The 144179-nt window shown below is 46.1% G+C and overlaps 1 protein-coding gene across 9 annotated transcripts; it reads left to right on the top strand.

Annotated features, from left to right (window-relative positions):
* Window positions 1-25130: 25130 nt before the first annotated feature.
* SH3BP4 (SH3 domain binding protein 4) lies at window positions 25131-113601 on the top strand. 9 transcript variants are annotated; one of them, XM_068123718.2, is made up of 6 exons: window positions 25215-25332; window positions 74479-74544; window positions 75482-75623; window positions 86971-89348; window positions 109664-109852; window positions 111176-113601. In XM_068123718.2, exons 3-6 carry the CDS (start codon window positions 75506-75508, stop codon window positions 111395-111397), a joined length of 2907 nt encoding a protein of 968 aa, XP_067979819.2. In that variant the 5' UTR covers window positions 25215-25332; window positions 74479-74544; window positions 75482-75505; the 3' UTR covers window positions 111398-113601. The 9 variants fall into 9 exon arrangements, with proteins under 9 accessions (XP_067979820.2, XP_078638750.1, XP_067979816.2 ...); XM_068123719.2 differs by lacking the exons at window positions 25215-25332; window positions 74479-74544 and adding an exon at window positions 25131-25194 and having other exon boundaries at window positions 86974-89348; XM_078782624.1 differs by lacking the exons at window positions 25215-25332; window positions 74479-74544 and adding an exon at window positions 25131-25194 and having other exon boundaries at window positions 86974-89348; window positions 111130-113601.
* The last annotated feature ends 30578 nt before the right edge of the window (window positions 113602-144179 follow it).

The raw sequence follows: 144179 nt of genomic DNA, 5'->3' as shown, positions 1-144179 counted from the left end.
TTAAAACATATGAACACTGCAAGGACTCTGGGGTGAATTACCGGGGGTAGAAAAGATCAAGGTTTTCGATGGGGGACGATAAGAGATGGTGGTGAACAGCTGTTTTAAAGACCTGGAGGGAGGAGTGGGATTGAAGGGAGTGGGGGAGTTTGTTCCAGAGGCGGGAGAAAAGGGGAATGAAAGAGTGAAGGTGAGCAGAGAGCCTAGACTTTGGCAGTTTAACCATAAGAGGGTTGCAGGCAGATCTTGTGCGACCTGAAGGAATATTGGGGGGACAGAGCACAGAGAGAGCTGGGGGAGCAAGGCCGGAGAGGAGTCGGTAGAAGACAGAAAGACCACCAACCTGCCTGCGGTGAGTGAGTGAAAGGCCCTCGGCGTTGACTACATCGCAGGAGATTCCAATGATTCTGAAAGCTTTGGCCTCAACAGCGTGAAGTCGAGCAAGGTGTGAGGCAGGAGCACCAGCCCAGAGGGGGGAACAGTATTCCATTGAGCTGCGGATGAAAGCCTTGTATGTGGTGAGGAGCTCAGGTGTGCCAAGGAAGGACTTCGCACGACGGAGGATGCCCAGTCGGCGACTGGCTTTGGAGGCCAGCTTGGAAATGTGGTTTTCCCAAGAAAGATCATGGCAGATAGTGAGACCCAAAAGCTTGAGCGACAGAACTTCTTGGAGAGGATTGTTGAGAAAGTAGATGGGAGGGTTGTCCAGTCGGTCCTTTCGGAGAGACATTGTAAGAGTGTGAGATTTGTCAGGATTGAAAGACATGTTCCACTTGTTTGACCAGTCTGTGATTTTGTCCAGGTCTGCAGAGAGTGAGGAGGCTGCAGACTGCCGATCTGAGGGATGAGGAATGGAGCGACAGAGAGTAGAGTCGTCAGCAAAGAGATAGAGAGGATTTTCAAGAGAGTCAGAGAGATCATTGATGAAGACCAGAAAAAGCACAGGGCCCAGAACACTACCTTGGGGAACTCCAGCCTGAACAGGAAGAGGAGATGAGAGAAACCCATTCAGGGCCACACGTTGACTACGACCAGAGAGGAAGTCCGCCAGCCATGCGTGGAGATTTCCATGGATACCAAAGGAGGAGAGTTTGGAGAGCAGAGCAGGGTGCCAGACCGTATCGAAGGCACGTGAAATGTCAAGGGAGACAGCTCTAATTTCCTGTTTGGCGTTGAGGACCTCCATCCATTGTTGAGAAAGCAGAAGCAGCATGTCCAGAGTAGAGTGACCAGGTCTGAAACCAAATTGATGATCAGAGATCAAGCCATTGGAGAAGAGGAAAGATTTAATATCTGAAGCAATGATGGATTCCATGACTTTGCTGATATTTGGGAGAAGGCTGATTGGTCTGTAGTTGCTGGGATCTGTTTTTGCACTTTTTTTGTGCAAAGCGGTGATGTTGGCTGATTTCCAAGCAGATGGCAGATGACCTTGAGCAAAAGAGAGGGTGAAGAGAACAGAAAGAGGGAGTGAAAGAGCAGAAGAACATGCTTTTAGGACCCGTGGGCTGATGCCGTCAGGACCAGTTGCAGAATCAGAGTCGAGGGTTGACAGAAACTTTTCCACCTTGTCAGGAGGAAAGGACAGAGTCCAGGAGCAGCTGGGTACGACTGGGTACGGTGGGTACAGAGAGGGATGGGTTTGGGACACAAGATTTAGAGGCAAACACAGAGTTGAGGCATTCAGCTTTTTCACGTGCGGAGTCAGCCGTTAAGCCGTTTGAGGTGAGGGAGGGGATGGAGGGGGAACAAACACCAGAAACAGATTTGACCAGACGCCACCAGGATTTGGAAGAGGGAGACAGATAAGAGTTCGGTCTTGAGAATGGTGAGATATTGTTTCCTGGCTCTCCTGAGGGTGGACACACACTTGTTTCGGGCTTTGTGAAAGGAAATGAGATTTCCTTCCGTTGGATTTGCTTTCCAGGAGACGAAAGCAAGTTGTTTCAGGGCAACAGCCTCACCACAAGATTCCGTGTACCATGGACGGGAGGAAGGGTATGACAACTGAAGACGAGATGGTATAAATCTGTGCATGAGAGAGAGCAATTTACTTTGAAAGAATTCCCAGGATGAGTTGATGTCAGAGGCGGTAGAGATGGGAGACCAGTCCAGATGATTGATGGCTGCTTGAAGACCGTGCCAGTTGGCCTGAGTGAAATGCCAGACTCGTCGACGCTGAGGAGGCTCTCTGAGAATGGTCAGAGAGATGTCCACTTTGACAAGCACATGATCAGATGAGCCGATTGGAGCAGAAGAAGAGCAGCAGACATTTTCAGGGAAGTTTGTCATAACCAAATCCAGAAGAGAAGATGCTCCGTTGACTGAGATCCGGGTCGGGAAATTGACAGATTGTGTCAGTCCCAGTGAGTCGCAGAAGTCCTTTGCTGAAGAGCCATGGCTGGTGAGAGAGGTACCCACACCCAGCCAACTGGCATGGTGACAATTGAAATCACCACATATGAGGAAGAGAGAGTTGGGATGGGTAGATAGAAGTTGGTCCATATTATCAGACAGGGAGATGTAGATAGAGTCATCGCTGATTGGTGGACGGTACAACACACATATGAACAAAAGGTGGGAGCGAAGGGGAAGCCGTAGCCAAATGTATTCCTGGGGGTGAGGTGGAGAGAGGGCAGTGGAGGGCGAGTGAGGAAGAGAGTTTTTTGTAAAGATAGCAACCCCACCTCCAGGACGAGGCTCAGGTCTATCATACCGGAGGAGGGAGTAACCTGGGAGAGATACCAAGGCATCAGAGACATCATGAAGGAAATTCCTCATTGCAATTCCTCATTGCTGCAATTCCTCATCCATGTAGACTGGTGTAATTGCTGCAATTCCTCATCCATGTAGACTGGAGTGATTTCTGCAATTCCTCATCCATGTAGACTGGTCTAATTGCTGCAATTCCTCATCCATGTAGACTGGTGTGATTGCTGTAATTCCTCATCTGTGTAGACTGGTGTGATTGCTGCAATTCCTCATCCATGTAGACTGGTCTAATTGCTGCAATTCCTCGTCCATGTAGACTGGTGTATGTGCTGCAATTCCTCATCTGTGTAGACTGGTGTAATTGCTGCAATTCCTCGTCCATGTAGACTGGTGTAATTGCTGCAATTCCTCATCCATGTAGACTGGTGTAAATGCTGCAATTCCTCGTCCATGTAGACTGGTGTGATTACTGCAATTCCTCATCCATGTAGACTGGTGTATTTGCTGCAATTCCTCATCCATGTAGACTGGTGTAAATGCTGCAATTCCTCATCCATGTAGACTGGTGTGATTACTGCAATTCCTCATCCATGTGGACTGGTGTGATTGCTGCAATTCCTCATCCATGTAGACTGGTCTAATTGCTGCAATTCCTCATCCATGTAGACTGGTGTAATTGCTGCAATTCCTCGTCCATGTAGACTGGTCTAATTGCTGCAATTCCTCGTCCATGTAGACTGGTGTAATTGCTGCAATTCCTCGTCCATGTAGACTGGTGTGATTGCTGCAATTCCTCATCCATGTAGACTGGTGTAATTGCTGCAATTCCTCATCCATGTAGACTGGTGTATTTGCTGCAATTCCTCATCCATGTAGACTGGTGTAATTGCTGCAATTCCTCATCCATGTAGACTGGTGTAATTGCTGCAATTCCTCGTCCATGTAGACTGGTGTAATTGCTACAATTCCTCATCCATGTAGACTGGTCTAATTGCTGCAATTCCTCATCCATGTAGACTGGTTTATTTGCTGCAATTCCTCATCCATGTAGATTGTAGACTGGTGTAATTGCTGCAATTCCTCATCAATGTAGACTGGTGTAATTGCTGCAATTCCTCATCCATGCAGACTGGTGTAAATGCTGCAATTCCTCGTCCATGTAGACTGGTGTGATTGCTGCAATTCCTCATCCATGTAGACTGGTGTGATTGCTGCAATTCCTCATCCATGGAGACTGGTCTAATTGCTGCAATTACTCATCCAGGTAGACTGGTCTAATTGCTGCAATTCCTCGTCCATGTAGACTGGTGTAATTGATGCAATTCCTTGTCCATGTAGACTGGTGTAATTGCTGCAATTCCTCGTCCATGTAGACTGGTGTAATTGCTGCAATTCCTCGTCCATGTAGACTGGTCTAATTGCTGCAATTCCTCGTCCATGTAGACTGGTGTAATTGATGCAATCCTCGTCAGTGTAGACTGGTGTAATTGCTGCAATTCCTCATCCATGTAGACCGGTGTAATTGCTGCAATTACTTATCCATGTAGACTGGTGTAATTGCTGCAATTCCTCATCCATGTAGACTGGTGTGATTGCTGCAATTCCTCATACATGTGGACTGGTGTAATTGCTGCAATTCCTCATACATGTGGACTGGTGTAATTCCTGCAATTCCTCAACCGTGTAGACTGGTGTAATTGCTGCAATTCCTCATCCATGTAGACTGGTGTATTTGCTGCAATTCCTCATCCATGTAAACTGGTGTCATTTTTTTTAATTTTTTTTTTTGTATACTGAATCGAGGCTCTTGAAAGAGCTAACATTTATTTCACAAACAAATCAACCAGACAAACAAAATATACAAAAAGAGGGAGCTGAAGACAAGATGGGGAGAGAAGGGGAAGCACACAACCACAACATTTGAGAGCAGGGAGAAGTATGGGAGGGAGAGGGCTTGGGGGCAGGAGGCATGTGAAGGGGAGGGGGGGGGGAGGTATAAAACACAAGGGGACCGAAATTAGCAAGGGTAGAAAAGATCAAGGTTTTGGATGGGGGAGGATAAGAGATGGTGGTGAACAGCTGTTTTAAAGACCTGGAGGGTGGAGTGGGATTGAAGAGAGTGAGGGAGTTTGTTCCAGAGGCGGGAGAAAAGAGGAATGAAGGAGTGAAGGTGAGCAGAAAGTCTTGATTTTGGCAGTTTCACCATAAGAGGGTTGCAGGCAGATCTTGTGCGACCTGTAGGAATATTTGGGGGACAGAGCCCAGAGAGGGCTGGGGGGGGGGCAAGGCCAGAGAGGAGTCGGAAGAAGACGGAAAGACCACCAACCTGCCTGCGGTGAGTGAGTGAAAGGCCCTTGGAGTTAGCTTCATCGCGGGAGATTCCAATGATTCTGAACGCTTTGGTTTCAACAGCGTGAAGACGGGCTAGGTGTGAGGCAGGAGCACCAGACCAGAGGGGAGAGCAGTATTCCATAGAGCTGCGGATGAAAGCCTTGTATGTGGAAATTGCTGCAATTCCTCATCCATGTTGACTGGTGTGATTGCTGCAATTCCTAATCCATGTAGACTGGTGTAATTGCTGCAATTCCTCATCCATGTAGACTGGTGTGATTGCTGCAATTCAGCGTCACTGAGAGTAGCTCACGTTCGATGTTGGCATACCTGGTTCAGCGTCACTGAGAGAAGCTCATGTTCGATGTTGGCATACCTGGTTTCAGCGCAACTGAGAGTAGCTCACGTTCGATGTTGACATACCTGGTTCAGCGTCACTGAGAGTAGCTCATGTTCGATGTTGACATACCTGGTTCAGCGTCACTGAGAGTAGATCACGTTCGATGTTGGCATACCTGGTTCAGCGTCACTGAGAGTAGCTCACGTTCGATGTTGGCATACCTGGTTCAGCGTCACTGAGAGTAGCTCACGTTCGATGTTGGCATACCTGGTTCAGCGTCAATGAGAGAAGCTCATGTTCGGTGTTGGCATACCTGGTTTCAGCGTCACTGAGAGTAACTCACGTTCGATGTTAGCATACCTGGTTTTAGCGACACTGAGAGTAGCTCACGTTCGATGTTGGCATACCTGGTTCAGCGTCACTGAGAGTAGCTCACGATCGATGTTGGCATACCTGGTTTTACCGTCACTGAGAGTAGCTCACGTTCGATGTTGGCATACCTGGTTCAGCGTCAATGATAGAAGCTCATGTTCGGTGTTGGCATACCTGGTTTCAGCGTCACTGAGAGTAGCTCACGTTCGATGTTGGCATACCTGGTTCAGCGTCACTGAGAGTAACTCACGTTCGATGTTAGCATACCTGGTTTTAGCGACACTGAGAGTAGCTCACGTTCGATGTTGGCATACCTGGTTCAGCGTCACTGAGAGTAGCTCACGTTCGATGTTGGCATACCTGGTTTTCGCGTCACTGAGAGTAGCTCATGTTCGATGTTGACATACCTGGTTCAGCGTCACTGAGAGAAGCTCACGTTCGATGTTGACATACCTGGTTCAGCGTCACTGAGAGTTGCTCACGTTCGATGTTGACATACCTGGTTCAGCGTCACAGAGTGGCTCATGTTCGATGTTGGCATACCTGGTTCAGCGTCACTGAGAGTAGCTCACGTTCGATGTTGGCATACCTGGTTCAGCGTCAATGAGAGTAGCTCACGTTCGATGTTGACATACCTGGTTTCAGCGTCACTGAGAGTAGCTCACGTTCGATGTTGACATACCTGGTTTCAGCGTCACTGAGAGTAGCTCACGTTCGATGTTGACATACCTGGTTCAACGTCACTGAGAGAAGCTCATGTTCGATGTTGACATACCTGGTTTAGCGTCACTGAGAGTAGCTCATGTTCGATGTTGACATACCTGGTTCAGCGTCACTGGGAGTAGCTCACGTTCGATGTTGACATACCTGGTTTCAGCGTTACTGAGAGTAGCTCACGTTCGATGTTGGCCTACCTGGTTCAGCGTCACTGAGAGAAGCTCACGTTCGATGTTGACATACCTGGTTTCAGCGTCACTGAGAGTAGCTCACGTTCGATGTTGGCATACCTGGTTCAGCGTCACTGAGAGAAGCTCACGTTCGATGTTGACATACCTGGTTTCAGCGTCAATGAGAGTAGCTCTTGTTCGATGTTGACATACCTGTTTCAGCGTCACTGAGAGAAGCTCAGGTTCGATGTTGGCACACCTGGTTCAGCGTCACTGAGAGTAGCTCATGTTCGATGTTGACATATCTGGTTCAGCGTCAATGAGAGTAGCTCACGTTCGATGTTGACATACCTGGTTTCAGCGTCACTGAGAGTAGCTCACGTTCGATGTTGGCCTACATGTAGCGTGGTGCGACGCACGCAACCTGTTTGCCAATGAAGGTAAGCCACAACGCGTAGGGTCAAAATAGTCTTTATTCACTAACTCAAACTGTAGCACTGAAGTGTTCAGGGCTGCGCGCCCCGTGTATATCCCGAGGCCACGCCTACCCCTCGGGCGTGGCCGACACCCTCTTGGTGCGCGGAATGAAGTCACCGTGCCAGCGAGCCATCGTGTCCGCCACACGCGCCCACCCAGAATTCCCGCGCACCTGAAGGGTCAGTTTGCGGGGCAAACGGATGACCCGGCCAAAGCGCCCTCTGGCGGCTGGCGGCGCCTGGGATGCCGGGATGTCATCTGGGATGCCTCCGGCGGCACCTGGGATGGGTGTAGGACCGGGGGAGGGCGTGCCGGCGGGGGCCGAGCCACTGGCGGGGAGTGGTCCACGTCGAGGTGGGCCGGCTTGAGGCTGTCCACGGAAACGTGGTCAAGAGTACCGCCGATGTCGAGGGTGAAGTGTTTCGCCCTGGTCTCCAGCACGCGGAAGGGCCCGTCGTACGGGGGCCGCAGCGGTGTCCGGTGGGCGTCGTGGCGGACGAACACGTACTCCGCCATGCGAAGCTCCGGGGCAACGTGCGTTGGCGGGCACCCGTGGTGCGCCGTCGGCACCGGGGCGAACCTCCGGGCGGTCTCCTGCAGTGCGGAGCGCTGCTGCGCCGCGGACCATGGTGCAGTGGAGTCGGGGAGGAACTCGCCCGGCACCCGCAGCGGTTGTCCGAAGACCAACTCCACCGCGGATCCGCGCAGGTCGTCCTTGGGCGCCGTCTGGAGTCCCAGCAGGACCCAGGGGAGCCTGTCGACCCAGCCGCCATCGCGGAGGGTGGCCCTGAGCGCGGCCTTCAAGGAGCGGTGGAAGCGCTCGCACAGGCCGTTGGCCTGGGGGTGGTAGGCCGTGGTGCAGTGCAGCTGGACGCCGAGCACCCGCGCGACCGCCCCCCAGAGCTCCGAGGTGAACTGGGGGCCGCGGTCAGACGAGATGTCCGAGGGGGCGCCGAACCGGGCAACCCAGGTGGCGACGTCCGCCGCCGTCATCGCCGCCAAAGGCACGACCTCCGGCCACTGGGTGGTGCGGTCCACCATGGTGAGGACGTGGGTGAAACCCCGCGAGGGGGGCAGAGGTCCCACCAAGTCCACGTGAACGTGGTCGAACCGACGTTCGGGCACCGTGAACGGGGCCAACGGGGCCAACGGGGCCTGGGTGTGGCGGTGCACCTTCGCGCACTGGCACGCGAGGCACGTCCTGGTCCAATCGCGGACAGCCTTCCGGAGGCCATGCCAGACGAACTTGTCGGCGACCAACCTCTGGGAGGCCTTCGTGCCCGGGTGGGACAGGCCGTGGATGGCGTCAAAAACCCGGCACTGCCAGCCCGCGGGCACGATGGGGCGAGGCCGCCCGAGGGAGACGTCGCACAAAAGGGCCGTGCCCGCGCCGTCGAACGGCACCTCGGTGACGCGGAGGCCCGTGACGGCGGTCCGCAAGGCCTGGACGTCGGGGTCGGCGGTCTAGTCTGCCGCCATCCGGGCATAGTCGATCCCGAGGTGGACCGTGTGGGCGACGGACCGGGAAAGGCAATCCGCCACCGGGTTGTCCTTTCCCGCGACGTGCCGGATGTCCGTCGTGTACTGGGACACGGCCGAGAGGTGACGCTGCTGCCGGGCCGACCATGGCTCGGCGACCTTGGCCATCGCGAAGACCAGGGGCTTGTGGTCGACGAAGGCCGTGAACGAACGGCCCTCGAGCAGATGGCGGAAGTGCCGGACCGCCAGGTGGAGCCCGAGCAACTCGCGGTCAAAGGTGCTGTACCGGCGTTCGTGTGGGCGAAGTTGCCGGCTGAAAAACGCCAGCGGTTGCCAAGCACCACGCACCCATTGCTCGTGCACCGCGTAGTCCGACGCGTCGGTGGTGAGGGCGATCGGTGCATCGAGCGCAGGGTGCGCGAGCATGGTGGCGTTAGCCAAGGTGAGCTTCGCGCCCGCGAACGCCGCGTCCATCTGCTCGGTCCAAACAACGTCACCTTTGCCCGGCTTCCCCCGGAGGGCCTCGTGCAGGGGGCGCAGGAGCTGGGCGACGCGGGGCAGGAAACGGTGGTAAAAGTTTACCATGCCCAGGAACTCCTGGAGCCCCCTGATCGTGCAGGGGCACGGAAACCCCTTGACCGCCTCCACCTTTGCTGGCAAGGGGTTGACCCCGTGCCTGGTGATGCGGTGCCCCAAAAAGTCGATTTCGGTGACGCCGAACTGGCACTTGGCGGGGTTTTCAATCAGGCCATGCTGGCCCAGGCGTTCGAAGAGCGTGCGGAGGTGGCGGAGGTGCTCTTCGCGGGACGCGCTTGCAACGAGGATGTTGTCCAGGTAGACGTATACGCAATCCAAGTCACGCAAGATGCTGTCCATCAATCATTGGAACGCCTGAGCCGCATTCTTCCAACCGAAGGGCATCCGAAGAAACTCGAAGAGGCCGAATGCTGTAATGACGGCCGTCTTCGGTATGTCCTCCGGCCTGACGGGGACCTGGTGGTGGTACCCGCGGATGAGGTCCACCTTAGAAAAGAAGGACATTTTCGCCAACCGGGCGGAAAAGTCCTGAATGTGAGGGACCCAGTAGCGGTCGGGGGTGGTGGCATCGTTGAGGCGGTGGTAGTCCCCGCACGGCCGCCATCCCCCGCCGGGCTTCGGCACGATGTGCAGTGGCGACGCCCAAGCGCTCTTGGAGCGCCGTACGATGCCCAGCCGCTCCAGCGTAGCGAACTCCGCCTTTGCCATTGCAAGCTTCATCGGCTCGAGGCGGCGTGCCCGGGCATAGACCGGTGCCCGACAGTGGGGATGTGATGTTCCACCCAGTGCTTGACGGCCACCGCCGAGAAGGTGGGCCGCGTGAGGGCCGGGAAGCTGGCGAGGAGGCGGGTGAACTCGTCCGCTGCCGGAAGCGTACAGACCAACCTCGCCGGGATCGAACCGCTCAGCAAGCAGCTTGGCGAGCCGCTCGGTGAGCCGCTCAGGGAGCTGCCCAACGAACTGCTCAGCGTGCAAGCAAGCGAGCTGAACGTTTCGGCCTGGATGAGGCGTCTGTTCTTCACGTCCACCAACAGCCCATTTGCACATAGGAAATCCGCACCGAGCAATGCCATGGGCACGCTGGCATTTACGAATGTCCATTGAAAGCGTTGCCCTCAAAACCGCAGGGAGAGGCAGCGCTTCCCGAATGTGCGTATGGGTGTACCGTTGGCTGCAAGCAACGCAGGGCCCCGGCCCGCGGTTCGCTTGTCGGACGTGGAGGCGGGGATAATGCTCACCTGTGCGCCTGTGTCGCAGAGGAAGCGACGCCCGGACAAGGTGTCCGTGACAAAAAGGAGGCTGCCAGAATGGACGACGCTCAGGGCCGCTACCGAGCGCCGGCTTGGTAGATTCCCGACTTGCCAAACGAGCACGGCGGGCAACAATTCCTAGCCTTGTGGCCAAACCTGGCGTGCAAACGGCACCAGGTTTGCGGAGGAGGCGGAGGCCGCGGTTTTCGCGGTGGTGGTGGGCGGGGCGTGGCGGCGGCCACGCGGTGTGCATCGGCATCAGCCTCGGGAACCATGAGGTGTACATGCGCATCAACCTCGGGATCCGCGATGGCCGCACCGAAGCTCGCCCGAGTGTCACAAGCCGCGAAAAACCTGTCGGCCTCGACGGCCAGCGCGCGGGGTTCCTTTATTTTGGAACCGGCCAACGCGAGGCGTACCTGTGCCGGCAGCTGGCGTAGAAAGAGCGCCCGGAATAAAAAATCCGGGGCTTTGTCACCCAGTAGCGAAAGCATGTAGTCCATCCGGACCGATGGTCATGTGTCGCCGAGTTCAGGAAGGTCCAGGAGGCGGTCGGCCCGCTCGCACTCCGTGAGGCCGAACGTGGCGATGAGACGCTTGAGCGCCTTGTACCTGTGGTCGGCCGGTGGGTTCCGCAGGACGGACACGACTCGGGCGGCTGTGCCGGGCCCGAGGGCGGCGATGACGTGGTAATACCGCGTCTCATCCGCCGTTACGCCTCGAATTCGGAACTGTGCCTCGGCCTGCATGAACCATACTTCGGCCTGAGCTTCCCAAAACTCAGGGAGCTTCACCGCTACCGCATTGTTGGCCATGGCGCGTTCTGTGGTCAGTGACGGCTGAACCAAAAGGGGTCACCAAATGCAGCGTGGTGCTACGCACGCAACTTGTTTGCCAATGAAGGTAAACCACAACGCGTAGGGTCAAAAGAGTCTTTATTCACTAACTCAAACTGTAGCACTGAAGTGCTCGGGGCTGCGCGCCCTGTGTATATCCCGAGGCCACGCCTACCCCTCAGGCGTGGCCGACACCCTCTTGGTGCGCGGAATGATGTCACCACGCCAGTGAGCCATCGTGTCCGCTACATTGACATACCTGGTTTCAGCGTCACTGAGAGTAACTCACGTTCGATGTTGACATACCTGGTTTCAGCGTCACTGAAAGTAGCTCACGTTCGATGTTGGCATACCTGGTTCAGCGTCACTGAGAGAAGCTCACGTTCGATGTTGACATACCTGTTTCAGCATCAATGAGAGTAGCTCATGTTCGATGTTGACATACCTGGTTCAGCGTCACTGAGAGAAGCTCATGTTCGATGTTGGCATACCTGGTTCAGCGACCAGCGTCACTGAGAGTAGCTCATGTTCGATGTTGACATACCTGGTTCAGCGTCAATGAGAGTAGCTCACGTTCGATGTTGACATACCTGGTTTTATCGTCACTGAGAGTAGCTCACGTTCGATGTTGGCCTACCTGGTTCAGCGTCACTGAGAGAAGCTCACGTTCGATGTTGACATACCTGGTTCAGCGTCACTGAGAGTAGCTCACGTTCGATGTTGACATACCTGGTTTCAGCGTCACTGAGAGTAGCTCACGTTCGATGTTGACATACCTGGTTTCAGCGTCACTGAGAGTAGCTCACGTTCGATGTTGACATACCTGGTTTCAGCGTCACTGAGAGTAGCTCACATTCGATGTTGACATACCTGGTTTCAACGTCACTGAGAGTAGCTCACGTTCGATGTTGACATACCTGGTTCAGCGTCACTGAGAGTAGCTCACGTTCGATGTTGGCATACCTGGTTTCAGCGTCACTGAGAGTAGCTAACGTTCGATATTGACATACTTGGTTCAGCGTCACTGAGAGTAGCTAACGTTCGATATTGACATACCTGGTTCAGCGTCACTGAGAGAAGCTCACGTTCGATGTTGACATACCTGGTTTCAGCGTCAATGAGAGTAGCTCTTGTTCGATGTTGACATACCTGGTTCAGCGTCATTGAGAGAAGCTCATGTTCGATGTTTGCATACCTGGTTCAGCGTCACTGAGAGTAGCTCATGTTCGATGTTGACATACCTGGTTCAGCGTCAATGAGAGTAGCCACGTTCGATGTCGACATACCTGGTTTCAGCGTCACTGAGAGTAGCTCACGTTCGATGTTGGCCTACATGTAGCGTGGTGCTACGCACGCAACTTGTTTGCCAATGAAGGTAAGCCACAACGCGTAGGGTCAAAATAGTCTTTATTCACTAACTGAAACTGTAGCACTGAAGTGCTCGGGGCTGCGTGCCCCGTGTATATCCCGAGGCCACGCCTACCCCTTGGGCGTCCCTCTTGGTGCACAGAATGATGTCACCGTGCCAGCGAGCCATCGTGTCCGCCACACGCCCCCCCCCCCCCCCCCCCCCCCAGAAATCCCGCGCACCTGAAGGGTCAGTTTGCGGGGCAAACGGATGACCCGGCCGAAACGCCCTCTGGCGGCTGGCGGTACCTGGGATGCCGGGATATCATCTGGGATGCCTCCGGCGGCACCTGGGATGGGTGCAGGACCGGGGGAGGGCGTGCCGGCAGGGGCCGAGCCACTGGCGGGGGGTGGTCCACGTCGAGGTGGGCCGGCTTGAGGCTGTCCACGGAAACGCGGTCAGGAGTACCGCCAATGTCGAGGGTGAAGTGTTTCGCCCCGGTCTCCAGCACGCGGAAGGGCCCGTCGTACGGAGGCCGCAGCTGTGTCCGGTGGGCGTCGTGGCGGATGAACACGTACTCCGCCGTGTGAAGCTCCGGGGCGACGTGCGTTGGCGGGCACCCGTGGTGCGCCGTCGGCACCGGGGCGAACCTCCGGGCGGTCTCCTGCAGTGCGGAGCGCTGCTGCGCCGCGGACCATGGTGCCGTGGAGTCGGGGAGGAACTCGCCCGGCATCCGCAGCGGTTGTCCGAAGACCAACTCCACCGCGGACGTGCGCAGGTCGTCCTTGGGCGCCGTCCTGAGGCCCAGCAGGACCCAGGGGTCTGTCGACCCAGCCGCCGTCGCGTAGGCTGGCCCGGATTGCGGCCTACATGGAGCGATGAAAGCGCTCGCACAGGCCATTGGCCTGGGGGTGGTAGGCCGTGGTGCGGTGTAGTTTCACCCCGAGCCCTTGCGCCACCGCGGCCCAGAGCTCCGAGGTGAACTGGGGGCCGCGGACGGACGAGATGTCCGAGGGGGCACCGAACCGGACAACCCAAGTGGCGATTAAGGCTTGCGCCACCTCAGCCGCAGACGTCGCCGACAATGGAATGGCCTCCGGCCACCGTGTGGTGCGGTCGACCATGGTGAGGAGGTGGGTGAACCCTCGCGAGGGGGGCAGAGGTCCCACCAAGTCGACGTGCATGTGGTCGAACCGCCGCTCGGGCACCGTAAACGGGGCCAACGGTGCCTGGGTATGGTGGTGGCCCTTTGCGCGCTGGCACGCGAGGCATGTCCTGGCCCAGTCGCGGACGTCCTTCCTGAGGCCATGCCAGACAAACTTCGCCCCGATGAGTTTCTGGGATGCCTTCGTGCCAGGGTGGGAAAGGCCGTGGATGGCGTCGAACACTGGGCGCCGCCAGCCAGCGGGCACGATTGGGCGAAGCCGGCCGAGGGAGACGTCGCATAGGAGGGCCATGCCCGCGACGTCGAACGGCACCTCGGTGATGCGGAGGCCCGTGACGGCGGTCCGCAAGGCCTGGACGCCGGGGTCGGCGGTCTGGGCCTCCGCCATCCGGGCATAGTCGACCCCGAGGTGGACCGCGTGCACGACGGACCGGGAAAGGCAATCCGCCACCGGGTTGTCCTTACCCGCCACGCGACGGATGTCCGTCGTGTACTCGGACACGGCAGAGAGGTGGCGCTGCTGCCGTGCCGACCATGGCTCGGCGACCTTGGCCATCGCGAACACAAGTGGCTTGTGGTCAACGAAGGCCGTGAACGGGCGGCCCTCCAGCAGGTGGCGGAAGTGTCGGACCGCCAGGTGGAGCCCGAGCAACTCGCCGTCGAAGGTGCTCTACCGGCGTTCGTGCGGGCGAAGCTGCCAGCTAAAAAACGCCAGCGGTTGCCAAGCACCACGCACCCATTGCTCGTGCACCGCGCCCACCACGTAGTCCGACGCGTCAGTGGTGACGGCGATCGGAGCATCGTGCGCCGGGTGCGCCAGCATGGTGGCGTCGGCCAGAGCCAGCTTTGCGCCAGCGAACGCCGCGGCCATCGGCTCCGACCATGTGATATCACCTTTGCCCGGCTTGCCCCGGAGGGCCTCGTGCAGGGGGCGGAGGAGCAGGGCGACGTGGGGCACGAAGCGGTGGTAAAAGTTTACCATGCCCAGGAACTCCTGGAGCCCCTTGATCGTGTGGGGCCGTGGGAAATCCCTGACCGCCTCCACCTTGGCCGTTAAAGGGACGGCCCCGTGCTCGGTGATGCAGTGCCCCAAAAAGTCGATGGTGGCGATGCCGAAACGGCACTTGGCGGGGTTGATGATTAGGCCATGCTGGCCCAGGCGTTCGAAAAGCATGCGGAGGTGGAGCAGGTGCTCCTCCCGGGACACGCTCGCGACTAGGATGTCGTCCAGGTAGACAAACAGGAAAGGTAAGTCGCGCAAGACGCTATCCATAAGCCGCTGGAACGCCTGGGCCGCATTTCTTCAACCCAAAGGGCATCCTTAGGAATTCGAAGAGGCCGAAAGGGGTGATGACGGCCATCTTTCGGATGTCGTCCGGTTGGACGGGGACCTGATGGTAGCCCCGGATGAGGTCCACCTTAGAAAACACGGTCGTGTTGGCCAACCGGGCGGAAAAGTCCTGAATGTGTGGGACCGGGTAGCGGTCGGGGGTGGTGGCATCATTGAGCCGGCGGTAGTCCCCGCACGGCCGCCATCCCCTGCCGGGCTTCGGCACAATGTGCAGCGGAGAAGCCCAAGCGCTGTTGGAGTGCCGTACGATACCCAGCCGCTCCAGCGTGGCGAACGCTGCTTTTGCCACGGCGAGCTTCGTGGGCTCGATTCAGCGTGCCCGGGCATAGACCGGCGGCCCGACCGTGGGGATGTGGTGCTCCACCCCATGTTTAACGGCCACCGCTGAAAAGGTGGGCCGCGTGAGGGCCGGGAAACTGGCGAGGAGGCGGGTAAAGTCACCCGCTGCCGGAAGCGTGCAAACTAAACTCGCCGGGATGGAACCTTCCAGCAAGCTGCTTGGCAAGCCGCTCAACGAGCCGCTCAGCGAACAAGCGAGTGAGCTAAAGGTTTCGGCCTGGACGAGTCGTCTGCGCTTCACGTCGACCAACAACGCATTCGCACATAGGAAGTCCGCACCGAGCAATGCCATTGGCACGCTGACGGTCACGAACGACCATTGAAAGCGCTGCCCTCCGAACCGCAGGGAGAGGCAGCGCTTCCCGAAGGTGCGGATGGGCGTGGCCCCGGCCCGCACTTCGCTTGTCGGACGTGGAGGCGGGGATGACGCTTACCTGCGCTCCTGTATCGCAGAGGAAACGGCGCCCGGACAAGGTGTCCACAATGAACAGGAGGCTGCCGTAATGGCCGACGCTCAGGGCTGCTAATGAGCGACGGCCCGGTCGTTTCCCGACTTGTCAAAAGAGCATGGCGGGCGACACGTCTTAGCCTTGTGGCCGAACCTGGCGTGGTAATAGCACCAGGTTTGTGGCGGTGGGGGCGGCGGTGGCCGTGGCGGCCGCGGTGTTCTCGGCGGCGGTGGTGGTGGGCGGGGCGCGGCAGCGGCCACGAGGGACGCTGTAGCCTCTGCCCCGGGATCCACGACGGCAGCACCGTAACTCGACCGCGTGTCGCAAGCCGCGAAAAACTTGTCGGCCTCTACGGCCAGGGCGCAGGGTTCCTTTATTTTGGAACCGGCCAGCGCGAGGCGTACCTGTAGAGGTAGCTGGCGTAGGAAAAGCGCCCGGAATAAGAAATCCGGGGCTTGGTCACCCAGCAGCGACAGCATAAAATCCATCCACACGGATGGTCGTGTGTCGCCGAGTTCGGGAAGGTCCAGGAGGCGGTCGGCCCATTCAATCTCCGTGAGGCCGAACGTGGCGATGAGGAGACGTTTGAGCGCCTCGTACTTGCGGTCGACCGGCAGTGGCCGCAGGATGGACACGACTCGGGCGGCAGTGCCGGGCCCGAGGGCGGCGACCACGTGGTAGTAACAGGTCTCGTCCGCCGTTATGCCTCGAAGCTGAAATTGAGCTTCAGCCTGCACGAACCACACGTCGGCCTGTGCTTCCCAAAACTCTGGGAGTCTTTCTGTGATGGCGTTGGTGGCCATGGCGCGTTCGGTGGTCAGCAACGGCTGAACCAATCGGGGTCACCAGTGAAGTGTGGTGCTGCGCACACACAACTTGCCTGCCAAAGAGGTAGGCCACAACGCGTTTGTTAAAACAAAAGAGTCTTTATTTCGAAAGCTCGAACTGCAGCATTGAGCGGGCTCGAGCTTAGAGCCCGCATATATGTGCCGAGGCCACGCCTAGTCCCCGGGCGTGGCCGATCGGTCGAAGGGTGGGGCATGTGCCATCGGTCCCCGCCTGGGCGCTCGCACCACCCACTGGTGCGCGGAATTATTACCCCTTGTGCCCGCCACAATCTCCTATTTTAAAATTTATAGATATGTTCAGCTGTTTCGCCTCATCCTTTAGTACGACGAAACAGAAATGTCTAAACGACTCTACATGTTTCAACCTTCCGTTCCTGGTTCGCAGGGGGACCGTGATAATTCATGAGACGACAGTCCCATGCTCCCCTAATTTGCGTAGGATTTCTTCATTCCTCAGAAAGGGCGGAACGTTACTTAAAATAACTTTAACCGCCGGCGTGTCCATGGACGATACCGGAACAAATTGGTCGTTCCCCAACGTTAACCCGTTCTGCACCACGATGTCTGCAAGGCTAACTTGTGACACGAAAACCACCACTTTGTGGTTCATTCGAGACGCAGCACGAATGTTATTCACCCCGATCAAATCCCCGATTGCAAGTAGAACATCGTCCATTTGCACATCTTCCGGCAGAACAAGGCACAGCCCGTGCTTACGCGATAACACCTCATCACTAACACGATCAGCAGCCCTTTGACTATTCCTATTAGCCATTTATCGGCAATAAACTAAACAAACTAAACAGTAACAATAGTGTAGCAGCATAGCAAACCTGTTGTGCATTTTGTGATACAAGCACCAAATTTGGCACAAATGTACATTAATATGTTGCGAACATTTTCAGATATTGGGCCACTTGAAATTCCGTAATTTTTTTTTTCAAATTTTTTCAAATTTCGTAATTTCAAATTTTTCGGGTGACACCGTCACAATTTCGGTCTTCGAGGCCGGCCGATATAGTGGGGCGGCTTAGCCCAAATATTCAAAAGAATTGTGCATTTTGTGATACAAGCACCAAATTTGGCACAAATGTACATTAATATGTTGCGAACATTGTGTGGTCAGCAATGAAGACGAGAGTCTGAATTACATGTATGCAAAAGACCTTGTGAACCAGTGAAGCAAATACATGGGTAAGCATGAATTAAATCTAGGGCATGATATAATTTCCATGATGTTTACCTCTACACTCAATGGTGGAAGGAGGTAATGTTTTGATCCCAGCTTGTCTGTATGTCTGTTTGTCTGTTAGTCCACAAAATTCCAGACAAAGCTTGTAGTAGTGGTAGTTGTAGTGGTAGTGGTGATAACAGAAATTGTTATATAGAACTGAACTTATATTATTATTATATGCAGAAAATAACTTCATTTCTATATGCCCTGCAGTGGACAGGTTAATTGGTTTATGCACTGAAGGGGTCACCCTGGTGAGCACTGCTGTGTTCTGCCTCACTGAGTTGTTCAGGTATGATGTACTCAGCACAAGCTTCCGGTCGGCCCGGAGGTGGGGGTGCGGGGCCTGTCACGAACGTCAAAACAAACGGCCTGCCGGGGCCGCCCAAAAGTCGGGCGTGAGGGGCGCGTCCACTAATGGAACGCCTCTCGCTTCCCAGATCGAGGGCCACGTGGTCAGGAGAACCTCGTCCCTTCCGGTCACACTTTGCCTATCGGCCGGCCTCGAAGACCGAAATTGTGATGGTGTCACCCGAAAAATTTGAAATTACGAAATTTGAAAAAATTTGAAAAAACAAATTACGGAATTTCAAGTGGCCCAATATCTGAAAATGTTCGCAACATATTAATGTACATTTGTGCCAAATTTGGTGCTTGTATCACAAAATGCACAATTCTTTTGAATATTTGGGCTAAGCCGCCCCACTACAATGCAATAAACTAACCAAACAAATCAAAATTAATTAAATAAATAAATAATCGGCACGGTATAACCAACCCACGTTATAAATTAATACAGGTGGCCAACCGTTACCGTGCTGTCTCTCTCCCTCTCTTGTCTCAAGAGCAGAGGGAAACACGGAGAAAACTTCACAACCATGTACAAGGACACAAATGGAGTTAAAGGAGGATAGGAAAGACCATCAACACAGCACCGTACTCACAGCTCAACACCCACAGCCGCCATGATTGCCACACCCACCTCACAACCAGAGAGAGATAGAGAGACAGAGAGAGACAGAGACAGAGACAGAGACAGAGACAGAGACAGAGACAGAGACAGAGAGAGAGAGAGAGAGAGAGAGACTTTTAAACTCTTTTTATTATAAAAGTATAAAACAAGAGTACCACCAAAAGCAATTCATCCAGGAAAATCAGTAAAATCATAGAAATCCCGGAAGGAAAAAACAATCGGTGCACTGCAAACCAAGCGACAGAAAATGTGCAAATACCAAAAAAAACACACGAGGAGAAAATCTAGGCATAATTTCTAAACTAGGCATAATTATATATGTACAAATTTACAATCGCATCTGCAACCCTGAGGAGAGACGGAAGAAAGAAAGAGTAGGTCAAGACCAGGGGGAGAAAAAAGCCGGCAAGGAGAAGCATGGGACAGTGTATAAGAAACACCCGCACCATATTATACAGAAATTAACAATTTGTTATCTTGGACCTCACAAATCCCTCCAACACACCAGGTCGCAACAAAATTTGCAAGGTCGTTTGCAGTTTGGACACAGCCAAATTCAAGCTTGAGCCTTGCTGACACCAACGAACTAAAAAACACCATAATACTGCATTCCTGCATGGGTCTGCCGCCCAGCTTCGCCTTCCGCGACAGGTATACGGCCAGTTTAGCGGTAGCGGTTAGGAACCCGAATACAATAGATGTGGTTCCCTTTTTGGGAGGAAAGCCAAAGATGTAAGCTTTCAAAGAAAAGGTAACCTGCAATCTATGGGAAATAAAATTTAACCAATGAAACAAAGGAGAAAGTCTTTCACAATTAATGAAAGCATGAAACAAATCTTCCCTCACCGGACAAAAGGGGCAACAGCCGGAAATGGGGGAAAATAAACGAATGACAGCATTGGAAGGAACAATCCAGTGGGCCAAACGCCACTGAAGGTCACCTGTTCTTTTAGAAATAAGTCCAGCATACATTGTATCCCATAAAGGCTCAGAGGGGGGACCGGGAGGCAAGAGTCCTTTCCACCGGGTAACCCCAGCTAGAGGTGGGTCCCCAAGAAGAAGTTTCACACAAGACCTATAAATACTGAGAGAGAGAGAGAGAGAGAGAGAGAGAGAGAGAGAGAGAGAGAGAGAGAGAGAGAGAGAGAGAGAGATAGAGGGAGATAGAGGGAGATAGAGGGAGATAGAGGGAGATAGAGGGAGATAGAGGGGTCCGGCCAGGAAGAATCCAACACGAGAAGAAGAAAATGTCGGCCTGCGAGTGGTTTTATCGCTCCTCGTCTGACGTCAGCTCTCTTTCTCTTCTTCCAATCAGTGTGTCGCTTCGTCGTGGTCTTTCACGCCTACTGCACGTCGCCGATGCTTCTCCTCCAATGAGTGCGTCGCTTGTTGTGCCTTTGGTGCTACGTCATCGTGTGGCACGTCATTGTCGGTGGCCAATCAGTGTGGCACGTCATTGTCGGTGGCCAATCAGTGTGGCACGTCCTTCATCTTCCCTACTCTCCAATGAGCGACATGCTTCCAACTCGCCCCTTCCCCCTGTCAATCACGACTTCTCCGGGGCGTGGCTTTCGGCCTGCCTCCTGTTCGATGTTTGCTCATCATGCCGGCGTTGTGTGCGGCCGCTTCCGGTCTGTTCGTCCATAAGTCATTGTGGCGGCTGGGGAATTTAATTAATGTGGTGCTCTATTGGGCCTGGCTAATGTATGTGATGTGTTGCCATAAGGGACACCGGAATGATCACAGAGGGGACGAGACACCGGGGAATTAGCATAAACCCGAGAACTACTTAACATGCCCCATTCCTCGTAATGGGGACGAAGATACACCTTAATCCGACAAACAGGGCTAGACAGGTCCCTGACTTACGTACATCGAGATGATTCTTCGTCTTCGCGACATCGGAGTACCTACCTCCGCAGATATACCTAAATCTATATATCCCCCTACCCAACCGACAACAATATTCAACAACACTAACAAACATCATGGTTGGATGTGTGAAGTTTCGTGTGTGGTGTGGTGTGAATGTGTGAAGTTTAGTGTGTGGTGTGGTTGTGTGAAGTTTAGGGTGTGGTGTGGTGTGAATTTGTGAAGCTTGAGGTGCGGTGTGGTGGGTTGTGGATGGATGTGTGAATTTAGGCTGTGGCGTGGTGTGAATGTGTGAGATTTACGGTGTGGTGTGGTGTGAATCTGTGAGATTTAGGGTGTGGTGTAGTGTGGTGAGAATGTGTGAAGTTTAGGGTGTGGTATGGTGAGAATGTGTGAAGTTTAGGGTGTGGTGTGAATGTGTGCTGTTTAGAGTGCGTTGTGGTGTGAATGTGTGAAGTTTAGTGTATGGGGTGAATGTGTGAAGTTCAGTGTATGATGTGAATGTGTGAAGTTTAGAGTGTGGTGTGAATGTGTGGATGTGTGAAGTTTAGTGTGTGGTGTGGTGTGAATGTATGAAGTTTAGGGTGTGGTGTGGTGTGGTTGTAGGTGGATGTGTGAATTTAGGCTGTGGTGTGGTGTGAATGTGTGAGATTTAGGGTGTAGTGTAGTGTGGTGAGAATGTGTGAAGTTTAGGGTGTGTGTGGTGTGAATGTGTGCTGTTTTAAGGTGTGTTGTGGTGTGAATGTGTGATGTTTAAGGTGTGTTGTGGTGTGAATGTGTGATGTTTAAGGTGTGTTGTGGTGTGAATGTGTGATGTTGAAGGTGAGGTGTGGTGGGAATGTGTGAAGTTTAGGATGCATTGTGATATGGTGTGAATGTGTGAGATTTAGGGTGTGGCGTGGTGTGATGTGAATGTGTGAAGTTTTGGGTGTGGTGTGGTGTTTTGTTAATGTGTGAAGTTTAGGGTTATGGTGTAAATGTGTGAGGTTTAGGGTGTGGTGTCATGTGGTGTGAAGTTTAGAATGTGGTGTGGTACAGTGTGAATGTGTGAAGTTTAGCGTGTGGTGTGGTGTGAATGTGTGGATGTGTGTAGACAGTTTAGCGTGTGGTGTGAATGTGTGGATGTGTGCAGTTTCGCGTGTGGTGTGGTGTGAATGTGTGGATGTGTGTAGTTTTGGGTGTGGTATGGTGTGAATGTGTGGATGTGTGTAGTTTAGCGTGTGGTGTGGTGTGAATGTGTGGATGTGTGTAGTTTTGGGTGTGGTGTGGTGTGAATGTGTGGATGTGTGTAGTTTTGGGTGTGGTGTGGTGTGAACGTGTGGATGTGTGTAGTTTAGCGTGTGGTATGGTGTGAATGTGTGGATGTGTGTAGGTTTGAGTGTGGTGTGGATGTGTGTAGACAGTTTAGCGTGTGGTGTGAACGTGTGGATGTGTGTAGTTTAGCGTGTGGTGTGGTGGGGATGTGTGTAGACAGTTTAGCGTGTGGTGTGAACGTGTGGATGTGTGTAGTTTCGCGTGTGGTGTGGTGTGAATGTGTGGATGTGTGTAGTTTTGAGTGTGGTGTGGTGTGAACGTGTGGATGTGTGTAGTTTTGGGTGTGGTGTGAACGTGTGGATGTGTGTAGTTTTGGGTGTGGTGTGGTGTGAATGTGTGGATGTGTGTAGTTTTGGGTGTGGTGTGGTGTGAATATGTGGATGTGTGTAGTTTTGGGTGTGGTGTGGTGTGAACATGTGGATGTGTGTAGTTTTGGGTGTGGTGTGGTGTGAATGTGTGGACGTGTGTAGTTTTGGGTGTGGTGTGGTGTGAACACGTGGATGTGTGTAGTTTTGGGTGTGGTGTGGATGTGTGTTGTTTTGGGTGTGGTGTGGTGTAAACCTGTGGATGTGTGTAGTTTTGGGTGTGGTGTGGTGTGAATGTGTGGATGTGTGTAGTTTTGGGTGTGGTGTGATGTGAACGTGTGGATGTGTGTAGTTTTGGGTGTGGTGTGGTGTGAACGTGTGGATGTGTGTAGTTTTGGGTGTGGTGTGGTGTGAACATGTGGATGTGTGTAGTTTTGGGTGTTGTGTGGTGTGAACGTGTGGATGTGTGTAGTTTTGGGTGTGGTGTGGTGTGAACGTGTGGATGTATGTAGTTTTGGGTGTGATGTGGTGTGGACATGTGGATGTGTGTAGTCTTGGGTGTGGTGTGTATGTGTGTAGTTTTGGGTGTGGTGTGAACGTGTGGATGTGTGTCGTTTTGGGTGTGGTGTGGATGTGTGTAGTTTTGGGTGTGATGTGGTGTGGATGTGTGTAGTTTTGGGTGTGGTGTGGTGTGAATGTGTGGATGTGTGTAGGTTTGGGTGTGGTGTGGATGTGTGTAGACAGTTTAGCGTGTGGTGTGAACGTGTGGATGTGTGTAGTTTAGCGTGTGGTGTGGTGGGGATGTGTGTAGACAGTTTAGCGTGTAGTGTGAACGTGTGGATGTGTGTAGTTTCGCGTGTGGTGTGGTGTGAATGTGTGGATGTGTGTAGTTTTGAGTGTGGTGTGGTGTGAACGTGTGGATGTGTGTAGTTTTGGGTGTGGTGTGGTGTGAACGTGTGGATGTGTGTAGTTTTGGGTGTGGTGTGGTGTGAATGTGTGGATGTGTGTAGTTTTGGGTGTGGTGTGGTGTGAATATGTGGATGTGTGTAGTTTTGGGTGTGGTGTGGTGTGAACATGTGGATGTGTGTAGTTTTGGGTGTGGTGTGGTGTGAATGTGTGGACGTGTGTAGTTTTGGGTGTGGTGTGGTGTGAACACGTGGATGTGTGTAGTTTTGGGTGTGGTGTGGATGTGTGTTGTTTTGGGTGTGGTGTGGTGTGAACCTGTGGATGTGTGTAGTTTTGGGTGTGGTGTGGTGTGAATGTGTGGATGTGTGTAGTTTTGGGTGTGGTGTGATGTGAACGTGTGGATGTGTGTAGTTTTGGGTGTGGTGTGGTGTGAACGTGTGGATGTGTGTAGTTTTGGGTGTGGTGTGGTGTGAACATGTGGATGTGTGTACTTTTGGGTGTTGTGTGGTGTGAACGTGTGGATGTGTGTAGTTTTGGGTGTGGTGTGGTGTGAACGTGTGGATGTGTGTAGTTTTGGGTGTGGTGTGGTGTGAACGTGTGTATGTGTGTAGTTTTGGGTGTGGTGTGGTGTGAACGTGTGGATGTATGTAGTTTTGGGTGTGATGTGGTGTGGACATGTGGATGTGTGTAGTCTTGGGTGTGGTGTGTATGTGTGTAGTTTTGGGTGTGGTGTGGTGTGAACGTGTGGATGTGTGTCGTTTTGGGTGTGGTGTGGATGTGTGTAGTTTTGGGTGTGATGTGGTGTGGATGTGTGTAGTTTTGGGTGTGGTGTGGTGTGAATGTGTGGATGTGTGTAGTTTTGGGTGTGGTGTGAACGTGTGGATGTGTGTAGTTTTGGGTGTGGTGTGGTGTGAACGTTTGGATGTGTGTAGTTTTGGGTGTGGTGTGGGTGAACGTATGGATGTGTGTAGTTTTGGGTGTGGTGTGGTGTGAACTTGTGGATGTGTGTAGGTTTGGGTGTGGTGTGGTCTGAACGTGTGGCAGGGTGTAGTTTTTGGGTGTGGTGTTGTGTGAACTTGCGGATGTGTGTAGTTTTGGGTGTGGTGTGGTGTGAACGTGTGGATGTGTGTAGTTTAGCATGTGGTATGGTGTGAATGTGTGGATGTGTGTAGGTTTGGGTGTGGTGTGGATGTGTGTAGACAGTTTAGCGTGTGGTGTGAACGTGTGGATGTGTGTAGTTTTGGGTGTGGTGTGGTGTGAACTTGTGGATGTGTGGAGGTTTGGGTGTGGTGTGGTGTGAACGTGTGGATGGGTGTAGTTTTGGGTGTGGTGTGGTGTGAACATGTGGATGTGTGTAGTTTTGGGTGTGGTGTGGTCTGAACGTGTGGATGTGTGTAGTTTTGGGTGTGGTGTGGTGTGAATGTGTGTAGTTTTGGGTGTGGTGTGAATGTGTGTAGTTTTGGGTGTGGTGTGAATGTGTGTAGTTTTGGGTGTGGTCTGAACGTGTGGATGTGTGTAGTTTTGGGTGTGGTGTCGTGTGAATATGTGTAGTTTTGGGTGTGGTTTGAATGAGGGAGTGTTCAGCATAATTGGGAATCAAAGTCGTTTAAAGCGATTTGGTTTGCGCGGAATTGTTAAGGACGTGTCGATGTTTATACCGTAAATGTGCTTGAAGTTTCTGAACAGGTGTAAGCGAGAATAAGACTGAAGGTGTGAGGTTGGCACGGGAGGCTTGGCAAGAGGGGCGGGGAAGGGGCGGAGAAGGGGCGGCGCAGTGAAAGAAAGCCGGGGAGGAGAAGGGGCGGGGCATTTGAGGGGCGGAGCGAAGCAACAGGCGACGGATCTGGATCTCGTACCGACGTCCAATTGGTAAGCTCTGCACAGTATACCTTTTGTTGTACTCTTTCGGTAAGCCAACTAAACAAAGCAGCGCACACCCTTGGTGTGTATGTGCGGGTTCGCGGCTACTCGTCGAATCATCGGGGGAGGGTCTTCTGTGGTTCACCGGTAAGGTGCGTCCTCACCTCCGTGCCTCCGTAACTCGTTGCCTCCGTGCCTCCATACCTCCGTGCCTCCGCACATCAATACCTCCGGACCTCAGTTCTCATCTTAACTTTTGTGCAATACAATCACCTTGCTAGTGCTCTGTCCCACATTCACCCAAAGTGGAACTTACCGGGTGGCTGGTTGTGTTTGCTTTACATGTAAGATCGAATAAATAAAGGTGAATAGTAAATGTAAATAAAGTGAGTAATTGAGGTCCTAAAGTTTATTTATTTATTTTTTTGCAAGTTTGGATGTTCTAAAATCTCCTTTAATAATGTCGTTTTGTGATTTTAATATTAGTCTATATTTTACAAGTTCATATGATTTCTACATTGATTTGGTTTCAGACAGAATAAAAGTTCCTTTAAGAGAAACAGAGAGAGACAGAGACAGAGAGACCGACAGAGAGACAGACAGAGAGACAGACAGACAGAGAGACAGAGAGAGAGACAGAGAGAGAGACAGAGAGAGAGACAGAGAGAGAGAGAGAGACAGAGAGAGAGACAGAGAGAGAGACAGAGAGAGAGACAGAGAGAGAGACAGAGAGAGAGACAGAGAGAGAGACAGAGAGAGAGACAGAGAGAGAGACAGAGACAGAGAGAGAGACACAGAGACAGAGACAGAGACAGAGACCGACAGACACAGACACAGACACAGACAGACAGAGACAGACAGCGAGAGACAGACACAGAAAGACAGACACAGACAGAGACAGACAGACAGAGACAGATAGACAGAGAGAGACACAGAGAGGGACACACACAGCTTCAGATGGAGCTGCGCGTGGTCCCAGATCAGACGAGTGAGTGTGAACGTGTTAATGGGAAACGTTTACTCTGGAGATTCACCGTGAGTGTGTGTGTGTGTGTGTGTGTGTGTGTGTGTGTGTGTGTGTGTGTGTGTGTGTGTGTGTGTGTGTGTGTGTGTGTGTGTGTGTGTGTGTGTGTGTGTGTGTGTGTGTGTGTGTACATACATATAATTGTGTGTGTGGTCATTTATGGAGGCCAGCTGTAAACATAGGGGTCTTCTAATAGGTACCGTAATAGTGCGTTTGTGTTCAAGACAAAGGACAGGGTTCGCCTTAGACTTGGGATGTAATATCTGTGTAAATACAGTAAGAAGGGACCTCCAGTCATTCACTTCAATCTGTTGTTAAAATAGGAGTGAATAATAGTCTATCACAAGAGTGCATGGGCATTACATGTTGACCACACCTGTTTGGGTGAACACATCACCCACTCTGAAGATCATCGATGAGCCAGCTGGGTTTCCCGTTAATCCAGTGACGTATGACAATTCAGAAATTAGTTTAACTTTGTCAAGATTACAATCCAAATCCCTAATAGTGCTGCTTTCAGCTCGATTTGAACCCACAACTCCTGGGATCCCCGCACGACCCAACATGCCATCATTGCACCCACTCATGCACGATATATCGAGTATGTGCTTATCTTGTTGTGTTATGGAAAAAAGACCTTTATGGCTCAGCAAATTGTTTGGGGACCTTCACCTACCCCTGGGTAGGAAGTGCAAGGCTTGGTTTAGCAATTAGGATTTAAAAAAATCCTCCTGCCATTGACACTTTCCTTCAAAGACAAATAACATTTTTTCGATTATTTTTTATTTTCCTTTATTTATTATTTATTTTTCGAGATATAAATTTTTCTTCCCAATTTGTTTTTTTTTCATATTTCACTAATTTGTGCAATCCAGTATGGTTATTTGTATGGTGATGCAGCACCTTCAGAAAGTATTTACCCCCTTGACCTTTTTCACATTGTGTTGTGTAACAGCCAGAATTTAAAATGGATTAAATTGAGATTTTTTGTGTCACTGATCTATACTTAATAAATACCCCATAGTGTCAAAATTGATTTTTATTATTATTTTTTTTTAAAGACATTTTTACAAAACAATTAAAAATGAAATGCAGAAATGCTTAATTTATATAAGTATTCAACCCCCTGGGTCAATATTTTGTAGAAGTGCCTTTCCCAGCAATTACAGCTTTGGCTCCATTCATTGTTCTCTCTATCCTTACAAATCTCCCAGTGCTTGCCACTGAAAAGCATCCCCATAGCATGATGTTGCCACCACGATGCTTCACTGTTGAGATGGTGGTCGATGGGTGATGAGCTGTGCTCGGTTTCCACCAGACTGAATGAATATACAGTAGCACTGCATATTCAGGAAAAAGAGTTACATTTTCGTCTCATCAGACCACAGAATCTTTCACGTGCCTTTTTGCAAACTCCAGCCTTGCTGTCATGTCCATTTTCTCAGGAGTGGCTTCCATCTGGCCATTCTCCCATAAAACCTCGATTTGTGAAGCGCTGCGGAGACTGTTGTCCATCCGGCAGGTTCTCCCATCTCAGCCAAGAAACTCTGTCGTTTTATCAGAGTGGTCATTTGGTTCTTGGTGACCTCCCTGACCAAGGGCCTTCTTGCCCGGTTGTTCAGTTTTGTCGGACGGCCAGCTCTAGGAAGAGTCTAGGTAGTTCCATATTATTTCCATTTCCTAATGATGGAGCTCCCTTTGCTCTTGGGAACTTTCAACGCTCTAGAAATTGTTTTATACCCTTCCTCAGATCTATGCTCCTCATAATTCTATCTCAGAGTTCTGCAGACAGTTCCTTGGACTTCATGGTCGAGTTTCTGCTCTGACATGTCTACTGTAGGACCTTGTATAGAAAGGTGTGTTTCTTTCTAAATCATGTCCAATCAATTGAGTTGGCCACAGGTGGACTCCAATCAAGTTGTAGACAAATCTCAAGGATGATCAAAGGAAATTTGATGCACCTGAGCTCAATTTGGAGAGTCATAGCAAAAGGGTTGAATACTTATTGACTCAAGACTTTTCAGCTTTTCATTTTTAATTATTTTGTAAAAATTGCTAAAAACAATATTCCACTTTGACATTATGGGGTATTATGTGTAGATCAGTGAAAAAACATCTCAATTCAATCCATTTTACATTCAGGCTGTAACATCAATTTAAGGGGTGTGATTACTTTCTGAAGGCCGCACTGTATCAATGTATCATGCACAAGTTGCATTGACTATAATGTGCCCAATTGCACATAATCCCGATACGAGGAGTGATTTGCAAATCCATTGCCAAACATGCGTCATTAACTCACCTTGATAAATGGCTTTTTTTTTCTTTTTTTTTCAAATATGCTGTTTTAAAAAGCACTGTCGCAATTTTAACCATTAATCTGAATGGTAACTTGCTTACTTCTACTTTGCTCTTATATTGATGTTTCAGACATCAACGCTTGTGGTTTTAGTCGTCATATCGGTGGTTAGGTGTGCGTGCGTATTCTAGGTTACCTTGTGATGTATGAAAGGTGTAAATAAACGAGCGCTATATCCTGAAAGTCAATGCCGGTATATCAGAAGACATTTATTTATATGCTTCATGTGATTTGATATCCCGGTGTGTACCCCGGTTTAGAATAGGTACACCGTATCCCTGCGCATCGTAAGAGGCGACTAAGGGTTGGCGTCAGGAAGGGCATCCGGCCATAAAAACATTGTCTCAAACGGGGAACCATGATTGTCATGGGGCCCGCAAGGCTAACCCCCGCTCTAGCAGGGAAAATGGCCCTAAAAACGATCATTCATTCATTCATTCTTCATGTGATTTGATACTTGCAATATGAACGTTGAAATGGTGAAGTGAAAGTGAAATAAGTATGAGCAGATATAATTTCCTTATTTAACCATTTAATTTAACCAACGCAAACCAAATAATATTAATTTAAATACCATCATCTCACAGGATTACACCAGAAGATTGTACTATAAATAGTTAATCATTATTTATTTATGATTGTTGGATTGCAATGGCTAAGAAAGCTCACTTCATTTATGAACCACCTTTAGAGGCAATTTTTCCCCGCAGAGCAGGGGTTGGCCTTTTTCGGGCACCGTGGTCCCCTTTTTTGAAGCAATGTTTTATGGCCGGATGCCCTTCCTGCCACCGACCCTATTAGTCGCGTCTTACGACACACAGGTAATTACCAGTGAACTGGTACTCAATTTGCCGACCTCGGAAGGATGACAGGCTGAGTCAACCCCCCTGGTGTTAATTCAGCGATCGACCGGGATTCGAACCCAGGATCCTCGATTCCCAAGCCGGCACCCTAACCGCTAAGGAACCCAGGATCCTCGGATCCCAAGCCGGCACCCTAACCGCTAAGGAACCCAGGATGGTAGGATCCCAAGCCGGCACCCTAACCGCTAAGGAACCCAGGATCCTAGGATCCCAAGCTGGCACCCTAACCGCTAAGGAACCCAGGATCCTAGGATCCCCAGCCAGCACCCGAACCGCTAAGGAACCCAGGATCCTAGGATCCCAAGCCGGCACCCGAACCGCTAAGCCAACACCAGGCTTCACTTCATTTATGAACTGTATTGTAATTAGCTTGAAAACTGAAAATCTAGTAAGTTATGCATCGGTAGCGGAATGGTTCGGTCATCTGTTATTCGGGCAGGTCGGTTTGATTCAATGACGATTTTGCACAAGACCCTCTCTTTTGTAAATGAGTCTCATTGCTGCGTTGTAAATGCTGCATTCAGGCCTTGTGTCCTTGATGAAAGTAGAATGAACGAAAGCACAAAAAATATAAATATAAATCTCCTCATGGAGTATCAGAATGATTTATTTCATTATTTTAAGCAAAGGTTCCTTGTCTGCATGTTCCAGTACATACTGCAAAGTCTCTGTTCTTTGGTGTGATGTTTATCTCCGCCACCTGGTGGGCCTAGTTATGTAGAATATTTCATGACGAGAGTGTCACATCATTGGCACGTGACATGATCTCTACATGTGAACACGTCTATCGCCATCGTCACTTTCCCAGTTTGTGTAAAATGTGTTGCCCTTGCAGCTGTGCACTGTTATTCTGTCCTTTTTAATGTCTCTTGTTTACGCTATTCCTTGTGCTTTATTCTTGATTTTTTTTTTTGTGTATTTAACCTCATCCCTTGTTCTTTTTTCTTCCCACTGTGTTTTTTGCATACCATGTAATTGTCCATATTCATGTTTTTCTGCATTTTAAACTCCATACGTATTTATTAATTTATAATGCCACAGTTTTATAGGCACAGGGCCTCATTCCTCATTCCTCATCCCTGTTATTGGCTGACAGTATAGCCATGGGGTACGTGCACTCACCTCTAAGCCGTCTAACCTGTCTTTCGATGTTGGCCCATTTTCCTGTTTTGTAGGCAGGGTTCACACTTAAATGTGTGTGCCAGCATTAGTTGGTGTACATTAAAGATCCCACTGTGTCGTTCGGGAAGAGCAAGAGAATTATCGCCGGTATCCTGAACAAATTCCAAATCCCTGCTCTCTAAACTACTGGGGGTGGGGAGCGGCACAGCTGCATCCCCAGCAAATGATGCTACCTGCAGCCATGTGCTGCATCTGAAAGAATATCCTTGTTGTTGTTGTTCTTGTTGTACATCCCACGCATATCTCAAAACTCAGCAGTTTTGTATAGTACACATTTATATCTTCTATCTTCTTCTTCTACTATCTGTCTATCTTCTATCTTCTTCTATATTATTATTATTATATATTATTATTTATTTATCTATTCTATATTATATACTAGCCGAAAGCATCCAGCGTTGCCCGGGTTATTTTTGAATGAATTTACTACTATAATTCAGCTTTTACCCATGGCCGTAGAAGATTGACTACTATAATTCAGCTTAGCTTTTAATTGTGAAATGGGCCCAGCTCGGCCGAAGCGGGCTCGACCGGCCTCGCCACCTAGCCTATAACCTTCCCGGGGCCCGTCCCGACATTTTTGGTTCTTTTTGAATGCATTTACTACTACTATAATTCAGCTTTTACCTCGTGGCCATAGAAGATTGACTACTATAATTCAGCTTAGCTTTTAATTGCGAAATGGGCCAGCTTGGCCGAAGCGGGCTCGACCGGCCTCGCCACCTAGCCGATAACCTTCTCGGGGCCCGTCCCGACATTTTTGGTTCTTTTTGAATGCATTTATTACTACTATAATTCAGCTTTTACTCGCGGCCGTGGAAGATTGACTACTATAATTCAGCTCAGCTTTTAATTTTGAAATGGGCCCGGCCCGGCCGTGGTGGGCCTCGACCGGTCTCGCCACTTAGCCTAAAACCTTCACGGGACCCGTCCCGACATTTTTTGTATTAGAGGTTTCCTCCTATCTTTCACCTTTCAGGAGATTAGCTTGCACAGACAAACAAACAAAAACTTTTTTAAATATATATATTTAGATATATTAAAAAGTTTTTGTTTGTTTGTATGTTTGTTTGTCTGCACACGCTAATCTCCTGAATGGTGAAAGATAGGAGGAAACCTCTGAAACAAAAAATGTCGGGACGGGCCTCGGGAAGGTTATAGGCTAGGTGGCGAGGCCGCTTCGGCCAGGCTGGGCCCATTCGCAATTAAAAGCTGAGCTGAATTATAGTAGGCAATCTTCTACGGCCGCGTGTAAAAGCTGAATTATAGTAGTAAATCTTCTATGGCCGCGAGTAAAAGCTGAATTATAGTCGTCGATCTTCTACGGCCGCGAGTAAAAGCTGAATTATAGTAGTAAGTCTTCTACGGCCTCAAGTAAAAGCTGAATTGTAGTAGTAAATGAACGAAATGCGGTCGCGGCCGGATAGTCAAACGCTGCTGCTTCGCAAGGCCGCATTTTATTCCTTTTTCAGTGCAGAAGATTAAATTCATTCAAAAAACCTGGGCAACGCCGGGTGCATTCACCTCGTTACACATAAATGAAAACAAACAACAACAAAAAAAACACATTTACTGCTCCACAATTAACACTAATGGTGGAAATTTGAGTTCTGTTCTGATGATTTCTGCTTCGTCTGTTAATTAATTGGTACCCTCTATTGTGAAGAGGTCACTTTTTATGAGTGCCCATAATCCTCTGGCTCGTGTGAAAGCAGCTTATGTTTTATTGGCGATATGGAATCTTTAGAATGGCTTTAATTTGGTACCGATGTGTAAGTATAGGATCAGGAAGAGCTTTTCGTTTTATAACTTACCAAAGGCCTGCAGCATAATTGCCATCGATTGGTTGTTGGGTAAAGTAGTGTGTGCTTGTATTTGCTTGCTGCATGTGTTTTAGGAAAGACATTGCTGAAAAATGGGAATTTGTGTGCATGAAGTAAACTAGTATCATGCTCGATGATGCCCTTTGATGGGCCCAACAGGTTTTTCTGAGATGAACTTTCTTCGATTTACAGCGATATAATCGGTGGTTTTAATCTGAAACATTGTTCTTATGTTGATGACAGCGTTGTGAGAGGATAATGTTACTGTTATTATTGGTGACAGCAAATGTTCAAAACTTGTGCTAATTGGGATTTTTTTTAAACCTTATAATTATTTTTTATACTGAGTGGGAAGAGCTCTTTTAATTACAGGTTTTTTCATGAAAAACGCAACCCAGAGTGGTTTTTATACTTTTTAAATTTTCCATTGAAACAACATGAAACGTACACATAAGAATATTTGTAATATGTCGAATAAGGTACAGTAGCACACAAAAATGAAACTGGTGATTTCAGAAGACGGTTGACAAAACGTGTTCTAAATGGCCGCCCCGCTGCAGCACAAATGGATCTCCTGGTGAAGTTATCGATAACTCGGCTGCATTCCTGAACTGGAAATCCGGAATAGCTTTGATGTTGGCGGCTATTGCAGTTTTGAGGACAATAGTCTGAGGTCTCCCTCGGTACACTCGATCCTTCAGGTATAGAAGTTAGGTTGGTTGAGGTCCGGAGAATGGGGCGCCCATTCAACATCTGTCATGCTCGAGACGATTTGATCACTGGATTTCTGTTGCAGCCACTGTATCGATCTTCTATCAGATATGAAGCTAGTGTCCAAGTTTCATCAAAATTGTATTTTTGGTTCAAGCGAAAATGACTAAAAGCGATAATGACTGAAGTGTTTAACAGACTCTCACTGACTTACCTACGGACACTGCTTCTGCAACGTTGCTGATATAGAAAAAAAAATGCCCAAGTTTTTATATTTTGTTTCTGCTTTCTCCAGATATAAGATTTTGTACACCGCACCTTTCCTATGCCATCTCCAGGCATTGCAAATCGTCATTGCTGGGCACCGAAGGGGGCTCGGCAGTGACGCACGCTGAAAGGGAGTACTCAATTTTCACTCTGGTTGTTTTCTTGCTTTCTTGTTTTCTTGTTTGTTGTACACCGCACCTTTCCTATGCCATCTCCAGGCATTGCAAATCGTCATTGCTGGGCACCGAAGGGGGCTCGGCAGTGACGCACGCTGAAAGGGTGTACTCAGTTTTCACTCTGGTTGTTGTACACCACACCTTTCCTATGCCATCTCCAGGCATTGCAAATCGTCATTGCTGGGCACCAAAGGGGGCTCGGCAGTGACGCACACTGAAAGGGAGTACTCAGTTTTCACTCTGGTTGTTTGTTTGTTTTTCTTTCTTGTTTTCTTGTTTGTCCAGGCGATATCTCAGCCATCCTTTGAGCCAGGAAGCTGAAATTTCGGCACAATTGTGAGCAAGTCCTTTTTCAAAAACGATATTTTTTGGTTTTTGATTAATCAATAAATTGAGGAATTATTTAATTATTAGCGATTAATTAAGTACTTATTTAATTAATCAAATTTCCTTTTTGTATACTGACCATTAACTCAGGCACCTTTTGAGTTAGGAAGCTGATATTTGGACATGCCAATGACCAAGTGATTTGGCTGCAAAGACTATTTTTGATTTATTGATTAATCGATTAATCAATTAATCGATTAATTATTCGATGAATTAGTAAAAAAAAAAATTTTTTATTCAATTTACAGATTCTGACGAAATGGTGTTGGTTTATGTGTTCTGTGACCGAATTGATTAAGAATTTAATTTTTTAATGATTATTATTTATTTATTTTCTTTCTCATTTGGCCAATATCTCAGGCACCTTTTGAGCTGGGAAGCTAATATTTGGACATGACAGTGACCAAGTGATGTGGCTATAATGGATATTTTTGATTTATTGATTAATCATTTAATCGATTAATTATTTATTGATTAATCGATTAATTATTTATTGATTAATCAATTAATTATTTAATTTTTCATTAATGACTTATGTAATTAAATTTCTAAAAGATACATCTTCGGATGAAGCACCTGTGGTTTAGTTATGCTATTAGCCAATTGATTCAGAAAATATTTTGTGATAATCTTTTATTGATTTTAATTATACAATTAATCAATCGATTCGTGTACACCTCTCCCTCCCAATGCAGCCTCTATGAGCTGCACTGCGGTATTGCCGGGCGCCAGAGGCGGCCCGGCAATGCCGCTCTGTGGGATATTTAAATATTTGGCATGGGGGCGGTGTACTTTGAATGTATCTGTACTTGTTGTACACCGCTCCTTTCCTATGCCATCTCCAGGCATTGCAAATCGTCATTGCTGGGCACCGATGGGGGCTCGGCAGTGACGCACGCTGAAAGGGAGTACTCAGTTTTCACTCTGGTTGTTTGTTTGTTGTACACCGCACCTTTCCGATGCCATCTCCAGGCATTGCAAATCGTCATTGCTGGGCACCGAAGGGGGCTCGGCAGTGACGCACGCTGAAAGGGAGTACTCAGTTTTCACTCTGTTTGTTGTACACCGCACCTTTCCTATGCCATCTCCAGGCATTGCAAATCGTCATTGGTGGGCACCGAAGGGGCCTCGGCAGTGACGCACGCTGAAAGGGAGTACTCAGTTTTCACTCTGGTTGTTTGTTTGTTTTCTTTCTTGTCGTACACCGCACCTTTCCTATGCCATCTCCAGGCATTGCAAATCGTCATTGCCGGGTAACAAGGGGGGCTCGGCAGTGACGCACGCTGAAAGGTAGTACTCAGTTTTCACTCTGGTTGTTTGTTTGTTTTCTTTCTTTCTTTCTTTCTTGTTTGTTTGTTTGGGTGATATCTCAGCCATCCTTTGAGCTAGGAAGCTGAAATTTCGGCACAATAGTGAGCAAGTCCTTTGTCAAAAACGTTATTTTTTGTTTTTTGATTAATCAATTAATTGAGGAGTTATTTAATTATTAGCGATTAAGTATTTATTTAATTAATCAAATTTCCTTTCTCTTCTGACCATTAACTCAGGCACCTTTTGAGTTAGGAAGCTGATATTTGGACATGCCAATGACCAGGTGATTTGGCTGCAAAGGCTATTGTACACCGCACCTTTCCTATGCTATCTCCAGGCATTGCAAATCGTCATTGCTGGGCACCGAAGGGGGCTCGGCAGTGACGCACGCTGAAAGGGAGTACTCAGTTTTCACTCTGGTTGTTTGTTTGTTTGTTTGTTGTACACCGCTCCTTTCCGATGCCATATCCGGGCTTTGCAAAACGTCATTGCCGGGCACCGAAGGTGGCTCGGCAGTGACGCACGCTGAAAGAGAGTACTCAGTTTTCACTCTGGTTGTTTGTTTTCTTGTTTTCTTGTTTGTTTTCTTTCTTGTTTGTTTGTCCAGGCGATATCTCAGCCATCCTTTGAGCTAGGAAGCTGAAATTTCGGCACATTAGTGAGCAAGTCCTTTGTCAAAAACTTTATTTTTTGTTTTTTGATTAATCAATAAATTGAGGAGTTATTTAATTATTAGCGATTTATTAAGTACTTATTTAATTAATTAAATTTCCTTTCTCTTCTGACCATTAACTCAGGCACCTTTTGAGTGAGGAAGCTGATATTTGGACATGCCAATGACCAGGTGATTTGGCTGCAAAGGCTATTTTTGATTTATTAATTAATCAATAATCGATTAATTATTTAATTATTCGATTAATGACAATTTTTTTTTTTTTTAAAGTTACAGATTCTGATGAAATGGTGGTGCTTTATGTGTTCTCTGACCAAATTGATTAATAATTTAATTTTTTTATGATTATTATTTCTTTATTTTCATTATTAATCATTTATTTATTTTCTTTCTCATTTCGCCAAAATCTCAGGCACCTTTTGAGTTAGGAAGCTGATATTTGGACATGCCAATGACCAGGTGATTTGGCTGCAAAGGCTATTTTTGATTTATTAATTAATCAATAATCGATTAATTATTTAATTATTCGATTAATGACAAATTTTTTTATTTTTTTTCAGTTACAGATTCTGATGAAATGGTGGTGGTTTCTGTGTTCTGTGACCGAATTGATTAATAATTTAATTTTTTAATGATTATTTATTTATTTTCATTATTAATCATTCATTTATTTTCTTTCTCATTTGGCCAATATCTCAGGCACCTTTTGAGCTGGGAAGCTAATATTTGGACATGACAGTGACCAGTTGATGTGGCTATCAAGGATATTTTTGATTTATTGATTAATCATTTAATCGCTTAATTATTTATTGATTAATTATTTATTGATTAATCAATTAATTATTTAATTTTTTATTAATGACTTCTTTAATTACATTTCTAAAAGATACGTCTTCGGATGAAGCACTAGTGGTTTAGTTATGCTATTAGCCAATTGATTAAGAAAATATTTTGTGATAATCTTTTATTGATTTTAATTATACAATTAATTGATCAATTAGCGTACACCTCTCCCTCCCAATGCAGCCTCTATGAGCTGCACTGCGGCATTGCCGGGTGCCGGAGGCGCCCCGGCAATGCCGCGTTGCAGGATATTTAATTATTTGGCAAGGGGGCGGTGTACTTTGAATGTATCTGTACTTGTTTGTTTTCTTTCTTGTTTGTTTGTTTGTTTTTCCGGGCAATATCTCAGCCATCCTTTGAGCTAGGAAGCTGAAATTTCGGCACAAGAGTGAGCAAGTCCTTTGTCAAAAACATTATTTTTTGTTTTTTGATTAATCAATTAATTGAGGAGTTATTTAATTATTAGCGATTAATTCAGTACTTATTTAATTAATCAAATTTCCTTTCTCTTCTGACCATTAACTCAGGCACCTTTTGAGTTAGGAAGCTGATATTTGGACATGCCAATGACCAGGTGATTTGGCTGCAAAGGCTATTTTTGATTTATTAATTAATCAATAATCGATTAATTATTTAATTATTCGATTAATGACTAATTTTTTTATATATTTTTTCGTTACAGATCCTGATGAAATGGTGGTGGCTTATGTGTCCTGTGACCGAATTGATTAATAATTTAATTTTTTAATGATTATTATTTATTTATTTTCATTATTAATCATTTATTTATTTTATTTCTCATTTGGCCAATATCTCAGGCACCTTTTGAGCTGGGAAGCTAATATTTGGACATGGCAGTGACCAAGTGATGTGGCTATCAAGGATATTTTTTATTTATTGATTAATCATTTAATCGATTAATTATTTATTGATCAATCAATTAATTATTTAATTTTTTATTATTGACTTATTTAATTACGTTTCTAAAAGATACATCTACGGATGAAGCACTTGTGGTTTAGTTATGCTATTAGCCAATTGATTAAGAAAATATTTTCTGATAAACTTTTATTGATTTTAATCATACAATTAATCAATCAACTAGCAGACACCTCTCCCTCCCAATGCAGCCTCTATGAGCTGCACTGCGGTATTGCCGGGCGCCGGAGGCGCCCCGGCAATGTCGCGCTGTAGGATATTTAATTATTTGGCACGGGGGCGGAGTACTTTGAATGTACCTTTACTTGTTTGTTTTCTTTCTTGTTTGTTTTCTTTCTTGCTTTCTTGTTTGTTTGTTTGTCCGGGCGATATCTCAGCCATCCTTTGAGCTCGGAAGCTGAAATTTCGGCACAGTAGTGAGCAAGTCCTTTGTCAAAAACATTATTTTTTGTTTTTTGAATAATCAATTAATTGATGAGTTATTTAATTATTAGCGATTAATTAAGTACTTATTTAATTAATCAAATTTCCTTTCTCTTCTGACCATTAACTCAGGCACCTTTTGAGTTAGGAAGCTGATATTTGGACATGCCAATGACCAGGTGATTTGGCTGCAAAGGCTATTTTTGATTTATTAATTAATCAATTAATCAATTAATCGATTAATTATTTAATTATTCGATTAATGACTAAAATGTTTTTTTTTTAAGTTGCAGATTCTGATGAAATGGTGGTGGTTTATGTGTTATATGACCGAATTGATTAATAATTTAATTTTTTTTAATGATTATTATTTATTTATTTTCATTATTAATCATTTATTTATTTTCTTTCTCATTTGGCCAATATCTCAGGCACCTTTTGAGCTCAGAAGCTAATATTTGGACATGAATGACCAAGTGATGTGGCTATCAAGGATATTTTTGATTTATTGATTAATCAATTAATCGATTAATTATTTAATTATTCGATTCATTACTAAAAAAAACAAAAAACATTTCAGTTACAGATTCTGATGAAATGGTGGTGGTTTATGTGTTCTGTGACCGAATTGATTAATAATTTAATTTTTTAATGATTATTATTTATTTATTTTCATTATTAATCATTTATTTATTTTCTTTCTCATTTGGCCAATATCTCAGGCACCTTATGAGCTGGGAAGCTACTATTTGGACATGACAGTGACCAAGTGATGCGGCTATCAAGGATATTTTTGATTTATTGATTAATCATTTAATCGATTAATTATTTAATTATTTGATGAATGAATGAATGAATGAAAATGAATGAATGATCGTTTTAAGGCCATTTTCCCCGCTGGAGCAGGGGTTAGCCTTGCGGGCCCCATGACAATCATGGTTCCCTGTTTGAGGCAAAAAAAAAATATGGCCGGATGCCCTACCTGACGCCAACCCTTAGTCGCCTCTTACGATGCGCAGGGATACGGTGTACCTATTCTAAACCGGGGTACGCACCGGGATGATGAATGACCTTGAATGAATGACCAAATAGTAGATGATGAATGATGATGAAAGCACTAGTGATGAATGACCTAATTCATTAATTTTTTAAGTTACAGATTCAGATGAAATGATCGTGCTTTATCAAGGATATTTTTGATGTATTGATAAATCATTTAATCGATTAATTATTTATTGATTAATCGATTAATTATTTATTGATTAATCAATTAATTATTTAATTTTTTATTAATGACCTATTCAATTAAATTTCTAAAAGATACATCTTCGGATGAAGCACTAGTGGTTTAGTTTTGCTATTAGTCAATTGATTAAGAAAATATTTTGTGATAATCTTTTATTGATTTTAATTATACAATTAATCAATCAATTAGTGTACACCTCTCCCTCCCAATGCAGCCTCTATGAGCTGCACTGCGGTATTGTCGGGTGCCAGAGGCGCCCCGGCAATGCCGCGCTGTAGGATATTTAATTATTTGGCATGGGGGCGGTGTACTTTGAATGTATCTTTACTTGTTTGTTTTTCTTTCTTGTTTTCTTGCTTTCTTGTTTGTTTGTTTGTCCCGGCGATATCTCAGCCATCCTTTGAGCTAGGAAGCTGAAATTTCGGCACAGTAGTGAGCAAGTCCTTTGTCAAAAACGGTATTTTTTGGTTTTTGATTAATCAATTAATTGAGGAGTTATTTAATTATTAGCGAACTCAGGCCTCGAACTCAGGCCTCGAACTCGGCCTCGAACTCAGGCACCTTTTGAGTTAGGAAGCTGATATTTGGACATGCCAATGACCAGGTGATTTGGCTGCAAAGGCTATTTTTGATTTATTAATTAATCAATTAATCGATTAGTTATTTAATTATTCGATTAATGACGAATTTTTTTTTTTTAAAGTTACAGATTCTGATGAAATGGTGGTGGTTTATGTGTTCTATGACCGAATTGATTAATAATTTGATTTCTTAATGATTATTATTTACTTATTTTCATTATTAATCATTTATTTATTTTCTTTCTCATTTGGCCAATATCTCAGGCACCTTTTGAGCTCGGAAGCTAATATATGGACATGAGTGACCAAGTGATGTGGTTATCAAGGATATTTTTGATTTATTGATTAATCAATTAATCAATTAATCGATTAATTATTTAATTATTCGATTAATTACTAAAAAAAAAAAATTCAGTTACAGATTCTGATGAAATGGTGGTGGTTTTTGTGATCTTTGACCGAATTGATTAATAATTTAATTATTTAATTTTTTATTAATGAGTTATTTAATTACATTTCTAAAATATACATCTTCGAATGAAGCACTAGTGGTTTAGTTATGCTCTTAGCCAATTGATTAAGAAAATATTTTGTGATAATCTTTTATTGATTTTAATTACACAATTAATCAATCAATTAGTGTACACCTCTCCCTCCCAATGCAGCCTCTATGAGCTGCAATGCGGTATTGCCGGGCGCCTCGGAGGCACCCCGGCAATGCCGCGCTGTCGGATATTTAATTATTTGGCATGGGGGCGGTGTACTTTGAATGTATCTGTACTTGTTTTTTGTTTTTTTAAGAAGCAAGGTAGATTTATTGACACAGGTACAATCAAGATGAACTTTGCCTCATTTGACATTAATGATTTACTTGCTCTACCTGTTTTTACCTTTCATTGACACAAAAGGTGGAGCTAGGAGGGATGTTTCTCATCATTACGACTTATTGAAGCTGAACATGTAACGTTTGCTCCATTTTCTAAATTATATAAACTCATGGAAGAGTTAATCTTATTATTTGCATTATCACAGTAAATGTTTCTTTTTTTTTTTTGTATGCAAGATCGAGGCTCGAGAAAGAGCTAACATTAATCACACAAAAAGTCAAACCGACACATAAAACATATAATAAGGGGAGCGGTAGACAAGATGGGGAGAGAGGGGGAAAGACACAAACACAACATTTGAGAGCAGGGACATCGAGAGATCTGTGGGAGGGATAGGGCTTTGGGGGGGGGGGAGGCATGGGAAGGGGGCCGGGAGGTATAAAACATATGGACACTGCAAGGACTTCAAGGAAAGAAGTTGGAATTTCCAAAAAAGTGGATCTGGGGTGAATTAGTGCGGGTAGAAAAGATCAAAGTTTTGGATGGGGGAAGATAAGAGATGGTGGTGAACAGCTGTTTTAAAGACCTGGAGGGAGGAGTGGGATTGAAGGGAGTGGGGGCGTTTGTTCCAGAGGTGGGAGAAAAGAGGAATGAAAGAGTGAAGGTGAGCAGAGAGTCTTGATTTTGGCAGTTTAACCAAAAGAGGGTTGCTGGCAGATCTTGTGCAACCTGTAGGAATATTTGGGGGACAGAGCACAGAGAGAGCTGGGGGAGTAAGGCCAGAGAGAGAGAGAGAGAGAGGGGAGTCGGTAGAAGACACAAAGACCACCTACCTACCTGCCTGCGGTGAGTGAGTGAAAGGCCCTCGGAGTTAGCTTCATCGCGGGAGATTCCAATGATTCTGAAAGCTTTGGTTTCAACAGCGTGAAGCCACGCTAAGTGTGATGCAGGAGCACCGGCCCATAGGGGAGAACAGTATTCCATCGAGCTGCGGATGAAAGCCTTGTATGTGGTGAGGAGCTCAGGTGTGCCAAGGAAGGACTTCGCACGACGGAGGATGCCCAGTCGGCGACTGGCTTTGGAGGCCAGCTTGGAAATGTGGTTTTCCCAGGAAAGATCATGGTAGATAGTGAGACCCAAAAGCTTGAGCAACAGAACTTTTTGGAGAGGATTGTTGAGAAAGTAGATGGGAGGGTTGTCCAGTCGGTCTTTTCGGAGAGACGCAGTAAGAGTGTGAGATTTGTCAGGATTTAAAGACATGTTCCACTTGTTTGACCAGTCTGTGATTTTGTCCAGGTCTGCAGAGAGTGACAAGGCTGCAGACTGCCGATCTGAGGGATGAGGAATGGAGCAGCAGAGAGTGGAGTCATCAGCAAAGATATGGAGAGGATTTTCCAGAGAGTCGGAGAGATCATTGATGAAGACCAGAAAAAGCACAGGGCCCAGAACACTACCTTGGGGAACTCCAGCCTGAACAGGATGGGGAGATTAGAGAAATCCATTCAGGGCCACACGTTGACTACGACCAGAGAGGAAGTCCGCAAGCCATGCGTGGAGATTTCTATGGATAACATAGGAGGAGAGTTTGGTGAGCAGAGCGGGGTGCCAGACCGTATCGAAGGCACGTGATATATCAAGGGAGACAGCTCTGATTTCCTGTTTGGCATTGAGGACCTCCATTCATTGTTGAGGCAGCAAAAGCAGCATATCCAGAGTAGAATGACCTGGTCTGAATCCAAATTGATGACCGTTTGGTTCATGTATTTTTTCATTTGGTTCATGTAATTTGATCCTTTTTGTGTTCCCCTGATTTTAGAATCATGTACAATCTTCCTGAAAATGTGAATAATTGGGGTTCAACCACTCTCCATACCGTTCCCCAAATCCATTATCCTCGTATTATCACCGCACGTGTGTGACGATGATCATCTATTTGTAAAATCTTGCAATGTGAATCTTTCTTCCAAGAAACAAACAAACCAAACAGTAACATGACGTGTTGAATTGCTACTCCATTGGGTTATTTTCAGGCCTTTGTTTTTATCAAGTGTTAATATTTAGTTCCTCACTATTCCAATATTCGAGCTAATTGGTTTGATTTTTAGGTGTGGATAGGAGGGTAAATTGTGCGTTTATTAAAAGGTTTGAAAACTTTTGAAGACTTATTTAAGTTTGCTTTAAGATATAATAAAGCTTTTTCATTTGGTAACGTAGTTTCTATTCCTGTGTTTCTTTGGAAAACTGGTATGTTTCAAAACATTGTCTAAGTCTTTGACATTTCTGACCTTTTATCGATCAAAGCAATCAATTTTTTATTTCCATATTCTTGCTTTTGCCAGTCGTTGGAAAAGTTTGGAAAATTATTCTTGGGAGTTGGTCACATTTTTCTTAACAATGAGAATGATCTTTACCTAGTTTGCTTGCCGGAATAGTTTCCAAATGAATTGATCTCCTCGTGTTTCTCAAATGCAAACTTTTTGTCACCTGACCTGTTAATTGTCAGCATCTATTGCTCTAATACTTTATGTTTACAGGTTGTCTCATGAAATGTCATTTCTTTAAGGGAGTTGCTTTCCCAGCGTTTTATTATTACTCGTATATGCCCCAAGGCAGTGTTCTGGGCCCTGTGCTTTTTCTGGTCTTCATAAATAATCTCTCCGACTCTCTGGAAAATCCTCTCTATCTCTTTGCTGATGACTCCACTCTCTGCCGCTCCATTCCTCATCCCTCAGATCGGCAGTCTGCAGCCTCGTCGCTCTCTGCAGACCTGGACAAAATCACAGACTGGTCAAACAAGTGGAACATGTCCTTCAATCCTGACAAATCTCACTCTCTTACTATGTCTCTCCGAAAAGACCGACTGGAAAACCCTCCCATCTACTTTCTCAACAATCCTCTCCAAGAAGTTCTGTCGCTCAAGCTTTTAGGTCTCACTATCTGCCATGATCTTTCTTGGGAAAACCACATTTCCAAGCTGGCCTCCAAAGCCAGTCGCCGACTGGCATCCTCCGTCGTGCGAAGTCCTTCCTTGGCACACCTGAGCTCCTCACCACATACAAGGCTTTCATCTGCAGCTCAATGGAATACTGCTCTCCCCTCTGGGCCGGTGCTCCTGCCTCACACCTAGCTCGGCTTCACGCTGTTGAAACCAAAGCTTTCAGAATCATTGTAATCTCTCGCGATGAAGCTGAATCTGAGGGCCTTTCACTCACTCACCGCAGGTAGGTGGTCTTTCTGTCTTCTACCGACTCCTCTCTGGCCTAGCCCCCCCCTCTCCAGCCCTGTCTGTGCTCTGTCCCCCAAATACTCCTGCAGTTCGCACAAGATCTGACAGCAACCCTCTCCTGGTGAAACTGCCAAATTTTCACCTGCTCAAGACTCTCTGCTAGCCTTCACTCTTTAATTCCTCTTTTCTCCCGCCTCTGGAACAAACTTCCTCAATCTCTTCAATGCCACTCCTCCCTCCAGGTCTTTAAAACAGCTGTTCACCACCATCTCTTATCTTCCCCCATCCAAAACCTTGATCTTTTCTACCCCCGTTAATTCACCCCAGATCCACTTTTCTGAAATACTGACTTCATTCCGAGAAGTCCTAGCAGTGTCCATGTGTTTTTACCTCTCCCACCCCCCACTTCCCTTCCCACGACTCCTCCCCCCAGGCCCTCTCCCTCCCGCAGATCTACCGATGTCCCTGCTCTGAAATGTTGTAGTCATGTGCTTCCCCCTCTCTTCCCATCTTGTCTCCCGCTCCCTTTATTTTGTCTTATGTGTCCATTTGTTTTTTTGTCATTCATTTTAGCTCTTACACGAGCCTCGATCTTGTATACAAAAAAGAAAAAATAAATAAGTACACCTATTCCCTATGGGGGTGGCAGAATGGGCCATTCCTCTCTGAGGTATATAGAGTACAGTAGATTTAGCATCAGGCCTCAAGAACATGGGGGCGTCTTTATTTACCAAGTTTCTTATAGAGCGCTCGCCAAGTAGTTTAAGCATTCGAGCAAGCACTCCATTCAAAACTTTCCAAAGGAACGGTTGGCTTGGCAAGTGATAGCTAGCTGCTTGGTAACGGAACACACCCTGGGTTTTCTCCCTTTCAGTTTAGTGTTAAACAGCATTAGCGACTGTTTCAAAAGGTAATCAAACTTGTTTGTGGTTCATAATATTTTTTCTTCTGGTAGGGGTCGTTGCTCCCACGAAAATGGCACGATAAGCTATTTATACACGTTAACACGGATTTGGTCAAGGAGGAAAAAAGGATATTATTAATACTCGCAACGGTACCCGCCCTACTGGCAGGGCTTCAATTGGGAGGCCCAAATGAAAAGGCAAAATATCAGAAATTGAAGGCTTTTTTTTATTTTAAACGATTCATTTAAACATCCATTGAATCAAATCACATGCAAATCATCAAAATCTAAACAGTACATGGCACCCATTTTGAAAAAAGATTGAATTCTGCAAAACGGAAGCGGCCGCTACACGTCTTTCTCGGTCGCACGTTTATGTGTGAAGAGTGCGCGCCGAATCTGTAACACGGAAGCGGCCGCTACACCTGTTTGTCAGTCATTTTGCACATGCTTCCATGTTACTTTGGAGCCGCCCGTTTATATAGGATGAGTTCATCAGAAGTCGATCTACTCTCTCCTGGTACGTAGAATAAACAGTATTTGTAGAATTTAAACAAAAGCCACATCACTGTTCATATCGGTAAATATTGTTACGGATCGCGGTTTAGATGTTATTTGCCGAGCGAAGGCTCCGCGACCGAACAGTTGTTCCCCGACTCACCCGATTCACCCAGAACTTTGGCCGTATCGCACCGCAGCTGCCCAATCTGGAAAAGACTAAAACGACGAAATGCAAAGAGGAAAAGGAATAAGACGAGAAGACGGACAGAAGAGTAATTGGATTTATTATACACACAAGCAAAAAGAAAGCAGTCATGTTTATTTACAACAAATAAGACGCAGGTGACACAGTGCAAATACTAGCTTATACAGACTTAATTAAATACCCAGGGACAAGACACACAGAACAAACTCACGTACACAAGAAGGGTGGAAAGGCAGGAGGTGGATGGCTGGAGGGAGAGGAAGGTCCAAGGGGGTCCTGCAGCACGATCGGTGCGTTTAGCAGCCGCCGTTCCTTCGCGGCCCTGCTCAAAACCGCCGTCCAGGCCCCAAGCGGCTGTTGGGTGTTGTTGCTGCTGTGGCCGCCGCTTGCTTTGCCAGGACTCGTCTGACTCGTCTGGTCCAAACCCTCAACTCAACAACACTCTTGCACGTCTCCCTGTCCAACCACTCTTTCTCTCTTGGTCCAACCACTCTTTCTCTTTCTTGGTCCAACCACTCTTTCTCTCTCTTGGTCCACTCACTCCTCACCACCGACTCCCCCACGCTTCTTGCGCGCGCGCCTTTATAGCGCCTCCAGCGATCAAGCCGCCGGCCTTCAGGACACGCCCATCGGTCTGCTCACCTCGGCCCTGGTTGGTCACGCGACCCTCTGGCTCCGCCCTTGATGACGACGGGCGGGCACGCCCCTCTTCCCCGACCCGAGCACATGTTCAATGGTGGTTTTGGAGGGGATGTAATTGGCAATCGAGGCTTGGCAATGACGAAAGGGGTTGTGAAAGGAAATGGAGATTTTGGGGATGGGAATGAAAGGGGATCTAATCTCTTTCACTGGTGCAATGGAGTACTTCAATTAATGGGAGACACAGCCTTACCCTAAAACACAGAATAAGATATAACTATCGAACAGGGGTATTCTATTATTGGCTGACGTGTATGCTTGTGGACTAATTATGGGATGCCCTTTCACCTTTACACAGCTCCGGAGGCAGGGGGCGCAGAATAAACAATAATCATCACCAATTTACCACAATACAACACAATCAAAAAAATACAGGCCTCATATCCGCAACACTGCACCCTCCTCCTCTTAGGCACGTCCCGGGCCTACAACTTTTATTTAGTGTGACACGTAGGTGTATTTCCCTCTACTTTTAACCTGACCCTGAGTGCGACAGTTTTAAAACATAAATAAATGTGTCCCGCTGCTCCATTGCACCCTGACCTAACAGACTTACGCCCACAGTTAACCGAATTGCGGAATGGTCTTCAAACTACACACTGACGGTGGGGAGCATTATTTACAATGACGCTATTTTTATTTACAAAACTAACCCAGGACCTGTGATTGTTCTTTCTGGGGGGGAGACAGTCTGCTCTGCATCAATGCACCATGAAAGCACCCAAAAACGCACCAATACACACCCAAGCACCAATCGGTGCAGTCACCATTGTTCAACAATGTTCAACAATAAAAAATAAATCAACAACCCCTAACCCTGCAGGTGATCTCTTGCTCTTCGGCTCCCTCTGCTGGTTATTATTATTTGTTCTTCCAGATGTTGTCATTCTTTCATTTTCTTACTGGCGGCCTATTTGAACTGAAAAATGCACCCAATGTGTCCTTTTTATTTGATTTTATTTATGGCCCACAGGGCCGACTAGTGTGGTTCACCTGTGGGGCATCGGTGCCCTGTGGCCAAGGTCCGCCAGCAAGATTTCGGGCCCTCATGGCCGGTTCCAGCAGAGGGGCAATGCCCCAACCCATGGGGTCCATAAATGGTGCTCGGCCACAGACATGTGGTCCATAATGTGGTGCATCGATGCAGACAGCTGGTTCTGGGAATTTCGGGCGCACAATGGCCGACCCACGCACGCTCCGCTTGGCGCCCAATGGCGCACAGGTCATGTGGGAGACAAAAGGGGGACAAGAGAAATGAGCAAGGGGTAAGGTCACAAGGGTACACGTCAATAAGGCAATGCAAGGCGAAATGCGTACGGAGAGCGAAATGAGAAAGCTCGTCCCTACCGTACGTCACCCCCCTGTCACCTACACTACCCTTGCCCTTACCCCATATGTACAAAAATCTACACATTACCAATCCGTCGCTACCGTCACGTCTTCCCCTTATTTCCCTTATACCAAATTCGTCACCACAATCCCTCTATCCAAAATTTGCCATCACCCAATTCGTCATCAATCCTCATAAGGAGGAAGAGATGGAACATCAAGCACAATGTCACACCCACGTCATGATGCGTCTCACAATCCAAACATTTGCATCAAAAATAATAAAACAACCTGGCATGGTGTGGAGTACCTGTCACCTCAGGTGAGTGGATGCAGATGGTGCGAGGAGACTTCATCCTAACTACTTTCTAAATGACATTAACACACTTTACACTACCCGGGGTTTTTCCCCGCCAATCCATTGGCCAACTTACACTATGGGTTCTAAAAACCAATTCCCATTGACCAAACTGTGGTGCTTCTCAATTTGGGGTCTCACTCCCCCGATTCATCTCCCGGTGCCCTTGCACAATTTCTGGGCTGTGACGTGTAGCTCTCCCAGCAGGTCTACCCACCTGCACACCTCCACCACTGTAGTTGCCACCCGAGCTTACCTAGCTCCTCACCCTAACCTAACTAACTGGGGAAGACCCCTCCTGGTTCTGTCACCCATTGGTGCCCTCTGGCACTGGGCTACCCGGGTCCGTCCTCCGGATCCTCGGGTCCCATCCACAACAACTACCGGCTCCCAGAGCCCACCTGCGGCCTCACCTGGCCGACATCCTCACAGTGGTGGAGTGCCCAAACCAACTACACACACTAACAGGCTACACGCCCAGCCATTTCCACAACACTAATGCACCCATCCAAAGACCATTCTTTCACCCGCACCACAGATGCCAATATCCAACCACAATTTACCTGTACCCTCTACCTAACACTTACACTACCCGCCCCGGGTATCCGTGATGGGGGTCCACTCTTCCCCCATTCACACCTTCGCACCATCCACTCCACTCCACAATTTCCACCATACTCACTCCACGACCATCCATTCCAATACTCCATACCATTTATTCCATACACCTGTCCTCCATTCACCTGTCGTTGCACACCTGTGCAATCATACCTGGTGCCACCTGCACCCTCCTTTCTTCCTGGACCATTTGGTCAACACAACACGCAATCACCACTACTCCCTCATACACTGCTCCATACACCTGTTCAGTTGCACACCTGTGCAATCACACCTGTTCAATCACACCTGTTCAATCTTCAAACACATGGCATCATCTCAGCTAACTACTCCCCTCTGAAACTTGCGCTTCCCAGTCGTCCCTTTAAACTATTGCGCTCCCTCGTCATTATCATCCACACTAATCTACCTGCGTCCCCACTACAGGTATCATTGTCACTAACTAATCTTAACGTCACCTAATGTCATCTTCGCTAGATCCCTACACACAATATCCTAACCCACCGGGCTAGTTTTCACTGCCATCAACCCCATAAGCTAGTGCTCCTTTGCCCCCCCCTCCGTGAGGGATGGTGGATTTGCCATCCCACCACATCGGGGGGTCTCTCACTATAAATTTTGTTCGTCCAAATTCAATAAATCAAAAATTTGCCAATCACTCTACCATCATCAAATTTTGCTTTTTTTTCCTAATTTCGGGGCCAAAACACTATCCTCATCACCCGTCTACTTATTAGATCCTCTCGGTGCGCCAATTCACGTCTACAGCCCGGCTTCATCCAGCCGAGCAATGAACGCGGGTTCTTTGGTGCCGGCGGCTGGATGCGTCCGGCACTCGGTGCAGGGACGGGGGCTTACCCGTGCCGAGATCCCACGCACCACCTCGGCGCGGAGCCATCCAATTGCCCGATCTCGACCTGCCGGAACGTCTCAATAAAAAGTGGTCGCCATGACGACCCTTCCTATCGGGCTGCCCGCTCCGCCTAGTGGAGCCCGGACGTGGCCGTTCCAAGCGAGGCACAGCGTGGATCGCGTACGGCGGTCCTTTCGAACCCGCCGTGGCTCGGATCCCCGCTGGTTCTCGCGGCACGCGAAGCCCGGCACGCACCGAGGGCCCGATTTGGCTAAAAGTCGCTCTAACCGCTAACCCGGTTACCGTCGATGCCTCACCTGCATGCTTACACGCATACGCTACCCCTTTCTTGCTCATACCTCCAGCTGTTCCCATGCTCCTCGTACCTTTCCTTACACACCTCGGTACACTCATTCCGCTCACAGACTTGGTCACACACCTGACCACCGAGCACCTTGGCACACATTCGTCGCTCGCACACCTCACCAACACACCTGTTCGCGCCCCTTCCTCGGTCACCTCCTCTGTGACAATCACAGGTGTGCTTTCACTCGCACACCCAACCATGTGCCTCACGACCAACTCAAGTGTGCATTCCCACACACGCTCTACCATTCCAGGTGTGCATCCTTCCATTCCAGGTGTACATCCTCGCTCACCTGTCACAACCAACTCACGCTCCATGTCACTCTCACTACTTTCACCTCCCTTCTTGACAGCGCACTCACCCTTACTCTCGACAGCGCACTCTTTCCTCATGCCCCTGTCCGTTACACACCTTTCTCGCGCACACTCTTGCGCACACTCTCCCGTTACACCCTCTGTAACACTCACCACAGGCGTACACTTTCTCGTTACATCCTCTGTAACACTCACCACAGGTGTACACTCTCTCGTTACTTCCTCTGTAACACTCACCACAGGTGTACACTCTCTCGTTACTTCCTCCGTAACACTCACCACACCACGCTTCCATGTACCCCCTCGCACATGCGCTACGACCGACTCACTCTCGACAGCACACTCACTGGTCGGCGCGCACTTTTTCCTCACACACCCCATGGTCGGACATTCTCGCACACCTCTTTTTTCGCACACCTGACCTGTCACACACTTCACCAACGGCCTCTCACGAACACCCGGATCCATAGCAACCCCCAAGCCGACTGAAGCTTTCCTCACATCATATACATTGCCACTCACCTCCGTACCTCGTCGTCGCACCTCCTCTGCCACCTGCAAACTTTTTATTTGGTTAGTGAGCACCTCATCATGATTTGAACACAGGCCTTGTACATATTCCATGACTTCCTCCTTTATCTCCCTCTTAGTTTCCCTCCGTCTCTTCTTAATTTCACTCACCCCCTCTTCCACTTCCTCTAATTTTTGCTTCACCTCTTTTATTTCCCGGTGCGTCTCCTCAATTTCGTCCTCTAAGGCTACCGTGACCGTCTCTATGTGCATCCTCACCTGCCGGTCCTTTGTCTCCATTACCTCTGTCACCTCGTCCAACCTCATTGTCAGCCCCTCACGTACCATCTGACATTCCTTTTGTGTTGCTATTAATTCGTTTTTAATGTCCTTTTGTGTCGCTTTTAAACCCCCGATGATTGCAGTGTTCTTTTCCACTTGGTCCGCTAGTTCCCTTTGTCCGACTGTCAGCTGCTCTACTTCCTCCGTCAGGTCCTCTCTGCCCCCTTGTAACCTAGCCGTATTATTCCTCACCTCTTTCTCCATACGCTTCTCACCTCGCTTTACCTCCTCGCGTAGCCCCGAAACCTCCTCACCTACACCTCGTCGTATCCCCTCTTTCATCTCCTCCATCTCTTTGGTAGATGCCACCCTCATCTGTCCCAATTCATCCCTCTGAGCATCCAGTTTACTTTCTAACCCGATTTGCACCTCCTCTATCTGGTTCCCCATTCGTTTGATTTCCCTGGCAGATTGTTCCCCTATTTCCCGCAATTTGTCTTCCATCCTATTTTCTAACCCCATTAACCCATTTTTCACCTCTTTTATCCCATTGTCTAACCCCTCAAATTTCTTGTCTAATCCCTCACCGGTACCCCTCGCTTCGTCCCTCATTACCCCCATTTGGCCCTCCAATCGCTCACCCTGAGCATCCATCCGGTTCCCCATTACCCCCATTTGGCCCTCCAATCGCTCACTCTGAGCATCCATCCGGTTCCCCATTTGTCCCATTCGCTCACCCTGAGCATCCATTTTTGCTTCTAGCCCCATATTTGCCATTAGTATGGTTGCATTAATCTGCGCCATGAGGTCCCGCACATCAATTCCCGCTATTTGCGCAGCGGGCGCGGCTACCCCGCGCTCGTGCGAGCCGCCACTTTGTGCGTCTGATACCACGTGCGCGAGAGCGCCATTTTGTGCGTCTGATACCCCCTCAACCACATCCTCCATATACATTTCCCCGAGGTCCTGGGTCGATTCCACCCCGTCTATCTCTAGCTCACCCACCGGCATCCGATCGCCTTGACCAGCCATGGCGCGATTTCAAAATTCGGGTTTTTTCTTTAAAACAAAACAAATTTCGGCAGCTTGTAATTTTGAGCGCGTTAAGCGCGCTTCGGGTCCGTATCTCACTCCCAGACACCAATTTGTTACTGTAATAACACAATTGGTGTCCAAAATTTGGGCTAAATAAATTTAGTCCCAGGTTCGAATCCCAACTCCTGACAACCAATTGTTACGGATCGCGGTTTAGATGTTATTTGCCGAGCGAAGGCTCCGCGACCGAACAGTTGTTCCCCGACTCACCCGATTCACCCAGAACTTTGGCCGTATCGCACCGCAGCTGCCCAATCTGGAAAAGACTAAAACGACGAAATGCAAAGAGGAAAAGGAATAAGACGAGAAGACGGACAGAAGAGTAATTGGATTTATTATACACACAAGCAAAAAGAAAGCAGTCACGTTTATTTACAACACATAAGACGCAGGTGACACAGTGCAAATACTAGCTTATACAGACTTAATTAAATACCCAGGGACAAGACACACAGAACAAACTCACGTACACAAGAAGGGTGGAAAGGCAGGAGGTGGATGGCTGGAGGGAGAGGAAGGTCCAAGGGGGTCCTGCAGCACAATCGGCGCGTTTAGCAGCCGCCGTTCCTTCGCGGCCCTGCTCAAAACCGCCGTCCAGGCCCCAAGCGGCTGTTGGGTGTTGTTGCTGCTGTGGCCGCCGCTTGCTTTGCCAGGACTCGTCTGACTCGTCTGGTCCAAACCCTCAACTCAACAACACTCTTGCACGTCTCCCTGTCCAACCACTCTTTCTCTCTTGGTCCAACCACTCTTTCTCTCTTGGTCCAACCACTCTTTCTCTTTCTTGGTCCAACCACTCTTTCTCTCTCTTGGTCCACTCACTCCTCACCACCGACTCCCCCACGCTTCTTGCGCGCGCGCCTTTATAGCGCCTCCAGCGATCAAGCCGCCGGCCTTCAGGACACGCCCATCGGTCTGCTCACCTCGGCCCTGGTTGGTCACACGACCCTCTGGCTCCGCCCTTGATGACGACGGGCGGGCACGCCCCTCTTCCCCGACCCGAGCACATGTTCAATGGTGGTTTTGGAGGGGATGTAATTGGCAATCGAGGCTTGGCAATGACGAAAGGGGTTGTGAAAGGAAATGGAGATTTTGGGGATGGGAATGAAAGGGGATCTATTCTCTTTCACTGGTGCAATGGAGTACTTCAATTAATGGGAGACACAGCCTTACCCTAAAACACAGAATAAGATATAACTATCGAACAGGGGTATTCTATTATTGGCTGACGTGTATGCTTGTGGACTAATTATGGGATGCCCTTTCACCTTTACACAGCTCCGGAGGCAGGGGGCGCAGAATAAACAATAATCATCACCAATTTACCACAATACAACACAATCAAAAAAATACAGGCCTCATATCCGCAACAATATTATTCCATCGTGTTTGGGAAAATTGGAAAACTTGGAAAAATTGGAAAAACAATGTTGCCTATTTTACTCCCAGGTGTCCCAGGAATACCCACCCAAAATATCGTTACGATCGGTTCAGCTGTTTTTTGCGGTACCTTCGAATGGACGGACGGACATTTGGTGAATTATAGTAAGATGTTTTGTAATAACATTAATATTATGCTATTATATTTGGTGTTGTTACTTTTGTTATTAGAAGCGGCTTTGGAAAAATGCCACAATAAAGCTATCTTAACACAGATATACACCTCAACACACAACCCCTTTGGTGGGGAAAACCCCTTGGGGTGGAGGGGGGAGGTGGGAGGGGGGGAGTTAAATCGCTACAACCTCCATCATGTGACACTTAGTCTCCCTGCCAAGTTTGGCTGCCATTGAATAAGTAACAACCGAATGTATCTCCGTCCGACAGACAGACAGACACCAAATTGCGTATTTTAGTATGATTATTTTATCTAATTCTTGATACTTTGGGATGTCTCTGAGAGTAAGCAGGTAAATATACTTTTTCAAGGTGTGAGGTCTGGTTGGTAAGTGCGCACATTAGATAACTGCTGTGTGCATGTGGGAGACTTCAATATGAGCTCGATGAGTTCAGCACATGTTCAAATTCATACGACGCATCCTATGCGTTCAAGGTAATCTTGTACTTTGTGTTATGATACTTCAGGCCATTTTCCAGGTGATTAATTGTGATTCCACAAATACCAAATAATGCAATGACCACGATGAAATTTGTGTCTGTTCTTCTACCCTCCACTCAACACTTTTCGAATCGTGGATTTAAATCCCACTGTGAACCGAGTGGGTGTGCAAGGCATTTCCTGTAGAGGTGAATGTTTTTCAGATTCTAACCATTTATAGCTTTTAACCATTATACAATTTTCTCGAAAAATAAGTTGAAATTGACAAAAGTATTTGGTCTCCGCAATTCTTTATTTCACTGTTAATATTACAGAACCTTTGTTTTTGATTCAGAACTTATTATATCCTTTTAAATCGGAAAATAAAAAGAAATGGCATTGACAAAATTATTGACACCGGAGACTTAATATTTGACAGTTTGCCTTTGGACAAAATAACCGCAGTTTGTATTAACTGTTAAATTGGATAAAAATTTGAAATTATTCAAATTTGTACAATATTTTCAGCTATTCTGCTACTCCCAGTGATGCTGACAAAAGAGGGGCACATCATTTCGGAATGACATGTAATTCAAAGACCATGGTTTCCCTGTTGTGAAAACTTTTGCAAGCGTTGATCTTATTGTGATGACACATAAAATGTGGGTGCGAATGTTCTTATCTTCATGTTGTGACAATTCCAAAGCATCTACGTAAACCAAACTGTAAATGTTGGGACGAGTATTGCTGTTTGTGTGTCTATAAATGACTTCCCAAATATTCACATCTTCTACAAAGCGATGGAAGCACCAGACCCATCCTCTCATCACAGACAGGTTGGTGGCCTTTGTTTGCCTCTCACCTGGTCTTTCTTTGGTCTTCAAGGCCTTCACATCTCTAATACGCACATGTTCTCTCAGTATTCTCCTCGTTACTCCTCCAAAATCCAAGCTTACTCCTGACTTCCACTTGTTTGGACCTCTTTAGTCATGCTTGTGGAATCTGCTCCTAAGTTATTCCAATCCCATTCTTCTCTCCATGGCTTAAAGATGGCGGTTTACTGCTAGCTCGTATTTTTTATCAACACTATCTGTAATCTCTCCACCCGATAACCCGCCTCAAATACATCCGTCTTTCTGCATGTTACTGTCTCCACTTTTCTTCCCGTCTTCCTGTTTTTCCTGTTTCCTTTTTTTATTCTTGTTCGTCAGTTCTCGTACTTGTTACTCCATTACCTCACTGTCATCAAGGGCTGGCAGGATAGCCTAGTGGTGTTCACACTTGCCTCGGAGCTGTCTAGCCTGGGTTTAAATGTAGGCCTCACTTTAAACTCATCCTATTTTTTCACAGACAGGATCATGCATCGATGTGTGCGCCATCCCTTGGATGGACGTTCAACTGGCCGTCACATTTGTCAGCATTAGTTGCTGGACATGAAAGATCCCACGGTGTCCTTCACGAAGAAGAGGCGAGCTACCTGTACAAAGTACAAATTCCAGCCCTATCTAGTCGAGTATCTTCTGTAGGAGTGCTGACCCGTCCAGGATGAATGACTATGTTTTACATTGTCACCACTAGGCAGGCAGCACCTGCGTCTCTCTGCTGATCTGGAAATGACTAGACACTGGTTTGGTAAATGGAGCTTGTCGTTTAATCCTAGACAATCTGTCTGACCATATCGGTCTGGAATGATCGTCACATTAATCCACCCATCTATTTCCTTGGTCGTCCACTGGAAGAGGTGCAGTGTCTTGAACTTCTCGGCCTCACCATCATCCATGAACTTTCCCGGGTTGATTGCTTAGCAAAGTTGGCCTCCAAAGCCAGCCTCAGACTGGGCGTCCAGTTTGTGGTACACAACTATCTCATGTCTTGTGTATACCCCACCCAACCGATGATCCGTACCTAAGCCAATCTTCTTACCTGAGACTGCTGTTTCCTCTGCTATTCACTCCTCTTTTACCGTTGATTCATTATATTGCTGTTGCATCCACCTGTTGCCCCACTGTCCTGCTATCGGTGCATTATCTTTTTTGCTCTGTTACCTCACCATTCCATAAGCCTGTAGGAGGTAAACCTGTATCGAAGGAACATTTATGCTTACACCTGTCCCAGGCAGCATGAGTTTACATCCTGCCTAGTTTAGGAGGCCGACATGGATGTCTCCTTGGCCAAAGGTCTCGTACTGCAGTTCCTGCTTTGTCCAATGTTAAACATCTCCACCTCAACCCGAGGGTGTTCATGTACATTCTTCCTGTTGCTGTATCAGTGTTTAATATCAAACGAAGCAAACTAAAGTCAGCTCCTTTCGTGTCGGTCAATACGAAGTTCCATCTTGGTCAAAACCGACTTGGTCGAACCAAGTCGCTTGGTCGTTTTCGACCATCTTGGTCGAAAAGACCGACTGGACAACCCCCTCCCATCCACTTTCTGAATAATCCTCTCCAAGAAGTTCTGTCACTCAAGCTTTTGGGTCTCACTCTCTGCCATGATCTTTCCTGGGAAAACCACATTTCAAATCTGGCCTCCAAAGCCAGTCGCCGACTGGGCATCCTCCGTCGTGCGAAGTCCTTCCTTGCCACACTTGAGCTCCTCACCACATACAAGGTTTTCATCTGCAGCTCAATGGAATACTGCTCTCCCCTCTGGGCTGGTGCTCCTGCCTCACACCTAGCTCGTCTTCACGCTGTTGAAACCAAAGCGTTCAGAATCATTGGAATCTCCTGCGATGAAGCTAACTCCAAGGGCCTCTCACTCACTCACCACAGGCAGGTTAGTGGCCTTTCCGTCTTCTACCGACTCCTCTCTGGCCTTGCCCCCCTACCCCCCCACCTCTCTCTGGGCTCTGTCCCGCAAATATTCCTACAGGTCGCAAAAGATCTGCCTGCAACCCTCTTATGGTTAAACTGCCAAAATCAAGACTCTCTGCTCACCTTCACTCCTTCATTCCTCTTTTCTCCCGCCTCTGGAACAAACTCCCTCACTCTCTTCAATCCCACTCCTCACTCCAGGTCTTTAAAACAGCTGTTCACCACCATCTCTTATCTTCCCCCATCCAAAACCTTGATCTTTTCTACCCCCGCTAATTTCACCCCAATTCCACTTTTTTGAAATACCAACTCCTGTCCTGGAAGTCCTTGGTGTCCTTGTGTTTTATACTTCTCCCACCCCACCCCCCCCCCCCCTTCCCACGCCTCCTCCCCCCAAGCCCTCTCCCTCCCACACATCTCCGTGCTCTCAAATGTTATGTTTGTGTGCTTCCCCTTCTCTCCCCATCTTGTCTTCCGCTCCCTCTTTTTATATATTTTGTTTGTCTGGTTGATTTGTTTGTGAAGTAAATGTTAGCTCTTTCACGAGCCTCGATTCAGTATACAAAAAACCCCCAAAAAAACAAAAAAAAAACCTTGTGGTTCCTTTTGCGCTTGAATCTCCAAACTCTCTAGACCATTATGTCGCTCCTGCCCTTTTCCACCCTCCCAATCATCCCACCTATCTTGTGACTCTGACATTGTTGCAATATCCAGGGTAGGACAGAACTGCCAAGAGCATGAACTGTAAATGCGTCACAATTGAATTATCTTTAAGAAATGTTTGTACAACTTGTTAAAAACGACGAATGCACATTCCCTTCGGAATCGGTGATATCCTCTGTGTTATCGTCATTCCATGATATCGGTACCAATGTTGAGAAGCATTTTGCAGACATTACACTCGATATTGGTTTTTGTTTTTATAGAGCCCAGCTCTTGCTGGTGTAACATAGATAATTATCTTAAAATAAAAGTTTCTGTTGCAGAGTTGAATTTCAAGCTGGTGGGCTAAATATTGTTGGTGACATGGGATTAATTGAGTTTGTACATGGAATGTAGACATGTATCGAACATGCATCGATTTTTACTTCGAAATGATTTGCTTCATGTTTGCTGGACGAGCTCTCGGCGATTCTTCCTGATCTTATCATTCGTTTGACCATCATTTTTTATTTGTTTTTGAATGTTTGAAGGTACCAGACTTGACTTGGTGGAAAATAGTTTCACAGATGGATGAGCGGTCATGTTCCAAGTGGAGATAAGTGGCTTCTTTTTGAGAGTTGTTACGAGCTATGGGGCGTCATATTGTTGAGAATTTTCTGTATTTTCCTTGTTTAGAACATTGGAATTTCAATTGCTTGAAAAATATTTTGTTTATAGTTTTCGTGTTAACCCTGTCCTTGTCTGCTCCGCTAAGTGTGTTTCACCATCTCTGTCTCTTCCCAACAAACGATGCGACAGCAATATTGAGAATGAATATTTGATGTTACTGGTTTATTGGACGATGATCCAGGATCTGTGTGTGCAAGACGCATTAGCTCAAGTTCAGCCTTGCTGGGTCTCACCTGGAACCATGTGTGCTGTTTCACCAGCGACGATGTAGAATAACGTGGAGGTGATTCTGGCAGGTATGGTGCTTTGGCAAGGATAGAAGCATCCCATTGGCTGTCATAATTGGGCCACATCTCATGTCACTTTCTGAATGGGTGTGTCATGGAGATGGGAGACACGGCAGAGGAATCCTTTCAGGTGTGGGGAGCCACAAATGTTAAACCATGGGACAGATTAGGGACTTGGGAAGGCTGATCAATCTTCTTCTGAAGGTCAGTGGCATCTGAGCTATTAATCTGAAGGCCGTGTATCCATTGTGGCTGGCCCTTCAATCTGGCCATGGAGCTCTAATTGAGCGCTTGTGGGTGCTGCACTCTTGCTGCTCTCCAGTGTTCAAAATGTGAGATTGAAGGTGACCTGGGAGCCGTCATGATCCGAAATTGAAAAGATCGAAGCCTGAGCGATTGTGCGGGCCAATTTCTTGTATTCATTGGTCAAGTTTCAGAACAATCAGTCGGATAATAAGGGAGGAGGAGCAACAGCAAAAAGTTAACGGACAATGGATGGACATCCGGACATCACGACCCATTTTACAAGTTAATCTCTCGGAGAATCTAGATGAGATGACCGAATAATCCGGTGTCAGACCTTCTTGGAGGAATGTTTTTTTTTTCAACCTTTTGAAATCAAATGAAAAACTCTGAAGTATTTGTACTTGTGAGGAAAATATACCCCAAGCGCTTATTATAGATACTAGGTTATACCATCTAGTGTTTATAATAATTACCTTACTTACAAAAACTTGGGACCAGCAGTTTTTATTTGGGGTCCGATGTACATTTTCAGTCGGTGGATGCCATCTTTGTTGCAAAGGAAGGATTTGTATGATTTGTAGGACAAGTGTTCAAGTCATAATCTCTATCTATATAATAATACCGGAAGGACTCGACTTTGTTATCCCTTTTACGCCGCACCCAGTGACCCCAAGCCCATGGCACTAATGCATTTTCCATCTACGAACCGCGCTCTTTGTTTATCACGTACAGCCATACTCGAAAAATCTGAATTCGCCGACTTTGGGACCCAAAAGCACCCGATTATCGGCCGATACGACGCCATCTTACGACACCATCGTATTGGCGTCTGCCGGGCGAAGGCGATAGTCAAATGGTCTTTATCGTCATTTTAATAAAGTTAAATGGAGTGACGTTTTGGAAACGTTTTTTGAAGTTTGAAGTTTTTTCGAATCGAAGTGAAGAAGTTTTTGAAGTTTTGATTTTGGAAACGTTAAATGGAGAAACAGTTTCACAGGAAGAGAATGCGATGCGATGAAGAAGAATCCATCTTTATTTTATTTTTTTGAACCACAAAAGATTGAAGCTCCACGAAGTCAAGAATGTGAAACTACGTGAATGTAATAAAATAACAAGTACAAAAAGGTTTAATTAAAACAAAAGCCGCGTCGATGTTACACAATGCCTAGATGCAGCTGTGCCTATAACGTCGATGTTATAAGCACAGGACATTCCTATTGATTCGATTACTTGATGTTATTTTTGTGCAAAGTGAAAATATATCTCGGCAATTTCCCATGTGTGGTGACGAATTTTTAATATATCTTGGCATTTTCCCGTCTGTTATTTCAGGCGGTGTATGACTGACCATGCCGCGATGTAAAAAAAATATATCTCGGCAATTTCCCGTATGTGGCGACACGTGAACGAAGCTATGCTCCTCTCTCCACATTATTGTGACGACATATAAATTAAATATTTCATCGTGACGATTGTCATCAAATGGACGAATTTTTAATATATCTCGGCATTTTCCCGTTTGTTATTTCGGGCGGTGTATGACTGAGCATGCCGCGATTTAAAAAAAATATATGTCAATGGACTTGAAGTTACAGGCCTTTGAGAATTCATTTCGTTCTATAAAGGGCAACTTTCATCGGATTTTCTTCCCGTTTTTTTTCAACCGAGTCTAAAACTATGTTGGCGACTGTGAAAAATGAAATGATATATCGAATTTGATTTGAAAGAAAACTGTGTGAGAGGAAGACACCACGGGCCTACAAAACAGGCCTCAAAGCTATGCGAGTTAATAAAATGGTGGATATTTGTTTATATGAAGGCTCTCCCAGAATGGGTGGAGCTATGGTTCCCAGAATGGGTGGAGCTTTGAGGTTTTGTCTTCTCTGCAAGAACAAGAAGAAGAATAATAATAATAAGAAGACGTGGTAACAACAACAACAGCAGAGTGCACTCTATGAGCAGCGTCTGCGACGCGGCTACAAATGTACATAAACGACACAGTTCTATGAAACAGTTTCACAGGAAGAGAATGCGATGCAATGCGATGAAGAAGAATCCATCTGTTCCGCCATTTGTGCCGGTGTCATCGATGGCGGTGTACACTAACCTCATCAGGTGGGTTTACCATAATTTCTTCCATATACTGTGATAACAACGAAGTGAAACCGATCAGCAGCCCATCAGTATCTGCTCTATTCACGGTGCTTAAGTTAATCCTTCAAATCATTTAAAAACAACCCAACGTTGACGAAGCATGGCATACGAGGCCCGTTCAAAACGTTCACGGAACGACATTCTCTCAAAGGTCTGAGGCCAAAATGTTTGTTTTTTTCCCCCCTTACACAACGGAAACAACAACTGGATAGGTAGGGCCGAGGCCTACGCCTACGTTTCGCTCCTGCATCTGCCACCGTTCATGATTATCAAAGTAGGCTTTACCCTGTTCACGATAAGGTAGAAATCAGTGAGGTGTATACGAAGAGATAAAAGGATGGCATTGACTTCGAGACGGTACGTGATAGTTGGCTGCGGCTGGCTGATGCCACGTTTTTTGTTTTTTTTCCTAAGTGCCATGGATGCTGATGGACATAATAAAGGTATCGGCTGATCTCTCATCGTAATATTACCCGATGGAAATGAACCGTTTCTTTGTTTGTCATTTCCTGTGCAATAATGTCAAATTGATAAGTCAGACATCCTTTTCTATTGACAGCTGCGCTCCTTTTCAATGGCATCGTCTATTGATATGCATGTTCTTCTTTCATATAATTTTACACATGCACAATCAGTATTTCAACTCTTGCAGACATTGGAAAGGAAGTTGACTCACAGGCCAACTGCTCTGCTCTCCAAACTCTCCTCCTTTGGTATCCATGGAAATCTCCACGCATGGCTGGCGGACTTCCTCTCTGGTCGTAGTCAACGTGTGGCCCTGAATGGGTTTCTCTCATCTCCTCTTCCTGTTCAGGCTGGAGTTCCCCAAGGTAGTGTTCTGGGCCCTGTGCTTTTTCTGGTCTTCATCAATGATCTCTCTGACTCTCTTGAAAATCCTCTCTATCTCTTTGCTGACGACTCTACTCTCTGTCGCTCCATTCCTCATCCCTCAGATCGGCAGTCTGCAGCCTCCTCACTCTCTGCAGACCTGGACAAAATCACAGACTGGTCAAACAAGTGGAACATGTCTTTCAATCCTGACAAATCTCACACTCTTACAATGTCTCTCCGAAAGGACCGACTGGACAACCCTCCCATCTACTTTCTCAACAATCCTCTCCAAGAAGTTCTGTCGCTCAAGCTTTTGGGTCTCACTATCTGCCATGATCTTTCTTGGGAAAACCACATTTCCAAGCTGGCCTCCAAAGCCAGTCGCCGACTGGGCATCCTCCGTCGTGCGAAGTCCTTCCTTGGCACACCTGAGCTCCTCACCACATACAAGGCTTTCATCCGCAGCTCAATGGAATACTGTTCCCCCCTCTGGGCTGGTGCTCCTGCCTCGCACCTTGCTCGGCTTCACGCTGTTGAGGCCAAAGCTTTCAGAATCATTGGAATCTCCTGCGATGTAGTCAACGCCGAGGGCCTTTCACTCACTCACCGCAGGCAGGTTGGTGGTCTTTCTGTCTTCTACCGACTCCTCTCCGGCCTTGCTCCCCCAGCTCTCTCTCTGTGCTCTGTCCCCCCAATATTCCTTCAGGTCGCACAAGATCTGCCTGCAACCCTCTTCTGGTTAAACTGCCAAAGTCTAGGCTCTCTGCTCACCTTCACTCTTTCATTCCCCTTTTCTCCCGCCTCTGGAACAAACTCCCCCACTCCCTTCAATCCCACTCCTCCCTCCAGGTTTTTAAAACAGCTGTTCACCACCATCTCTTATCTTCCCCCATCGAAAACCTTGATCTTTTCTACCCCCGGTAATTCACCCCAGAGTCCTTGCAGTGTTCATATGTTTTAATCCTCTCCCACCTCCCCCCAAGTCCTCCCGATGTCCCTGCTCTCAAATGTTGTGTTTGTGTCCTTCCCCCTCTCTTTTGTGTCCTTCCCCCTCTCTCCCCATCTTGTCTACCGCTCCCCTTGTTTTTTGTTTTGTGTGTCGGTTTGTCTTTTTATGTGATTAATGTTAGCTCTTTCACGAGCCTCGATCTTGTATACAAAAGAAAAAAAAAAAAAAAAAAAAATATATATAACTCTGGCTCAATCACAGGCCGACGCACAGGCGATGTAATTGTGAGTAGCATTTTTGCACAAGTGAAAATTGAAAATACACGTTTTTGGTATGTGGCTATGTTATTTAGTGTTTGTTTTGTCTCTAACAATATAAAATACAAAGTCAGGAGGTGACACTTTATACACAGTGTAAGTTGGATTCTACAAAGTGTCGCCTTTTTCTTGATTTTGTTCACACAAATCCAACCCACACCATATAGTCTCATAAAAAATGGCCAGAGTGGTGCTATGCCGATTCCTATTACGAATCCATTCATTTTTCAAAAGTATATCGTAGCGTTGTCATTTAAGTAGATTGCAATAAATACGTTGTTCATATACGCACTCTTCATTCTCATCTTTCTTCCTAACTCTTACTCGGACAAGCAAATCCCCTATGCCATCCATATTGGTACACTCTATCCATACACCACATCCTCCCTTCCGTGGATGTTCCACGGGTTTCGGCTAGTCTATATAATAATACCGTAAGGACTCGACTTTGTTATCCCTTTTACGCTGCACCCAGTGACCCGATGCCCACGGCACTCATGGATTTACGATCTATGAACCGCGCTCTTTGTTTATCACGTACAGCCATACTCGAAAAATCTGAATTAGCCGACGTTGGGGCCCAAAAGCATCCGATTAACTGCCGATACGACGCCATCTTACAACGCCATCGTATTGGTGTCTGCTGGGTGAAGGTGAAGCGAGCCGTCCGCTGATTGGACAGTCGAGTGGTGTGAACATGGGTGGTGTGAACCAAATGGTCTTCTTATTCCCTTGAACATTTTAAATTAGGATATATAAGGAAACGTCTTTATCGTCATTTTAATAAAGTTAAATGGAGTGACGTTGCGATACTCGGGGTGCGTTGCATAAATCCTCGTAACTCAGAGAGGTGTAGCAGGTGGCGAGACGTAAGGAAGCTTAAAGATAACGAGCTGAAAACAGACGAACGATATGTCGATCTCTTTCTACACCAAACGGAAATAAAAGTATGAGAGCGGGAAGGCATGGCCTGAGCACTTCGAACAGAGAGGACTGATTGGACTTAACTTAAAGAGAAAAAATTGGAGCTAAACGGAAGAAGAAGATCCCATGAGCGCTCCTCTATGCCATCCATAATGGTACACTCTATCCATACACCACATCCTCCCTTCCGTGGATGTTCCACGGGTTTCGGCTAGTCTTCAATAATTTCGTGTGTGTGTGTGTGTGTGTGTGTTTGTTTTAATCTTTCATGGCACAACCTTAGCACCTGTAAATGCCAAATATTGTTTGGAAGCCCCAACATCTAGACAAGGTTTTAAGCTACCACATGTTGACCTTGAAGGTTGGTTTGCGGCCACCAAAGGCCGCTATAAAGTGTATATTGGGATGTGGGGTCAGGCATTGCTGCCGCCGGCCAGCAGGCACTAACCACTATGAGGGCAATAACTCCATAGCTTTTCAATGTCCAACATGTCCCGAAACCCCCCCATTGGGAAAGGCTCACCACCATGAGAGAAATAACTCGATATGTGTTTGCTGCACATGTGCCGAAACCCCCGCAAATGTCTATTCCCCCCCCCCCCCCACCCCCCACACAAACTTGTTTTCTCCATCAAAATCCATCAACTAACTGTCAAAAACAGTCAATTTTTATTGGCCTGTATGTGTTATTTCATTTTGGAGATATTTCTTACAAACCTGGCGCACCCTGATGTACAAGTGATGTACAGTCGTGGCCAAAAATATGGGCACCCTTGCACCTTTTTCAAACAACTCACAATTTTCTCGAAAAATAAGTTGAAATTGACAAAAGTATTTGGTCTCCACAATTCTTTATTTCACTGTTAATATTATAGAACCTTTGTTTTTGATTCAGAACTTAATATTTCCTTTTAAATCAGAAAATAAAAAGAAATGGCATTGACAAAATTATTGACACCCCAGACTTAATATCTGGTAGTTTGCTTTTGGACAAAATAACTGCAGTCAAGCTCTTCCAATAGCCATGAATGAGCTTCCTACACCTCTCTACTGGCAGTTTGGCCCACTCTTCTTGAACAAACTGCTCCAGTTCTCCCAGATTTGAAGGGTTCCTTCTCCCAACTGCTGTTTTCAGATCTCGCCACAGGTGTTCAATGGGATTTAGATCTGGACTCATTGATGGCCACTTCAGAACAGTTCAGTGTTTTGTCTTGAACCGTTCCTGGTGCTTTTTGAAGTGTTTTTGGGGTCATTGTCCTGCTGCAAGACCCATGGCCTTCGACGGAGACCCAGCTTACTGACATTGGGTTGAACATGGCGCTCCAAAATGCCTTGGTAATCTCCTGATTTCATGATGCCATGCACATATTCAAGGTACCCAGTGCGAGAGGCAGCACAGCAACCCCAAAACATAACTGAACCTGCTCCATGTTTGACTGTAGTGAAGGTGTTCTTTTCTTTGAAGGCTTCATTTTGTTTTCTGTAAACATAGAGATGATGTGTTTTACCAAAAAGCTCTACTTTGGTCTCGTCTGTCCACAGAAGGATTTTGACTTGTTCAGGTGTGTTTTGGAAAACTCCAGTCGGGCTTTCTTATGTCTTTCTCTCAGCACTGGGGTCCTCCTGGGTCTCCTACCAGAGAATGCCCTTTCATTGAGTTGGTGATGGATGGTGCAAGTTGAAACTGTTGAACGTTGTGTCTGAAGGTCAGCTTGAATATGTTTGGCAGTTTATTGAGGTGCTTTCTCCACCAATCGAACAATCATTCGCTGCAATCTTCAATCAAGTTCTCTCTTGCGGCCACGTCCAGGGAGGTTGGCTACAGTGCCATGGGCCTTAAACTTCCTGATAACATTGCGTACGGTGGACACAGGAACATCAAGGTCTCTGGAGATGGACTTGTAGCCTTGAGATAGTCCAAGCTTGGCTACAATCTTGTGTCTAACATCCTCAGACAATTCAATGGTGTATATTTTCTCCGTGCTCATTGCGGTATACCCAGTGACACAAAACAGCAGAATGACTCCTTTTCTCTATTCAAACTGGTTGAAAGTGATTTTTATATTGCAGGCACCTGTAACTCACCACAGGTGAGTTCAATTCCAAAGTAAAGGAGAATCACCTGCTTGAAATCTAACTATTTCTAACAACTTCTAAAAGGTACCAATAACATTGTCTGGGACATTTTAGGATTTTTATGTGGAATAAGCTAAGATTTAGTCATTTTTCAGCTTTTTTGTTTTGTTCCACTGAAAACCAAATAAATACAAATGTGGATAACAAAATATTTTTTAATTTCAACAATTTTCTGGAAGAAATGTTGAATTATTTGAAAATAGTCCAATGGTGCCAATATTTTTGGCCACGACTGTATATGATAGTTTGGATCGATCAGTTTCGTTTTTATTAAGATGTATTTGATTTTTTTTCGTTAAACAAAATCATCAATCTAGAATTGCTAAATCTAGAAATCAACTATTTTGAAAACCCGCTTCATTGGAGGATCATGCAATAATAAAGTTACAAACGTACATCCTATGAAGTTAAGTTTGTTCGTCTCTGAGTGAAATGTCCCAAAATATTTTGGCCAGAATAATGTTGATAATAAAAATCCCAGCAACAACAACCCATCATCCAGGCCCCAAATTAATATTTCCGATTGGTATTTAGTTTCGCAGGTGTGTTTCTGGTGTGTTCGACATCACAGTTTGCAGTCGTCTCACTGTAGAATATTTTTTTTTTTCACAAAGTTTCGACATTACAAAGAAAGATGGCTGATATGGTGTGATATGTCTTGGACTAAAATGGACGACGGTCAAGATGGATGGTAAATATCCCTCCCCCGAGCCCTATCCTAAAAGTTGACAATTATTTGTTGGTGACATTTTTATTACCATTTTGTTGTTTCAAATCGCATCGTTCTTCAAATTCTAAAAAGTAGTTTTGACTGTGTGTGCTCACGCATCAGGCCCATTTGTGTTCTTATTGGTACACTTGTTTGTGAGTGGGATAAAATATGCAGTTTTGGTTCTCGCTGTTTCAAAGAAAGCCAGGTGTGCCAAAGCTGCATGTTACCTGAACTGTGATTATAGACGATAACTTGTCTGACAGGTTTTAGGCCTCACCTCCTCGGGCTACAGGGAGAGGCGTTTTCTTTTTCTGCTGCTTCTGCTGCCTGAACTTGTCTGTGAAGGTTCACAAGTAGCCGAAAACATACAGGCCATCACTTTAGTCACTTTGTTGCTAAAACTGCATTGGATTTTACAACCGCGATTACGCAACCCCCAGAGCATGAAGGCGCGTAGTAACTACCCAAGTGCGGTCGGTCGCACTATATCTTTGGAAGGAATGCGATTCTCGTGGGAGTCTTGGAACTCGTTGCTGCTCCAGAGAGTGCTGCTTGGAACATTGTAGCAGTGCTAACCGTCATGTTGTTTCAATGCTCTGTTTTTCTGGGCCATTTGCATTCCCATTGTCTCCCTGCACCGTACCCCATACCGTACCGTGGGGTACCCCCAGCCCAGTGGGGTAGTTACCCCAGCTAACACAACACCGTTGGGGCAACATTTCCATTTGTTCAATGGTCGCAAGCACATTGTTGAGGTTGGCCTGACATTGCCTATTGGTTGCAAACGCGACGTCTATTTTCCAATGTCGACCCACCGTTGGCCCAACAGGAAAGAATTACGTCGACCCAACCTTTTTTGACGTTGGCCCAACGACAGCCCGACATTTGGGCAGTACTCCTTTCCAATGTCTGATCAACATTGGGCCAACACTTCATTCCAACGTGTGACCAACGTCTGTCCAACGTTGGTCCAACGTTATGCCAGCCTCCCTTCAAAGGTCGGCCCCCATATAGTCGCCTGGGACTTTGCTTCGTCAGGCTGACCTCGGCTCGGCTCAGCTTTAGTTTTGGACGTTGGTCCACCGACAGTGCTGACGTTGCTCCAATGTTGGTCCAACAGTGTCATGTTACCTTGGACTGCTCTTGATTCTTCAATGAAGGATAGATACCTCCTGCTGTTGAGCTTTGCAACCTAAAATCGGGTTTCTATCGATAGGAGTGATACGCAAACTACTTTCCTTTCTCATTAATCTGCAGTAGCTTTTTTGTGTACATGGCCGAGGCTCGTGGAAGAGCAGGAGCAGAATCGAACAGAACAAAAGGGAAAGGGAGAAACACCAACAGCAGAGTAGACATGAGTGAGATCAAGGGGATGGGAGGAGGACACATGGGGGCTGAATGAAACACAGTGAGAGGAGGAAGGGGAACGCAGGCAACGAACCAACCGACAACCAACAAATGAAAAGAGGTGAGGAGGAGGGGTGAAATCCCATTAACCTGGAAAAGGGAGTGCTTGGAGTGGGGCATTTGGGGGTAGAAGAGATCATGAATATTGAGGGGGGTGAGGCGAGGTATTGGTTTAAAGCTGCTTTGAAGCTATGGATGGAAGAGTGGGATTGAACAGACGATTGAGGAAGTTAAGGGGGTAGAATTGTATTTTATTTATTTAACCACAAACTGAGGAGATGGAGGTTCAAATGGAGCCTTCTTACGGTACATTGTACATGTTAAAATATTTCAACGTATTTGAAAAAAATTCTCTTTTAGACTCTTGTCAATTTTAATTGTGCAGTTATTTTTGGGGTTATTTGGTTTCAAAATAGAACTTTGTCTGTTTTCCTATTTGATCTGTTAAAATCTACCGAGACTTGATCGGTACTTTATAAAAAACACTTTTGAAGCTGTGCTTCGTTTTGTTTGGTGGAAAAACACAATACTGTACCCAAGTTCGCAAACTCGGTGAGTTCGCCTTTCGAGCAGACTCCGAGTCAACATTGGTTGATGGTTGTCAACTCGGAAAAGAACGCGGATATTTTCCTGCCACATGACATGAAGTACTATGGAAGTGTAGGTTTTCGGCATTTCAAGCCACAACGGAGAAGCACGAATTTAGCAACACGTGAATACGGTGCGGCCTTCAGAAAGTATTCACACCCCTTGACTTTTTCACATTTTGTTGTTAGACTGAATTTAAAATGGAGTAAATTGAGATTTTTTTTGTTACTGATCTACACATAATACCCAATAATGTCGGTGGAATTTTATTTTTAGAATTATTTTTACAAAATAATTGAAAATTAAATACAGAAATATCTAATTTGCACAAGTATTCAACACCCTGAGTCAATATTTCGTAGAAGCGCCCTTGGCAGCGATTACAACTTCAAGTCTTCTTGGGTATGTCTGTATCAGCTTTGTATATCCAGATTTGGGGAGTTTCTCTCATTCTTCCTCGCAGATTTGCTCAAGCTCTGTTAATTGGATTGGGAATGCCGATGAACAGCAATCTTCAATTCTTTCCACAAATTCTCAATGTGATTCAAGTCTGAGCCTTGGCTGGGCCACTCGAGCACTTTCACGTTCTTGTTCTGAAGCCATTCCAGTGTTGCTTTGACTGTATACTTGCGTTATTTTCCTGTTTGAATGTAAATATTCACCTCAGTCAAAGGTCTTTTCACTCTAAAGCAGGTTCTCCTCAAGGATTTATCTGTATTTGGCTCCATTCATTGTTCCCTCTATCGCTACAAGTCTCCCAGTCCCTGCTGCTGAAAAGCATCCCACTAGCATGATGCTGCCACCACCATGATTCACAGTAGGGATGTTTCTAGAGCTGTCCTCGGTTTCCACCAGACCTAGGTAGTGATTTTCATTCAGGCTGAAGGGTTAAATTTTCTTATCATAAGACCATATAATCTTTTGCCTCATGCTGTGAGTCTTTCACGTGCTTTTTTCAAACTCCAGGTGTGCTGGCATGTGCCTTTTTCTCAGGAGTGGCTCCTGTCTGGCCATTCTCCCATAAAACAGCGATTTGTGAAGTGCTGCAGAGACCATTGTCCTTCTGGCAGGTTCTTCCATCTCTGCTAAGGAACTCTGTAGTTCTGTCAGAGTGGTCATTGGGTTATTGGTCACCTCCATGACCAAGGTCCTTCTTGCCTGGTTGTTCAGTTTGGTCAGACTGAGCTACAAATCTACAAATCGTTTTATACCCTCCCTCAGATCTGTGACTCCTCACAATTGTCTCTCGTAGTTCTACGGACAGTTCCTTGGACTTCCTGGTAGAGTTTCTGCTCTGTCATGCACGGGCAACTGGGGAATTTGGAGTGTTATAGCAAAGGGGTTGAATACTTATTGACTCAAGACATTTCAGCTTTTCATTTTTATTTAATTTATAAAAAATATTTCTGAAAAACATTCTATTTTGACATTATTGGGTACTAGTGAGGTACCCGTGCTACGCCAGAAGGAGGCCAGAAGCAAACTGCAGAAACGGCGAATGTTAAAGCATGAAACCAATAAATTCCACATTCCTGTAGCACCTTCAGTCGCACGTCAGACATGGACAGCAAGTTCGTGAAGGACTTCCACGAAAAACGTACCCGTTTGCAAACAAACAGGTTCGTGTGTTCCATACCCAGTCAATGGCGAATCTACATATGGCGATCCGTGAATGTCACGTTTAGAAAGTAGAAACCATCACGGCATTCCGTCATTCACTTGAACTCGATATCTCTTTTTTTCATTCCAAAACAGCATAACTCCAATCACAAATTAAATAACATTAATATAAAAAACAAGAAGACGTCATGCGGAGTGCGATACTTGCAAAATCCGCCCCCCACCCCCAAGAAAAAAAATTCCATTCATACAGCAAATTGTCCATTTCATGAAGATTAAAATTGACAATCTTGATCAAAGCTCAGGTCAATACGAAGAAAAGTGACGATTTTTCAGATGAAAAATGATGATTTTGGAAGGTTGACCTTGAGTTGACCTTTTGACCTCAAAAATAGTTAGTTTCCCTATTTAGTGATTCAATGTGGAAATGCTGTTCAATTTTCAAGTCAACCGGATGAAAATTGAGGATTTAAAAAACTTGGTCTATGTTGACATTTTGGCCTATGTTGACCTCAAAAATAGTTGGTGGTTGAATTCAGTGACCATATATGTAAATCCTCTTAGAATTTCAAGTCAATCAAATGAAAATTGGTGATTTTAGAATTTCCGCGTATGTTGACCTTTTGGCGTAAGTTGACCTCAAATATACTTGGTGGTTGCATTCAGTGACCAGATATGCAAGTCCTCTTCAAATTTCAAGTCAATTGGATGAAAATTGAGGATTTTAGAAATGTGGCCTATGTTGACCTTTTGGCCGAAGTTGACCTCAAATATACTTGGTGATTGAATTCAGTGCCGAGATATGCAAGTCCTATTCAAATTTCAAGTCAATCGGATGAAAATTGAGGATTTTAGAAATTTGGCCTATGTTGACCTCAAAAATATTTGGTGTTTGAATTCAGTGACTACATATGCAAGTCCTCTTCAAATTTCAAGTCAATCAGATGAAAATTGAGGATTTTAGAAATTTGGCCTATGTTGACCTTTTGGCCTATGTTGACCCCAAGTATACTTGGTGGTTGAATTCAGTGACCAGATATGCAAGTCCTCTTCAAATTTCAAATCAATCGGATGAAAATCGAGGATTTTAGAAATTTGGCAAAGTTGGTGACTTTTAGCCTATGTTGAACTTTTGACCCCAAAAACAACAGGCTTCTCAATTGGGACGACCTATACAGCTTGGTGAAGTTTCGTGACGATCGGTTTAGAATTGTGACCTGTAGGTCGGTGACAAACAAACAAACAAACGGACAGACAGACAGACAGACAGACAGAACCACAAACGCAACCGACCAATATACTTGAAAAATCTTCGATTTTGCAAGTAATAAACTTTTAACAACATTCGTGACATAGACAAATATTTAAATCCTGATGTGAAGTTCCGTACGGTTGGGTGAATACAATTACGAATTCAAAATCGTAATTGTATTCACTCAATTCCAATCATCAATTGATCTACTTTAACAAAACGATTAACACGATTAACGTTTAACGATTTAACATTATGATTGAATGACGGTTGTATTGGGATATTATCAAACCCGTGCATTGCTGTCATCTGTCCACTTCCGCATTCGTGGCAGGTTCATAATTGTCATCAAAATCTAAACAGTATTTGTGGAATTTCAATAAAAGCCACATCACTGTTCATATCGGTAAATATTATTCCATCGTGTTTGGAAAAACTGGAAAATTGGAAACTTGGAAAAATTGGAAAAACAATATAGCCAATTTTACTCCATGGGGTCCTCGGATTACCCACCCAAAATATCGTTGCGATCGGTTCAGCCGTTTTTGCGGTACCTTCGAACGGACAGACAGACATTTGGTAAATTATAGCAAGATTATGTGTAGATCGATGACAAAAAAATCTCAATTGAATCCATTTTAAATTGAGGCTGAAAAACAACAAAATGTGAAAAAGTCAAGGGGTGTGAATACTTTCTGAAAGCCCTGTATATATATGTGTGTGTGTGTATGTATATGTATATATATATATATGTATATATATATATATATATATATATATATATATATATATATATATATATATATATATATATATATATATATATATATAATTTATTTATTTAGAGAGATTCGAGTATCAGATCGTACAAAGAATGCTCGTACCGATCGCAGACAGTTACCAGTCACACAGTGGTGTGTAACAAGCAACACGCTTCTCCAGTCCGTCAAGCGTAGATCTACGTAGTTTGTAACCATTTGAGCATCCACAATTCAACGTAAACTAAGCTTCGTTATTTGAAGCCTATGTCAAAAGCAGATGATGTTCAATGTGCCCTGAAACCTGCAATCTTGGTTGAAGCAGGGATTGATGCACCATCTGTCCATGTCACTAATGAGGAAATATTGAAAGCTGGTCTGGGAGTACATCCCGGACTCGCTGGTGGAGGCAGCGATGCCGAGGTCAAAGATTGGAATAAATAAAAATATCGAATGTTCCCGGAGACCATTAATTTACAAATCTCTGCGTTTAATTAACTCGTTATTTCCTGTGCTTTTCCATACCTTCCCCGTCGTATTTTGCATTCTGTATCTCATTGGTTCCATATGATTTACACCAGGTTCATAAACTATCTTTTGATGTTTCTTTTCAAGTCTGGTTACACCAAGCTTCTTCTTTAATTTTTTTTTTTTCCCTTTCCCCTTCTGATGCAATCATCGCTGGGGTTTCATAAGCTTAACATCTTTTGAGATCGTCATGTGTTTTGTGCTTGCTTCACGGAATTTAAAACGCACGAACACGTTTCGATGTTGTTCAGCATTGAAATTTAATCACGCAAAAAACAAAATTCCACTTTTGCAGAGACTCGTGCTTGTAAAACGTGCGAGAGCTGGAAACCACTCTCTGGGATTTTATTTCTGATTTTGATCTGAGTGACTGATTGTATTTGCTCAAGTAAACCGTACCTGTCCTTACGGGGACCATGTCGCACTTCTCCATTATATTTGAGCATGCGTAAATATGCCCAAGCTCTACCACTACCTCCGTGGGAAAATTAGTCTGCAAATCAAAACTACCCATGGCATAAAGAGCTGACAGCTCATGCGTAGTGGAAGTAGAAAGTTTGGGGGGGTAAGAGGGTCAGTAAAAGCATTTTTTAACCAATAAACTTGTAAAGAAACAAGTTTTTAAAATTACAAACTTATTGGAGTTCTGAGCTGATTTGGGACCGAGCTAATTTAGCCAAAGTTTCCTAACCAGATCCGAACCGAATTTTTGCTTCTGAGTCGCAGTACTATGAAAAACAAAAATCTGTTCAAAAAAGATAAGAACATTTCTTTCCAAAGATGCTATAATCATATAATTATGTGCAAAACATTCCAAACTGTTTTTATCTTTTGAACAATTTGATTAGATGGTATGAAATGTTTTATTCAAATTGGGAATGTAGTTCAACAGTTACGTTCCATGCCACATCAGCTTGGAATTCATGTTATTGACAAAATAGTTTGAATTCATGAAACTCTTTGCTTCTAAAAACAAACCCTGGATAGTCTCCCAAATGCATCACGCGGCTTCCTGGTTGTTTTACTTTATTGACTCATTTCACTTTTCAGGAATTCATTTTGCTGCGTTTTTATTTCTCGCTTGATGTTCATGAGCCATCTACATCTTTTTCTTCCTGGGTCACACGTTCAGCCATTTGTGCCGAAACAAAGTTCTTATGAGAGATTCTTGCCTACTGTATTTGATATGATATCATGATAATCAAAGGTTACCATAAATTGTTGTGTACGAAGTACGAAGAAGTACCCTTTGTTAGAAGTACGAAGCCAAGCACAAGTTTGCAAATTTTGTTGTAAGCAAAAGCTGTTTGTTTATTTGTTTATATATTTATTTATATGTTTTTGTCTGCTGATGAGTAATTCCAATAGGATCCTGGACTTTTATATGATGCTATTATGATATTTATGATGCATGGAACATTGTTATCCCGACGCTTTTTGAAAAAGAACGGGGGAGGGGGATTTTGTAATCGGCGTCTGTCTGTCCATCCGTCACGCTATCTGCAAAACAGTTGTGCAGAAATAGTACCCAGAATGCTTCGGGAAGTGACGGCACTTCCCCCAACTTCAGCGGCTGTGTAAGTCTCGTCTAACGGCCGTGCATGTGTATGTATTTGTACACGCATGTACATGTTCTCCACTACAAGCCTCATATCCTAAAACAGAATCTGCCTCTGTGAAAAACGATGCTCTGGTCTGGCTATTCCTTAATATTCAATGTTTTGGTTTTTTCTTTCATCCTCTTGCAGAATGTTACCTGAAATTTTAAAGTATCCTTTCTTAGCTGAAAAGCCCAAATTATCAGCACTTTTTTTTTTTTGTATACAAGGTCGAGGCTCGTGTAAGAGCTGACATTGATCACAAAAAGACAAACTGACACATTAAACATAAAACATATGATAAAGGGCGCAGGAGAACAAGATGGAGAGCAGGGACATCGGGAGATTTGTGGGAGGGAGTGGGCTTGGGGGGGAGGGAGGAGGCATGGGAAGGGGGGGGGAGGGAGAGGGCTTGGGGGGGAGGAGGCATGGGAAGGGGGGGGGAGGGAGAGGGCTTGGGGGGGAGGAGGCATGGGAAGGGGTGGGGAGGAAGAGGGCTTGGGGGGAAGGAGGCATGGGAAGGGGGGTGGGGTGGTGAGAGGTTAAAAAAAACACATGGACACTGCTAGGACTTCCAGGAAAGAAGTCGGTATTTCAAAAAAGTGGATTTGGGGTGAATTAACGGGGGTTTTCGTCTTTAACAGCAGATAAATCGACCATTTTCTTCTTGTTTGAAAAGTTTTTGTGACTTGAGAAACTTGCTGCACTTACTTTGTCTCACACCCTATGGTTGAAAATTTACCTGCATTGTGAACTTTTTCACAACCATATTGCAATGTGCTTGGGGCTTTGCAGGGCATCGGTGCTGTTTTTGCACCTTGATCGACCTTATAGTCCAGCATAAAGATACAAGTAAAACATTGAAGCTATTTTTTGTGCACCTGAGCCATCAGAGGTCTTACCTTTCTGTTTGCAGTTGGAGGTTTAGTCAATCGGCATCATGGCAGCAAGTCGGATCCGAGCAAATGCGGTAACAGGACTTCCTCGATGCAGGTCGGAAGGTACACTGATTGACCTGGAAGACAAGGTGCCAGAGCTCATATTCACAAATTCCGAAGGTGAGAAATCTCTCCTAGTTTTAGTTTTCCTCATTTATCAATTTGTTTTCCGTTAAAAAAATATCGATTTAAATTTGGGAAGAGGTGATGGAGAACCAACCACAAACCGTTAACATGCAATTCTTGGTACCTTGTGGTTTAATGTTAGATTTTCTGTCTTGCTGTGTTTAATTTATGAGCATTGGTAAAAATATTTTATCTAGAATTTGATGAAGAATGCATTGGTTACCTGATAGTTTAGCTCGTTATCTCTCCTCCCCTTCTGAAACAATCCTGTTTTAAATGTCAATATTATTTTGTATATCATATTATGTTGTGATGACTCGATTTACACAACTGGAGCCTGTCGGAGATCAACTCCAAAGATGCTGAGCACATGCGCTCCGCATCGCACGTATAATAATACGGAGTTCATCAACCGTTGGCTCATGATCCTCACATGATTGATCCCTACACTGAATGGCTTCTCCAGGAATCTTTAATATTTTTCAAATTCTCATCCAATTGTTTATTTATTATTTATTCATATGCAGCCTGCGGCCGCTTGGCTGGGTCATTTTCTGGGGACATCATGAGCTGATGCAATGCGCCCCCTCCTTACCTGCTACCTGGTACTCGTTTTGCCAACCTCGGAGTGATGACGGGCTGAGTCGACCAGCCTGGGGTTCATTCAATGGCACCACAGGGCCTTGAACTCAGACCCTAGGATATTGAGCTAGCCACCTTGACTGTTAGACCAACACTCGACTTCTCGTCCAATTTACCTTCTACTACCTTCGTTAGACTTTAAATCATGGCCTAATTCTGAAACGGTCACAATCCAATCTGCTATATGGTCAGAAATTTATTTTACACTCTCACCACTTAGACACTCGTTCATTTTTTTTTATCACGTCTTCGATACCTTAAAAAGGTGAATCAAAGATGTGGCCCCACTCACTTTGTTACAGGAAATAAAATCTATTTCACACCATTTTTGTGCAAGCGTGGTGGGTGGTTTGCTATTGCATTCCTAGCGGTAGTCGGGGAGGCAATTTGGCCAAGTTGTTGGGACAGAATGACCTTCTCTTTGTGAGAGGCACCATGGGATCGTTAACATCCATCAGGAAGCGATTCCTAAAGATGGGATGATACCTACATAGCGTAAAATCCATCCGAGGGGTAATGGACGAATTGCTGGTGGAACGCCCCACCTGCATTTGAAACGTCAGTCCGACAACTTATCGTCGGGTCTGTAATAGAACCCAGACTAGACGAGTTGGCTAAAGGTGGGTTGGTTAAAGGTGGGTTGGCTAAAGGTGGTTTGGCTAAAGGTGAGTTGGCTAAAGGTGGGTTGGCTAAAGGTGGGTTGGTTAAAGGTGGGTTGGTTAAAGGTGGGTTGGTTAAAGGTGGGTTGGTTAAAGGTGGGTTGGTTAAAGGTGGGTTGGCTAAAGGTGGGTTGGCTAAAGGTGGGTTGGCTAAAGGTGGGTTGGCTAAAGGTGGGTTGGCTAAAGGTGGGTTGGCTAAAGGTGGGTTGGCTAAAGGTGAGTTGGCTAAAGGTGGGTTGGCTAAAGGTGGGTTGGCTAAAGGTGAGTTGGCTAAAGGTGGGTTGGCTAAACGTGGGTTGGCTAAAGGTGGGTTGGTTAAAGGTGGGTTGGTTAAAGGTGGGTTGGTTAAAGGTGGGTTGGCTAAAGGTGGGTTGGCTAAAGGTGGGTTGGTTAAAGGTGGGTTGGCTAAAGGTGGGTTGGCTAAAGGTGGGTTGGCCAAAGGTGGGTTGGCCAAAGGTGAGTTGGTTAAAGGTGAGTTGGCTAAAGGTGAGTTGGCTAAAGGTGAGTTGGCTAAAGGTGAGTTGGCTAAAGGTGGGTTGGCTAAAGGTGGGTTGGTTAAAGGTGGGTTGGCCAAAGGTGGGTTGGCCAAAGGTGGGTTGGCCAAAGGTGGGTTGGCCAAAGGTGAGTTGGCCAAAGGTGAGTTGGCCAAAGGTGAGTTGGCCAAAGGTGAGTTGGCCAAAGGTGAGTTGGCCAAAGGTGAGTTGGCCAAAGGTGAGTTGGCTAAAGGTGAGTTGGCTAAAGGTGACTTGTCTCATTTCTGATTTTTCACTTTTTACTTTTTTCCACAAGTATTATCTCCATCTACAAATTGTGCAAATATGATAGTCTTGCTTTTTGAAGTCTTCTCTTTTTCTTTTTTTGCTAATTATTTTGTGGAAGTGTTATTTTGATTAAGGTGTACTTTATACAAAATAAGGATTCATTTTAAGGAAGGGTATTTCACTTTGAGTACTTTCTGCATGGAATGGTCTCCCTGGATAAGGTAGTCGTATCAGAAACAGTAGAGAGATTTAGATTGGGAATAAGTAGGTACCTAAACGCATTGAAGATAGAGAGATATGTGGTTATTGGTAGGACTGGTAAGTTACTTGGGTAGACATGAGTTTGTTTTTAGCCACGTTGCAGACGCTGCTCATAGAGTGCCCTCTGCTGTTGTTGTTGTTCTTCTTGTTCTTCTTCTTGTTCTTGCAGAGAAGACAAAACCTCAAAGCTCCACCCATTCTGGGAACCATAGCTCCACCCATTCTGGGAGAGCCTTCATATAAACAAATATCCACCATTTTATTAACTCGCATAGCTTTGAGGCCTGTTTTGTAGGCCCGTGGTGTCTTCCTCTCACACAGTTTTCTTTCAAATCAAATTCGATATATCATTTCATTTTTCACAGTCGCCAACATAGTTTTAGACTCGGTTGAAAAAAAACGGGAAGAAAATCCGATGAAAGTTGCCCTTTATAGAACGAAATGAATTCTCAAAGGCCTGTAACTTCAAGTCCATTGACATTTTTTTTTTTTAAATCGCGGCATGGTCAGTCATACACCGCCCGAAATAAGAGACGGGAAAATGCCGAGATATATATATTTTGTTTAAATCGCGGCATGCTCAGTCATACACCGCCCGAAATAACAGACGGGAAAATGCCGAGATATATTAAAAATTCGTCCATTTGATGACAATCGTCACGATGAAATATTTCATTTATATGTCGTCACAATAATGTGGAGAGAGGAGCATAGCTTCGTTCACGTGTCGCCACATACGGGAAAATGCCGAGATATATATTTTTTTTTACATCGCGGCATGGTCAGTCATACACCGCCCGAAATAACAGACGGGAAAATGCCGAGATATATTAAAAATTCGTCCATTTGATGACAATCGTCACGATGAAATATTTAATTTATACGTCGTCACAATAATGTGGAGAGAGGAGCATCGCTTCGTTCACGTGTCGCCACACACGGGAAATTGCCGAGATTATTTTTTTTAAATCACGGCATGTTCAGTCATACACCGCCTGAAATAACAGACGGGAAAATGCCGAGATATATTAAAATTTCGTCGCCACACATGGGAAATTGCCGAGATGTATTTTCACTTTGCACAAAAATAACATCAAGTAATCGAATCAATAGGAATGTCCTGTGCCTATAACATCGACGTTATAGGCACAGCTGCATCTAGGCATTGTGTAACATCGACGTGGCTTTTGTTTTAATTAAAACTTTTTGTACTTGTTTGTATACAGGATCGAGACTCGTGAGAGAGCTAACATTTATCACAAAAAAAAATCAAACAGACACGAAGTATATAAGGGGAGCGGTAGACAAGATGGGGAGAGAAGGGGAAACACAAACACAACATTTGAGAGCAGGGACATCGGGAGATATGTGGGAGGGGGAGGGCTTGGGGGGGAGGAGGCATGGGAACTTTTTTGATTGATTGTACATGTCATTGTACATGTCATTGTACTGATTATATGTTTGTGAATGGGTCTCAGCGAAACGTCAGTGTTGTTAAATTTTGATTCCCCTCCTCTTAATCCCTAAAAAAATTAATAAAAACAGAATCATAGAATACTTACCCTGCGCAGTCGACTTGGTGCGAGCCAACTCTCCTGTTTTTTTTAAGAGTTTTTATTATTTGATCCAATAGGGCTGCCAGACCACGTGACTGATGACATCTTATATATTTTCATTCTCCTATATATGAACAATCACCATGCCCTCCCCATAAGTTTTCCGTTCAGTGTTAAACAACCTACGCGTCTGTTAAAAGGATCATGAAATATCAAAAGGTTTGAACCGATAGGTTTTGTGAGGAGACAGCACGTACAGGCCACTGGAGTCAGCCTAGGGGCCTGTTCAATTGGGATTATCCCAGGTAAATAACCACAATGTATTATATATACACATAAGCAGTAGGAATGTTTTTGCTTCATTTACGTAACACGGGTTATTTTCATTTTCGGGAGTGATCAAGCCAGTGGCCTGTTGCCTATACATCGCCCAAATATAGGGACGTGTCAGAAGAATGTGTTGCATGCTTGGAACAAGATCACCCATCGGGCAGGTTTATTATAATTTATTATAACTAATAATAATAATAATTAATAAATCGTTTATTTCAAGTCAGCTTCGATCGTGGCCAAAGGCCGAACTAAGGTAAGCTTTATAATAATCGAACAAAGGTAAGCTTTATAATAATTAATTTTACAGTAAAACCTAGTAAAAATAAATAAATAAATAAATAAATAGGGGAGGTGAGCACAAATAGCATATTAAAACAAAGGAAACAGATAAATAGCATCTATTATAAATAAACAAAATCCGTTTAATATCCACTGGTGTCCAAGGCTAACCCCCGCTCCAGCGGGGAAAATGGCCTTGAAACGTTCATTCATTCATTCATTCATTCATTCACTGGTGTCCATTCATAACGTGGATAAGATATGACACGTGTTATATCTTGAATGTTGTCGTGTTATGTCTTAATCCAGTGAATTGTTTTGATTGGTAGTCACTGAGATCGACATGCAGGTTACAAATGGTGAAGCTTGGAATTTGGCGGCAGTCTCGAAAAAGAACTGCAGAGTTGATCGCGTCTGCTCTCGAGTGACTCCACACCACAATCATGCAAAGCATCGAAGTATCCATGATGGTTATGGCCAAGGGTATATGCCCACTCTTTGCGGGTATATGCGATACGGAGTGCATCCACAAGCTCTTTTCTGAATAATTTACATTGCATTACATTGATGCTTTGTAAATCCGCTTGAGCACAATGGAGCCTCATGTTCCGACGCAGGGCAGACAAAAGATCTGAAGATGGTTACAAGGTCCTTGATTGGGAGGAAATGATATTTCACCTTCCGAAGCTTATACAAATGACTTATCTAGTTAGTGTTCCGCAATCTTTGAGACATGATAGAAACTGGGCGCAAGTTGTCAATGGTGGCATGGGACGATAAGGAAATAGGGACAACATGTGCCCTTTTCCACTGTGCTGGGACTGTCTGCCGCATGTATGACGTATTGATTATGTCTGTCAGTTCTCGTATGAACTCGCTGAACCTTTGACAGATAAGTCTGGCGGAGATGTTATCGAGACCGCTTGCCTTTCGAGATCCGACTTTTCCAAATTCACAGCAGCCTTCCCAGGATCAAACTTGACAAATCGGAAATAAAATTGGTTTAAAGTACCAAGAGATTCTTCTGAAAGCATCCGATAAATACATACAAACTCATTGTTTCCGCCTATATTCTGTTCATAGGCTGTGCCCTCTGGGTCAGTGTTTTTCATCACTCGCGAACGAGGCATAGATGCAGGAAGTTAAAGTGGGAGGCTGGAAAAAATAATATAGGGGACGACTGGGTGGTTGAGATGGTGGTGGGAGGCCTACCCTGTGTTTGAATCTGTGCCCAGCTATAAACTGTCATCCTAGTGTTTCACGGGCCGTCCCTCGGATGGATGTTAAACTAGGTGTCCCATCTTCTGGTATTAGGAGGAGGTTAAAGATCCCATGGTGTCCTTTGTGAAGAGTAAGGGAGCTATTGGCAACACCCTTGCTAAATTCCTTCACACTCGGTCGAGTATTCTTCGTCAGAGTAGCGACCCGTCCAGGATTATAACACTTGCTAAGAAATTGCTTCAATGGAACCGACGCTCTGAAAAGAGAGGCATTGTACATGATGGTGACGGTGTATATCTTAACTCGTCAATCAATTGTAGTGTAGTCAATAAAAACCCTAAATCATGACATCAACTGCCTCATTGAGAGCCATTACTGGATGAATGAGCATCACCATTGCGGAACAAATGAAAACTTAAAAAATAAATAAAGGAATAAAATGGTCTGACCCATTGAAATGCCCTTTTTACCAGTACTTGCCAACATGTGGTGTATTTGGATGTTATAAAGCACAAGATGAATTTACCAGAACACCGTCTTCTACCGACTCCTCTCCGGCCTTGCTCCCCCCAGCTCTCTCTGGGCTCTGTCCCCCAAATATTCCTACAGGTCGCACAAGATCTGCCTGCATCCCTCTTATGGTTAAACTGCCAAAATCAAGACTCTCTGCCCACCTTCACTCCTTCATTCCTCTTTTTTCCCACCTCTGGAACAAGCTCCCTCACTCTCTTCAATCCCTCTCCTCCGTCCAGGTCTTTAAAACGGCTGTTCACCACCATCTATCTTCCCCCATCCAAAACCTTGATCTTTTCTAACCCCGTTAATACACCCCAAATCCACCTCTTTCAATGTCCGACTTCATTCCTGAAATTCCTTGGTGTCAATTTGTTTTGTACCGTGTACCACTCCCCCACCCCCCCCCCCCCCCCCCAGCCCTCTCCCTCCCACAGATCTCCTGATGTCCCTGTTCTCTAATGTTGTGCTCGTGTGCTTCCCTCTCTCTCCCCATCTTGTCTCCCCCTCCCTTTATTGTTTTACGTGTCCGTTTATGTTTTTTGTGTTTTATGTGCTAATATGTGTTTGATGTGCTAGCTCTTACACGAGCCTCGATCTTGTATACAAAAATAAATAAATAATAAACTGCATCCGGAATATTGACAAATACATCGGAATTGGTATATTATACATCACTTTCAATCATCCTTGTTTGCCCAGCGTATTCTTCCTCATCTCTCCAATATCCGTAAACTCCATAACTCTGATCCCGGACATTCTACTCGACCTCTGAATTGAACACCACTGATTATGATGACCTTACCCGATGATTATACTTCCTGTTTGGTGTCACTGATTCAGCACTAAGCTCTAATTGAAGTGCACCAAATGGAGATTGTCACGATTCTTGGTCTGCTCACATCTCACTTCCTTTCCGGGATGCATCCCACAAGATTCAATTTCTACTCTTCCTCGATGACGTTCTCCATTCTTACATTGTTTTTCACTTTTATGTAGAAGATACGCATTTTTATCGCCTTCATTAGATTCCCTCTTGAATGAGTGCTAATTTTAAACTCGACTCGAGACTAAAACAGCGTTATGATTAATTTTCCAAGCTCTACCTGTAATAACACTTTAAGTCCCACAGTACCATATATCACTTTGGTGTTTTCAGGTATTCCGTCTTCTTTTGAACCATACCTTTGCACCCCCGTGAAATTGACTTTTTATCACTCTCGTAATACTTCCTATTTTTCTCCATGATAAATTGACCTCTGGAAGCGGACACCAGGAACCTCATGGCTATGTGTTGGGTGTTAACGGTATCATCATTCAGGTGTGGTGCTTCCATGAGGACAGGTGGGTGACGTGTTCTATTAGGAAATGGGAATACGAGCGGCTAAATGTGACTGCCGATTACTTTGTGATCAGTTAATCTTGTAAGCTCTGTCTAAACTAGATGACTATTTTTTGCTGTATCCATGTTGTTGTTTTTTTTTTTAAATATAGATGTTGAGGGTCATGGAGGAACTAAACTACCGAGGGGCACAGATTAAATAGGTGCATGACGTACAATGCACAATCAAATTATAAAGTAGGACGGATGGTGGCCTCGGGAGGGAAAGGAGCAACATGGGGTTGGGAGTGTCGGAGTGAGCAAGACGAGGACCAAGTGTAGGAGTTAGGCAATTGAGCAAAGAAGAAACTGTGAGGGGGAAATTGAGCAGAAACCTATTGAAGATTGTTGTGTCAGGGGACACCAGGCATGGAGTTTGTTCCACAGACAAGATAAAGGGCTGAATGAGTGAGGGCAAATAATTATTTATTGGTATTGTGTTTGATGTTTGTTATTAAAGGTTTCCGTATTCCTGTATTTATTGCAATTATAAGTTGTAAATAAAAAATAAAATAAAAAATTACTGCAGTTATATATATATATATATATTTGGATAATTTATACACTTGTATTTGGTATTGTTCCATATTTGCAGTCAAATAGTTTGTTATTAAATATTGTATAGTTTTCTTGTATTAGTACACCTACTTCCATGAGAGTGACAGCAAGGGTCATGCTGTTTTCCCCTCTGGGATATATAGATTACAGTAGATCTAGGCTCTGGTCCGTTCATCTGTGGTGGACGTGATGAGCATATAATGCCTCAAGGACGTCAGGATTCCTCCAGATTTCTTTCAGTTTCGTGTTAAACAGCAGTAACGACTGTTTAAAAAGGTAATCATACGTGTTTGTAGTTTATAATATCTTTTTTACTTCTAGTAGGCCCAAGATAAGCTATTTATTCACGTTAACATGGTGTTTATGCATGGAGGAAAAAGCCCTTGAGGAGAGGGGATATTATTATTATTAATATTATTTTGTAACAACACTAATATTATCGTATTATCATCAGTAGTATTACTTTTGTTATTAGAAGAGGCTTTGGAAAATGCCACGATTAGCTATCTTAACACGGATATACACCTGGACACAGATTTCACCCAAGGCGCGAAACCCCCTTGGGCAGGAGGGGCAAATAAAGTCACTCCAATTTCCATCGTGTGAGCCCTAGTCCTCCTGGCAAGTTTGGTTGAGATTGGATGATTAACGACCAAATGTATAACAGACAGACAGACACCAAATTGTGTATTTTAGTATGATGATGGTTTCTTCCTTAACACGTGGGGAATACAACATTAATACTGCGAGTGGAATACATATTGATCTATGATCATCTACAGTTAAACATACAATATTACCCATCTTTCCCTTTCTCTTGGGTATTCTTTTTCAACAATTTCACCAGAAGTTCTTTTTTTATTACTTGCAAGATCGAAGATTTTTCAAGTATATTGATTGGTCTTGTACATTACAACTTGTCTATCTGTCTGTCCGCCAGTCGCCTAGAACATGTCACAATTTTAAACCCATCTTCACGAAACTTCACCAGAGGGTAGAGTTGGTCATAAGGAAGAGGCCTATTGATTTTGAGGTCAAAGGTCAAAAAGTCATCTTGAGGTCCAATTTCTAAAATTGTCATTTTCCATCCGATTGACTTGAAAACTGAACAGCATTTGCATATTGAGTCACTAAATAGGAAAACAAACTATATTTGAGGTCAAAAGGCTAAAAAGGTCATCAAAGTCAAAATTCCAAAATCAATTTTCATTTGCTAGTGCACCCGCTCACTACGGGAGCAGAAAAAAGGGTCATTCCTCTTTGGGGTATGTAGATTACAGTCAATCTATGGTCAGATCTCAAGAACATTGGGTGTGTGTTCATTTACCAAGTTTCTTGTGGAGAGATCGCTATGTGGTTTAAGCATTCGAGCAAGGACTCCATTCAAAACCGTTAGGGAACGGCTGGCTTGGCAAGCTCTAGCTCGCTGCTTGGTAAAGGAACACAACCCGAGCTTATCCCTTTAAGTTTCATATCAAACAGCAGGAGCAAATTTCAAAAGTTCGCTACGAAAAATGCGACGGTAGCGGCAGAAAGGGCCATATTATTAACCCAACAAATGTTTGGGTTATATAGAGTACAGTAGATTTTTGCTCAGTCCCAGTAGCCTGGTGTTGGCTTAGCGGTTAGGGTGCCGGCTTGGGATCCTAGGATCCTGGGTTCGAATCCCGGTCGATCACTGAATTAACGCCAGGGGGGTTGACTCAGCCTGTCATCCTTCGGAGGTCGGCAAATTGAGTACCAGCTTGCTGGGATGAATGATCCCGGTGTGTACCCCGATTTAGAATAGGTACACCGTATCCCTGCGCATCGTAAGAGGCGACCAAGGGTTGGTGCCAGGAATGGCATCCGGCCATAAAAACATTGCCTCAAACAGGGAACCATGATTGTCATGGGGCCCGCAAGGCTAACCCCTGCCCTAGCGGGGAAAATGGCCTTAAAACGATCATTCATTCATTCATATTCTGTAAGTAAACCTTACTTCACGGATGTCGGGATTCCTCCAAATTTCTTCATTTGGTGTTATAAAGAGCATTTGCGACTGTTTAAAATGCTAAGCATACGTGTTTGTGGTTTATCATATTTTTACTTCCTCTAGAAGCCGTTGCTCCCACGAAAATGCCATTATAACTATAAGCTATTTATACACGTTATCACTGCAGCAAAAACTCCTTGGGGAAGTGGGACATTATTAGTATTAATATTGTTCTGTAACAACATTAACAATATGCGATTATCATTAATTTTCTTATTTAAAGCATCTTTGGAAAAATTGCGCGATAAATCTTCTTCTTTGGAAAAACGCCACAATAAAGCTAACTTCACATTGATATACACCTCAACATAGAACGCCATTGACGGCAATGGTGGGGAAAACCCGCTCGGTGGGGTGGGGATGAGGTGAACAGTCAGGTGAACCTTACAGGAAAATAAATTCAAAGAAATCACTTCTTCCCAGGCAGCTAGATTAAGAAAGACAAATTATGAGTAAAGTAAATTTAATGTTAAAAATTGTTCATATAAATTTAAGGAAGAACGAAGATGTCAGTTAGAACCCGGATAGATAGATTTCATCAGGTACTCTGGGCTAAAACGCAGCAACAGGTACAAGCTACCAGGGGTCCGTCAGCGGAGAAGCCCAGTCCACACAGCATCAGCATAAGGGCCAAACATAATCAATTAAAGATCGAATACTGTATTTAAGTCATCACAAGGAACCAAAGAAGCAAAGAGTAAAGGTAATTCCTCCAAGGTGATTATTATTCGTTTTGGTTAGCATGTAGGCAATGGACTAGTAGGTTGTGAAAGTTTATCAAAAACATCTTCTGCTGTTGAGGATGAGCCATTTTAGGAATGTTGTCTGCAAAGCTTGTAAAGGTTGTCTGAGTTCAGGTTTTTACCCACAGCATTGTAATTAAATAAATCATTCATCGACACACTCTTAAAATATTTTGGTTGCAAGTTTTGTTTTGTTGTAAACTTTCTGCCACATAATGTGGAGAGAAAATCAAAACAATAATGATGTTGATGCATTGTAGAGAATATGCTTTGAAGTGCTTTCTATTTTGCAATACAGTAGTTGGACAGTTTTGTTTTTTTTACATGAAAAGAAAAGTTGTTTTGAAAATGTCCGGGAACCACCTCAATAATAGGTATCTGCATGTCTGTCTCGCTCAGCAGTGCCTTCTCGCAAATCTCTCCTAACGGATGGTGGCTCATTGATGAAGAACACTCAAGAGGTAGTTGCTGTGCGAGACTACTGCCCTGACAACTTCACCGCGTTGGCACTGCAGAAAGGGGAACACCTGCATGTGCTGGACAAGTCACGCTCCGAGTGGTGGTACGCTCACAACAATAAAGAAACGGGTTACATTCCTGCAGCCTACGTCCGGCCTGTCAATTCCCTCATGAAGGCTTTCAGTGATAGTGGCATGGTGGACCAAGGGCCAGAGCCAGAGCACCAAATACAGCAGAAAGACTTTTTTTGTGATTGGGCAGAATTTTTGGACAAACCGGCCCCAGCAGCAAAACCTTATAGCTCGGTGCTCTCTGCGTCCAATCCCTTCCTCAATGAAATTGCGTGGGCTACAGCACCAGGGAAGAAGGCTAATGGGGAAGAGTTTACCCCCAAATCTACCGGGAAAGAATCGACAAAATCCTCTCTTGACTGGCTCATGTTTGATCCACTGAGACCTGACAACAGTGATTGTGGTAATGGCATGACCTCATCCACAGATATGGATTTTGACTTGTTCGATAAACCTTTAAAACCAAAAAACCCATTCCTGAAAAGCAGTAATCGATGGTACAGCATGTCGGAATTATCGATACGCAAAGAAGAGGAGCAAGCAAACACCAAAGAGGATGCTACGAGTATGTTCTCCGGTTTTCAAAAACTTCGTATTGAAAACTTTGAGAACAACCGGGAGGAATTTCGGTCGGAATGGTTAAAACGGCGACAGTTGGCTCGGTCTTGCCATGACTTGGGCATGTTGGGCACGAGCCCTGGATTGGGCCAAACCCAATCCCTTGAAACACATACTGTAGCTAAGGTGACGAGCACCGGAGGTGCTGTGCCCGTGCCAGACACAGATATCATCCTCCATCTTCCTGAAGGTCACGTGGAAGAAGGCTTTGAGCAGCAGGTTACGTTAAAGGTGTTAATTGAGCCACCAAGTGAACTTAATCATGATAGGTGCACGACGGTGAGCCCTTTGTTGGAGATCGATCTTGGCAACACAGAAGTGCTACGGGTGTTGACGTTGGAGATGAAGATTTCTGCGACTTTGCGTAGTGATGGTGCAGAGATTGTGTGCATGCGCAGTCCTCTGAAAGATGGACCCTATAAATGCATTCCTATGGTTTGTGCATATGGTTCCTCGATTCAAGCACAGATCGAAAACCCAGGGCCTTGTACATTCATTGTGGTTGTGGCAAGGACACCTCAGGTAATGCCACCACTGACAATTTGGCAACAAATCTGCAAAAATGTCACTTTTGGCTTGTATGGGCCACGACATATACACCCATCATTTACGGCAGTGGTGGCCATTTTTTCACACAGCTACGCTCCAAAAACATTGCTTGCCACTGACCGTGGCCTGCCTGGAAAGGGTGGCCCACCACTATCATTGCAGTTATGGGGTAAACATGAGTTCTCACCGAGTCATCCCAAGGATTTGCATATTCAACTTTTTTCAAGTGATTGTTCCGTCTCAGTGGCCCAACGAGACTCGAGCGAGCTGATACGCAGCTTTCGCCTGAAGTTGGGTATGGTTTGCAAACTTGCTTTTCTGATTTCTTCTTGTGGACAAGATGGAGACCTCGAGGTGTTTGCACTGCGCGTGCAGGTTAAGGATGAACATGCCACTCTCTTGACACAGTTCAGCGTCCGTACACCGCAGCCTGCTCCACGGCCGGTATCGAAAGCAGGTGCCGCACGACGTTTTGTCAAGAAGAAAGAAATGGGGCGTGTAATGTTGGCTCCACTTACCGTACAATCGCGGTATCCGACATTCCAAGACAGGCTTTTGCCTAATCTCAGGAGCGCCTTAGTCACGAAGACAGTAATCCGGCAACAATTCCATCCCTACTTGCTTGAATATAAAAAGGGAGATATGCTCGCGCTCCTTAGTACTGAAAGGGTGCGGGTGCGTGGCCACCTGCGTGCGAAGGAGTGGAATGTAGCTTTTCGTGATGGACGATTAGGTCTTGTGCACTGCCGGAACATTCTGGACTTGGGCTCTGAGAAGCGGAGCGGTTTAGCACAGTGTCCTCAACTGAGCACGGCAACACTCCTCGACCAAATGCTGCAGCCGTGCAAATCCCTGACTTATGTTTACTCCGACGTGCGCAGCCAATTGATGGCACATTCACTCAGTTGGCGAGCATTTGCTGACTCTCTGGGCTACGCCGGCCTATCGCTGTCTGACTTCTGCCGTGTGGAGATAGAGAGTGAAGCTGAACGTGTTGCTGCAGTTCTTGAGAGGCTCAAGGAGGACTGCAATACTGGATCAGGCAAAGGAAAGAAAGCTTTCCAGAAAGAGCTGTTAAAGGTTAGTTCTGCAATTTCAGTGTTGATTCTGTTTTTCCTTGTATAATAGTTCATGCGACAGTTGTTTGTATTTGTAATTTGAGGATGAATTTGTGCATTATTACCGCTGCCACATAAGGTGCATTGAGGTTATGTTTTCATCCATGTTTGTCTGTCTGTGAGCACGATATCTCAAAATGTTACGGCCGGATTCGGACAAAATTTTGTGGACAGGTTGGGTGTGTGACGAGGACGAATTGATTCGATTTTGGTGAGGATCCGAAATCGGATCTGGATCTAGCCTATTCAATGTGATACAAGATGTAAACTGTTCAGCCTGGTGGACTTGCGCTCCTCCGAGTGACCTTCAAGTTTTTCAAATTACTGATCTCAAAAAACAAACAAACGTTTACTGTTTTCTGGTGCAGTATTTTTTTTATATCCGTACAAATGTTGTGCTTTACTCGCATTGTGCCAGATCCAATTTATTTTGTGCAAACAGCATTACAATATTATTCCTTGTGAAATGAATATTGTTGGGAGTGTGGGGGTCTCTCCTTTAAAAGAGCATTGCCTTACAAAATACAACTCTGCTCCCTTTATTTCACAAAAGGAGAAGAAGGAGAAATATCGTCCCACTGTTCAATTGGACAATGAATATGACACAATATTTCTTTAGTCAAATTGCATGTTTATATACTTATTGGAAATAATTGCATAAACATGGATATTAAGGCAATTGTTAATGCAAATGCCGTCCCTTTATGGTATAAAAATACGCTGCACCAGAGAGCAGATGCATGTTAATAGTTTGCACCGTTACTTATTGGCTCATCCAACCAATCAACTCATGCTCATGTTGTCATATTGTCAGCAACTCATGTTGTCACTCAACCAATCAACAACCTTATAGCAAGGTCGTGGGCCTCAGGCCTACTTTTTGTTACATATTTGTCGCTCAAATTTTTTTGGGGGGAGGATTCTAAGAACGGAGAAACAGGTACAGTGGTGGTGTGTTGACATCACTTGCCAGGAGCCAATGAAATTGCACCTTGCTTCACACAGCCAATCAGCAGCATCTCGCAACATGTTGCCAAGTCACACCAAGCATAGGTCATGCTTGCTTTGAGCATTTATTGAAGTGAATAATGAATGTGTTTGTCCAAATCAATTTTTTCTTGACCCCGCACTGCCTCGTGTCCTTCACGTCCTTGGCGATGTTACCATTTTCAACTTGGTGTAGCCAGTGGTTGGAAGAAGATGCAAAACTGACACATAACATTGGATCCTATTTTGTCGATACAATTGTAAAGACAATGAACCACCTTTGGAGGCCGTTTCCCCCCGCAGAGCAGGGATTGGCCTTTTTTGGGCACCATGGTCCCCTTTTTGAAGCAATGTTTTACCGCCGGATGCCCTTCCTGCCGCCAACCCTATTAGTCGCCTCTTGCAACACACAGGGAATTACCAGTGAACTGGTACTCAATTTGGATTTGCCGACCTTGGAAGGATGACAGGCCGAGTCAACCCCCCTGGTGGTAATTCGGTGATCGACCGGGATTCGCACCCAGGATCCTAGAATCCCAAGCCGGCACCCTAATTGCTAAGCCAACACCAGGCTAAATTGTAAAGACAATGAATGAATGATCGTTTTGAGGCCATTTTTCCCCGCTAAAGCGGGGGTTAGCCTTGCGGGCCCTATGACAATCATGGCTCCCTGTTTGAGGCAATGTTTTATGGCCGGATGCCCTTCCTGACGCCAACCCTTGGTCGGCTCTTACGATGCGCAGGGATACGGTGTACCTATTCTAAGCCGGGGTACACACCGGGATCATTCATCCCAGCAAGCTGGTACTCAATTTGCCGACCTCGGAAGGATGACAGGCTGAGTCAACCGCCCTGGCGTTAATTCAGCGATCGACCGGGATTCGAACCCAGGATCCAAGGATCCCAAGCCGACACCCTAACCACGAAGCCAACACCAGGCTAAAGACAATATCATCGTATAATAATTTAGTAGTTGTAGCAGCAGTTGTCTTGGTATCACCATGCACACGAGACTTTCTTATATCCAGCATGTTCCGTAAATTGGTAAACGCCTTCGTCTTTGCAAGATTGTTTGAATCCGATAATGTTTAAACGTGAGGCCTACTGAAACCCTGATTCATGCTCTCGCCACTTCATGCTTGGATGACTGCAATTTACTGTTGGCAGACACACCTGCCCTTCCTGTTTCAACTTGAGCACAACATGGCAGCCAGTCATGCAGTTCGATCTCGTAAATCCGATCACGCGTCTCCAATCTCTTAGACTCCTCACTGTTTTCCAGTGCATCACCACATCCATTTCAAAATATCGTTGAGAAGTTGTGAAGTTAAAAATAAACTTTCTCCTGTTGATCTTTTCTAACCTAATCAAACTCTACTTACCAGGAATAACGCTGCTGTCTGATGGTGAGAATTCCCTGATAACCACTCACACAAGGATGCTTTTGGTTCGGGTCCGAATCCAGATTCTTCGACCTATCTGTGGGATAGAAAATGTAAACTGTTGAGCTTGACGGAGGTATTCTTTCCCCTGAGTGCTGTTTTAGTTTAAACCTGCTTTCACCCCTGTCTGTGTCTGTCTGCCTGTCTGTTTGTCCGTCTGCCTGTCTGTTTGTGAACAGGATATCTCAAAAAGTGGGAGACGGATTTGGAGGAAATTTGGTGGAGACATTGGGTTATTTTTGGACATTGGACAAGGACAAAATGATTAGATTTTGGTGAAGATCCGGAGATCTGGATCTACATCCGAGAATTTGAGAAATGGGGCAAAACCAATATATAGCGCAATATCTCAACATTGTAGACAGATTTAGACGAAACCTGACGCACCGGTTGGGTGTTTCACAAGGACGAATCGTTTTAATTTTGGTGAAGATCTGAATACGGATCCGGATACAAGAGTTTTTATTTTATTTTAAGTGATTTTTCACCATTGAAAGGGCCAAAAACGATATATAGCACATTATGACAAAACATGGTGGACGAGTCGGTTGGGCAACAAGAACAAGCCGATTGGATTTTGGTTCAGGTCCAAATCCCGTTCCGCCCTATCAGTGGGATACAAAAGGTAAACTGCCCAGCCTGGCCGAGGTATCCGCTCTACCGAGCGCTGTTCTAGTTTTTTTAGTTGTTTTGAATTTTTTACTATGGAGTTTATCTTGCCATGTAAAGAGCTTTGGGATTTTATTCCCAAATGAAAAGCGTTGTATAAGTAACCAATTACAATTGATTGGGAACCGTTAAATGTGCTTAGATGGTTTGAGACCATGAAGATGCTTGCTCGAGTTAATGATGAGAAACACAAATCGATATTCATCATTTTATTTTATAAACTAGACATGACGATTCTGTCTGCAAAGCAAAACGGTTAAATACAATAGTATAGTGATTGTACAACTTGTTTGCTTTTCTGTTGTATTTACTGCGCTAATCTTCTCCACCAATAACACGTTCACCATCTTTTTGCAGTTTCTGGTGGAATGTGACTTCTATTTCCAGTTACTGGTTTGTCTTTAAAATATTATTTTGTAATATTATGATTTAAATCTTTGTTTCTTTCACATTTCTTTCTACTTTTTCACATTTCTCCTTATTCATTCTAATTCTTGGTTGTTCTTTCTTTCTCTTTATTCATCTATCTGTCCAAGGAGAAGTGAATTCTTGCAGAGATTTTTCTGGAAGGTTCACTTGGCTGTGCCTGGATGGGTTTGAGGGTTGTGGAGTAGCACCTGAAACCCGAATCCTATCCAGGTTCCTCTTGATAACTCCATCTTTGCTCTTTGATTATTCGGGTTCCTTCTGATGATTCCAATGTAGTATTTGGTTTTCCATTTCATTAGAGAGTGTCGGTGCTGTCAAAGCAGTTTGTCTTTGGTTGCACAGGGTTGTTTGCCATTGCCTTCCCAGCAGTAGTTAGGGCAGGTATATTTAATTTGTTCAGGTTAGGGCAGGTATATTTAATTTGTTCAGGGTACTCAGCGATATCTCACCTACTCTTCGTGAAGGACACAGTGGGGTCTTTAACGTTCACGAACTAATACCGGCAGATGGAATGCCCAATGTAAAGTCGATCGGAGGGACGACACACACATTGATGAACCGGTACCTTTTCTGTGAAACACCGAGATGACAGTTTATAGCTGTGTCTGGATTCGAATCCAGGTGAGGCAGCTTGGTCATCTATTTATAGACGTGTGTGCTTGGGCACGTGTGTATTACCTTTCGGCCATCCTTTTTTCTTTTCTTTTTTAAATTTGATTTCCTTGTTACTGTTACATTTTTGTTGTGCAAAGTTCTGTTATATCTGTTTGTTGACATTTTATCTCCTCTTCCAGATATATAATACTTGATCCTGAAGTGTGGTGCTGCGCACACACAACTTGCTTGCCAAAGAGGTAGGCCACAACGTGTTTGTTAAACAAGAGAGTCTTTATTTCGAAAGCTCGAACTGCAGCACTGAGCGGGCTCGAGCTTAGAGCCCGCATATATGTGCCGAGGCCACGCCTAGTCCCCGGGCGTGGCCGATCGATCGAAGGGCGGGGCATGTGCCATCGGTCCCCGCCTGGGCGCTCGCGCCACCCACTGGTGCGCGGAATTATTACCCCTTGTGCCCGCCACACGCGCCCCCCCAGAATTCCCGCGCACCTGAAGGGTGAGTTTGCGGGGAAGCCGGATGACCCGGCCGAAACGCCCCCTGGCGATGGGTGCAGGGCTGGGGGGTGGCGGGGCTGGGGGGTGCTGGGGGTCCGACCGCCGGGGGGCGGCCCCGACGCGGAGGCAGAGCTTCTGGCGGGGGGTGGTCCGGATCGAGGTGGGCCGGCTTGAGGCGGTCCACGGAAATGCGATCCGGGGCACCGCCAATGTCGACCGTGAAAAATTTGACCCCGGTCTCCAGCACGCGGAAGGGCCCGTCGTACGGGGGCCGTAGTGGTGCCCGGTGGGCGTCGTGCCGGATGAACACGTACTTTGCCGTGCGAAGCTCCGGGGCGACGTGGGAAGGCGGGCAACCGTGGTGTGCCGTTGGCACCGGGGCGAACCTCCGGGCGGTCTCCTGAAGGGCGGAGCGCTGTTGCGCCGCGGACCAAGGAGCCGTGGAGTCGGGGATAAATTCACCCGGTACCCGCAGTGGTTGCCCGAAGACCAGCTCCGCCGAGGACGCAAGCAGATCGTCCTTGGGCGCCGTCCTGAGGCCCAGCAGGACCCAGGGGAGTCTGTCGACCCAGCCGCCGTCGTGGAGGCTGGCCGAGAGCGCGGCCTTCATGGAGCGATGCAAGCGCTTGCAAAGGCCATTGGCCTGGGGGTGGTAGGCCGTGGTGCGGTGTAGTTTCACCCCGAGCCCTTGCGCCACCGCGGCCCAGAGCTCCGAGGTGGTCAGACGAGATGTCCGAGGGGGCACCGAACCGGGCAACCCAAGTGGCGATAAAGGCTTGCACCACCTCAGCCGCAGACGTCGCCGCCAATGGGATGGCCTCCGGCCACCGTGTGGTGCGGTCGACCATGGTGAGGACGTGGGTGAACCCTCGCGAGGGGGGCAGAGGTCCCTCCAAGTCGACGTGCACGTGGTCGAACCGCCGCTCGGGCACCGTAAACGGGGCCAACGGTGCCTGAGTGTGGCGGTGGACCTTTGCGCGCTGGCACGCGAGGCACGTCCTGGCCCAGTCGCAGATGTCCTTCCTGAGGCCATGTCAGACGAACTTCGCCCCGACGAGTTTCTGGGATGCCTTCGTGCCAGGGTGGGACAGGCCGTGGATGGCGTCGAACACTGGGCGCCGCCAGCCAGCGGGCGCAATGGGGCGAGGCCGGCCGAGGGAGACGTCGCATAGGAGGGCCGTGCCCGCGGCGTCGAACGGCACCTCGGTGACGCGGAGGCCCGTGATGGCGGTCCGCAAGGCCTGGACGCTAGGGTCGGCGGTCTGGGCCTCCACCATCCGGGCATAGTCGACCCCGAGGTGGACTGCGTGCACGACGGACCGGGAAAGGCAATCCGCCACCGGGTTGTCCTTACCCGCCACGTGACGGATGTCCATCGTGTACTCGGACACGGCAGAGAGGTGGCGCTGCTGCCGTGCCGACCATGGCTCGGCGACCTTGGCCATCGCGAACTCAAGGGGCTTGTGGTCAACAAAGGCCGTGAATGGGCGGCCGTCCAGCAGGTGGCGGAAGTGTCGGACCGCCAAGTGGAGCCCGAGCAACTCGCGGTCAAAGGTGCTGTACCGGCGTTCGTGCGGGCGAAGCTGCCGGCTAAAAAACGCCAGCGGTTGCCAAGCACCACGCACCCATTGCTCATGCACCGCGCCCACCGCGTAGTCCGACGCGTCGGTGGTGAGGGCGATCGGTGCATCGGGCGCCGGGTGCGCCAGCATGGTGGCGTCGGCCAGAGCCAGCTTTGCGCCCGCGAACGCCGCATCCATCGGCTCCGACCATGCGATGTCACCTTTGCCCGGCTTGCCCCGAAGGGCCTCGTGCAAGGGGAGGAGGAGCCGGGCGACATGGGGCACGAAACGGTGGTAAAAGTTTACCATGCCCAGGAACTCCTGGAGCCCCTTGATCGTGCGGGGCCGCGGGAAATCCCTGACCTCCTCCACCTTGGCCTGTAAAGGGACGGCCCCGTGCTCGGTGATGCGGTGCCCCAAGAAGCTGATGGTAGCGACACCGAAACGGCACTTGGCGGGGTTGATGATTAGGCCATGCTGGCCCAGGCGTTCGAAAAGCATGCGGAGGTGGAGCAGGTGCTCCTCCCAGGACGCGCTCGTGACTAGGATGTCGTCCAGGTAGACAAACAGGAAAGGTAAGTCGGGCAAGACGCTATCCATAAGCCGCTGGAACGCCTGGGCCGCATTCTTCAACCCGAAGGGCATCCTTAGGAATTCGAAGAGGCCGAAAGGGGTGATGACGGCCGTCTTCGGGACGTCGTCCGGTTGGACGGGGACCTGATGGTAGCCCCGTATGAGGTCCACCGTAGAAAACATGGTCGTGTTGGCCAACCGGGCGGAAAAGTCCTGAATGTGTGGGACCGGGTAGCGGTCGGGGGTGGTGGCATCATTGAGCTGGCGGTAGTCCCCGCACGGCCGCCATCCCCTGCCGGGCTTCGGCACAATGTGCAGCGGAGAAGCCCAAGTGCTGTTGGAGCGCCGTACGATCCCCAGCCGCTCCAGCGTGGCGAACGCCGCTTTCGCCACGGCGAGCTTCGTGGGCTCGAGTCGGCGTGCCCGTGCATAGACCGGTGGCCCGACCGTGGGGATGTGGTGCTCCACCCCGTGTTAACGGCCACCGCGGAGAAGGTGGGCCTGCACACACACACGTGCCCGGAAACTGGCGAGGAGGCGGGTAAAGTCGTCCGCTGCCGGAAGCGTGCAAACTAAACTCGCCGGGACGGAACCTTCCAGCAAGCCGCTTGGCAAGCCGCTCGGTGAGCCGCTCAGTGAGCCGCTAAATGAGCCGCTCAGCGAACAAGCGAGCGAGCTAAATGTTTCGGCCTGGACGAGCCGTCTGCGCTTCACGTCGACCAACAACCCATTGGCACATAGGAAGTACGCACCAAGCAATGTCATTGGCATGCTGGCGGTCACGAACGACCATTGAAAGCGCTGCCCTCCGAACCGCAGGGAGAGGCTGCACTTCCCGAATGTGCGGATGGGTGTACCGTTGGCGGCAAGAAACGTGGGGCCCCGGCCCGCGGTTCGCTTGTCGGACGTGGAGGCGGGGATAACGCTTACCTGCGCTCCTGTATTGCAGAGGAAACGGCGCCCGGACAAGGTGTCTGTAATGAACAGGAGGCTGCCGGAATGGCCGACGCTCAGGGCCGCTAATGAGCGCCGGCCCAGCCATTTCCCGACTTGTCAAACGAGCATGGCGGGCGACATGTCCTAGCCTTGTGGCCGAACCTGGCGTGGAAATAGCACCAGGCTTGCGGCGGCGGGGGCGGCGGCGGCCACGGTGTTCTCGGCGGCGGTGGTGGTGGGCGGGGCACGGCAGCGGCCACGAGGGACGCTGTAGCCTCTGCCCCGGGATCCACGACGGCAGCACCGTAACTCGACCGCGTGTCGCAAGCCGCGAAAAACTTGTCGGCCTCTACGGCCAGGGCGCGGGGTTCCCTTATTTTGGAACCGGCCAGCGCGAGGCGTACCTGTAGAGGTAGCTGGCGTAGGAAAAGCGCCCGGAATAAGAAATCCGGGGCTTGGTCACCCAGCAGTGACAGCATAAAATCCATCCGCACGGATGGTCGTGTGTCGCCGAGTTCGGGAAGGTCCAGGAGGCGGTCGGCCCGTTCGATCTCCGTGAGGCCGAACGTGGCGATGAGGAGACGTTTGAGCGCCTCGTACTTGTGGTCGACCGGTGGGTGCCGCAGGATGGACACGACTCGGGCGGCAATGCTGGGCCCGAGGGCGGCGACCACGTGGTAGTAACGGGTCTCGTCCGCCGTTATGCCTCGAAGCTGAAATTGCGCTTCTGCCTGCACGAACCACACGTCGGCCTGTGCTTCCCAAAACTCTGGGAGTTTTACTGCGACGGCATTGATGGCCATGGCGCGTTCGTTGTTCAGCAACGGCTGAATCAATCGGGGTCACCAGTGAAGTGTGGTGCTGCGCACACACAACTTGCTTGCCAAAGAGGTAGGCCACAACGCGTTTGTTAAACAAAAGAGTCTTTATTTCGAAAGCTCGAACTGCAGCACTGAGCAGGCTCGAGCTTAGAGCCCGCATATATGTGCCGAGGCCACGCCTTGTCCCCGGGCGTGGCCGATCGGTCGAAGGGCGGGGCATGTGCCATCGGTCCCCGCCTGGGCGCTCGCGCCACCCACTGGTGCGCGGAATTATTAGCCCTTGTGCCCGCCACAATCCTACCTTTTTATTTGCATGGACTTTTATTCCCTGGTCTGTGACCTTCTATTCAGTGTTCCTTTGCTATGACTTGCATCCAGTCTTTTGAAGCTGCACTCTCAACTGCTTCCGTTTTTAGTGTCCGTGGGTAGTTGGTCATGTGCCTTTTTTCTTGGAATGTACTCGAGTATTCCTGACTTTGGTTGGAGCGGCATTGTCTTCATTGGAGCCAATTTTTGTTTTCCTCGAGTCTTTCCCTTCTGAGAGTGGAGTTCAATGCTTCCTGATTGTTTTTCGGTGCTGCACTGTTTCCCACGTGACTCTTTCCTTCTATTCCTATTCGTTGCACGGTGTTTTTTCACTTACACTTCTTTAACAAAACAAATTGACTTTAATGCTATTTGCTTTGCTCCTGATACCTGTACACTTGATTTTCTGTTCGGTGATAATTTGGTATTTCCAATTTCAATTCATTTATGTACTTCCTGTGGGAATAAAGTCTCCAACACGTGCACATACGAATCACATGTTTGGTTGTGTCTCCAACACGTGCACATATGAATCACATGTTTGGTTGTGTCTCCAACACGTGCACATATGAATCACATGTTTGGTTGTGTCTCCAACACGTGCACATATGAATCACATGTTTGGTTGTGTCTCCAACACGTGCACATATGAATCACATGTTTGGTTGTGTCTCCAACACGTGCACATATGAATCACATGTTTGGTTGTGTCTCCAACACGTGCACATATGAATCACATGTTTGGTTGTGTCTCCAACTCGTGCACATATGAATCACGTGTTTGGTTGTGTCTCCAACTCGTGCACATATGAATCACGTGTTTGGTTGTGTCTCCAACACGTGCACATATGAATCACATGTTTGGTTGTGTCTCCAACACGTGCACATATGAATCACATGTTTGGTTGTGTCTCCAACACGTGCACATATGAATCACATGTTTGGTTGTGTGTCCAACACGTGCACATATGAATCGCATGTTTGGTTGTGTCTCCAACACGTGCACATATGAATCGCATGTTTGGTTGTGTCTCCAACACGTGCACATATGAATCGCATGTTTGGTTGTGTCTCCAAAACGTGCACATATGAATCGCATGTTTGGTTGTGTCTCCAACACGTGCACATATGAATCGCATGTTTGGTTGTGTCTCCAACACGTGCACATATGAATCGCATGTTTGGTTGTGTCTCCAACACGTGCACATATGAATCGCATGTTTGGTTGTGTCTCCAACACGTGCACATATGAATCACATGTTTGGTTGTGTCTCCAACTCGTGCACATATGAATCACGTGTTTGGTTGTGTCTCCAACTCGTGCACATATGAATCACGTGTTTGGTTGTGTCTCCAACACGTGCACATATGAATCACATGTTTGGTTGTGTCTCCAACACGTGCACATATGAATCACATGTTTGGTTGTGTGTCCAACACGTGCACATATGAATCACATGTTTGGTTGTGTGTCCAACACGTGCACATATGAATCACATGTTTGGTTGTGTCTCCAACACGTGCACATATGAATCACATGTTTGGTTGTGTCTCCAACACGTGCACATATGAATCACATGTTTGGGTGTGTCTCCAACACGTGCACATATGAATCACATGTTTGGGTGTGTCTCCAACATGTGCACATATGAATCACATGTTTGGTTGTGTCTCCAACACGTGCACATATGAATCACATGTTTGGTTGTGTCTCCAACACGTGCACATATGAATCACATGGTTGGTTGTGTCTCCAACACGTGCACATATGAATCACATGTTTGGTTGTGTCTCCAACACGTGCACATATGAATCACATGTTTGGTTGTGTCTCCAACACGTGCACATATTAATCACATGTTTGGTTGTGTCTCCAACACGTGCACATATGAATCACATGTTTGGTTGTGTCTCCAACACGTGCACATATGAATCACATGTTTGGTTGTGTCTCCAACACGTGCACATATGAATCGCATGTTTGGTTGTGTCTCCAACACGTGCACATATGAATCGCATGTTTGGTTGTGTCTCCAACACGTGCACATATGAATCGCATGTTTGGTTGTGTCTCCAACACGTGCACATATGAATCACATGTTTGGTTGTGTCTCCAACACGTGCACATATGAATCGCATGTTTGGTTGTGTCTCCAACACGTGCACATATGAATCACATGTTTGGTTGTGTCTCCAACACGTGCACATATGAATCACATGTTTGGTTGTGTCTCCAACACGTGCACATATGAATCACATGTTTGGTTGTGTCTCCAACACGTGCACATATGAATCACATGTTTGGTTGTGTCTCCAACACGTGCACATATGAATCACATGTTTGGGTGTGTCTCCAACATGTGCACATATGAATCACATGTTTGGTTGTGTCTCCAACACGTGCACATATGAATCACATGTTTGGTTGTGTCTCCAACACGTGCACATATGAATCACATGGTTGGTTGTGTCTCCAACACGTGCACATATGAATCACATGTTTGGTTGTGTCTCCAACACGTGCACATATGAATCACATGTTTGGTTGTGTCTCCAACACGTGCACATATTAATCACATGTTTGGTTGTGTCTCCAACACGTGCACATATGAATCACATGTTTGGTTGTGTCTCCAACACGTGCACATATGAATCACATGTTTGGTTGTGTCTCCAACACGTGCACATATGAATCACATGTTTGGTTGTGTCTCCAACACGTGCACATATGAATCGCATGTTTGGTTGTGTCTCCAACACGTGCACATATGAATCGCATGTTTGGTTGTGTCTCCAACACGTGCACATATGAATCACATGTTTGGTTGTGTCTCCAACACGTGCACATATTAATCGCATGTTTGGTTGTGTCTCCAACACGTGCACATATGAATCACATGTTTGGTTGTGTCTCCAACACGTGCACATATGAATCACATGTTTGGTTGTGTCTCCAACACGTGCACATATGAATCACATGTTTGGTTGTGTCTCCAACACGTGCACATATGAATCACATGTTTGGTTGTGTCTCCAACACGTGCACATATGAATCACATGTTTGGTTGGGTCTCCAACATGCCACAGCTGCTTTAACCCATAGTTGTGCTAATATGCAATCCAAATCGCTTAAATCTAGAATAAAGAACTAATGTTGCTTGTGAACGCGAGTGTAAATCTGCGTCAGCAAACCGGTAGAGCAATGGATGAAACGACCAGGACGTTGATGGGAGTATGGTCGCTGCCAGGAAAAGCAAGCCGAGGAAAACGTTCGAAGTGTTCATCAATTGTTGAGGACAGGAGGTTGATGCGCAAAATATCAGCTTCTCCTTGCTTTACATGGCAGTTGCTCAACGTTGTGTTCATGTCATCCATTGTTGAAATGTAATCTCACTCGAATGTGTATCCGCACTCATGTATTTTCTTAGCTTTCCAGGTCCAAAGATAGGGTGCCCTTATAACCCCACAATGACCCCTTTTTTGGTATCTCCTACTCCTGAGGGATTGTCCAAGTACGGATCTTCCAGGGCTAGTCACTTTAGATTCCAGGAGCGTCTCAAAGAGCATTAGCAGCATCGGACACATTCCAGGAAATGGAGGCATTGCTGCCTTCTCGCAGCTTCGATCGGGTCAGGCTAAAGAAACATCTTCATGGCGCAAGATGGAACTCGTCACAAACAGCTGAGGTGCTGCATTCATTGTTGACAACTATATAATCTTCTTTGGCTACAACACTGTTGGACCCACTTATGGAGCTTCAAGCGAAGCTCTTCCTCTTCCTCCTATTCTTGCTTTGCCGCTGTGGGGAATGGAGCAAAGGCCATCTTCTTCTTTTCCCCTTGTATATCGTTTTTGTCCATTGTTGTTTGCTACTCGTGCTTTGTGCAGTTACAGGTTGACTGGTGATGAAGAGTTTGACTGGTGATCAAGAGTTTGACCGGTGATGAAGAGTTTGACCGGTGATGAAGAGTTTGACTGGTGGTGAAGAGTTTGACTGGTGGTGAAGAGTTTGACCGGTGATGAAGAGTTTGGTGATGAAGAATTTGACCGGTGATGAAGAGTTTGACTGGTGGTGAAGAGTTTGACTGGTGATGAAGAATTTGACCGGTGATGAAGAGTTTGACTGGTGATGAAGAGTTTGACTGGTGATGAAGAGTTTGACTGGTGATGAAGAGTTTGACTGGTGGTGAAGAATTTGACCGGTGATGAAGAGTTTGACTGGTGGTGAAGAGTTTGACTGGTGATGAAGAATTTGACCGGTGATGAAGAGTTTGACTGGTGGTGAAGAGTTTGACTGGTGATGAAGAGTTTGACTGGTGATGAAGAGTTTGACTGGTGATCAAGAGTTTGACTGGTGATGAAGAATTTGACCGGTGATGAAGAGTTTGACTGGTGATCAAGAGTTTGACTGGTGATGAAGAATTTGACCGGTGATGAAGAGTTTGACTGGTGATGAAGAGTTTGACTGGTGGTGAAGAGTTTGACTGGTGATGAAGAATTTGACCGGTGATGAAGAGTTTGACTGGTGATCAAGAGTTTGACTGGTGATGAAGAATTTGACCGGTGATGAAGAGTTTGACCGGTGGTGAAGAGTTTGACTGGTGATGAAGAATTTGACCGGTGATGAAGAGTTTGACCGGTGATGAAGAATTTGACCGGTGATGAAGAGTTTGACCGGTGATGAAGAGTTTGACTGGTGATGAAGAGTTTGACTGGTGGTGAAGAGTTTGACTGGTGATCAAGAGTTTGACTGGTGATGAAGAGTTTGACTGGTGGTGAAGAGTTTGACTGGTGATCAAGAGTTTGACTGGTGATCAAGAGTTTGACTGGTGATCAAGAGTTTGACTGGTGATCAAGAGTTTGACCGGTGATGAAGAGTTTGACTGGTGATCAAGAGTTTGACTGGTGATCAAGAGTTTGACTGGTGATGAAGAGTTTGACTGGTGATGAAGAGTTTGACTGGTGATGAAGAGTTTGACCGGTGATGAAGAGTTTGACCGGTGATAAAGAGTTTGACCGGTGATGAAGAGTTTGACTGGTGATGAAGAGTTTGACTGGTGATGAAGAGTTTGACTGGTGATGAAGAGTTTGACTGGTGATGAAGAGTTTGACTGGTGATGAAGAGTTTGACTGGTGATGAAGAGGTTGACTGGTGGTGAAGAGTTTGACCGGTGATGAAGAGTTTGACTGGTGATGAAGAGTTTGACCGGTGATAAAGAGTTTGACCGGTGATGAAGAGTTTGACTGGTGATGAAGAGTTTGACTGGTGATGAAGAGTTTGACTGGTGATGAAGAGTTTGACTGGTGATGAAGAGTTTGACTGGTGATGAAGAGTTTGACTGGTGATGAAGAGTTTGACTGGTGATCAAGACTTTTCCATTGAAACTACTGAAAGTTCTTTCTTGGCAGCTCAATTCAATAAGTTGGTCCACCAGCCAGGCTTGTGATTCACTGAAGACCCCGTGTCTGGCGGAGCAGGAATATGTCTCATTATTAGTCACAAAACATGCAGTTAGCAGTAAATATCCATGTGCTTGTCCCTACTTACTTGCAGGATCAGTTGAAGTGGAACTGGTCAACCCCCCCCCCCTGTCAGAAAAGGATTTTCAGATTTATATTTAATCCTTCTAGTGTTAGAACACCTTTCTAGTGTTGGCTTAGCAGTTAGGGTGCCGGCTTGGGATCCTAGGATCCTGGGTTCGAATCCCGGTCGATCGCTGAATTAACGCCAGGGGGTTGACTCAGCCTGTCATCCTTCCGAGGTCGGCAAATTGAGTACCAGCTTGCTGGGATGAATGATCCGGGTGTGTACCCCGGTTTAGAATAGGTACACCGTATCCCTGCGCATCGTAAGAGGCGACCAAGGGTTGGTGTCAGGAAGGGCATCCGGCCATAAAAACATTGCCGCAAACAGGGCACCATGATTGTCATGGGGCCCGCAAGGCTAACCCCCGCTCTAGCAGGGAAAATGGCCCTAAAAACGATCATTCATTCATTCATTTTTCAGTGTTAGAGCCCATGCCTAAGCTCTAACTACCATGCGGCCATCACTGGCACCACACACGTCAGCTTTTTCATCTTCATCGATATGGCTAAGGACCATTTATGTGCTTGTCAACAGTCATTTTATCAACAAACTATTTTTAGCTAATTCCGAAACTCTCATGTTTGGAAGTTATTCTTCGATATTGTCAGATAATTATCATTATCAGCTCAGACTGTTGCTTCCTGACTCCCTACAAAGGGTGAAGGAGATCTCAGATTATCTATCAGTCATTTGTACACACTGGCTGAAATTGTCTCAGCACATGTAGAGGCTTCTGGGAAATTGTGCCTTCCATTGCGGCTGTTTGAACGTCACCCGGAATTTGAAGCGCGCCATCGTGGAAGCACCAGTTTTACGGGGCCGCAAATTTGCCTCCAAGGTGGAGCACTCGTTTCGAATTGTGCATGAAAGCAATAGATGCCACCATATCTGCATTGAATGCGGCACCTAATGCACCCAAGATCCACTCATCCCTCGCCAATTGTCATCCAAACTCCTTCAGCTATTAAGCAGACCAGCCATGGTTGACACCCCATGCAGACAAGGCGTGGAAGCAGTTCCAAATGAAAATAATTTTTGTAGTTCTCCAGTTTTTTTATATATACAGACTTGGCATTTAATATGGAATATATTTTTTTTTCTTGACTTGGGTTTACTTTCTGAACTCAGTATATCAATCTGGTGAGTTTCTTTTACCCTTCGGTGATGTCTTTGTTGAAAGAACCATGTCACTGATTGTCTTTCGCAGCAAGAAGTCAATAACAGGATTATATCACAGGTGGCGTGACAAAATGTAAGGACAGGTACATTTGACGATTGGCTTCACAATCGGGTATATAAGGGTTGTTGCGTTCTGTATTAGTGGAAAACAACTGCTGCACGTCTACAAAAGTTATTGCCGCTTCCTCTGGTGATGGTCCGTCAACTTGACAATGCTGTTTGTCATGGAGTGGTGGCTTTACGAAATTCGGGCATGAAACAGCGTGCTATTGCTCGGCAGTATGGCATCACTCAAGGTCAGGTGTCAAAGATCCTGAAACGAAATGCTCAGAGGGGTGTCCCTACTCCAATACCGAGGCCAGGACGTCCACGCAGAACCACAAGGAGAGATGATCGCCAGCTGCACCGGTTAGTCTGCAATGGCCGTACCAAGTCAGATAATCGGCTTACGGCTGAGTGGCAGCAACTGACAAATGTGCCTGTGTCCAGAAGGCTAGTCAACCAACGACTGGTTCAAGCAGGCTATCGTGCCAGGCGTCCCCTGAGAAAGCCACGCCTGACCAGACAACACTGCCAGCGCCGATTGCAGTGGGCCAGAGAGCACCATCAATGGCAGCCAGGACACTGGAATCACGTGACCTTCAGTGACGAGTCTAGATTTCTGGTCTATCGTCAAGATGGCCGCGTCCGAGTGCGCAGACAAGTGCATGAAGCCCACAACGAAGATTGTATAGTGCCAAGAGTCCAAGCTGGAGGTGGTGGGGTGACCGTTTGGGATGCTTTTCATGCAGGGGGCAAAACTGACCTGGTTGTTCTGAATGGAAACCTGAACCAGTTCAAGTGCAGGGTCATTCTGGAAGAAACATTGCTTCCATTTGCTCGTGCAGCCTTTCGAGTAAACTTTGTCTTCCAAGATGACAATGCACGGCCTCATCGTGCTCGCATGATCCAACACTTTCTTGCTGACCGTTAATATAGAGCATATGAAGTGGCCTGCCATGTCCCCGGATATGAATCCGATAGAGAACTTGTGGGCAGAATTAACACGTCAAATCGACAACTTGGACCAGCAGCCTGCCTCTGTGCGTGAATTGCAGCAGACTATTGTCACTGCATGGCAAGCGATTCCTGTCCAAACCTTGGCAAATCTCGGGAACAGCATGCCTCAACGTGTATGTGCTCTCCTGAATGCTCGTGGGGGTTACACGAAGTACTGAACTGTAATTTTACTGTCCGTATTCCCAGTCGTAATTTAGCTTTTGTTTTTGTTGAAAATAAATTTGGCTAATGTGCAAAATAAAGAGATACTTCTGGAAAACGTACAGAAGTTTAACACAGTACTGTCCGTGAATTGAGTTCGATATCAGTTTGCATCACTTTCAAGGATCAATTTATTTGTTTCGAAATGTCAAATGTGGTTTTTGTTTCTTTTAAAGGTCACATTAACAAAATCTAGAATAATTTCAACATAATTCCAATGAACTTTTGGTTCTAAGACATCTTGAAAAGTAAGTTCACCCCCACAAAAAAAATATTCCATATTAAATGCCAAGTCTGTATATATACTGTGCATGGGTTAAGGCTCATAATGGAGCTGACACACACACAAGTACATACTGAGACAAACACTTAACACAGCCACTGAGCTTGGGGGACATGCTGTCACTTCCCGTGATGCTCTGGGTACCAGCGACGTCATAACAATGGCGCCGCGTTTCTCACCGTACTCAGTGGGGCATTTCCTCAAGAGGAATTTCGTCCTTCCCATGGACACCAACCTAAGGGGATTGTCCATGTCCTATCCTTTTCAAGCAAGGAAGCAGCACGTACCATTTTTAGTCTTTGGTATGCCTTGAACCGGTCCAAACCGGATGGGTGTTTTTTTAGGAGACACAATCTTCTTACTGGATGGCTGTTGGATCCCGACTCATCCGCCCTTTGCAGGTGTTGTTTTTGGGCCTGGCAGGTGTCACAGTCACCCTCCTAACTAGCAAAGCCAGTGATTGGTGTCAGTTTAGTCGCCAATAACCTGACCATGCGGCAGGTAGCACTGGGTTACCTGCTACCAGTGGCAGTTCCAAAAGACTGACCAGAGCTGAATTAAGTGAAAAAGCAATTTTCTTTCCTTTTCCTGGTTCTGAAGAGTCTGCGGTCATCAGTACATACTGGATCTAGGACCTGGACCTTTGATCAACTTCATGGTGCGAAGACACATCTGCACGGAATCCCCAGGCTTCTCAGGCCATCAAAACAAGTGACGTGTTTACCAGCATCAATCTCGGATGCTTACGTACTTCCATACTTAAATACGTCATTGCATTGGAAGTTTCACAGGTTTGTTTGACGTTCCTTGTTGTTGTTCTTTTAATCAGTTTAATGCATTCCTGGTTACCTTATTCCTGTCCCTACATTTTATCCCACCTGGACAATACTCGCCCTTCAGAATGGTGTATTGGTGTAATCCACCCAAAAACGCTCAGTGCACATGTGCAGAAACCCGTCGCAACAAGGTCCATTTGAGCAGCGGCAGCGGCCCAACCTTTATCGTGCAGGCCAGATGAGGATTGTAACATTAAAATGGCTCGCAAAGCTTCTGAAAGAAGCCAAAAATACTTGGAAATGTACCTGTGAGAAAGGGGTGTGCCTCTATACAACGAAAGACTTGGAGAACTTTCTCAACAACTCAACCAAAAAGTTGATATGTTGAAGTTGTCTCAAAAAATTTGATACACTGCAAAAACTCCCGATTATATGGGACTGTCCAAGGCCTGTGGATGTGGTCTTGTGGTCCAAGGGCTGTGGATGTGGTCTTGTGGTCCAAGGGCTGTGGATGTGGTCTTGTGGTCCAAGGGCTGTGGATGTGGTCTTGTGGTCCAAGGGCTGTGGATGTGGTCTTGTGGTCCAAGGCCTGTGGATGTGGATGTGGTCTTGTGGTCCAAGGGCTGTGGATGTGGTCTTGTGGTCCTAGGGCTGTGGATGTGGTCCTGTGGTCCAAGGCCTGTGGATGTGGTCCTGTGATCCAAGGGCTGTGGATGTGGTCCTGTGATCCAAGGCCTGTGGATGTGGTCTTGTGGTCCAAGGGCTGTGGATGTGGTCCTGTGATCCAAGGGCTGTGGATGTGGTCTTGTAGTCCTAGGGCTGTGGATGTGGTCCTGTGGTCCAAGGCCTGTGGATGTGGTCTTGTGGTCCAAGGGCTGTGGATGTGGTCTTGTGGTCCAAGGGCTGTGGATGTGGTCCTGTGGTCCAAGGCCTGTGGATGTGGTCCTGTTGTCCAAGGGCTGTGGTTGTGGTCCTGTGGTCCAAGGCCTGTGGATGTGGTCCTGTGGTCCAAGGCCTGTGGATGTGGTCCAAGGGCTGTGGATGTGGTCCTGTGGTCCAAGGGCTGTGGATGTGGTCCTGTGGTCCAAGGCCTGTGGATGTGGTCCTGTGGTCCAAGGCCTGTGGATGGTGTAGTTTATGTGAATTCCTCAATCATCTCTGCCATTGAGTGGACTTTGAACCTCGCAGGATTACATCGTGTGAACATGGCAGGCTTGTTGATTTATTTAATGGAGTCTGGAATCGGAACACCGACGCCATCATTACCAACATTCAGGTAGACTTCCCAGAAGGAGACACCTTATCAGGTTTAGTTCCCAGATCAGAAGCATATCCACTCTATGTGTGCAGAAAGACGTGTAACTTTCTACACCCTTCGGCCCAAAGAGACACATGGAGGTTCTGATAAGAAATGCTTCACAGAGATTGGCGAGTTGTTTGGAATCATCAAGCGGCCGTGACTTGGCTTCCGGTCACTAATGGAGGTTGTGGCTCACAAATAGCATCTCAAGTTGCCACATTTCTCTTCCTCCATGGTTTCCGTCATGTGTGTCTAAGCTTACATTCTTTGAGTTTGATCATTTGTACTTGCACAATTGGACATTGCCAAAGTCGCTGTCCATCTCAACACAAAGGAGGTGTGTGATCTCAAAGGGTTTGAAGCTACGGAGATCCTGCAACGGGCAGGTGAACGAAGGGTCAATTTGGGTTGTTTCACTTTCCTGGGGTGCACAACAAGGTGGATGACTTGTGCAGGTGGTGACCACTGAATTCAGATTAACACCTGAATCGGTACATGATGCGGATTGGTCGGTTCACGTTCAGGACTCCGATAGTTAAACTCTTTGCCACCAAACTGGGTCCACACTGGTTTTCCATTCCCAATCCCAAAGGGGCGGAGCAAGTAAAATGGAATAATAGGTTGTTGGGACAAATAGGTACGGGATGCCAAATCATTAAATTTGGTAGAGAAGAGCACGTGTCAATAAATGTCCTGGGTTTCTAACTGCACTTCTCATCCATTGAAAGCACCATGGAGTGCTTTGCACTTCTCATCCATTGAAAGCACCATGGAGTGCTTTGCACTTCTCATCCATTGAAAGCAGCATGGAGTGCTTTGCACTTCTCATCCATTGAAAGCACCATGGAGTGCTTTGCACTTCTCATCCATTGAAAGCACCATGGAGTGCTTTGCACTTCTCATCCATTGAAAGCACCATGGAGTGCTTTGCACTTCTCATCCATTGAAAGCACCATGGAGTGCTTTGCTTTTGGAATTTGACATTACAATGTTGGTTGGTTGGGCATTTGTAAATGATGCAACAACTCCTTTCTTCCTGTGGATGCTAACTTGACAGGCATTGCTGACCATGGACTGCCAGGGACTTGTCGTGCGCCTGCTGCAGGACTTTGTCTTGCTCACTACAGCTGTGGAGGTGAGCACGCGGTGGCGGGAACTGGCCGAACGGCTGGCAAAGGCCACACGTCAACAAATGGACGCCTTCGAGCAGCCACACCGTGACAAGAATGGACATATCGAGGATGAGGTGAGTAACAGGTGGGGAAAATGTGGACACAACTAAATCATGTGGATGTTTGTCATTTGTCATTAAGCATTGAAAGGGAGTTAAACCCCCATCTCGCACACCCAACCCCTTCGTGTGTGTGTGTGTGCGTGTTTGAGTGTGTGTGTGTGTGTGTGTGTGTGCGTGTGTGTGTGTGTGTGTGTGTGTGTGTGTGTGTGTGTGTGTGTGTGTGTGTGTGTGTGTGTGTGTGTGTGTGTGTGTGTGTCGCTGGTTATCTCCTCTCCAAATGCAGGTGTCAGAAGGTGGAACGGAGCCCTCCCAGGTCTAAGTGTGCACCCTTGTGTGTATGCGTGCAAGTTTTTTTGTTTTTTTCCTGCCATCCGCACACGTGGGCGAACCTCAGGTGATGGAAAGGAGATCCGCCAGGTCTCAAAGTATGCACCTCTATTAGCGTGCGTGCATACACACGTATGTATATGTGCATGCATATGTACATGTGTGCGTGTTTTCATATACCTGTGTATATATGTATATGTATATATACAACAACAACAACATGCATTTTAAGGCCATTTTCCCTGCGAGAGTGGGGGTTAGCCTTGCGGTCCCCATGACAATCTTCTCCATTTTGCCCTATTTTCTGCATCTCCCCTTGTTAACCCCCTTGCCCGCATTTCTTCTTCCACCATCTTTAGCCAAGTCTTTCTCGGTCTTCCCCGTCCTCTACTTCCTTCTACATTCATTGCCATCACTCTTCTCAACCAGTCACTGTCATCCTTCCTCAGCACATGACCAAACCATCTCAACCTGTTCCTCTTCACAGCATCAATCACAGGCTCTATTCACATATATGTATATGTATATGTATGTATATATTTATGTATGTATGTATATATATAATATGTGTACATATCAAATAATGACATTAGATTTGTTTGGTCTCTCCATGAACACACACACACACACACACACACACACACACACACACACACACACACACACACACACACACACACACACACACACACACACACACACACACACACACGACCACACCCAGCCTTGCAGACAAGGCGATGATGAAAGCAATGTTGGGTTTCACCACCTGTTTATCACCTGAAGCCTCTTTCCCCTGGGGATTTCTTGTTTTTTAACACCGAGCACGCAATGTCTGCATAGTCCGAGATGAAAATCACTCGCTGTATAAAACATCGATCCTGATCCTTGCCGAACTTCGGGACTGAATACATTGGTGGAACCCACAGTTTAGAATTTGGATATCCGTGATCCTGCCCCAGTTTTTTCTTCCTGCCGGTGACGCATTTTGTTGTATGTGCCCGAAAGACGATGTGGAAGCCTGCGTACGACTTCCTGGTGACATGGAGTTCAAAAATGGGCGAAAGCTACCGTGACGTGGTGCAAGAACTGCACGTGGCCCTGGAGAAGATGCGCAATCCCATCACTCGTCATTGGCGCCATCTCACGGGGACTCTCGTGCTCATCCTGTGCCTGGACATCCTAAGAGCGGCCGCTTTTAGCCCACCCGCCGATGACAGCACCACGTGATGTGCCCCTCGTCCTCCTGCCGACACCCGATGGTCCTCCGCATTTCTACACACCATTTGTTTTTCAAACATTTAACAAAGCATCGTTTTGCTTTAAGATCAATTTTAACAGAAGCTTTGGGATGCATAAGTTTTGTGATTCTAACAATTTTACACGTTAAATTTACATTTTGAATCTAACATTGTTTTGCCCTCGGATTGAGAGTCGTGCGATTTGATCTCCACTCTATAAGGTTTTGATTGAGAGTCGTGCGATTTGATCTCCACTCTATAAGGTTTTGATTGAGAGTCGTGCGATTTGATCTCCACTCTATAAGGTTTTGATTGAGTCGTGCGATTTGATCTCCACTCTATAAGGTTTTGATTGAGAGTCGTGCGATTTGATCTCCACTCTATAAGGTTTTGATTGAGAGTCGTGCGATTTGATCTCCACTCTATAAGGTTTTGATTGAGAGTCGTGCGATTTGATCTCCACTCTATAAGGTTTTGATTGAGAGTCGTGCGATTTGATCTCCACTCTATAAGGTTTTGATTGAGAGTCGTGCGATTTGATCTCCACTCTATAAGGTTTTGATTGAGAGTCGTGCGATTTGATCTCCACTCTATAAGGTTTTGATTGAGAGTCGTGCAATTTGATCTCCACTCTATAAGGTTTTGATTGAGAGTCGTGCGATTTGATCTCCACTCTATAAGGTTTTGGGATTTTATTTGTGAATATGTTTTTTAACAGAACCTTGCGCTATTTTTATATGTTTGTCAATTTATTATTTCGAGGGCACGTTCTCCCAATTCTAATGATGACGACACAACGTTATCCTGTGTAAATGGTCTTTGGCTCATTTTTTTCATTATTTCTAAGTTGTGCCAACAATTTGATTGTCTGCAAAATCCCCCAGCAGCCTTTGCTCTGATTTTAGCAACTTTCAGATCAATGCAGATGAGAACACTTTTGTTCTCATCGTTTTTTCTCCTTCTTCACCTTTCATTCCATTTTAATTGCCAATAATTTGGGGTTATTTTCAATCGATGACTCGTTACTTTTATACTTTATTTTGAAATGATTCTCATGATGTATTCTATCTCCAATAACGATAGGAGGATGGAAATGCTTTCCAAAGAATCCATAGTCTAAGTTCTCCAACCTCTGGTCGTATCACATGACTCGATGTCTCGGCCTCGGCAACGCAAGGTTCACCGTGCCTCCACTAGCCTCCATAATAGAGCAAATTCCATGTTCTCCTCCTCCCGGATATACCCGAGGCGGAGGGGATGGGTCTAATCAGCCGACCAATTACAAATCTGTTGTGAGACCTCGTGACATTTAGCCAATAGCGACATCAGCCAATGGCAAGCTCGTGTTATCATTGTTTTGCATCCGTTGAGGAGGTACATAATACATTACCAGAAATAATCCATTGAAGACCATCATGTCCCACTTTGTCTCTGTCTTCCTCCCCCCGGAGCATCTCTGCTCCATCTGTGTAGAAGAGGACCATATGCCTGTGCTGAAGCTCCAGTCTCAGTGTGCGAGGCCGACAGTATTCGTCTCCTGGCACGCTTCGGGTTTGCAGTCGGAGTGTTCACATTATTCCATAGCATAGGGGAACCTGGCCGCTCCTTAACCCATGCTTAGCAAGAGCAGACCTTTGAGCTAGCGGAGGCATGGTTAACCCCGCGTTGCAGGCCCAAACTTTGTCGGCCGATACAATGACAGGTTGGAGAACTTATTATGGATTCTTTGGACATGGATTTTCTCTGATTTGTACATTAATTTATTTTACTGTTGTGCCAAATACTGTGGACACCTGTTGAATCGTTGTGGTCTTTACCTTTTGTGCCATTTTTTGTACTTTAGCAATACTAGTACTTTGGCAATAAGAAATGTGATATTGCACAGTGTTAATGGTGAGGAGTATGAGCTTTATAGATATGGATTTGCTGTTATCTACACCTGGAGCTTGATTAATCTTTTAAAATATAAAACTATCCAAAACTTTACTCTATTTACTAATGTTTAGATGAGGCCATCATGCTCCTATTTTCCTTCATTGTTGTGATTGCAATTGTGTTTCATGTCCATCGACTCATTTGGAGTTTCTACATATTAATGATATTTTAAACTCTGATCCACATTAACTTCATCTTCGTCCCAATGCTTTCACTTTGTTACATATAGTATGTTATTACAATAAATTGTGCACAATACTTCTCTTGGTCTTTTCTGTTCATTCTTTATGTACACTTTCATGTTTCATGCATCATAATGAAACGTATAACTAACTGCCAGTTATGTAAACAAAATAAAGTTTTGGTTGTCGATAATCTTGAGTGTCTTATATGTGTGTATGTATATGTATATATATGTATGTATATATATATATATATATATATATATATACACACACACACACACGCAGCCACCATCCCTCATCGCAGCCACCATCCCTCATCGCAGCCACGATCCCTCATCGCAGCCACCATCCCTCATCGCAGCCACCATCCCTCATCCGCAGCCAGGTTCCCTCATCGCAGCCACCATCCCTCATCGCAGCCACGATCCCTCATCGCAGCCACCATCCCTCATCGCAGCCACCATCCCTCATCCGCAGCCACGTTCCCTCATTCGCAGCCACGTTCCCTCATCCGCAGCCACCATCCCTCATCGCAGCCACCATCCCTCATCGCAGCCACCATCCCTCATCGCAGCCACCATCCCTCATCGCAGCCACCATCCCTCATCCGCAGCCACGTTCCCTCATCCGCAGCCACGATCCCTCATCCGCAGCCACGATCCCTCATCGCGGCCACGATCCCTCATCGCGGCTACGATCCCTCATCGCGGCCAGGATCCCTCATCCAGGCCACGATCCCTCATCACGGCCAGGATCCCTCATCCACAGCCACGATCCCTCATCCGCAGCCACGATCCCTCATCCGCAGCCACGATCCCTCATCCGCATCCACGATCCGTCATCCACAGCCACGATCCCTCATCCACAGCCACGATCCCTCATCGCAGCCACGATCCCTCATCGCAGCCACGATCCCTCATCGCAGCCACGATCCCTCATCCGCAGCCACGATCCCTCATCGCAGCCATGAGCCTCATCGCAGCCATGATCCTCATCCGCAGCCACGATCCCTCATCCGCAGCCACGATCCCTCATCCGCAGCCACGATCCCTCATCGCAGCCACGATCCCTCATCGCAGCCACGATCCCTCATCGCAGCCACCATCCCTCATCCACAGCCACGATCCCTCATCGCAGCCACCATCCCTCATCGCAGCCACCATCCCTCATCGCAGCCACCATCCCTCATCCGCAGCCACCATCCCTCATCCGCAGCCACCATCCCTCATCGCAGCCACCATCCGTCATCCGCAGCCACCATCCCTCATCGCAGCCACCATCCCTCATCGCAGCCACCATCCCTCATCGCAGCCACCATCCCTCATCCGCAGCCACGTTCCCTCATCTGCAGCCACGTTCCCTCATCCGCAGCCACGATCCCTCATCACAGCCACGATACCTCATCGCAGCCAGGATCCCTCATCGCAGCCACGATCCCTCATCCACAGCTTGAATCTCGGCAGGTGAATCCCGGGCTTGAATCCCGGCAGGTGAAGCCTGGTCTTGAATCCCGGCAGGTGAATCCTGGGCTTGAATCTCGGCCTGTGTAGCTTGGGCTTGAATCTCGGCCTGTGTAGCCTGGGCTTGAATCTCGGCCTCTGAATCCTGGCCTTGAATCGTGGCAGGTGAAGCCTGGTCTTGAATCTCGGCCTGTGTAGCCTGGGTTTGAATCTCGGCCTGTGTAGCCTGGGCTTGAATCGCGGTAGGTGAAGCCTGGTCTTGAATCTCGGCCTAGCTCTAAACTGTCATCTGTGTTTCGCAGGTAGGACAATTTGGCAATGTGTGTGTGTGTGTGTGTTATCCCCCAGGTGGACGTTAAACCTGGCGTCCTCTCTGCCGGTATCGATTGGTGGACGTTAAAGACCCTCCGGTGGCCTTCACAAGGCGTAGGCATATTATGGCCTGCACCCTGGCTAAATTCCAAATTCCTGCTCTGACCGACTTGGGATACTGCATCAGCAACACAGGTGCACCCCCAGCAAATGATGCCACCCACAGCCACGAGATTCATACGAAGGAAGAAGAACACAAAAGACGTTCCGCAGTTTGATTAAAATAAATGCAGAGAGGACAAAAAGGAGGGAAACAAGCTTTCGCTCAGTTTCTCCAGCACAATCTATAAAAAGGTAACCACCAGTGATGCACAACCACCACCGGTGATGGACAACCACCACCGGTGATGGACAACCACCACCGGTGATGCACAACCACCACCGGTGATGCACAACCACCACCGGTGATGCACAACCACCACCGGTGATGCACAACCACCACCAGTGATGCAAAAGCACCCCCACTGATGCACAACCACCACCGGTGAGGCACAACCACCACCGGTGATGGACAACCACCACCGGTGATGCACAACCACCGCCGGTGATGCACAGCCACCACCAGTGATGCACAAGCAGGACCAGTGATGCACAACCACCACCAGTGATGCACAACCACCACCAGTGATGCACAAGCAGCAACATTTCGAAACATGGATTTTGCTTCTCTCACCGAGTCACAACATCGTCGAAAATCTATCATGGTGTTCAGAAGAACCCAAGTACTCATCCAGGTAGCTAGTGAACCCAGGTACTCATCCGAGTGGGACGTTCTCAAAATTATAAATCCAGGTAGCCAGTGAACCCAGGTACTCATCCTCGTGGGACGTTCTCAAAATTATGAATCTAGGTAGCCAGTGAACCCAGGTACTCATCCGAGTGGGACATTCTCAAAATTATGAATCCAGGTAGCTAGTGAACCCAGGTACTCATCCGAGTGGGACGTTCTCAAAAATTATGAATCCAGGTACCTAGTGAACCCGGGTACTCATCCTAGTGGGGCGTTCTCAAAATTATAAATCCAGGTACCTAGTGGACCCAGGTACTCATCCTAGTGGGACTTTCTCAAAATTTTAAATCCAGGTAGCCAGTGAACCCAGGTACTCATCCGAGTGGGACGTTCTCAAAATTATAAATCCAGGTAGCGAGTGAACCCAGGTACTCATCCAAGTAAGACGTACTTAAAATTATGAATCCAGGTACCTAGTGAACCCAGGTACTCATCCTAGTGGGACTTTCTCAAAATTATAAATCCAGGTAGCCAGTGAACCCAGGTATTCATCCTCGTGGGACTTTCTCAAAATTATGAATCCAGGTAGCCAGTGAACCCAGGTACTCATCCTCATGGGACGTTCTCAAAATTATGAATCCAGGTAGCCAGTGAACCCAGGAACTCATCCGAGTGGGGCGTTCTCAAAATTATGAATCCAGGTAGCCAGTGAACCCAGGTACTGATCGGAGTGGGACGTTCTCAAAATTTTGCATCCAGGTAGCCAGTGAACCCAGGTACTCATCCTCGTGTGACGTTCTCAAAATTATGAATCCAGGTAGCCAGTGAACCCAGGTACTCATCCGAGTGGGACGTTCTCAAAATTATGAATCCAGGTAGCCAGTGAACCCAGGTACTCATCCTCGTGGGACGTTCTCAAAATTATGAAGCCTGGTAGCTACTGAACCCAGGTCCTCATCCTCGTGGGACTTTCTCAAAATTATGAATCCAGGTAGCTAGTGAACCCAGGTACTCATCCTCGTGGGACGTTCTCAAAATTATGAATCCAGGTAGCCAGTAAACCCAGGTACTCATCCTCGTGGGACGTTCTCAAAATTTTGCATCCAGGTAGCCAGTGAACCCAGGTACTCATCATCGTTGGACGTTCTCAAAATTATAAATCCAGGTAGCCAGTGAACCCAGGTACTCATCCTAGTGGGACGTTCTCAAAATTATGAATCCAGGTAGCCAGTGAACCCAGGTACTCATCCTAGTAAGACGTTCTCAAAATTTTGCATCCAGGTAGCCAGTGAACCCAGGTACTCATCCTCGTGGGACGTTCTCAAAATTATGAATCCAGGTAGCTAGTGAACCCAGGTACTCATCCTAGTGGGACGTTCTCAAAATTATGAATCCAGGTAGCTAGTGAATACAGGTACTCATCCTAGTAAGACGTTCTCAAAATTGTGCATCCAGGTGATTGTCGTATCTGACTCCTTGGACGAGATTCGCTTGTTTACCTCCAAGCCGTTATCGACTTTGATCTTGATCTCTCTCACTTTCCACTACTCTGCAGTTGTAACGAGTTAAAGGAATCCATTTGTGTAATTCTACAGTGAACCAATGGATAAATGCAGAGTACCTCCACATTTTGGCCTCACCATCAGGTGACCTTTTTAGGCAGACATTTACCTGGCTAACAAAACCAGTCTCCAGATCGGACATCCACGAACATCGAAGTCCTTTGTAAATCTGATCTTTTTCACAGTTTTACAAGAGACCTTTGGTCATAGCTCAATGATGTACTTCTCCCCCATCTGGGACATTGTCCTCACTTAACACGTGTCATTAGTGGATGCTGTGTAATGCAAGTTGCATCATCTACTGCAGATACCGTGCGGTCTTCAGAAAGTATTCACCCCCCTTGACTTTCTTCACATTTTGTTGTGTTTCAGCCTAAATTTAAAATGGATTAAATTGAGATTTTTTTTGTCACTGATCTACACACAATACCCCATAATGTCAGAGGAATTGTTTTTTAGAAATCTTTACAAATTAATTAAAAATGAAAAGCTGAAATGTCTTGAGTCAATAAGTATTCAACCCCTTTGCTATGAGACTCCAAATTGAACTCAGGTGCATCCAATTTCCTTTGATCTTCCTTGAGATGTCTCTACAACTTGATTGGAGTCCACCTGTAGCCAATACAATTGATTGGACATGATTTAGAAAGAAACACACCTTTCTATACAAGGTCGCACAGTTGACATGTCAGAGCAGAAACTCGACCATGAAGTCCGTGGAACTGTCCGTAGAACTCCGAGATAAAATTATGAGTAGCATAGATCTGAGGAAGGGTATAAAACAATTTCTAGAGCGTTGAAAATTCCCAAGAGCAAAGGGAGCTCCATCATTAGGAAATGGAACGAATATGGAACTACCTAGACTCTTCCTAGAGCTGGCCGTCCGACCGAACTGAGTAACCGGGCAAGAAGGCCCTTGGTCAGGGAGGTCACCAAGAACCCAATGACCACTCTGATAGAACGACAGAGTTTCTTGGCTGACTTGGGAGAACCTGCTGGAAGGCCAACAATCTCTGCAGCACTCTACAAATCTAAGTCAATTTCCTTTGATCATCCTTGAGACGTCTCGACAACTTCATTGGAGTCCATCTGTAGCCAATTCAATTGATTGGACATGATTTAGAAACAAACACACCTTTCTAAAAAGGTCCCACAGTTGACAGTGAATATCAGAGCAGAAACTCTACCAGGAGGTCCAAGGAACTGTTTGTAGAACCCTGAGCTAGGGAGTGGCCAGATGGAAGCCACTCCGGAGAAAGTCACATGACAGCACACCTGGAGTTTTCAAAAAGGCACGTGAAAGACTCTGAGCATGAGGTAAAATATTCTGTGGTCTAATGAGACGAAAATTTAACTCTTTGGCCTGAATGTAAATTTCTACGTCTGACGGAACCTGAGCACAGCTCATCATTCATCTAACACCATCCCTATCATGAAGCATGGTGGTGGCAGCATCATGCTATGGGGATGTTTTTCAGCAGTAGGGACTGGGAGACTTGTAAGGACAGAGGGAACAATGAATGGAGCCAAATATGGCAAATCCTTGCGGAGAACCTGCTTCAGAGTGCAAAAGACTCGACTGCGGCGAAGATTTACGTTCCAACAGGACAATGACCCCAAGCATACAGCCAAAGCAACACTGGAATGGCTTCAGAACAAGAACGTGAAAGTCCTTGAGTGGTCCAGCCAACACCCAGACTTGAATCACATTGAGAATCTGTGGAAAGACTTGAAGATTGCTGACATTGGTTGATTGCAACTTCACAGAGCTTGAGCAAATCTGCGGGGACGAATAGGAAAGACTCCCCAAATCCAGATGTGCAAAGCTGATACAGACATACCCAAGAAGACTCAAAACTGTAATCGCTGGCAAAGGTGTGTCTACGAGGTATTGATTCAGGGTGAATGAATGAATGAATTATCGTTTTAAGGCCATTTTCCCCGCTAGAGCAGGGGTTAGCCTTGCGGGCCCCATGACAATCATGGTTCCCTGTTTGAGGCAATGTTTTGGCAACCTGTGTGCGCTCTCAATAGAATATGGCAACGTAAGCTACTGAGGAATGGTTACCTGTGTGCGCTCTCAATAGAATATGGCAACATAAGCTACTGAGGAATGGTTACCTGTTGTGTGCTCTCAATAGAATATGGCAACGTAAGCTACTGAGGAATGGTTACCTGTTGTGCGCTCTCAATAGAATATGGCAACGTAAGCTACTGATGAATGGTTACCTGTTGTGCGCTCTCAATAGAATATGGCAACGTAAGCTACTGAGGAATGGTTACCTGTTGTGCGCTCTCAATAGAATATGGCAACGTAAGCTACTGAGGAATGGTTACCTGTTGTGCGCTCTCAATAGAATATGGCAACGTAAGCTACTGAGGAATGGTTACCTGTTGTGCGCTCTCAATAGAATATGGCAACGTAAGCTACTGATGAATGGTTACCTGATGTGCGCTCTCAATAGAATATGGCAACGTAAGCTACTACCTGTTGTGCGCTCTCAATAGAATATGGCAACGTAAGCTACTGAGGAATGGTTACCTGTTGTGCGCTCTCAATAGAATATGGCAACGTAATCTACTGAGGAATGGTTACCTGTTGTGCGTTCTCAATAGAATATGGCAACGTAAACTACTGAGGAATGGTTACCTGTTGTGCGCTCTCAATAGAATATGGCAACGTAAGCTACTGAGGAATGGTTACCTGTTGTGCGCTCTCAATAGAATATGGCAACGTAAGCTACTGAGGAATGGTTACCTGTTGTGCGCTCTCAATAGAATATGGCAACATAAGCTACTGAGGAATGGTTACCTGTTGTGTGCTCTCAATAGAATATGGCAACGTAAGCTACTGAGGAATGGTTACCTGTTGTGCGCTCTCAATAGAATATGGCAACGTAAGCTACTGATGAATGGTTACCTGTTGTGCGCTCTCAATAGAATATGGCAACGTAAGCTACTGAGGAATGGTTACCTGTTGTGCGCTCTCAATAGAATATGGCAACGTAAGCTACTGAGGAATGGTTACCTGTTGTGCGCTCTCAATAGAATATGGCAACGTAAGCTACTGAGGAATGGTTACCTGTTGTGCGCTCTCAATAGAATATGGCAACGTAAGCTACTGATGAATGGTTACCTGATGTGCGCTCTCAATAGAATATGGCAACGTAAGCTACTACCTGTTGTGCGCTCTCAATAGAATATGGCAACGTAAGCTACTGAGGAATGGTTACCTGTTGTGCGCTCTCAATAGAATATGGCAACGTAATCTACTGAGGAATGGTTACCTGTTGTGCGTTCTCAATAGAATATGGCAACGTAAACTACTGAGGAATGGTTACCTGTTGTGCGCTCTCAATAGAATATGGCAACGTAAGCTACTGAGGAATGGTTACCTGTTGTGCGCTCTCAATAGAATATGGCAACGTAAGCTACTGAGGAATGGTTACCTGTTGTGCGCTCTCAATAGAATATGGCAACGTAAGCTACTGAGGAATGGTTACCTGTTGTGCGTTCTCAATAGAATATGGCAACGTAAGCTACTGAGGAATGGTTGCCTGTTGTGCGCTCTCAATAGAATATGGCAACGTAAGCTACTGATGAATGGTTAACTGTTGTGCGCTCTCAATAGAATATGGCAACATAAGCTACTGAGGAATGGTTAACTGTTGTGCGCTCTCAATAGAATATGGCAACGTAAGCTACTGAGGAATGGTTACCTGTTGTGCGCTCTCAATAGAATATGGCAACGTAAGCTACTGATGAATGGTTACCTGTTGTGCGCTCTCAATAGAATATGGCAACGGAAGATACTGAGGAATGGTTAACTGTTGTGCGCTCTCAATAGAATATGGCAACGTAAGCTACTGAGGAATGGTTACCTGTTGTGCGCTCTCAATAGAATATGGCAACGTAAGCTACTGATGAATGGTTACCTGTTGTGCGCTCTCAATAGAATATGGCAACGGAAGATACTGAGGAATGCGTTGAAAAAGCCGAAGTGCAGCTTGGAAGTTTTGTCACCTCATTTGAAAAGCAGATTATAACCTCTTCTTGCCTGGACATGAGCAGTGGGTAGAAGACGTCATGGGGAGCACAAAGGGAGCACGAAGGGAGCACGAAGGGAGCACGGAGGGAGCACGAAGGGAGCACTTCCTCTTTTTTTTGATCAATTGCTTTTTGGTCCAAAAATGAATTTAAGATTTTATTTTTTACTCCTTTACATTTTTAAAATGAATCGATGTGTTCATAACATCAACAACAATAACATTCTTTGTTAGTGTCTCCATAAAGAGGGAAGACGTATTTCATTCTGAGGTTTAAGGGTTAGATGATGCATGTGATGCACACTTGTTTGATTCTAGAGTGCGCTTACCTGACAGAGAGAGTGTGCTTACCTGACAGAGAGAGTGTGCTTACCTGACAGAGGGAGTGCGCTTACCTGACAGAGAGAGTGTGCTTACCTGACAGAGAGAGTGTGCTTACCTGACAGAGGGAGTGTGCTTACCTGACAGAGAGAGTGTGCTTACCTGACAGAGGGAGTGTGCTTACCTGACAGAGAGAGTGTGCTTACCTGACAGAGAGAGTTTGCTTACCTGACAGAGAGAGTGTGCTTACCTGACAGAGGGAGTGCGCTTGCCTGACAGAGAGAGAGTGCGCTTACCTGACAGAGGGAGTGCACTTACCTGACAGAGGGAGGGCGCTTACCTGACAGAGGGAGTGCGCTTACCTGACAGAAGGAGTGCGCTTACCTGACAGAGGGAGGGCGCTTACCTGACAGAGGGAGTGCGCTTACCTGACAGAGGGAGTGCGCTTACATGAAAGAGGGAATGCGCTTGCCTGACAGAGGGAGTGCGCTTACCTGACAGAGGGAGTACGCTTACCTGACAGAGGGAGTGCGCTTGACTGACAGAGGGAGTGCGCTTACCTGACAGAGGGAGTGCGCTTGCCTGACAGAGGGAGTGCGCTTACCTGACAGAGGGAGTGTGCTTACCTGACAGAGGGAGTGCGTTTACCTGACAGAGGGAGTGCGCTTACCTGACAGAGGGAGTGCGCTTGCCACGCACAACGTGGCTTTGGCTTTACCACATTTCATTCTTTGCCTCTTCATAACCTTGGCTTTACCACGTTTCATTCTTTGCATCCTTCATGACCTTGGCTTTACCACGTTTCATTCTTTGCATCCTTCATGACCTTGGCTTTACCACGTTTCATCCTTTGCCTCTTCATGACCTTGGCTTTACCATGTTTCATTCTTTGCATCCTTCATGACCTTGGCTTTACCACGTTTCATTCTCTGCATCCTTCATGACCTTGGCTTTACCACGTTTCATTCTTTGCATCCTCCATGACCTTGGCGTTACCACGTTTCATCCTTTCCCTCTTCATGACCTTGGCTTTACCACGTTTCATTCTTTGCATCCTTCATGACCTTGGCTTTACCCCGTTTCATTCTTTGCATCCTTCATGACCTTGGCTTTACCACGTATCATCCTTTGCCTCTTCATGACATTGGCTTTACCACGTTTCATCCTTTGCCTCTTCATGACCTTGGCTTTACCACGTTTCATTCTTTGCATCCTTCATGACCTTGGCTTTACCACGTATCATCCTTTGCCTCTTCATGACCTTGGCTTTACCACGTTTCATCCTTTGCCTCTTCATGACCTTGGCTTTACCACGTTTCATTCTTTGCATCCTTCATGACCTTGGCTTTACCATGTATCATCCTTTGCCTCTTCATGACCTTGGCTTTACCACATTTCATCCTTTGCCTCTTCATGACCTTGGCTTTACCACGTTTCATCCTTTGCCTCCTCATGACCTTGGCTTTACCACGTATCATCCTTTGCCTCTTCATGACCTTGGCTTTACCACGTTTCATTTTTTGCCTCCTTCATGACCTTGGCTTTACCACGTTTCATCCTTTGCCTCTTCATGACCTTGGCTTTACCACGTTTCATTCTTTGCATCCTTCATGACCTTGGCTTTACCACGTATCATCCTTTGCCTCTTCATGACCTTGGCTTTACCACGTTTCATCCTTTGCCTCTTCATGACCTTGGCTTTACCACGTTTCATTCTTTGCATCCTTCATGACCTTGGCTTTACCACGTATCATCCTTTGCCTCTTCATGACCTTGGCTTTACCACGTATCATCCTTTGCCTCTTCATGACCTTGGCTTTACCACGTATCATCCTTTGCCTCTTCATGACCTTGGCTTTACCACGTATCATCCTTTGCCTCTCCATGACCTTGGCTTGGCTTTACCACGTATCATCCTTTGCCTCTCCATGACCTTGGCTTTACCACGTTTCATCCTTTGCATCCTTCATGACCTTGGCTTTACCACGTATCATCCTTTGCCTCTTCATGACCTTGGCTTTACCACGTATCATCCTTTGCCTCTTCATGACCGTGGCTTTACCACGTTTCATCCTTTGCATCCTTCATGACCTTGGCTTTACCATGTTTCATTCTTTGCATCCTTCATGACCTTGGCTTTACCATGTATCATCCTTTGCCTCTTCATGACCTTGGCTTTACCACGTTTCATCCTTTGCCTCTTCATGACCTTGGCTTTACCACGTTTCATTCTTTGCATCCTTCATGACCTTGGCTTTACCATGTATCATCCTTTGCCTCTTCATGACCTTGGCTTTACCACGTTTCATCCTTTGCCTCTTCATGACCTTGGCTTTACCACGTTTCATCCTTTGCCTCTTCATGACCTTGGCTTTACCACGTATCATCCTTTGCCTCTTCATGACCTTGGCTTTACCACGTTTCATTTTTTGCCTCCTTCATGACCTTGGCTTTACCACGTTTCATCCTTTGCCTCTTCATGACCTTGGCTTTACCACGTTTCATTCTTTGCATCCTTCATGACCTTGGCTTTACCACGTATCATCCTTTGCCTCTTCATGACCTTGGCTTTACCACGTTTCATCCTTTGCCTCTTCATGACCTTGGCTTTACCACGTATCATCCTTTGCCTCTTCATGACCTTGGCTTTACCACGTATCATCCATTGCCTCTTCATGACCTTGGCTTTACCACGTATCATCCTTTGCCTCTTCATGACCTTGGCTTTACCACGTATCATCCTTTGCCTCTCCATGACCTTGGCTTTACCACGTTTCATCCTTTGCCTCTCCATGACCTTGGCTTTACCACGTTTCATCCTTTGCATCCTTCATGACCTTGGCTTTACCACGTATCATCCTTTGCCTCTTCATGACCTTGGCTTTACCACGTATCATCCTTTGCCTCTTCATGACCTTGGCTTTACCACGTTTCATCCTTTGCATCCTTCATGACCTTGGCTTTACCACGTTTCATCCTTTGCATCCTTCATGACCTTGGCTTTACCATGTTTCATTCTTTGCATCCTTCATGACCTAGGCTTTACCACGTTTCATCCTTCGCATCCTTCATGACCTTGGCTTTACCACGTTTCATTTTTTGCCTCTTCATGACCTTGGCTTTACCACGTTTCATCCTTTGCATCCTTCATGACCTTGGCTTTACCACGTTTCATCCTTTGCTCTTCATGACCTTGGCTTTACCACGTTTCATCCTTTGCCTCTTCATGACCTTGGCTTTACCACGTTTCATCCTTCATGACCTTGGCTTTACCACGTTTCATCCTTTGCATCCTTCATGACCTTGGCTTTACCATGTTTCATTCTTTGCATCCTTCATGACCTTGGCTTTACCACGTTTCATCCTTTGCCTCTTCATGACCTTGGCTTTACCACGTTTCATCCTTTGCCTCTTCATGACCTTGGCTTTACCACGTTTCATTCTTTGCCTCTTCATGACCTTGGCTTTACCACGTTTCATCCTTTGCATCCTTCATGACCTCAGCTTTACCACGTTTCATTCTTTGCCTCCTTCATGACCTTGGCTTTACCACGTTTCATCCTTTGCCTCTTCATGACCTTGGCTTTACCACGTTTCATTCTTTGCCTCCTTCATGACCTTCGCTTTACCACGTTTCATTCTTTGCATCCTTCATGACCTTGGCTTTACCACGTTTCATTCTTTGCCTCCTTCATGACCTTCGCTTAACCACGTTTCATTCTTTGCATCCTTCATGACCTTGGCTTTACCACGTTTCATTCTTTGCCTCTTCATGACCTTGGCTTTACCACGTTTCATCCTTTGCCTCTTCATGACCTTGGCTTTACCACGTTTCATCCTTTGCCTCTTCATGACCTTGGCTTTACCACGTTTCATCCTTTGCCTCTTCATGACCTTAGCTTTACCACGTTTCATCCTTTGCCTCCTTCATGACCTTGGCGTTACCACGTTTCATCCTTTGCCTCTTCATGACCTTGGCTTTACCACGTTTCATTCTTTGCCTCCTTCATGACCTTGGCTTTACCAAGTTTCATCCTTTGCCTCTTCATGACCTTGGCTTTACCACGTTTCATTCTTTGCCTCCTTCATGACCTTCGCTTTACCACGTTTCATCCTTTGCCTCCTTCATGACCTTGGCTTTACCACGTTTCATCCTTTGCCTCTTCATGAACTTGGCTTTACCACGTTTCATTCTTTGCCTCCTTCATGACCTTGGCTTTACCACGTTTCATTCTTTGCATCCTTCATGACCTTGGCTTTACCACGTTTCATTCTTTGCCTCCTTCATGACCTTGGCTTTATTATGTTTCATTCTTTGCCTATTCATGACCTTGGCTTTACCACGTTTCATCCTTTGCCTCCTTCATGACCTTTGCTTTACCATGTTTCATTCTTTGCATCCTTCATGACATTGGCTTTACCACGTTTCATCCTTTGCCTCTTCATGACCTTGGCTTTACCACGTTTCATTCTTTGCATCCTTCATGACCTTGGCTTTACCACGTTTCATCCTTTGCCTCCTTCATGACCTTGGCTTTACCACGTTTCATTCTTTGCCTCCTTCATGACCTTGGCTTTACCACGTTTCATCCTTTGCCTCTTCATGACCTTGGCTTTACCACGTTTCATTCTTTGCATCCTTCATGACCTTGGCTTTACCACGGATCATCCTTTGCCTCTTCATGACCTTGGCTTTACCATGTTTCATTCTTTACCTCCTTCATGACCTTGGCTTTACCACGTTTCATCCTTTGCCTCTTCATGACCTTGGCTTTACCACGTTTCATCCTTTGCCTCTTCATCACCTTGGCTTTACCACGTTTCATTCTTTGCATCCTTCATTACCTTGGCTTTACCACGTATCATCCTTTGCCTCTTCATGACCTTGGCTATACCATGTTTCATTCTTTGCATCCTTCATGACCTTGGCTTTACCACGTTTCATTCTTTGCCTACTTCATGACCTTGGCTTTACCACGTTTCATCCTTTGCCTCTTCCTGACCTTGGCTTTACCATGTTTCATTCTTTGCATCCTTCATGACCTTGGCTTTACCACGTATCATCCTTTGCCTCTTCATGACCTTGGCTTTACCACGTATCATCCTTTGCCTCTTCATGACCTTGGCTTTACCATGTATCATCCTTTGCATCCTTCATGACCCTGGCTTTACCACATTTCATTTTTTACCTCCTTCATGACCTTGGTTTTACAACGTTTCATGCTTTGCCTCCTTCCTGACCTTGGCTATACCATGTTTCATTATTTGCCTCTTCCTGACCCTGGCTTTACCATGTTTCATTCTTTGCCTCTTCATGACCTTGGTTTTACCATGTTTCATTCTTTACCTCTTCATGACCTTGGCTTTACCATGGTTAATTTTTTTTTTTTTTTTGAAAACAGAATCGAGGCTCGTGAAAGAGCTAACATTTATTTCACAAACAAATCAAACAGACAAACAGAATATATAAAAAGAGGGAGGGTGGACAAGATGGGGAGAGAAGGGGAAGCACACAAACACAACATTTGAGAGCAGGGAGATGTGTGGGAGGGAGAGGGCTTTGGGGGAGGAGGCGTGGGAAGGGGGGGTGGGGGGCGGGGGAGAAGTATAAAACACAAGGACACCAAGGATTTCCAGGACAGAAGTTGGTATTTCAAAAAAGTGGATTTGGGGTGAAATTAGCGGGGGTAGAAAAGATCAAGGTTTTGGATGGGGGAAGATAAGAGATGGTGGTGAACACCTGTTTTAAAGACCTGGAGGGAGGAGTGGGATTGAAGAGAGTGAGGGAGTTTGTTCCAGAGGCGGGAGAAAAGAGGAATGAAAAAGTGAAGGTGAGCAGAGAGTCTTGATTTTGGCAGTTTAACCATAAGAGGGTTGCAGGCAGATCTTGTGCGACCTGTAGGAATATTTGGGGGACAGAGCCCAGAGAGAGCTGGGGGGGAAAGGCCAGAGAGGAGTCGGTAGAAGACGGAAAGACCACCAACCTGCCTGCGGTGAGTGACTGATAGGCCCTTGGAGTTAGCTTCATCGGGGGAGATTCCAATGATTCTGAACGCTTTGGTTTCAACAGCGTAAAGACGAGCTAGGTGTGAGGCAGGAGCACCAGCCCAGAGGGGAGAGCAATATTCCATTGAGCTGCGGATGAAAGCCTTGTATGTGGTGATGAGCGCAGGTGTGCCAAGGAAGGACTTCGCACGACGGAGGATGCCCAGTCGGCGACTGGCTTTGGAGGCCAGATTTGAAATGTGGTTTTCCCAGGAAAGATCATGGCAGATAGTGAGACCCAAATGCTTGAGTGACAGAACTTCATGGAGAGGATTATTCAGAAAGTGGATGGGAGGGTTGTCCAGTCGGTCTTTTCGGAGAGACATCGTAAGAGTGTGAGATTTGTCAGGATTGAAAGACATGTTCCACTTGTTTGCCCAGTCTGTGATTTTGTCCAGGTCTGCAGCGAGTGAGGAGGCTGCAGACTGCCGATCTGAGGGATGAGGAATGGAGCGACAGAGAGTAGAGTCATCAGCAAAGAGACAGAGAAGATTTTCCAGAGAGTCGGACAGATCTTTGATGAAGACCAGAAAAAGCACAGGGCCCAGAACACTGCCTTGGGGAACTCCAGCCTGAACAGGAGGAGGAGATGAGAGAAACCCATTCAGAGCCACACGTTGACAACGACTAGAGAGGAAGTCCGCCAGCCATGCGTGGAGATTTCCATGGATACCAAAGGAGGAGGGTTTTGTGAGCAGAGCGGGGTGCCAGACCGTATCGAAGGCACGTGATATGTCAAGGGAGACAGCTCTAATTTCCTGTTTGGCATTAAGGACCTCCATCCATTGTTGAGAAAGCAGAAGCAGCATGTCCAGAGGAGAGTGACCAGGTCTGAAACCAAATTGATGATCAGAGAACAAGCCATTGGTGAAGAGGAAAGATTTCATATCCGAAGCAATGATGGATTCCATGACTTTGCTGATAATTGGGAGAAGGCTGATTGGTCTGTAGTTGCTAGGATCTGTTTTTGCACATTTTTTGTGCAAAGCAGTGATGTTGGCTGATTTCCAAGCAGCTGGCAGATGACCTTGAGCAAAAGAGAGGGTGAAGAGAACAGAGAGAGGGAGTGAAAGAGTGGAAGAACAGGATTTTAGGACCCGTGGGCTGATGCCGTCAGGTCCAGTTGCAGAATCAGAGTCGAGAGTTGACAGAAACTTTTCCACCTTGTCAGGAGGAAAGGACACAGAGTCCAGGAGCAGCTGGTTACGACTGGGTACGGTGGGTACAGAGAGGGATGGGTTTGGGACGACACAGAGTCCAGGAGCAGCTGGGTACGACTGGGTACGGTGGGTACAGAGAGGGATGGGTTTGGGACACAAGATTTAGAGGCAAACACAGAGTTGAGGTATTCAGCTTTTTCACGTGCGGAGTCAGCTGTGTAGCCGTTTGAGGTAAGGGAGGGGATGGAGGGGGAACAAACACCAGAAACAGATTTGACCAGACGCCACCAGGATTTGGAAGAGGGAGACAGATAAGAGAGTTCGGTCTTGAGAACGGAGAGATATTGTTTCCTGGCTCTCCTGAGGGTGGACACACACTTGTTTCGGGCTTTGTGAAAGGAAATGAGATTTCCTTCCGTTGGATTTGCTTTCCAGGAGACGAAGGCAAGTTGTTTCTGGGCAACAGCCTCACCACAAGATTCCGTGTACCATGGATGGGAGGAAGGGTATGACAACTGAAGACGAGATGGGATAAATCTGTGCATGAGAGAGAGCAATTTACTTTGGAAGAATTCCCAGGATGAGTTGATGTCAGAGGCGGGAGAGATGGGAGACCAGTCCAAATGATTGATGGCTGCTTGAAGACCATGCCAGTTGGCCTGAGTGAAATGCCAGACTCGTCGACGCTGAGGAGGCTCTCTGAGAATGGTCAGAGAGATGTCCACTTTAACAAGCACATGATCAGATGAGCCGATTGGAGCAGAAGAAGAGCAGCAGACATTTTCAGGGAAGTTAGTCAAAACCAAGTCCAGAAGAGAAGATGCTCCATTGACTGAGATCCGGGTTGGGAAATTGAGTTGAGTTGTTTTTTTTTGAGTTGAGATTTTAAACAAGGAAGTATGGGGTGAAAGACCGGGACAAAGACAGAGAACGAAAGTAATTGCAGCACAATTGACGGACCGCTGAGAGGAAAACAAAGCCTCGAGGTCGGACACGGTAGCCTACTCAGCCTCAAAAGACGCGACATGAATTAACCGACGATTTTGTATACATGTATGAAAAATTAATACCGATAATCTACCTAAAGACAAACTATAGGTACACACACCGAAGGATAGATACAGTTTCGACAAAAACACAATTGTGAAAAATTACTTAGCTTCGAAAGCGTGAGCGCATGGACAGCTTCGAAAAGACGTGACCTCGCCCAACAACACCGTGACCTCACCATTCTTTGCTTCTTCCTGACCTTGGCTTCATGTTTCATTCTCTGCCTCTTCCTGACCATGGCTTTACCATGTTTCATTCTTTGCCTCTTCCTGACCTTGGCTTTATGTTTCATTCTTTGCCTCTTCATAACCTTGGCTTTACCATGTTTCATTCTTTGCCTCTTCCTGACCTTGGCTTTTTGTTTCATTCTTTGCCTCTTCATGACCTTGGCTTTACCATGTTTCATTCTTTGCCTCTTCCTGACCTTGGCTTTATGTTTCATTCTTTGCCTCTTCATGACCTTGGCTTTACCATGTTTCATTCTTTGCCTCTTCATGACCTTGGCTTTACCATGTTTCATTCTTTGCCTCTTCCTGACCTTGGCTTTATGTTTCATTCTTTGCCTCTTCATGACCTTGGCTTTTCCATGTTTCATTCTTTGCCTCTTCCTGACCTTGGCTTTTTGTTTCATTCTTTGCCTCTTCATGACCTTGGCTTTTCCATGTTTCATTCTTTGCCTCTTCCTGACCTTGGCTTTTTGTTTCATTCTTTGCCTCTTCATGACCTTGGCTTTTCCATGTTTCATTCTTTGCCTCTTCCTGACCTTGGCTTTATGTTTCATTCTTTGCCTCTTCATGACCTTGGCTTTTCCATGTTTCATTCTTTGCCTCTTCCTGACCTTGGCTTTTTGTTTCATTCTTTGCCTCTTCATGACCTTGACTTTTTGTTCATTCTTTGCTTCTTCATGACCTTGGCTTTACCATTTTTCATTCTTTGCCTCCTTCATGACCTTGGTTTTACCATGTTTCATTCTTTGCATCCTAAGATTGGATTATCCATGTTTACTCACAGTTTGTACCAAATCTCTTTATTTATACATTTTAAAATCTTTATCAAATTTACCTTCATCACATTCAATAAAGTCTCATCTTGTTTTTATTAATCTACAGGATTTCCTCGCACAATTTTCTTTCATCCAGAATACAATGTCAGAAATGATCCCCTTACCTTGTGCTATTTTGGGATTTTCATGCGAATGTAAGAAGGTAATAATAAGTAACTGTGTAAAAGATTGGCACCAGTAATGAGGTGTTACCCCTGCAGTGCACAATGGGGTCACAGCATGTGGGGGTTGAACAACTTGGTGCAAGTCTTGGAACCATTCCCCTTGGATATTTTTGGAAAATCTAAACATACACCCAGAAAAAGTGTATTTTTGTACAAGCAGGTGTTGGAAGAGCGAAACATTTGTTTAAAATCCGATCCGATGCATCACACTGTTAGAGCGTCGGTGCCACCAAAGGAATTTCTAGTAAGAAGCCGAATGTACTTGGAAACTTACCTGCGAGAAAGGTGTGTGCCTCAGCACGACAAAACAGTTGGAGAACTTCCTGATCAATTCGTCAAAAAAGTTGATATCTTGAGAAGTGTGTATTGTAAAAATTCTCAACCATGTGGGCTCCGAAAGGTTCGTAGATTCGGGCATTTTACCCAAACCTTTGTGCTTTTAGCACCGACTGGGAGGTCATATCTGGGATTTGTCGATGCAAAGAGTAAGTTTAAAATGATGATATTTACTATTAATCATGTTTGGGATGAGGGAAGATCGCTGGGAGTGGGATCTGTTCGAGCTGTTATAAATATATAAACTCATTCCAACCAATGATCGACTGATATTGATGTTCGGTATCCTCCGGTGTCGTAGAAAGCTGGAATTTGGCATGCCGACGGACATCGAAGGAAACACACTGGAAAAAAAATCACACAACCATCGGAAAGTGTCTGTAAATGAAAATTTACACAAAAAACCTAAACGCATCCATAAAAACCCCCCAAAAAACCTCAATCGATATGCAGCATTTGAAAACTGTAATTTCTATAACTGTAAAATAAACATGACAATAATGACTGTAACTGAAAAAAAGAAAAAGCATCCGTAAATGAACATTTACACACAAAAAACCTAAACGCGTCCATAAAACCCCCCAAAAAACCTCAATCGATATGTAGCGTTTGAAAACTGTAATGTCCAAATTGTACGTTTAGTGCTACTGAAGCAGTCTTGTACACCATGACACATATACACTGCATAAGATGACCTGAGTCACAGTTTAGAACCGTGGTTCTTAACCTGGGTTCGACCGAACCCCAGGGGTTCAGTGAGCCAGTCTCAGGGGTTCGGCAGAGGTCCTCCGAAACGCATTGCAATTTTTTATTTTTTTTATTTTTTAGTTTTGTATCAATTTTGAATCTATGTGTAATTACGCTTATAATTTATATTATTATTATTTTGCTATGTATGTTACGAACGAATGGAAATGTTATTTGTAATTGTATTCCCATCCCATTCATGGTTTCTCTGGTCTGTGTTTAAGATAAGTTGTTTCACACTGACTGTAGTAAGTTGAACCAATGAGCAACTTGCTAATTATTCTGTTTATGGTGCTGACTTGCTTACTTACTTACTGGATTTTGGACTTTGCAGGTGTTCGGAAATTCCAGTGAATAGCCTCGATTAGCTTGCCGTGTGCCGTGCGTCATTGGTCGCGCCTTACTTTGGAGTTACTGATTAATTGAAAAGTAAGCTGGAAATGTTTGTGGATATGCAGGGCGGGTTCAGAGTTATATTAAAGTCAAAAGTGGATGGTGATTATAAAATATGATTGAATTACTCAGAAAATTAGGTGGAGGTGATATAACTCCTTTGGTCGCAATTCAAAACTAACAATTCGCAGTTTTCTATGTAATATTATAATGGGATTTGAGGTGACATAGAGTTGAGTGGATAATAAATCCCGTCATCATAACTATAAGTTATGTTTTCTTCGTTAAAATTTCTCAGTTTTCAGAGGGGTACTGATTATATTTAAGCACGTTCCTTTTTTAATTTTAGTCATATAATTATTTGCCCGAACTCAATTAAGATCAGTTTGATACTTTATTATTATTTTTTTTGCAGTATGTCAAGCAAAAAAAGGAAGTGGTCGGAAGATTACGTGCAGTACGGGTTCACGTGTTTGACGGAACGGGACGGAAGTCAGCGTCCTCAATGCATGCTTTGCAATGTCAAGTTGAGTAACTCCAGCCTAGCACCAGCAAAACTACGGGAACACTTCAAAAAACTGCATGGCGAGGGGCAGTACAAAGACGCAACACTGGATGAATTCAAATAGAAGAGAGTCCGATTCGAAGCAAGTGCTACCTTGCCCACTCTCGGTTTCGTTCCAATTGACAAACCGATCCTCACCGCGTCGTATGAAGTTGCGTACCTGATCACAAAGCAGGGCAAACCGCACACCGTTGGCGAGACACTCATCAAACTGGCCGCATTGAAGATGGCCAACATCATGCTGGGAAAGGCTGCTGAAAACAAGTTGTCTCTCGTTCCACTCTCAAATGACACCATCAGATGCAGAATCGACGACATCAGCGACGACATCCTTGCCCAGGTAGTTGCAGATTTAGTCGCGAGCCCAACGAAATTCAGCCTTCAACTCGATGAGACCACCGACGTTTCGAATTTGAGCCAGCTCATCTTATTTGTGCGTTATGTCAAAGGAGACAAGATCAAGGAAGACTTTCTGCTCTGCAAGCCTCTCACAACAACAACAAAGGCAGCTGACATGAAGAAGCTTGCGGACGACTTCTTCAGAAGCAATGGCCTCTCGTGGAACATGGTGTCTGCAGTTTGCTCGGACGGAGCTCCAGCCATGCTGGGATGCAACTCCGGTTTTGGAGCGCTGGTGAAGGCCGATGCACCACACATCATCGTCACGCACTGCGTCCTGCACAGACACACGCTGGCATCAAAAGCCCTGCCTCCAAAACTAGCCAATGTTCTGAAAATCGTGGTTGAAACTGTGAATTACGTGCGAAGCCGTGCTCTGAATCATCGCATCTTCAAAGAGCTGTGCAATGAAATCGGCTCTGAATTCGAAGTCCTTCTCTACCACTCTAACGTTCGATGGTTATCATGAGGGAAGGTAGTGAGCCGTGTTTTTGCCTTGCATGTAGAATTAGCCCTGTTTTTGCGAGAACACCAGCATTGCCATGCAACGCACTTCCAAGAGTCAGAGTTCATCCTTGCCTTGGCGTACTTGGCTGACATCTTCGACGCACTCAATCTCAATTGCCAGATGCAGGGCGGTGGAGTGAATGTCATCGAATCTGAAGAAAAGCTGAGCACTTTCCGAAAGAAGTTACCGTTGTGGAGGCGGCGAACAGAGAACGACAACTTCGCGAACTTTTCGCTACTGGACGAGTGCGTGAGCGGGATCGAAGATGAGTCTGAAGTTGGAGGCACTGCTGTACCGGGGGAGCTGAAGCAAGCGATTGCCACGCACTTGGATGAGCTGGGAAAGTCATTCGACGGCTACTTCCCCGACCAAGAGCAATACCCAGCATGGGTGCGGAAGCCGTTTACTTTCGACGTTGCAACGGCAGATGTCAACGACCAATACCTCGACGACCTCATCAAACTTCAGCAGAGCCAGACTCAACAATAACTCTTCGGCACAACAACGCTCTCAACGTTTTGGTGCCGCCAAATGGAAGGGTATCCTCACATCGCTAAAATTGCCCTTGAGATCCTCACGCCGTTCGTTACAACGTATCTCTGCGAGCATGCGTTTCCGAAACTGGTGGACATTAAAACAAAGAAAAGGAGCAGGCTTGCATGCGAAAATGATTTGAGGGTGGCCCTTGCCAAAACAAAACCACGCATTTCCCAGATCGCCTCCCGAAAAGAAGAACAGAAAACGCATTAAGATGCAATTCTTCTTAATTTTTTGGTCAAATTTGAGGGGTTCGGCACCTTTAAAAAGGTTAAGAACCACTGGTTTAGAAAAACACATGATGAATCGGTGGCCTCTTCTTCACTCCATTATTGCGCCATCTCACATGCCACGCCCACTTCCTAGGCGCTCCTATTACATTACCTATACACCACCTTAAAGAACACGTCCAAGTACTGCATAACTGGACATTATTGGAAGGATCATGAAAGCAATTTGTATTCCACAGTGTTTAAGTGATTTATTAAATTTAAATAAAGGATTAAAGAGGCTTAATAAATAAATTAATTGCATGCTTAACCCAGTGTCAATTCATCACCCTGTGGAACATGTTACTGTTTGCAATGATTTTCGTCTTTGTTTCATATCCAGACAGGTAGACAGAGTTCCTCTCCGCACGTGTGCAACCAGGAATAATTAAAAGCTAGAGTCCTATAAAACGACAAACTTGTCTTCCTATTCATGTTCCGATTTGTGTTCAAAATACAACATTCTATTTAAATATGTCATCCTCGATCATAAACCTGATAAGACAGAAATGTGTGTACAGACCTCCCTGTAAACAATCCACCGGCCGATAGGAGAAGAGCAGAGGAGAGCGAGGCAGATAGTGGTGGGGCTCCGCCAGGTAAGGGAGAGAAAGGGGCGGAGCTATGGATGCCTTGAGGGGCGGAGTTTTGTCCAGAGAGCGAGGGGAGGAGCCTTGACAGCAGGATTCGGCACATGGAGGGAGGTTTTCGGGTCACGCTAAGTCCGACATTTGAGATTCTGAGGAGGTATGGAGAGCACCAGAGAGGGTTTCTGGAATGTCTCCGAGGAGAGCTGATAAGGACATCGTCTTGCATATCCTTTTTGGGCCCTGTGCCATTGTCGTTTGTTGCTGCCTGATCATCATCTTGCCTGACTCATCATCCTGCACATCACTTCCTCATGACTCTTCATCGCCTGCTCGTGGATGCTCCACTCTCCCCCCACCTCGCTACCACCACCCCAGGTCCCCAGGTTTTGTTCCCTTTCCCTGTCTGTGCTTGAGTCCGGTGTGTGGCACCATCGGTCCGTAGCTTTGTGTGTAGTTACTCCCGCCAGGGAGTAATGCATTCGATCGTGTCCGTCCGTGTGTTTGTGAACAAGATATCTGCAAAAGTTCTGAACGGATTTGGATGAAAGTTGGTGAGATGATTGCCCTTGGGATAAGGAAGAATTGATTTGTTTTTGGTGAAGCTCAGGATATTATTCCAGATCCAGGAATTTTTTGGGGGATTTTTTTACCATTGGAAGACAGGGCTCATTTTTTTAAACATTATTTTCTATATATTATATATTTAACATTGTGATATGAAAATAGTTTTCATATTTGTTGTAAATGTAGTTTACACTCGTGGTTATGCGTTAGAGCGGTGTATTGTTTAGCAGCGTCGTCTTCAATGTTCTTTTTTTTCTTCTTCTAATAAAGACATATTCTGTCATTTTAAAACCACCAAAGTGTGTATTCGGTTTTCCCGTTTCATAAAATGTATCTGTTGATACGTATAATGCTTTAAAACTGTGTTTTTTTTTTAACCTCAGAAGATATATCAACATTTACCTCAACGAATGTCAATCGCGGTGTCCGTATTTGATGAACTTATGAAGACTTAGGTGACATAAGTGTGACCAGCATGTGCACGGGATTCTTCCCAGAAGAATGAGTGGTCGCATTAGCTTGTACGACTTAAAATGAGCGAGTTTTGTTTTCACGTTTGGGCCAGTTTTACATGTTGTATCCCGAAGGTATAAAACGAACGTTTTTCCTGGCTTACACTTTTATTTGAGGTCACACATGCCTCAAAATACACTCACCTATATGGAATTGAACGCTGAATCCGAAAATGTAAGTGAAATTGCCTTGTTTTTTTTTTTTTTACATTATCTTCTATATATTCTATATATATATATATATATATATATATATATATATATATATATATATATATATATATATATATATATATATATATATATATATATATATCTGTGCAGTGTCTGTCTTGTGTTGTCTTGTCTTGTGTTTTCACTGAACTACTCCCTCAAACTTTTGTGAAATCGTACTATTCCAACTTGACCCACGGCCGGAGTATGCGCTCTACTGAGTGGCGTTCTAGTTATTTAATAGATTCAATCTTCCCTGTTTGTTATTTGTTACGGGAAATAAACCAGTTGGACTTACCAGAGCCAAGGTTCTCATGTTTCTCCTCAGTCTCGTGCTCGTGTAGTCCACCATAATTCGTATCGATATGAAGGGGTTAAAATCCTTTCGGTACTTTGTGGGATTTGAACCTCCCGCCGCAATATGCTCCATGTTCGTTAAGCCGTTGACGCTACAGTATTATATCTTGTGCTTTTTCAAGTTCTACCAATGCATGATAAAAATCTCCTCTTTTTTGACAAATATTTCTCTTGGATCTGTCCAACAATGAATATGATTTTAGTTGAAGGTCATCCATTCATAAATCCAAAATGGCTCCCACCTACACTTGTGACCTCCCTTAATGTCAGCTCAATCACCTTTTCAAATATTCTCAAGGCTTGTTCCATGAATTTGATCCCTCCATATCCATATGATGAGGATAGTAATGGATCTCCCTTCATCTTCGAGATATCAACAATACTGGTACCTTTACACAATGAATAGGTATGACACCACATCGAACAAATACTGTACCTTGATAGAAAGTGAGCATCAAGGAAGATTTTCAGGTCGTCATGGCCTGCATTATAATACAAACTAGGCCCAAAATGAGCAGGTACGCGTCGAGCTTCTTCAATCGCACCATGTAGTTGGTAACTGCCTCTTTCCAAAGAGTCGGCAAAGTCCAAAATTTATAGCGTTCAGCGATCACCATCGGTTTTGGCGCATAATGGTTTGTTAACAAGGCCTCATCTGAGCGTAAGTTTTCGGTTTTGGCGCATAATGGTCTGTTAACAAGGCCTCATCTGAGCTAGGTTTTCGGTTTTGGTGCATAATGGTCTGTTAACAAGGCCTCATCTGAGCGTAAGTTTTCGGTTTTGGCGCATAATGGTCTGTTAACAAGGCCTCATCTGAGCGTAAGTTTTCGGTTTTGGCGCATAATGGTCTGTTAACAAGGCCTCATCTGAGCGTAAGTTTTCGGTTTTGGCGCATAATGGTCTGTTGACAAGGCCTCATCTGAGCATATGTTTATTCGGTTTTGGCGCATAATGGTCTGTGTTACGACCTGGCCCCTGCGTGAAGGGCTCGGGGTATTGCCTATTGCTCCGGAGATCCTAATCGATGTGCTTGGGAGAACAATACGTTCCCCATTGGCGGGTCATGCCATATGAGCAGTCAGAAGTGACCGAGCGAAGTTACCATCCAAATGCTGACGCAATTTTACACCCCCCCCCCCAAAATTCAACACACAGTATGCCAATCGATATATGCAATGCAAATTCAAAACAGGGGAATAAATGCAAATCCTTTACTCGGAATCAAGAAAAAGAAAGAAAGGGTATAACACCAAGGAAAAGCTAAATCATAAGGAAAATAAATCCCGCTGATATGCAGCGGCAAAGTTCAAGTAATTAAAGGAAGGCGCCAAGACAAAACAGACATGACAATTAAACGACCCACCCGGTATCCCTAGCTAATCCCAAAGGGGAGGGAGAGGGTAGCAAAATAACAAAGAAATACTCGCCAGGATATAAAGGAAATACAGACTTGGCATTTAATATGGAATATTTTTTTTGGGGGGTGAACTTACTTTTCAAGATGACTTAGAACCAAAAGTTCATTGGAATTATGTTGAAATTATTCTAGATTTTGTTAATGTGACCTTTAAAAGAAACAAAAACCACATTTGACATTTCAAAACAAATAAATTGATCCTTGAAAGTGATGTAAACTGATATCGAACTCAATTCACGGACAGTACTGTGTTAAACTTCTGTGCGTTTCCCAGAAGTATCTCTTTATTTTGCACATTAGACAAAAATTTTTTTTACAAAAACAAAAGTTAAATTACGACTGGGATTACGGACAGTAAAATTACAGTTCAGTACTTCGTGTAACCCCCACGAGCATTCAGGAGAGCACGTACACGTTGATGCCTGCTGTTTACGAGATTTGCCAAGGTTTGGACAGGAATCGCTTGCCATGCAGTGACAATAGCCTGCTGCAATTCACACACAGAGGTGGGCTGCTGGTCGAAGTTGTCGATTTGACGCGTTAATTCTGCCCACATGTTCTCTATCGGATTCATATCCGGGGACATGGCAGGCCACTCCATATGCTCTACACCACGGTCAGCAAGAAAGTGTTGGATCATGCGAGCAAGATGAGGCCGTGCATTGTCATCTTGGAAGACAAAGTTTCCTCGAAAGGCTGCACGAGCAAATGGAAGCAATGTTTCTTCCAGAATGGCCCTGTACTTGAACTGGTTCAGGTTTCCATTCAGAACAACCAGGTCAGTTTTGCCCCCTGCATGAAAAGCAGCCCAACCGGTCACCCCACCACCTCCAGCTTGGACTCTTGGCACTATACAATCTTTGTTGTAGGCTTCATGCACTTGTCTGCGCACTTGGACGCGGCCATCTTGACGACAGACCAGAAATCTAGACTCGTCACTGAAGATCACGTGATTCCAGTGTCCTGGCTGCCATTGACGGTGCTCTCTGGCCCACTGCAATCGGCGCTGGCGGTGTTGTCTGGTCAGGCGTGGCTTTCTCAGGGGATGCCTGGCACGATAGCCTGCTTGAACCAGTCGTTGGTTGACTAGCCTTCTGGATACAGGCACATTTGTCAGTTGCTGCCACTCAGCCCTAAGCCGATTAGCTGACTTGGTACGGCCATTGCGGACTAACCGGTGCAGCTGGCGATCATCCCTCCTTGTGGTTCTGTGGGGACGTCCTGGCCTCGGTATTGGAGTAGGGACACCCCTCTGAGCATTTAGTTTCAGGATCTTTGACACCTGACCTTGAGTGATGCCATACTGCCGAGCAATAGCACGCTGTTTCATGCCGTAATTTCGTAAAGCCACCACTCCATGACAATCAGCATTGTCGAGTTGACGGACCATCTCCAGAGGAAGCGGCAATAACTTTTGGAGACGTGCAGCAGTTGTTTTCCACTAATACAGAATGCAACAACCCTTGTATGCCCGACTGTGAAGCCAATCATCAAATGCACCTGTCTGTACATTTTGCCACGCCACCTGTGATATAATCCTGTTGTTGACTTCTTGCTGCGACAGACAATCAGTGACAAGGTTCTTCTAACAAATAAATCACCAATGTGAAAATGAAACTCACGAGATTGATATATTGAGTTAAGAAAGTCAACCCAAGTCAAGGAAAAAAAAAATTCCATATTAAAATTAATGCCAAGTCTGTAAAAGGTAAAATAAAACTGGGAGGAGGGGAGGGGAGTGGAGGAGGGGAATTCAGGCCTGTTTCAGATGGCGCCCTGGCTGCCTCGTCCCAACCACGTGTCCCGAGGGTGGTGCCTCCCCTTCACTCTTTTCTTTCTCAGTGGGTGTCCCCAAACTCCACGAACGACTTGCCCAGGGCAGTTTCTGCAAGACCATGAAGCCGCACTTTGCCTCCGGCCGCCTCAGACAAAACTTGACGAGGAGCAAAAGCTTCTGCTTCCACTTCCACTTTTCCTCACGATCCCACGTGCACCGAGAAAATCCTCCTCCACCCCAATCTCTCCGGCACCGACTGTGCCTTCAACAGGCAACCCTCAGAGGGATTGATCAAAGCCTCAAAAAGCTCACACAGGCCGAGTTTCTCGTCAAAACACTGGACCGCGCATCCTGCGTTCGTTTTTGCCTTTTTCCACCCACTCGATGCTCTCTTCTTCCGCCTCCTTCTCCTCTTCTTTCTTTCTTTCCAAAGGTTCTTTCTCTATTCAATTATGTAGGGCTCCGGTGGGAGGGAGAAGTTCGATAAGGAAGATCTTTGTTTTTCTTTTAACAAAAGAATAAAAATAAAGTCGAAAGAGAAGGAAGAAAGAAAAGAGCAAATCTGGTTTCACAGCCGGCCTGGAATTTCACATAAGGTACACCCCAACAATCACAGCTTCTCGTCATTGCAAGCTCAGCCCCATGAGTGGACCATCATTAAACAATCCACCCCACGAGTGTAACATCTGTTAACAAGGCCTCATATGAGCATAAGTTTTATTGGTTTTGGCGCATAATGGTCTGTCAACAAGGCCTCATCTGAGCGTAATTTTTCGGTTATGGTGCGGCTGGGCGACACCAGTTCTTCCATAACTTGAACGAGTCTTCTCCTACAAAGGGGAAAAATAAACTCGCCTGCAACTCGTCATCATTCCTGTTTGCCGCCAAAAATGTGTCATCTGTCTGTGTCGTCCTCGAACAACTCCATTGTTTCGGCAAAGGCAGCAATATTCCCGAACACCGCCATGTCTTGAATATGCCTTCAAACTTCCAATCCCGTGAGAAACTTCGTCACCAGTTTGTAATATCCTGAACAAACACCTTCACATTGAAATATCAGTAATTGAGCGGGCCGAGTAAGGGAAACAGACAGACACTGATGTATGACGCCATTACCGGACTGTTTTATTCTGCGCATGCGCAGCCTCAACGCTACACAATTGCATCACTTAACACAATACTGCAGTGTGTAAATCGCCATTCATGTATGTGTGTGTGTTTGTTTGTGTGGGTGTGCACGTGTGTATATGTGTGTGTGTACATGTGTATATGTGTGTGTTTGTGTACGTGTGTGTGTATTTGTGTGTGTATATGTGTGTGTATATAAGTATATATATATATATATATATATATATATGTGTGTGTGTGTGTGTTTGAGTATGTGTGTATTTGTGTGTGTGTGTTTGTGTGTGTGTACACGTGTGTGTAAGTGTGTGTGTGTGTGTGTGTGTGTGTGTGTTTGTGTGGGTGTGTATGTGTGTGTGTTTGAGTATGTGTGTATCTGTGTGTGTTTGCATACGTGTGTGTGTGTGTGTGTGTGTGTGTGTGTGTGTGTGTGTGTGTGTGTGTGTGTTTGAGTATGTGTGTATCTGTGTGTGTTTGTGTACGTGTGTGTGTGTGTGTGTGTGTGTGTGTGTGTGTGTGTGTGTGTGTGTGTGTTTGAGTATGTGTGTGTGTATATATATATATATATGTGTGTGTGTGTGTGTGTTTGAGTATGTGTGTATTTGTGTGTGTATGTTTGTGTGTGCGTGTTTGTGTGTGTGTACACGTGTGTGTAAGTGTGTATATATATATGTGTGTGTGTGTGTGTGCACGTGTGTGTGTGTGTTTGTGTGGGTGTGTATGTGTGTGTGTTTGAGTATGTGTATCTGTGTGTGTTTGCGTACGTGTGTGTGTGTGTGTGTGTGTGTGTGTGTGTGTGTGTGTGTGTGTGTATGTGTGTGTTTGAGTATGTGTGTGTATATATATATATATATATGTGTGTGTGTGTGTTTGAGTATGTGTATGTGTGTGTGTGTGTGTTTGGGTGTGTGTGTGTGTGTGTGTGTGTTTGTGTGTGTACGTGTGTGTCATCAGGTCAACAATTGTTTTGTTGTAAGCTTTGTCATTTTAATTTTGTATTTTCATTTGTATTTTCATTTGTATTGTTGCGGATATGGGATTTACACCCATCTATATCCGCTTGTAAATATTCCCCTATTTCCTCATCCTTCCCAACTATCCCCAATCCCCCATTCCCTAGTCCCATTTTCTGTAAACAACACTCTGTAGACCCGACCTTCCCCTATTTCCCCCATTAAATGTCGCATCCAGGTCCACCGCATCTCATGTAGACAACTATAGGACATCTTGCTAGTTATTCTTAGTCTATGTCAGTTAAGGACTCGTTTCCATTAATTCTGACTCTTCGTTGCACCAGAATGTGATTGTATGGCACCGTTAGGAAGTTTAGGACCTCCCAATACCTCCCCGCAGCTCTTCCTCATGGAACAACAACAACAACAACAACAACAGCGGCGGCGGCGCGGGGAGTGTGCGTCCTCACTCCGGCTTGGTTGGTAGGGGGTGTTGAAAGGGCACCAAGCCTTTCCAACGAGCCGCCCTTGAACATGTGCTCGACGGGGTTACCACGTAGGGGCTCGCTGTCAGCTCCTCGTCAAGGGCGGAGCCCGGTAACCCCCCGCACCCAATAGAAGCGGCGGACCAATCCCATCTGGGGCGGAGCCAACGAGCCGAGGGCGTGTCACTCCCCGCTGAGCATGCGCAGGAAGAGGGAGGTGACGTCAGATGCGCGCTGAGCTTGAAGGATGAAGGACGCCACCTCCGAGCGCTGCAATACCTCCCCGCATCTCTGGACTGGACCGTGCTTGATTCTGCCCCTGAGCCAAGGTGCACCTTGTGCTATCGACTGCCTGTCCTTCCCCGCCATCAATCCCTGTGTAAGTCAGTCTTGTTCCGTTTGTCTGTGGTCTGTCTGGGATAGATAAGATTGTGTCTAAGTGCCTATCTCTTCTGTGCTTTACCTCATACCTTGTAATCTACCCCTTTTTTCCACCACCAATTATATCCTCCTCCGGAGGTCTTGAGAACTGTACCCCTTGTGTCGTTTCATTTATCCCAGCCGTTGTGTCCTTTCCTTCATTGATTTAGCATAGCGCGACTTGGTCAACGTTCGAGTGGAATCGGGGTCTAGTCGGGGAATAACTGTTAGGTCGCGGTAATACACCACCGCTCGGTCGAAGTAACATCTAACCGCGATCCGTAACAACTGGTGTCGAGGAGTGAGATCGAACCCGAAGCGCGCTTAACGCGCTCAAAATTACAAGCAGTTGGAAATTGTTTTGTTTTACAAAAAAAAAAAACCGAATTTTGAAGGTCGCGTTATGGCAGATCAAGACGGCTGGGTTCCGGTAGAGGAGAGTGAGGCAGGGTCGATCCAGGACCAAATTGAGGGACAAGAGGAGAGCGAAGCAGTGAGGGCGGCAGGTTCG

The sequence above is a fragment of the Myxine glutinosa genome, chromosome 7 (assembly GCF_964187855.1).
Source record: "Myxine glutinosa chromosome 7, kmMyxGlut1.1, whole genome shotgun sequence".
Taxonomy (NCBI): Eukaryota; Metazoa; Chordata; class Myxini; order Myxiniformes; family Myxinidae; genus Myxine; species Myxine glutinosa.
Note: the sequence above shows the minus strand (reverse complement) of the source record. Positions and strands in the feature narration are given on the sequence as shown.

What these genes read in the sequence shown, in the direction of transcription:
- SH3BP4 (XM_068123715.2), top strand. Translation starts at nt 75,506, where the DNA reads ATGGCAGCAAGTCGGATCCGAGCAAATGCGGTAACAGGACTTCCTCGA. An exon ending in CATATTCACAAATTCCGAAG is followed by an intron (nt 75,624 to 86,970) that starts GTGAGAAATCTC and finishes TGTCTCGCTCAG; the next exon opens with CAGTGCCTTCTCGCAAATCT. An exon ending in ATGGACATATCGAGGATGAG is followed by an intron (nt 109,853 to 111,175) that starts GTGAGTAACAGG and finishes TGTGCCCGAAAG; the next exon opens with ACGATGTGGAAGCCTGCGTA.